This window comes from Lemur catta, chromosome 1 (assembly GCF_020740605.2).
Source record: "Lemur catta isolate mLemCat1 chromosome 1, mLemCat1.pri, whole genome shotgun sequence".
NCBI classification, from domain to species: domain Eukaryota; kingdom Metazoa; phylum Chordata; class Mammalia; order Primates; family Lemuridae; genus Lemur; species Lemur catta.
The window spans coordinates 10,072,697-10,213,035 of NC_059128.1; the positions used below are offsets into that span (position 1 = coordinate 10,072,697).

Consider the following 140,339-nt stretch of genomic DNA (forward strand, 5'->3'; position numbering starts at 1 on the left):
CAGTTGAAAATTGTTTGATTCATCGTGGAAGTAAATTTTCTTGCCTGAACACAGGCTGGTTGCTCAAGGAGGCAGCTGGGAGAGAGCGAGTGGGCAAGGAGCCAGGTTGAGGGTGCAAATCTGCAGGAAGGAGCCCTCAAAGGAGGCCATTCCCAGCCTACAGAAAGACGTCCACCTTCCATAGCAGCGGGAGCTAGGTACCTCAGATGATGTCTTAGACGTTCTTTTAACAACACCTAGAAAATAGAGCCAGCAGCATCACCTTTCTCAGGATGGTGTGAGGATTTTCTGTGATGAGTCATGGGCAATGGCTTGGCCACAGTGTATAGTTTGTAAATATTATTTGTTTTAAGCCTCTTGTTCCAGCACTTTTAGGATTGCTCTGTGGGTATTTAGGGTGGCCAGAGGTGTCTCAGAGATTGGTATGGGGACTCAGAAGGACAGAAGGCAGGGTTCCAGGACACAGAAGGCCTTTTCCTCCCTCCGCCAGCCCAGGTGGTATGGAGTGACCACACCTCCACCCGCATCTCTCCTGGGCCCACTACACTTCCGGCAGCGTGCGACCCCTTTCCGTGCCCACTGGTTTACGCAAACTCAGAGCCACCACTTTGGTCCCCCTTGGATCCCTCAAGTCTCCTGGGGGTTGGGGAAGCCAGTGATGAAGCTGCACAGCTATCAGGGTGAGTGGAGTCACAGTGTGACCAAGAGGTGTCACTGTGCCATATCTGCACAGTCCATGTGGGATGTGGGGGTCAGGACAGTGACTCGGGCAGGTTGTATACAGCTGCCCCAAAGGGAGGTGGTCACCAGGAGGCTGTTGTATAAAGCAGATATGTGGACCAACCATTTTGAAGGAGTGGGAGAGGGCAGAGAACTGGAAACTGTGTCAAGGTGACCAAGCCCTAGCTCTAGTACAACAAAGTCCCACTTAGATCCAAAATGGATGCCAAGGTTATGTAAAAGTATAAGAATTCACTACACTCCATGTGCTGGATCTCATAGCCTGGCTGCCAGCATTCTGGGTGGCTATTGATGAAGATTGAGGTTCTCAATGCTTGGTAGAGAAATTTTTATTTTCAGTATGAAGCTTCTGCACTAAATCATACCTGGTGCTCCCTGGTCCAGAGACCCAACCTATCCAAAAATAAATCTCCAGTGGTCTACTGAAGAGCGGTTCCCTGGGGGTCTGCCTGCTTCTTAAACAGACTTCCAATCAGCCCTCCAGCTGTCAGCCTACCCTCCTGCCAACCACCGGAGCACATGCCACTCTGGTGGCTGAGCTGTTGGAGGTCCTACAGGGCAAAGCTGCCTCCTCCTTTCTTTACTGACAACATCAGATTCAGCTTTTTTGGGGCTGCTAAGTGGAGCCACTTGTCCATGTCATTTCTGGCTCCTAAAATTTTGTTACTGTCATCTCCTTTCTTTCTCTTTGTCCACGTAGGTTTATGCTGTCTTTTAATCCTTAACTGATATTTTAGTGATATCTCCGAGATGGAACAGAAGTGAAAACTATCTTTGCTGGGTTCATTCTTCCATTGCTTGCAATCAAAAGATCCCCTACTATGTTCATTCGAGTGCACGTTTGTGTGCAGTAAAAGAAACCCTCTTGGCTTACACAAGAGAAATTTCTTTCCTTGTTACTCTGCCATCTAAGAATCCCAGCTGGGGTGGTGGCTCTGCTCTAGAAGACCCAGGCTGCTGCAGTCTTCTTGTTGCTCTGCCTTCCTTAAGGGGCTGTTATCAACAATGGGTTTAAGATACTCTCCTGCCTACAGCAGAGCTTGTGGGAAAACACAAAGGGGCAAAGGTGGGCCCCCACACCCCCTTTAACTGCATGCCCAGAGAGTTGCATGCCTTGTTTCTGCTCACCTCTCACTGACCAGAAGAACTCAGTCCCATGGGCAAATCTAGCTGCAAGAGGGTTTAGAAATGAAGTTCTTCCCCGGGGATCATGTGCCCAGCCAAATGTCAGGGCTCTCTTCCTATGAACCAGAAGGAAAGAGAAGATACTGGGTGACTACTAGCAGCCTCTGCCACTCTGATGAAGACACCAGTCTTGACAGGAAGTCATTCTAGGTCCCTGCAATGAGCATTCACCTCCACTTCCCTCTTCAACATGCCAGAGCATGGTTATCTTTGACTGTGCCTGGCTTCCCCTGACACTGGGGCCCTGAGGACAGGCAGGGACATTTGGAGTCTCACAAGAGCAGGACCTGGTGTCCCAGGGACCAACTGGGGTCAGGACTTTCAGGAATACTGGGGCTGCCAGAGAAAGTTCTGCCAGCTCCTGCATGAACAAGCCTCAGCCCAGTAAAGGGAGACAGGATATCAAGGCTGTGTTAGTTTTGTTACCGCATAACAAACTACCACAAATTTGGTTGCCTTGAAACCACACCCATTTACTATCTTACAGCTCTGGAGTTCAGAAGTCCAAGTGCATTTAACTAGATTCTCTGCTTAAGGTCTCCCAAGGCCAAAATCAAGGTTTTGGGCAGACTAGGCTCTCATTTGGAGGCTGTGGTAAGAATCCGCCTCTAAGCTCATTCAGATTGTTGGCAGAATTCAATTCCTCATGGTTGCAGGACTGAAGTGCCCAGTTTCTTTCTGGCTGGCAGCTGGGGACTGCTCTTAGCACCAAATGACCACCTGCCTTCCTCAGCACATGGCCACTCCAACCACAAAACCATTAACAGTCCTCAAATACCTTGTGTGCTTCAAATCTCTGACTTCTTGTTCTGCTATGAGCAGAGAAAACTCCCTGCTTTTAAAGGGTTCGAAGAACTGAATTAGAGCTAACAGGCAATCTCCTTTTTGCTATTAATGCAACATAATCACTGGAGTGATATCTCATCATGTTCAGAGGATTCCCCAACACCCAAAGAGGAGGGGATTAGACAAGGGTGCAGGTCAATGGGCACCATTCTCAGAATTCCACCTACTGCAAAGGCCAAAGCTGAGGGGCCATAGGTGAAGAACCAGGTGAGCGCCCATGGAACACAGAGGTGGGGGCCAGGAACTCAATGCCAGAATGGAACCAGGCCCTCTGGGAACCGAGAGGTCTCACCATCATGAGTGGGGCCAGGGAGGAGGTCAGGACACACAGTCCAGAACAGTGGGAGCTCTGGGTGACCTGCATCGAAGGGCTGTCTACCAGGCCTCGGCTGGGCTGGAGACGCGTCCATCCTTCCAGATCCAGCTCAGACCCCAGTGCCTTCCTTGTGGAGGGGCTTACACTTTTAGTTAATGCAGGAGCTTTCACCTGCTATTCCAATGAGGGCCTTCAGAGACTCTAAGGAATGCCCTGAAATTGAGGGCCTTATTTGGGGAAGGTGTGCATTTTGTGGGGAGAAGTTTCACAGCTTTTATCAGATTTCCCAAGGCATCAAAGAAAGGGGGAAAAGAAAAAGAATCACATATTGAAAGAATTAATACCCCAAGAGGCTTATTCCTATGGCTGGGTAGAGACCATGCTTCACTGACCCAAATAGGAGCCACTTGAGAACACGAATGAGTTGAGTTGTTCAACTTTTTGAAATGTCCACATACGCTCATAATTTTGGTTCTCCTTGGAAACCAAGAACTTGTCAGACTACTGACAGAGCCTAGGGGAGGGAGCACAAGGGTGTAGCGTCTGATTGTGTGATTGGGTCACTGCCACATTGAAACACTTCTGTGCCTCTCCAAAGCCCTCAGGATGAAATCCATGCCTTCCTCAACATCCCATCACATCCTCTGGGCCCCCAGAGCCCTGGGCTGGCCTCTGGGGTGGCACTTATCTGAGGGCATTGTCCATGGCTATCTGCCTGTGTGTTCATCCCCCAGTGGACCAGAAGCGCTGCCCAGACAAAGGCCAAGTCATGTCTCTTAGCAGCCAACCCAGTGCCTGACCACAGCACGTGATCAGAGGGTGTGTGGAAAGGAAGAGGAAATCAAGTGAGAGTGAATGTCCTGATGCCCTGGGGCAAAACCCATCCTAGGGATGAGGATTTTCTACAGGGCCTGTTCTGAGAAGGAAAGGACATTTAGGGACAAGGGCCTTGACGCAGAAAGATCAGAGTCCCCCTGATAAATTAACTTTTCCTGCTGCCTGCTGGAGGAAAAGAGGCCAAGGCTGGGCAGTGGAGCCCAGGATGACTCTGGATATTGACTTCGGGATGGGACAGTGACATTCCTGAGCCTGAGCCAGCCACTTGGGAAATAGCAACTGGATTTGCAGAGGGTTGGGGTTAGGTGAGTGTGCAAGGACATGGAGTTCTGGCTTTGGGGTAAGTGGCTCAAAACAGGACACCCTCCCCTGCCCCTATTCCCAACTTCTCACAAGAACAGAGCCAAACGGCCACCCTGGCTGGGGTCCTGAGGGTCATTTAGTTTAACTCCCCATTTAGAGGGGCAAACAGAGGCCCAGAGAGAAGGGGACCTGCGCAGGGTTCATACAAAGTCAACAGCAGGGCAAGAGACAGCTTCTGCCTTCCGGTTTAGATTCACTCCAGTTCGCCACACCCCAGCTGTCTATGACACCATGGTCAGGAAGGAAAACTGAGCCTGACACGCCCCTCCCCAGCCCAAGTATCAGGGTGGTCACTGCTGGGCCTGCCCCAACCGCAAGCAAGAAGGAAGGGTTCCAGGAGGAGTTGCAACAACGCAATTTTATTCCTTATTTTCCTCTGGGCGTGCGGCATTGGGTTCATTGTGTCCCCAGATGGGTCCCTCGCTGAGTCGGCTGGCTGGCTGCACCCTCTGCCATCGTGTGGCCCTCTTCTCCACAGGGGCAGGGGCAGGGGCAGGGGCAGGGAGCTATGCAAAGCGCACCATGCAGGCCACAAGGGCAGACTCAGCAGAGACCAGCATGAGTCTGCACCACGGGAAGAGTCAGGCCATTCCTGGGGAAGAGGTGGCGGGTGAGAGGGACATGCAGGCCTGGCAGCTCCGTGAGACAGAACTGTGGAGTCAGAGACTGCAGGGCCTCTCAGAGGGGCCTGAGGCCCAGAGACCCCACCCAGCACCACCACTCCCCTTCCTAGAAACCCTAAAATCTCTGTTTTGGGAGGGAGTTGCTGCAGGCAGCTGCCCAGTGGCATGAACCTCGGTGGTGGGTTCTCTGCTGAACCCCTACTTGGGAGATGCCCCAAGGAACCCGGCAAATCTGCTTCAGGCAGAGTTGTCCTGACCCCAGCCTGCCCCAGGCCAGGGCTCCTTCCTCCCTCAGAGAAGCTCAGAGAGACCATGTGGAGGTGAGACAAAGGAACAGGGCCTGGGGATGGCAGGGCTGAGACCAGGGCTGGGTCCTCGGAGGCTCTTCTCCTCCTCACCCTCCCCAGCAAGCCCTGCCCAGACACTTACTCACTGACCGCAGAGCAGCCCTGAGGCCATTCACGGCAACTCTGGTGACAGTGGTGGCCGCTGTGGACATCACCCTGGCCATGGAGCCGGCAATGAGTTCTGCGCTGGCGTGGCCAATGGCATTGAGCACCACAGGCAGGGCAAAGATCACAACTGCGAGGAAAAGGAGCTGGGTTGGGGGGTGGGCTCAGGGGAAGGGACCCCCACACACTGGGTCAAGTTTGGGGGACTTCAGGGAGTGTGGAGAAGGAGGTGAGCTCTGAGTGCAGGAGAGACCATGGGCACGGCCAGGAGGCATGGATGACGTAGCCAGGTAAGGGGGTGGAGAGAGAGAAGCTTCCTCAGTGTCTCCCTCAGGCAAACCCTGGAACAATGGTGTGGTTTGCAAGCTTCTTATCTTCACTGAGGATCAAATCTTCTTATGGGAGCAAATCTTGCCCAGGAGAGAGCTAAGCAAGGAGCACACTGTGGTGTTGCTGCAAAGCACACCGGAAGCCACTAGACCCAGGGGACCTGAGCCCATGGCTTCTCTCTAATGCATCTACTACGTTCAAACTCTGCTGTCTCATCCCATGTCACCCTCGTGAGAACCCTGAATGAGCATCAGTGGTCTGTTTTTCAGCAAAGGAAACAGAGGCTCCGAGGAGTTCAAAGACAAGGTCACACAGTGACAGGTCACATAGTGACAGGTCTGCAAAGGGGAGATGGCTACCACACCCGCCTTTCCACACACGCCAGTTCCCTATCTCCAAGCTCACCATTTCAAGATTCCAGTTCCTTACTGCTATTCCTTGTTTCCTACTCATCTGCCTCATTCCATCTCCTCCCTCGACTACCTGCATGAGGCTCCGGGAAACCTGAGCATGAACAAGGCCGGCTGCCCCTGACCCCAACTCCCTCCACCTCCCCAGGAGCAGGTGGGGACTTGACCCCTTCCCTGCAGAGACTCACCTGTTCTAATCACAGCTGCCATGTTGGCTGTAAACCAAAAGAACATTCTGTGAGTGACTCCACACTGGCCTCCCCTCCACTCTCTGAGCCAATTGCCCACCGATGGGGAGGGGACTGCCCAGGTTGGGCTTATGACCCCTGCTTAGCTCTCCTTGCTTCACTTAGGGAAGCCGGACTTCTGGAGAAGGTGCGGACTGCTGGACAGATGGCTTTTCCCAAATGGATTTTCAGGTCCCGACCCAGTTGGCTGCTTGTCAGTATGTGGAAGGTACACATTGGTTCTGCCCAAAAGGTGGGCCATCTCGAAGTGGGGGCTTACAAGTCATAGGTGGCTTTTAGGGACTTTTCTGGTTGGCAATTGGTTGAAAGAGTTAAGCTTTGTCTAAGGACCTGGAGTCAGTAGAAGGGAATGCTCAAGTTAAGACAAAGAGGTCTTCTGTTATGTGATGCTACACCAGATTCAGGTTGGAAAGCAAGCCGTATTATACCAGGTTAATAAAAATCCATTTAAGGAGATTTTTGTCGCTTATAGGGTTTGTAGGTGTGACTCACCAACCCTCTTAGAAAGGAATTTGGGCAAGAGAAAAAAAAACGGTCAGAGTTCAGTCCTCAGTGCTCTGGATCTGAGATGCAACAGGACAGAGGGGTCCTGCTGACAAGGTAAAAACCTACAGGAGACGAATTCTGGCGGTGAATCCAGGGGGAGTGAGAGCCAAAGGGAGTGGGACTGAGCTGCAGCCCCCCTCAGTCTAGGCAGAAGGGGGCCAGGCCTAGAAGGGAGGGGACCCGTGGGGCGCCCAGGGCTGAGCCTTCTCAGCGGGAAAGCCAGGGAGGACACCTGGTTGGGGGAGGGTGGGGGGAGGGCACAATGAGGCTGCCCCCACCCCCCCCACAGGTCCCTAGGCAGGACCCTGTGCTCACCCACCTGCCTCCTCACCCCCAGCGCCAGCGCCTCCCAGGAACACTCACCCATGATGAAAGGCCAGCTCGGACGGATACTGCCGAAGTCCTGGTGTGAGGGAAGGAGGGATGTTAGGGTGTTGGGGTTACCAAAGGACTTGCACTGGGGAAGGGCCCTGGGGGACTTTATTTCCCCAAGTAGGCTGCTTCCTTCCTCCTGAAACCCCCAGGGCCAACTCCTTAGACACATCTGGGACTCCCTTAAGTCTACAGGGAGCAATTTAAAAGGCACAAAAATTAGGAAATTGGAGCCAATTACATTTTTAAGGCATATTCCTCAGTCGAGGTGCCTGCTCTTATGTATGTTATGCCCACTAACAGGAGAAAGGTGGGACCCTATGCCCATTTTATAGATAAGGAAACACGGCCTGGCTCAGAGAGGGTAAGAGATTTGCTGGAGGTCAGGAGGCTTCTCACAGCAAAGCAAGACCCCACATGGGTCCAGCTGCTTCCAAAGCATAGGCTTGTGCTGGCTCTGATCTGGCTCCTCCAAACACTTCCTCCCCTGCCCGCTTCACCCCAACTGCCCTCAAGGCCCAAGGGAGACCCAGGCATGGACAAGGATCACTATTTCCAAGTTCCTGAGTCCAAGGGCAGGTGGGGGCTCAAGTCCCTTTCCCACCAAGACTCACCTTCTACAATCACAGTCACCCTGAGGGTGAGAGAGTGGATTTACCGGCCTCCCCTCCACTGCCTGTACCCCCTCCCCACCCGAGGTTGGGGGCCACGGAGGGGCAGCCTCTGCCCATCCTCCCAGTCTTGCCCAGAGAAGAGGAGTTCCCGAGAATGTGGAACTGACCCCACAGTCTAGAGCTCGGATGGGTTCCTGAGAGGTTTCAAGCAGCTCTGCCCTCACTGAAGCACAGCCTCAGGGGATTCAGGCAGGATGTGAGAAAACTTTCGATTTCCAGGAAACCCAAACAGCAGATATCTCACAGCCTCAGGGGATGCAGGCAGCTAACGAGAAAAGCTTCAATTTCCAGGAAACTGAAACAGCAGACATCTTTCTCCTGTTTTCCAATCAAGCAGAAAATCTGGTTATTTTAGAAACGGTTACCCTGATTTGATCATTAGGCCTTGTATGCTTGTATCAAAATATCACACGTACCCCATAAATATGTGTTGGTCCCTAGATTAATATTACTATATTACAGACAGAAATGATTTCAGGAGTTTTGCAGGGCTTTGCCCTGAAGGAATATGTGAACTTGTTAGTTTGCATATCAAAAGCTGCCTCACCTCAGGAGAGCATCTCAAAGGTCAGTAGCAGCTGCTTTCCAAGGTGACACTGCAGTCTCAAGCCTGTGGTTTTCGCCTGCTTTGAATGACAAAGTAGATTTGCACGGAGCCACGGGATGGGAGCTGATCAAAGAAGTGCCCACCCAAGAGACAGACACCGGTGGCTAAAAGCAATTAGCCCGAGGGACAGCTTCTGCTGGACTCCTGACTACCTGTGTCACTTCACAATAACTAGATAAAGAAATACGGAGCCACTATATCTCTGTTTATTTCTGCTAAAGTGATAGCTTTATCTTAGAAGTTTGTCCTAGAAAGATTTTGTAACCATTTGTTCACATAGATAGAGTTAATTAAGGGATCTATAGAAGCCTTTTGGGAGATTTTGAACCTAAAACGAACTAGCTGTTATTATGTAAATCTGTTACGTCTGGCAACCGATCACCGTACCCATAAATACTGATGTGAAACTTCATTCGGGGCTCCCCAATTTATGGGGATGTTGTGGGGACTCCCTAGCCTCCCCTTGTTAGAACCGGTTTCCCTAAGCCCCAGGAACAGAGAGGCAGAGTCACCGAGGCTGCAAAAGGCAAAGGAGTTTATTGGCTTCCTCGAGCTAGGGTCCAAGTCCCAGAGCACCAACGCAGTGGCCTCTCCACGAACTAGGACCCCGCCCTGGGGTAAAAACTAAGCTTTTATACTTTTCAGTGGGCTACATAGGCTGTGCACACCATCCCCCCTCCCTCCCTCAGTTCATTTGTTCCTTCAAGACTGGCTGACCATGTCGGCTCCTGATTGGCCGGTTCCATGGTCGCGTTAACTCCTGATTGGTTGGCTCCAAGTCTCGGGATCCTCCGGTGGTCATCGGTGTCACTTCAGGGAAGAGGAGGGCCTGCACTAGGGAAACTGAAACTTAGGCCTATTCCAGGAAGCCTAGCCTGTCATGGAGTTACCTTTGCTCTTACACCCTTTTTTTATAAATCTATTTTTTATAAACTGTATTTTCGTCTCTGTATATTCTTTTATTTCTATATTCTATTATTTTCTATTATTTCCTTATCCTTTGCGATGACCCCTGCCTGAGGGACCCCCGATTCCTTGCTGGGAGCGTAGCTCACTCCCCGCAAATATGTTCAAATATTATGTACCCATAATAATTAAAAATAAAATTTTTTTAAAAAAAGAATGGGATTTGGTCACTGTAAGAGCAAAGGTAACTCCATGACAGGCTAGGCTTCCTGGAATAGGCCTAAGTTTCAGTTTCCCTAGTGCAGGCCCTCCTCTTCCCTGAAGTGACACCGATGACCACCGGAGGATCCCGAGACTTGGAGCCAACCAATCAGGAGTTAACGCGACCATGGAACCGGCCAATCAGGAGCCGACATGGTCAGCCAGTCTTGAAGGAACAAATGAACTGAAGGAGGGAGGGGGGATGGTGTGCACAGCCTATGTAGCCTACTGAAAAGTATAAAAGCTTAGTTTTTACCCCAGGGCGGGGTCCTAGTTCGTGGAGAGGCCACTGCGTTGGTGCTCTGGGACTTGGACCCTAGCTCGAGGAAGCCAGTAAACTCCTTTGCCTTTTGCAGCCTCAGTGACTCTGCCTCTGTTCCTGGGGCCGAGGAAAATCCGTTCTAACAGTCACTATATCAATCATTGACGGTTAATATATTATGCTTTGTCATTTAATTCAGGGACAGGAGTGTGCTCTATGCATATTAAAGTTCATGAGAAATATGATCCAAGTTTTATAATAAAAGGATAAATATTAGTTTCTAATGAAGTCAAGAAGGTGATTTCCAGAGTAATATTAGTCCTGACAGCGGCCAAATGTTCAGTTGTTCAAAAAGTCTCTGCCAAAGACCCACCTTGCTAGACACTGGCCAGGGACAGGACAGCAAAAAAACAGACCAAAATATGTGTCCTGACGGAGGTTACAGGCTAGTGAGGGGAAATTAAACAAGATAAATAACCAAATACATTGTATGTTGTTTGATGACATACTGAAGCAAGAGGAGGTGAAGGAGCAGGCCAGGCAGAATCATGGGGAAAGTCATTCCAGGTGGAAGGGATGGCCAAGGGCCCAGGTGTGAACAGCAAGGGGGCTGGTGTGGCTGGAGCTGGTGAGCAAGGGAGAGAGGCAGGGGCTGAGGTCAGAGGTTAGCAGGGGTAAAGCCATGTGAGGCCTCCCCAGCACTGCAAGGACTTGGTCTCATGCCCTGAGTGAGACAGGAAGCCCTCACAGGGCCTGAGGCAGAGAATTGACATAGTCAGGTTCACTCTGCCACTGCTTTGAGAACAGATAGAAGAGAAAGCACCAGGATTTCTGAAATTTACATGTGAAAATTCCACATTAGTGATACGAAAATTGTAAGATTCAAAATGGAATCACTTGTGTCAAACCCTGGCAAATGGCTCCAGGGAAGGGCAGGAAGGGCAGCCTCTCATGCATGATTTGCCTGGTAACCAGGAACGATCACAAGAAATTTTTCCAAACCACAGCTTATTACATGAGTAACACAAGGACAGTTAGCAGCACAAGAATACCTGCCTGACACACTGTCTCAAACTCAATCCAAGACTGCAAGGCCCTAATTGTAACTCCAAATTACAAGTCCCACCTAGCAACTACTGACACTTGCCAATCAAAACTCGCCAGCTCTTGAAAGATGCTGCCAGTGCCAGTGAACTTTGTTTCAAAACAATTTCCATTCCTCTTTCCCTTAAAAACCCTAACCTTTTCCTTTGATCTTCAGACACACTGGAGGCCACCGTGGTCTGTACTGGATTGCAATCCTACTCCTTGTATATTATTCCCAAATAAAACCTTTTTACTTAGAGATTCATCTCTCCCTGTTTATTTTTTTTTGTTGTTGTTGACAGTAGTGTGACATCAACATGTTGTTTTAGTGAGTCCACACTGCACCAATGGCAATCTGCAGCCCTGTTCAGAAATCCACACACCCCCATGCAGCTACGACATCAGCACCAGAGAATTTGCTAATTCGCATAACGAATGTACGTACGTGGCGTCATCAGTCTCCACATCCTACCAAAGTCTGGATGGGGGTCATCCTGTTGCTGAGGCTGAAATCACTTCTGGAGGCATGATACATGGCCAGCACGTGGACTTGATTTTTATCCAATAATTCTATGAAATTTCAATAGTAAATTCTATTTCTCTTTTCCAAAGCGTCTATGACCATCTCCCCTCAGCTACCCTCAGATGATTTATTTCATCAAGAAGTTAGAAGCAATCAGAAAATAAATCTCTTTCCAACATGAAATCCAGCCTCCGGCAACTGTATCCATACACTCCGCCTTCCCTCCATCGCTGTGGATGACCTATCCGAGCTCCTAAAGATTTTATCCCCTCTTGCCTACTCAAAGACTTGATCTTGCAACTGCCCGCTCCCTCTCCTGAATTCCCAAGAACACAGAACAGAGCTTAGTTGTGTCCCAGGGGATCTGACTCCAGATTCTTTAAGCAGCTCCACCGCAACCGAAGCTCAGGCCCAGGTGATACAGCAGCAAATGAGCTGGTTTTGTTTTTCCAGAAAACTGAAACTGCAGATATTTTCCTCCTCTCTTCCCCAGTGAAGGGGAAAATCTAACTATTATAGAGATCAATTTTCCATTCACTGTCTTGACCCCACCAACTGCCATACACTTTCTCTGCTGCCATTATAGCAAATTGCTTCGGGAGACATGTACACCTGCTCTCCTCTTTCTCAGCTTACAGACTCTCTTAGAAAGATGCACTGTGTGTAATATTAATATAAAATATCTTCAGGCATCTAAAAGGCTATAGATGATAATATAACACTTACGTGTCCACCACTCAGCTCAAGAACTCAAACATTACAGAAACAATTAAAACAACCTGAGAATCTCTTCGTAATCTTTCTCTGCTTCCCTCTCCAGGATTCACGGCTGTTTTTTCTCATGCATGTTTTTACACGTTTCCCATGTAAAATGTTAAATGCAGGACCTTCTTGGCATTTGTTGGATGGTCACTGGCATTTCAGCACAAGGCCAAGGGCAGGGAACGGTAAGGATAATGTGCCAAGAACCTTCCCTTCCTAACTTTTGGTGGGAGGGCATGCTAAGAAACTGTAAAACTAGTTCTAAAAAAAGTAGAGGAAATAATTAGGGAGTTGAGATTGCAGAGAAAGGAAAGAGAGAGGGGGTGAAAGAGAGAAGGAGAGAATTTGTGGGCTGTGCTTTTCCCTGAGCCCCACGGATGAGAGAAGAGGAGATAATCGGCCTGCCCAGAGCTAAGTGGGGCCCACTTGGAAAGCTTGACTTGAATCTCTTGGACTTTGAGGGCAAGGAGGACGGGTGTCTGAGTTGGGCCTACAAGGTCTAAAGGCAGGAGACTATGGTTAGAGGGCTGCCCTGAGACAGGAGGGTAAGGAGGTTACTCTGGGGATGAGCCGACTGAAAAGAGTTTGGCACTATGTGTCCCCTGGGCCAGAAGTGGCACCTGCCCAACGGAGCTGAGAAGCATTTGGCCATGGCACTGCCCGGAGTGTTGGGAGGAACCCAACAGCGGTGGGCTGTTCGAGAGCAGCGGCCAAGGAGTCCAGCCGGGGAGCCTCCCCTGGGCCAGGACACTACGGTGACGACTCCTGCGGACCAAGGACAGAGGAGGTAGCGGTTCGAATCTTCCCCAGAAGAGGGCGCCAAAGACAGCTCGCAGCGGCATCGCTGCGCGTCTTCCTAACTGACAAGCACCGCGCTAAGGCTGTGCACGTGTTAATATTAAGTACTTGCATCCTCACAACAACCCCATGAGGAGGTACCATTATCCCCTTTCATAGATGAGCCGACGAGTACTGGGGAGGTTCTTTGCCAGTTCCCCATGGCGCCCTCCCTATGGCCATTTTGCGGGGTGGCCAATCCTCTCTCCCACCCTAGTGCTGCGGACCCTTCTCTTTCCCAGCCACCCCGCACCCCACCCCGCCCCCGCATCCATTGCCTCTGCCATCCGGGGAGCTGGCACCTAGGCGGGTACTTCTCTTGGCTGGGTTTGCCTGGGTCCTTTCAAGACAACTCTAAGTCCTCTCCCTCTGCAGAGCCTCTGTGCAACCCTGAGCAAGGCAGCCTTCTCACCCTGCCAAACACAAATAGCCCCAGCCCCTCCCTGGACATCCCCTGCTGACCCAAGAATGGGCAGCTCTAGAAAGTCTCTGGCCTGGTGAGTGGCAGGTACAGGCCTAAGGATCTCACGCATACCCTAGCCCCCTTAGGCTCTGAGAGAGGAACCAAGAAAAGCCAAAGCAACCCTCCAGCCACATGCTGAAAGCTTCAGAGGACAGGGGCTGTGTGGTATTAACCAATGTGTCACAGCACTGAGCAGATGAGAGGGCACTCAACAAATATTTGTTGAATGCATTCTTTTTAAAGCATCTTTTCCAAGGAACCCAAGCCCTCCCTCCTACAGGTTCCATGTGGGTGACAGGGGCTGACAGCCATGGGACTTGTTTTGCTCTGTTATGATAAACCCCAAAGGGGCATGTCCAGCAGCTCTCTTCCAAAGTGGGGGTCCTCGTCCCCCTCTGATCTCAGCTTTGAGGTTTATGTTGAAATTTCTTCAAATTAGGGAATGTTCCTTTAACATCCAGCTACCCAAATGCTAGTAAAATAGGGAAAAGGCTAAATAAAATGTGGCGTATTATTACCATAGAATACTAAGCAACAATTAAAAATAATGAAAAAGACCCATAGAATAGAAAAAAGCCAGCAGCAGAACGATATGTATTAGGTAAAACAAAACAATATCAATAAAAATACATGACAGCATTATGTAAAAGGTTTTTCTCTGGAGGTATCTATATATTTCTATCTCTTCTATCATCTATTGACAGGAATAACTTTAAAAGGGCATGGAGGGCTAACGGCCTAAATGTGAGATCCAAAATTCCGAGAAGAAAACATAGGGGAAAAGATTCATGACATTGGAGACGGCAATGGTTTCTTGGATATAACAATAAAAGCACAGGTAACAAACACAAAAAGGACAAATGGGACTACCTCAAACTCTTACAAAATTGCCCATTAAAGGACATAATCAGCAGAGTGAAAAGACAACCTGCAGAATGGGAGAAAATATTTGCAAATTACGTATCTGATAAGGAGTTAATATCTAGAATATACAAAGAACTGCTAGAACTCAACAACAAAAAATCAAACAACCCAATTTAAAAATGGGCAAAGGACTTGAAGAGACGTTTCTCCAAAGAAGATATACAAATGGCCAGCAAGCGTATGAAAAGATGCTTAAGATCACTAATTGTTAGGGAAATGCAAATCAAAACCACAATGAGATATCACCTCAACCTATTAAAGATAACTGCTATGTCGTGTATCTATCAGTCAGGGTTCAGCTGCAGATAACAGAAGTCACCCCAGCTAACTTAGGCAGCATGGGTTTTAACACAGGGAATTAGGTGACTTACAAGATTGCTCTAGGATTGGAGGAGGAAAGCCCAGGCTGAGGTTCCAGGAATGGCCCCCATGACCAAAATGACACTGAAGAAGTGAGCCACCAAGGACGCTTCAATTGCTGCCATGATCAAGAAACTGGGATATTGGGAAGCCACTGCCCCACGTATTCAATCTGGGGCCAAACTGCCTCTGGTGTCATCTATGCCATTTAATGGTGCCCCACTGTCTGCACCTCACATGGCAAGGTAAGAACTGGACTCTGCTTCTGCTATTGCAAAAAACCAAGTCCCCACCACAATGCTTGGCAGCAGAAACACAGTTCCTGTGTCTTTTCCACCTTTACATTCCTCCACAGGGGAATCAGCTTGGCACAATCCAGGTCACTTGCAGAACTACGTTATGAGGGTGCCTGGGGAATACAGTCATTCGTTTTCTATCCTTGAGGGTTCACATGGCAGAGGATGAAAGATCACGGAGTGAGCACATCCTTTTTATCTGCCCCAGAGCAAATAACTGCAAATACCCAGTGTTTTCACTGGGCATGGAAAGGTGGATCCTCATTCCCTGCTGCCTTGGGTGTGTTCTGACCCATACTTTCTGGTCAGCAATTTGGCAACATGTAGCTCATTTGACTCAGAAATTTTACCTCTTGTAATTTATCAAAAAGAAACAATCAGAAATGTGCACAAAAATGTCTTCATATGAATGATTATCATGATGTTTTTGATAACAGCTGTGAAAGTAGTTAGAATCAAAATGGAGTCACTTGTGCTGAAAAAAACGAAAAACAAAAAAACCCCAAAACTAACAAATAGAGCCAAGGAAGCCCACGAAGAGATGGTTCTCACACTTGTATGCCTAATAACAAAACTGTCACAAAAGACTCTGCAAAAACTACAGCCTTGCACAAAGACCATCACAACCTATACACAAAATATTTCTGCAAGGACATCTGCCCAACAATTGCCTGTCCAACCTTGGACTGGTGTCACCCTTATCATTTATCCTTGTAGCCAAGGATAATTATATCCAAACAATTATTTTTCCATTGAAAATCTTTGTCTACCTTTACCTCCCTGAATGTACAGTTTACCATGGCACACACTTTCCCATCGCCATCCCCTATTCCCTAGTAAATATCATTTTCTTTCAGAGAGCCTCTGTCTGTTACTTACAGTGACACAGAAAAAGTTTAAAATAAGAGAAAATTGAATAAATACAATTTTATATCTCCCTGTATAGAATTCTATGTAGCCACTAATGATAGAGGCAGAGGTGGGTTTACCCTGAAGCAAAAGAAACCTGAGTTCAGGGACCCTCACTTGCGCTGGCTCCTTCCAAGACCCAGAGAACAGCTCTAGCCATGTGCACACATTATTATTATTATTATTTGCAAAAGTAACTTATTCTAAGAGCAATTAATTAAGACTGCTATCTCTTAACTGCTTTCCAACCTGACTTCCCCCTGCCATATTTCTCCTGGTTCGGGGTGACATTGTAGTGCTACTGGCATTTTGTATTGTAATTCTCTACTTTTTCAAAGAGCTCCTTCCTACCAATGTGTATGATTAGAAGGAAGTGTGTGATGACAACAACAGGAATTGCTAAGGTTGATCTGAGCTCACCATATGCCAGGCACTGCAGCGAGCACTTTACATGCATCACTGCATTTAATCCTTCCAACAGCCCTCTGAGGGTTACTGTTATTATTCTCATTTTACAGACGAGGAAACAGATGCAGGAAGATTAAGTAATTTGCTAAAGTCACACAGCTAATGTTCAGAGCTCAGACTTAAGTCCAGGCAATCTGATTCCAGACCCCTAACCCTCCTCAAGATCCCTCCCTAGCTAGATGAGTCACTTTCTTACTGAGGAGTTTCATGAGCTCAACTGTTCCAATTGCTTCCAATTATTCCAAATTGAAGACTCCTCCGCAGCCCACATCTACTCTTCTGGGTTTGTTTTTGAAAGTAGACCTACGCATTTGCAAGTACATCCACTCCAGCCCCTGGCACTGCAGGCTTCTATAAGAGTCCCTTCGCACCTGGACCTAGCTCTTACTGAGTGTCTTGATCTTGATTACTTTTATCAATTGAAAACAGCTCCACTTGTATTCCTATTAAAATAGTTATATATTTTTAAATTTCTTTAGAAAATAACTATTTTAAAGGCTAGGTGCACTGGCTCATGCCTACAATCTAACACTTTGGGAGGCCAGGTGGGAGGATCACTTGAGGCCAGGAGTTTGAGACCAGCGTGGGTGACACAGTGAAACCTTGTGTCTAAACACACACACACACACACACACACACACACACACACACTTATCAATACAACAATATTATCAAAATGTACAAACCTAGGATCCATCAGAGATTATGCACTTCATTTGGTTGTCATTTCTCTTTGCTCTCCTTTGGTCAAAAGCAGTGCTCCAGACTTTGTTTTTCATAACTTTGACTTTGTTGAAGAGTTGTCAGTTTTGTCTTGTAGAATAGTTCAAATCCTGAATTTGCCTGATTGTTTCCTCATGATTACATCCAGGTTGAACGTTTTGTGATAAGACTACAACATGGATGACGTAGTCTTTAACTTTTTTATTTTGAAGTAATTATAGATTTACAGAAAGTTGCGAAGTTAGCACAGAGAGGTCCTGTGTATCCTCCACTGAGTTTCCTCCTTTGATTATGTCTTATGTAATTATAATATGAAAGCCAGGAAACTGACATTGGCATTAAGTATGTGTATAGTGCTATGTCATTTGATCACATGTGTAACCGTTATTGCAACCGGGAGACAGAACTATTTCATCACCACAAAGAACTACCTTGTGCTGTTCCTTTGTAATTACTGTTACCCTCTAAGCCTTCCTCCCCTTAACCTCTGGACACCACTGATATGCTCTCCATCTCTGTAAGTTTGCCATTTCAACATTATATTTGAGATGAACTTTTTTTCACTCAACATACTGCCTTTTAGATCCATCCAAGATATTGCATACAGGTATACCTTGGAGATATTGCGGGTCCTGGGCCACCACTGCAATGCAGCAAATATTGCAACAAAGTGGGTCACTTGAATTTTTTGGTTTCCCAGGGCACACATAAAAGTTATGTTTACACTATACTGTAGTCTATTGTGTGATAGTATTAAATCTAAAAAAAGTACATATCTTTATTTAAAAATATTTTATTGCTAAAATATGCTAACAATCATCTGAGCCTTTTGTGAGTTGTAATCATTTTGCTGATGGAGGGTCTTGTCTTTATGTTGACAGCTGCTCACTGGTCAGAGTGGTGGTTGCTGAACGCTGGGGTGGTGTGGCAATTTCTTAAAATAAGACTAAAATGAACTTTGCCACATCAATCGACTCTTCCTTTCACAAAAGATTTCTCTGTAGCATGTGATGCTGTTTGATGGCATTTTACCCACAGCAGAACTTCTTTCAAAATTGGAGTCAGTCCTCTCAAACCCTGCTACTGCTTCATTAACCAAATTTGTGTAATATTCTCAATGCTTTGTTGTCATTTCAACCATGTTCACAGCACCTTCACCAGGAGTAGATTCCATCTCAAGAAATGACTTTCTTTGTCCATTAGAAGCAACTCCTTGTCTGTTCAAGTTTTATCATGAGATTATAGCAATTCAGTCACACAATCAGGTTCCCCTTCTGATTCTAATTCTCTTGCTGTTCCCACCATACCTGTAGTTACTTCCTTCACTGAAGTTTTGAACCGTTCAAAGACATTCATGAGAGTTGGAATCAATTTCTTCCAAACTCTTTTTAATGTTGATATTTTGCCCTCTTCCCATGAATCACAAATGTTCTTATGGCATCTAGAATGGTGAATCCTTTCCAGAAGGTTTTCCATTTACTTTGCCCAGATCCATCAGAGGAATCACTATGTATGGCACCTATGACCTTATGAAATGTATTTCTTATATAATAAAACTTGATAGTCGATACTCCTTGATCTATGGGCTGTAGAATAGATGCTGTATTAGCAGACATGAAAACAACATTAATTTTGTACACCTCCATCAGAGCTCTTAGATAACCAGGTACTTTGTCAACAAGCAGTAATATTTTGAGAGGAATCTTTCTGAGCAATAGGTCTTAACACTAGGCTTAAATATTCAGTAAACCATGATGTAAACAGATGTGCTGTCATCCAGGCTTTGTTGTTCCATTTATAGAGCACAGGCAGAGTAGGTTTAAGCATCATTCTCAAGGGCCTTAGGATTTTTGGAATGGTAAATGAGCACTGGCTTCAACTTAAAGTTACCAGCTGTGTTAGTCCCTAACAAGAGAGTCAGCCTGGCCCTTGATGCTTCGAAGCCAGGCATTGACACCTCCTCTCTAGCTAGGAATGTCCTAGATGGCATCTTTTTTCCAACACAAAGCTGTTTTGACTACCTTGAAAATCTGTTGTTTAGTGTAGCCACCTTCATCAATTATCTAGCTATATCCTCTGGATAACTTGCTGTAGCTTCTTCATCAGCACTTACTGCTTCACCTTGCACTTTTATGTTCTGGAGATGGCTTCTTTCCTTAAAATTCATGAACCAACCTCTGATAGCTTCAATATTCTTCTGCAGATTCCTCACCTCTTTAAGCCTTCATAGAACTGAAGAGAGGTAGGGCCTTGCTCTGGATTAGGCTTTGGCTTAAGGGAACATTATGGCTGGTTTGATTTTCTCTCCAGACCACTAAAACTCTCTCCATATCAGCAACAAGGCTATTCCACATTCTTCTCCTTCATGTGTTCACTGAAGTAGCACTTTTAATTCCGTTCAAGAACTTCTCCTTTGCATTCACAACCTGGCCACCTGTTTGGTGTGAAAAGCCTAGCTTTCAGTCCATTTCAGCTTTCAACATGCTTTCCTCACTAAGCGTAAGCATTTCTAGCTTTTGATTTAAAGTGAGAGATGTGCAACTTCTCCTTTCACTTGGACAGTTAGAGGCCATTTTAGGGTTATTAACTGACCTAATTTCAATATTGTTGTGTCTCAGGGAATAAGAAGTACCAAGGAGAGGAAGAGAGAAGGGGCAATGTCTGGTTGGTAGAGTAGTCAGAACACACACATTTATCGATTAGGTTTGCCATCACATATGGGCGCAATTACAGTAGTAACATCAAAGATCATTGTTATGTTACCATAACATAAATAATAGTAATGTAAAAGTTTGACATATTGCCAGAATTACCAAAATGTGACACATAGACTTGTTCCATGCAGGGTTGTCACCAATCTTCAATTTGTAAAAAATGCAGTATCTGTGAAGTGTGATAAAGTGCAATAAAACAATATATGCCGTATATCACTAGCTCATTCCTTTTCTATTGCTGAGTAGTATTCCATAGTATCGATGTGCCATAGTTTGTTTGCCATTTACCTATTATTGGACATTTTGGTTGTTTTCAGTTTTAGGCTACTACAAATAAAGCTGCTATGAATTATCAACAGATGCTATGTGGCAAGGTAAGTACTCTTACTCACTTCTGGTGTTGGGTCCAACTAAAAATGATGGAGAGAGCCCATCCTCAAGCTAAGGTCAACTGCTTACTCATGCATTCATCCAACAAACACCTGTGACCCACCAAGTCAGCCAGGCACCAACTACGCATTTTGGGGGATGCCAAGATGAATCCAAAGGGAATTTCTGGAGAACCTGCAGTCTAGGAGGAAAGATAAAACACAAACATAAGTCTATCAACCTAATATAGAACTGAAAGTGCTATATTCCATGGAGAAAGCTCTGGGAACCGTGAAAAAGATGTTTATTGACAAAACTAATTACAAGCCTGAATTACACTTTATTTAACCTTGGCCACGAGTTTCAAATGATGTTCTACAAGGAAATGCTCTCTCCCAACCTCTTTAACTTCAAACCTTTTATACTTTGAGCTGGGTATTGAGCTAAGGGTCACAACACTGGTTTTAAAACAATGTCCTTGCCAGGTCTAAGATTCTCCAAGCTCCCTGGCTTGGAGAGTGGGCAAACTTCATGCCTATTGTTTTGTTTTTCATCTTTGTGCCTCCAATAAAACTAACTCAGAAAGAATATCACTTTATTTTATTTTATTTTATTTATTTTTTAGAGACAGGGTCTCACTCTGTCACCTGGGCTAGAGGACAATGGCACGATCATAGCTCACTGAAATCTCAAGCTCCTGGGCTCAAAAAATCCTCCTGGCTCAGCCTTCCAAGTAGCTGGGACTACAGGCACGCGCCACCATGCCTGGCTAATGTTTCAAAAACATTTTTGGTAGAGAAGGGGTCTGTCTAGGCTGGTCTCTAACTATGGGCCTCAAGCGATCCTCCTGCCTTTGCCTCCCAAATTTCTGGGATTACAGGCATGAGCCACTGTGCCCAGCCCAAGAATATCATTTTAACATCTCATCCATAATAATCAGGAAAAAAATTATTGTGAAAAAATAATGAATAAAAACCCTATCTAATCTGAAGTCGAAATATCCATCTCATAGGCAATTTATAACTTCTCTTTCCTCAGTTTAGATCTAATTCAGGCTCTGAAATCAAGAGCTGGGAGGAGAGAGATGATCTGCTCCTCACTTCTTTTTTTCCTCAACTTCCCTGCCACACGGCTGCTTTGGGTCCCTTCAGGGTCAACTGAGTGGAGGCATGAAGGATAAATGGGGCAAAATGCTATTTTAACTCAGCTGGTGTGGTCTTCAGATCTCTCTTGGCTGTCCAAGAGAGCTCTTTCTTCTGTCATGGAAAATATCCAAACAAAAACCACGCTTTTCTCTTCTGGAGGCTGTGATGGTTAATTTTATGTGTCAACTTGGCTGAGCCACAGGCTCAGACATTTGGCCAAACATGATTCTGGATGTTTCTGTAAAGGTGTTTTTTGGATGAGATTAACATTTTAAATCAGTAGATTTTAAGTAAAGCAGATTATCCTCCATAACGTGGGGGCCTCATCCAGCCGGTTGAAAGCCTTAACAGATCAAAGACTGATCTCCCCTAAGCAGGAAGGAATTCTGCCAGCTGACTTCCTTTGGAAAACATCTGCTCTTCCCTGTGTCTTGAGCCTGCTGGTCTACCCCATCTGATTTTTTTTGAACTGGCCAAGCCTAAATAAACCTGTCTTCTCTCCACACACACACCTTCCCTACTGGTTCTGTTTCTGTGGAGAATCCTGATTAACACAGATGATTTTGTCAGTTTTTCAGAGGCCCCACTGAGAATTTCCTCACCCACCATTCTGACCCCGCAACACGCTCCTCAATTCTCACCTCAGTGGCCTTATTTCCAGCCTCTCTCCAGTGGAATCACTTTTCCCAGCAAACAGCCATGCTGGGCAAGGTTCTGTCCTGCCACGGAGGGACCTGCAGCCCTTCCTTCCCATTCCACCAGCAGGGGCAGTCTCTTGGTATCAGACTTCTTAAGGCACCAGCTAGGCACAGGCTCTGTGCCACCCAAACTCTTGGAGACACACCAGTTAGAGCTCTACCCCAAGAAATGAGCAAGCTCTGTGCCACGGTGGCTCCATGGGAGGAGGGTCAGGGCAGAGGGCACTCATTTGCCCTAAGCTTGGAGATTTCCCTGCCAGCGTCCTTTGGTAATTCCCAAGGTCACAGGACACAGAAAACAACGTATGAGAAAGGGTTCCCCAGGTGCTCCAGTGATACCCACATCGAAAAGTTAACTATTGTGAAGCTGATTTCTCTGCATGCAAATAGCTTAGCTTGGCGATTAAGGCTGGCGTTTTGGAGTCAGGCAGACCACGCTATCCTTCAGTAATAGGCGAAGCAACAAACAACTGGGGGAAATAGGCACCTCCAACACAGGCTGGTTGAGCCGTGAAGTAAATGCGAAAACGCGTGCATACACATAATACGTGGGCGGCTACTACACTAAAACTAGACCAAGAATACACGAAAACTTGCGTAGCCGTGCGCGACCTGGCATGGTCTTTCTAGCTAGGCCCGCCGGCTCAGCCCTCGCCTAGGGCCTGGAGGACTAGCACGGGAAAAGGCCACGCCTACGCTCCAACCCTGCTCCTCCACCCGCACTGCAGTACTCCGCGCCGCAGCCAATCAGATAGCGGCGTTTTCCAAGGGGGCGGGACTTCCTGCGGCAGTGCGCACGCCTCCGTACATGGTCCCGCCCCGGAACTGCGGTCGACGCTGCCCCTGACGGTTTCAGAGGTGGTGGCCTTGTGTCTGAGGGAGCTGTAGCCGCATCGCCACACGGTGAGTAACAAAATTGGAGCGGGGCTGGAGCCGCGTGCGGACAGGGGGTGGGGACGGACCCCGGGCTCTCGTCGCTGGCTTCTCTGGGCTGCTGGGCTCCCCGCGTCCAGAGAGGGCGGCCACCCCGCCCAGCTTCGTGCCACGGTCCCCGCGCCCCGGGCCCCTTGTGCGGGCGGCGGGGCCTGGCGGCCTCAGCTTCTGGGCTTCGCGCCCCTTCGTGCCTGAAACGAAGCGGGAGCGCCGGTCACGGGACTGTCGCCACGAAGGAGGCCCTTGCTTGCTCTGCAGGTCGCTGTCCGCGTCCTCGCCTCCGTTGCAGTGACGCTCCCGCCCCCTTCTCAGCGTCGATCCGGGTTGTTGTCGTGGCGCAGCCCGTTCGGTGGGCGAACCCTCACTGTGTGCTGACGCGCTTCCCTCGCCGGGCGCCATGCTAAGTGATTTTTGACGTGCGTCACCCTTTCGTGCTGGCATAACGATCCTGTGGGACAGATGTCCTCTTATCCCCATTTAGCAGACGAAGAAATTAAGGCTCACAGAGATTAATCCGTTCACCACCGACCCAGACCTGCCAAGTGGTGGGTCCGGATTTGACCTGAGGTTTACCTTTGCTTTTTCCACAGACTCTGTTGTCTTTCTTGGTCTTTCTGGAAAGGGAGAACATGGATCGAGTTCCACCCAAACAAGCTGTGACTAAATGGTCTTTAAATCACTTAAAATGTGATGAAAAAGATGGATGAGTTTTAGGCCATTTGGCAAAGGCCAGAATGGTGGCACAGGCATGTGTCCTCTTGGGGCAAGGCTTGAGAAGGAAGAAAGCTCAGTAACTTTTAATAAAGCTCACCCTTCCTCCCGTCCCCTTCCCCCCCAAAAACCGTCCTGTTCTTATTCTGCCTTCAAAATGGCTTATGTGTGGCAAGCTTCATTCACCATGTTTTACATAATTCTATTTGTTTACACAAAACATAAAACTTAGATATTATTAGGCCCCCCCTCCCCTTTTTTTTATAGATGAGAGCACTGAAGTTCATAGAGGAGTAAATAGCACTGTCCGAGGACACACACACACAGGAAGTGTTGGATATGGAATTCAAACCAGGTCTAGCTCATATGTCATTGTTCCATCTCCTGTGTACCTTCTGTTCCAGGTAAAGATGTGTGTTCTGTGCTATTTCTTTCCTCCTTTGATCTTCTCTAGCTAGGAGCGTCTGTGTACAGCCATCTTTATGTCCTCAGTTCTTTGCAGGACCTGGTACTTGATAGATTACTTAGAAAATATTTGTTGCATCAGAACCCTTTGCTTCTCAGTCACCAACCTAATAGAACATTTCTCTCCTTTTCTTTTCAGCAACCATGAAGTTGAAAGAGGCAAAATCAAAGCCAAAGCCACCAGGCTATGGCAAATTTCAAACAAAGGGAATCAAAGTTGTGGGAAAATGGAAGCAGGTAAAGATTGATCCAAATATGTTTGCAGATGGACAGATGGATGACTTGGTGTGCTTTGAGGAACTGACAGATTATCGGTTGGTCTCGTCTGCCAAGAATTCCTCCAATCTCTTCTCAGAGGAGGAGCCCAAGAAGAGAAAGGCACAAGCTGTTTCAGAACAAGAGGAGGAAGGAGAGTCTAGCTCCCCAAAGAAAAAGATCAAGTTAAAGAAGAGTAAAGATGTGGCATCTGAAGGAACCAGTACCCAGAAAGAGTTTGAAGTCCAAGATGCCGAGCCAGAGCACCAGGGAGATGGCACTGTTAGTCCTGATCCAGAGGTAGGGGAGATGACATTAGAAAACCTGGCCCAGACTGCTCCAAAAAAGAAGAAAAAGAAAGGGGGAAAAAAATTGGAGCCTTCTCAGAGCACTTCCGGTAAGGTGCCCCAAAAAGCAAAGACATGGATGCCTGAATTTTATGACCGGAAGGCAGATGTATCAGCTTGGAAGGACCTGTTTGTGCCCAAGCCAGTTCTCCGAGCACTCAGCTTTCTAGGCTTCTCTGCTCCCACACCAATTCAAGCCCTGACCTTGGCACCTGCCATCCGTGACAAGCTGGACATCCTTGGGGCTGCTGAGACAGGTAAGGGCAACTCTGGCCAGGGAAGGATTGTTTCTGGATTGAACCTGTTGCTGCTATTAGCCTAGATGACCAGGAGAGAAGGAAATGTTGAGAACATAAGCACAAAAGCAATGTTGAATGAAAGTATTTAGAAGTCAGCCAGCTCTGGGTTGAAATCTGCCCCTTCCTGATTGGTACCCAAGCCAGATCACATAATTGCTTTGAGCCCTAGAGAACCCATTATGAAATGGAAATAACAGCAGTGCCTATGGCTTCCCTTGCTATGAGGGTTAAATGCTACAGTAAACTAAATCTTTTACACAGTACCTTGTAAGTGATCTGCAAATGGTGTGTTTTCCTATTCTTGAGCCTTTTTTAAATAACTCAGAGTGGCAAGGTTAGATCAGCTCTCTGGAAAGGTAGCTCTTCAGGAGTATGAGGAATAACTGTCTAATTTTCAAGAGTTATCCAAAGGTAAAAAGGGTTGCTGCTTTGGGAGTTGGTGAGTATCTTGTCATTGGAAGGATTTGACTGTGGTGGATAACTTGGGTGGATTTTGTAGGTAGATTCAGGTGTGAGGTGACTGTTAGGACTAGGCTGTGTTTAAGGTTCCTTATTCTTTGGGTCAAGACTTTTGGAAGCAATGACAGGTTGACTTGCTGGGTAAACTAGATTACTGACTGGGGGAAGGAACTTGTACTGCCTGGAACTATTAGTCCATTTAGACCAGCAGTATCCAGTAGAAATATATACAGTTATTCAGTATTCATGGAGGATTGGTTTCAGGAACCCCCTCAGATACCCAAATCCATGGATGCTCAAGTCCCTCATATAAAATAGTACAGTACTTGCATATAACCTATGCACGTAATAAGATTACTTATAATACCTAATACAATGCAAATGCTATGTAAATAGTTTGTTACACTGAATTGTTTAGGGAGTAATGACAAAGTCTGTACATGTTCAGTACGATGCAATTTTTTTTTCAATTGTTTTCAATCCACAGTTGGTTGAATCTATGGATGTGGAGCCCATGGATACATAGAGCTGTCTGTATCATGTGACCCACATACATAGTTTAAAGTTTCCTAGGAGCCACATTTTTAACAAGTAAAAAAAAAAAGGTGAAATTAAGTTTAGCAATATTTATTTAACCAATTATATCAAAATATTTCAGTATGTAATTCACGTTAGATTATTAGTGAGATATTTTACAGTCATTTTTGTACTAAATTTTCAAAATCTGGTGTGTGTTTTAGACTTGAAACACACGCGTCATTTTGGAATAACTACATTTTAAGTATTCAATAGACATTTTGTGCTTTGGGTTTCTGGAACAGTGGTCAGGAAACTTGGCATGAGGTCCTGTCATAGTTATCTAGATGGAAGAGAAAGGAAACACCAGGAAAGGGGAATGGAGGTAATAATAATAACTTAGAACATTTACTCAGCATTTAAAATGTGTCATGCACTGTGTTAAGTGTGCACATTGATGAACTAGGTTTTCACGACTACCATTGGTAGTTCTCACAACTACTAATAATGGGTAGGTACCATTATTCCCATTTTACAGATAAGGGAACTCAGCCTCCCTGAGGATAGACAGCTACCCTATAACTACACAACTGAAAATGGTAGTGCCTGAATTCTAGGCTAGGTCTGTGTGCTGTTAAGCATTCTCCTACACTGCTTTGGTATGTGCAGGGTCCTAGAAGTGAGTCGTGGAAGAGGCCAGGTCTATGTGAGCTACTGTGGCACAGCTCTTGTCAGGCTTTCTCCATGGAATGTTGTGAATCTACATGTCCAGGATTCAAAAAGACTTGGGTTAGTCCATGTATTGGGGCTGTTAAGACTGCTGCCCATGCAATAATGAATAAGTTGACCCTTGAACAATGTGAGGATTAGGGGCATGGGTCCTCCACATGGTCAGAAATCCACATACAACTTTTGATTCCCTCAAAACTTAACTACTAATAGCCTACTGTTGACTGGAAGCCTTACCAATGACATAAACAGCCATAACACATATTTTGTATGTTGCATGTATTATATGCTGTATTCTTACAATAAAGTAAGCTAGAGAAAAGAATGTAAAGAAAATCATAAGGAAGAGAAAATAATATTTACTCTTCATTAAGTGGAAGTGAATCGTCATAAAGGTCTCCATCCTTGACGTCTTCACTTTGAGTAGACTGAGAAGGAGAAGGGAGAGGAGGGATTGGTCTTGCTGTCTCAGGGGTGGCAGAGGCAGAAGAAATCCATGTATAAGTGGACCTACACAGTTCAAATCAAGGGTCAACTGTATATTCATTACCCTCAAAAGATGCCTTGGGTTTCTTTGTAATTCCACCCTTCCCTGGCCCCCCTCCTTCCCAAGCAACCACTGATAGGCTTTCTTTCTTTCTTTTTTTTTTCTTTTGACCTAAGATTTGCACATCCTAAACACTGATAGGCTTTCTGTCACTAGAGATTAGTTTGCATTTTCTAAAATTTTATATAATGAAATCATACAATATGTAGTTTTGGGGGGGGAGTGTCTGGCTCTTTGACTAAGCATAATTTGAGATTAAGCCATGTTATTGCAAATACCAATGTTTGTTTCTTTTTATCAAATAGTATTCTGATGTATGGGTAGAGCACAATTTGTTCATCTGCTGATGTATATTTGTGTTTTTTCTGGGTTTTGGCTATTACAAATAAAGTTATTCTTTCTATGGATGTATGCTTTAGCTTCTGTCGAGTAAATACTTAGGCATGGAATGGCTAGATCTTGCAGTAAATGTAACTTTTTAGGAGTTTTCCAAAGTGATTATACCATTTTACATACCCACCAGGTGGTATGAGTTCAAGTTGGTCTACATTCTTACCAGTAACTTGGTATGCTCAGTCTTTAATTTTATTTTAGATTTTTAAAATTTTAATAATTCCTTGTGCTTTTAATTTGCATTTCTCTAGGGGCTAATGATATTGAACATCTTGTCATGTACTTGTTTGTCATCCATATTATCTCCTTTGGTGTCTGTTCAACTCTTTTGCCCATTTTTTTAGTTGGGATGTCGTTCTCCTAATGTAGAGTTTTGACAGTTCATTATATATTCTAGATACATATGCTTTAGCAGATATATGATTTGCAGATTTTTCTCCCTGTTTGTAGATTGTCTTTTCATTCTCTAACTCTGTTTTTCAAAGAGCAGAAGGTCCTTATCTTGATGAAATTCAAATTATCAACTTTTATGGATCATGCTTTTGGTATTTTATCTAAAAACCCTTTGTCTAACCCAAGATCATAAAGATTTCTACTGTGTTTTCTTCTAGATGTATTAATAGTTTTAGGTTTTATGTTTCAGTCTGTTTTTTATTTAATTTATTATGGTGAGAAGTATGGATCAAAGGTTTTTTTTTGCATATTGATGTCTAATTATTTCAGCACCATTTGTTGAAAAACTATTGTTTTTTCACTGAAGTGACTTTGTACCTTTGTTGAAAATCTATGACCATATAGGTGTGGGGTTTTTTCTGGAGTCTTTTTTTCCTCTGATCTGTTTGTCTCTTTACATCAGTATCTCACTATCTTCGCTATAGTAACTTTGTAATAAGTCTTAAAATTAGGTAGTATAAGTCCTCCAACTTTGTTCTTTTTAGAAGTTATTTTGGCTATTCTAGGTGTTAGGTCTGGAGCCGAGGGAGAGAGAGAGAGACACACACACACAAAACCTCGTGTAGCAAAATGTTCATTTTGAGCATCTGGGTGCAGATGGGTGGAGGCTGAAAAAAGCGTCCACCCCAGGAAGAGGGTTTTTCTGGGGGAGTAAGTAACTGGGCCAGAACAGCCTCTTGTAATAAGTTCTTTTTCAAACAACCAGCTCCCAGGACCCCTGCCCCAGTCGTATCCATCCTGCAGCTCTGGCCTCATCTTTATCAGGCAAGATTGGGAGGGATAAACTTCATCCTTATCAGGAGGGAAAAGGAATGCAAGCTCCCCTTTTGCATTCCATTCCTTTGTCTCCCTAGGGGTCTGGCAAAGGCTACTTGCCTAATACTAGGCCTTTGCATTCCCATATGAATTTTAGAATCGGTTTATCAATTTCTACAAAAAAATAAGCTGGTATTTGGATTGGGATTGCATTGATTACAGAGCACATTGAGAACAGATGACGTTTTAACAATATTGAATTTTCTAATCCATGAATGTAAAGTCTCTCTGCATTTTTTTAGGTCTTTAACTTTTCTCGGCAATGTTTTGTAATTTTTAGTATATGGATTTTTCACACCTTTTGTTAGATTTATCCTTAAGCATTTTATATTTTTAATGCTATTGTAAATGGTAATTTAAAATTTTATAATTCCAATTGTTGCTAATAAATAGAAATATGATGGATTTTTGTATATTGATCTTGTATCCTACAACTTGGTATCACCAAGTAGTTTTCTGAGGATTCCGTGATATTTTCTAAAAAGATGATCATATTATCCATTCTGGGTGCCTTTTATTTTTCTTATTACACTGGCTAAAACCTCTAGTACAATTTTGAATTAAAGTGGTAGAGTGGGCATTATTACTTTGTTAGTGATCTTTGGGGGAAAACATTCATTTGGCCTGTCACCATTAAGTCTGATGTTAGCTGACAGTTTTTGTAGATGCTGTTTATCAGATTGAAGAAGTTCTCTTATATTTCAGGTTTGCTGAGAGTTTTTATCAGGAATGGATGTTGGATTTTTTTCAATTGCTTTTTACTGCATATATTGAGGTATGTTAGTTTCATATCTGAAAATCAGTGTAATTCTTCGTAATCAACGTAATTCATTCTATCAATCGCATTGATTTTCAGATATGAAACTAACATTCCTGGGATAAACTGAACTTCACAGTGTATTATTTTATTTATATATTGTTGGATTTGGTTTGCTAAAATTTTGTTGAGAATTTTTGAATTTGTGTTCATGGGATATTGGTCTGTAGTTTTCTTGTAATGTAACAGAGCGAGTGGCCTGGAAAAAATGGCAAAAATATTTTCTATCTCTTTAAAACATCCTCCACTCCTTTTTGAGAATTTGTACAAGAGATGGCCCAGCCGGAACTGGTAAAAAGGAGATCCTAGGCTGAGGGCGGAGATGGGATGATCAGAACGATTAATTAGTTCAACAGTCTCTTTAGTGATTGCTTTGGGGTTCATAGTATATATTTTTAACTTATCATAGTTTAACTTCAAGCAATATTACTAGATTACATACAGTATAAGAACCTTACAAGAGTATTTTTCCATTTCTCTCCTCCTTTGTGCTTTTTCTTGTATACCTTATTTCTATGTGTTAGAAATCTGAACTTAAATTTTCATTGTCTGTGCTTTAAACAATTATTTTTTAAAGAGGGTTAAATGATAAAAGTTTTTTATGTTTACCTATGTAGTTACCATTTCTGGTGCTCTTCATTCCTTTGTGTAGATCTGGATTTTCATCTCTTCTTCTGCATGAAAGACTTTAATATTTCTTATAGTCCAGATCTGCTGCTGGTAAATTATTTCAGCTTTTCTATGCTTTATTTCACATTTGTTTTAAGAGAGATTTTTGGTGGGCATAGTGTTATAGATTGTCAGATTTGTTCTTTAGGTTTTTGAGTAAAAATACTGCTCTACTGTCTTCTGGTTTTCATTGTTTCTGATGAAAAGTCTGCTGTTTTTCTTATCTGAAGTTTGTGGTTCTATTTTTGCTCTCTTTTTTCCTTGTAGTTCTTGCTTATAGTACCTTATTTCTTTATGTGGTTAGAGAGCTGCTCATTTCCTTTGAAAATTATTTGTGAAAATTCTTTGAGACCTATAGTAAAGGTTTCTTCCTCCAGAGAACATTTATTTGCTTCTGCCTAGGGCATTATCACTTTGGAACCGCTTCAGATTCTCAGCTTGAGATGTCTTGTTTTGTTTGTTTGTTTGTTTGTTTGTTTGTTTTGACCACCCAAATGATATGAATTTGGGCTCCATATACATTCAAAAGCCAGTTTGAAAATATTCAGTCATAGGCAAAAGTATTATATTTAAATTTTCTGAAAAACGAAGAAAATTTTCTTTTACTTTCTTCTTCCTCACCAGAGAAAGTTTTTGGGAAAGTATTGTATAGATTTCATTTCCTACCCCTCAATATATTGTTTCTTCACAACTGCAAAACACACACTAAAACTTGCCCTTTATTACTTTATGGTTTCATTGCTTGGGTGTTTATACTTCATCTCTGATGACCTTGGGCCTCAATGTCAGTCTGCTACACTTTTCCTCAGGCTCATAATTGCATCTTCCCTCCAGTTGCAATGCTATGGGGGAACCTATACAGAGCGAAAGAGCTTTGGTTTGGTCAGATGGCACTTGGCTATTTTAGGATCTATTCTGTGCAAAAGAAAGAATTCCAGACAAAAGTATGTGCATCTATTGATTCACACTGTGTTTGTTTTGTTTTTTACTTCTAAGGAAGTGGGAAAACTCTTGCCTTTGCCATCCCAATGATTCATGCAGTGTTGCAGTGGCAGAAGAGGGAGCCTGCCCCTGTTCCAGGTAACACTGAAGCACCACCTGGAGAGACCGGAACTGAGGACAAAGCTGAGACTGGATCACCCAAGGAGGCCGGAACTGAGTCTGGGGTGTTGCCTGATGAGACCAGAGTTGAGAATAAAGCACTGCCCAGTGATACTGGAACTGAGGCTGGAGTGTCGCCCAGCAAGGCCAGAGCCAAGACCAGAGGCACTGTCTCAGACCAGGCGTCGCTCTTCTGTGATGATGATGCTGGTGAAGGGCCTTCTTCCCTCATCAAGGAGAAGCCTGTACCCAAACAGAAAGAGGACGAAGAGGAAAAGCTTGATGAAGAGCAGACTGGAAAGATAAAACAAGAATCAGATGGCAAAAGTGCCACCTATAGAGCATATCCAAAGCGTCCTCTGCTTGGACTGGTTCTGACTCCCACTCGAGAGCTGGCCGTCCAGGTCAAACACCACATTGATGCTGTGGCCATGTTTACAGGTAAGGTTTAGTTCCAGTTAATAAACATTTTTTGAGCAAATCCTTAAAGGCATTAGGACTTTATTCTCTCAGGGAATTCCTTTGGGGAAGGGCTGCATAGTGGGAATTTTAATTTTATAATAAAAGCAGGAATTAATTACCAAGTTCTTAATATGTGCAAGGCACATTGCTAAGCACTTCACCTACATGATCCTGTGTGTTCATTCCAGCGCTGATTACTGTATGAAGTCCTCCACCAGAGTGGAAAACAGAACACTGAGCATTAGAGAAGCTTGAGATAAATTCTAATTGAAGGGAACGGGAAAGGCTTCCTTGGGGAGGTGTGTCACAGCTGTAGGTAACATCCTCCCCAGCATTGTGGTGCCCCACTGCTCAGCTTTCCCAGAGCTTTGCTGGGTTCAAATCCAGCCCTTCTATTGTGGTTGGAGGGGAAAGAGTAGAAAGAAATGAAGTTGGGGAAGTAGACAGGGCCCAGATTACAGAAGACTTGGTAAGCTTTCCAGGAGTGGCACCAATAATCCTCCAGGCCAGCTTTTTCAGCACTCCTTGGAAGCCGGGAGCTGTGCTGGTGACTGTCTCTGCTAATTTGGGGGCACCTGTGCCCTGTAAGAAAGTAAGCAGTGAGACTGTGAATAACTCTGTCCCTGATGTTTTCTGTCCCATAGGAATTAAAACTGCTATTTTGGTTGGTGGAATGTCCACGCAGAAACAGCAGAGGATGCTGAACCGCTGTCCTGAGATTGTGATAGCCACTCCAGGCCGGCTGTGGGAACTAGTTAAAGAAAAGCACTCTCATTTGAGCAACCTTCGGCAGCTCAGGTGATAAATGGTACCTCTCCTTTCTCCCTCATCCCTTTTTCTGAAATGAGCCTCAGGTGACATAGTGTGTTCAAGGCCTTCTTCCCATCACGAAATGCTATGGTGTGGTGTTATCCAGACCCTAGCCTTTAGAAAGCCGAACATGCATGAGGGATGTTAGTTGAGGGCCTGTTGGTGGTGGTCGTGGTGGGGTACATGTAGGTGTGGGTATGCTTGGGGTGGGAGTAGGGTGTGCTGTGTATGGTTCTTCCTACCTGCCACTAACCAGTGATATGGGTCTGTCTGCATTTGCAGGTGCCTGGTAGTGGATGAGGCTGACCGGATGGTTGAGAAAGGCCATTTTGCTGAGCTCTCACAGCTGTTAGAGATGCTCAATGATTTCCAATACAACCCAAAGAGACAAACGCTTGTTTTTTCTGCCACACTGACCCTGATTCATCAAGCTCCTGCTAGAATCCTTCATAAGAAGCACACCAAGAAAATGGACAAAACTGCTAAACTTGACCTCCTTGTGCAGAGGATTGGCATGAGAGGCAAGCCCAAGGTCATTGACCTCACAAGGAAGGAGGCCACAGTGGAGACACTAACAGAGACCAAGATTCATTGTGAGACTGATGAGAAAGACTTCTACCTGTACTACTTCCTGATGCAGTATCCAGGCCGCAGCTTAGTGTTTGCCAACAGCATCTCCTGCATCAAACGCCTTTCTGGGCTTCTCAAAGTCCTGGATATCATGCCACTGACCCTGCATGCCTGTATGCACCAGCAGCAGAGGCTCAGAAACCTGGAGCAGTTCGCCCGTCTGGAAGAGTAAGTCAGGCCTAGCCTCTAGCCACTGGGCTAAGGGGCTGGGTTGGTGGGGAAATGGTGGGAAAGCTACCCTTTGTCACGAGTGTCATGGGGGTCCTTATAGGTAGAAGGTAGCTTTTTTCTCCCCCTCCACAGCATTTGGCAAGGTCACCTCCATTTACTGGATTTGGTTGCTGTTAGTACCCTACAGAAAATTAATTAATAATGAATAATGGTGGTAATACCTACTATTAATTGAATACTTAGACAATAGATTAAGTCCTATGCTGGCATTTTGGATATATTATCATGTTCACTAACTCTCTTAACATTCCTAAGAAGCAGAACAGATGCATGGCTAAGAGCACAGAATCTGGAACCAGAATGCCTGAGATCAATTTCTGGCTCTGTCAGTTCATAGCTGGTCAAGTTATTTCACTATTCTGTGCTTCAATTTTCTCATTATAGGGATAATAATAGAAGCTACCTCATAGAGTTGTTACCAGGATTAAGTGATTGTGAATTCATGCAAGTAAAATGTTTGGAACAGTCTCTGGCTCATAGTATGTGATTGCTAAATGTTAGCTTTAATAATTACTAGTCCTACTACTACTGCTTATTATCTCTGTTCTCATCTTATAGATGAAAAAAGAGGTCTAGAAAAGCCAGTCAGCTTGCCCAAGGTTTCTTAGCCTGGAAGTGGCAGAGCTGGGCCTCAGGCAAGTCTGTCAGACCCCAGAGCCCATGCTGTGTCTTCCCATCTGCCTTTGGACCAAACTGGCGTTCAAGGAACAGGGTGCAGATTGTCAGGATGAGGGACTGGGAAGTTGAGGCAGACTATAAATTGGCTTTTGACCAGCAATGTTTTGTCAGGTCACAGGGTGCTTGCTTTCTAGAACAAGTGTTTGGTTTACCTCGTTTTGAACATTGGTAAGTAGTGTGTGGTTTACTGGGATTAGCTTAGAGCAGGGCTTGGCAAACTACAGCCCACATGCCAAATCTTGCTTGCTGCCTGTTGTTTTTTTGTTTGGTTTGTTAAGACATGAGGTCTTGCTATGTTGCCCAGGCTGGACTTGAATTCCTGGGCTCAAGCAAACCTCTTGCCTCAGCCTCCCAGGTAGCTGGGACTATAGGCACATGCCACTGCCCCTTGCTGCTGCTGCCTATTTTAATAGTAAAGTTTTATTGGAACATAGCAGGACCCATTTATGTATTGTTTATAGCTGCCTTTGCACTGAAATGGCAGAGTTGAATAGTTGCCATAGAGACCATATGGTTCACAAAGCTGGAAATTTGCTGTCTGGCTCTTTATAGAGAAAGTTTGCTGACCTTGACTTAGAGCAGTAGTTTGATGTTTTACAAACTTTAATTTACATCACATTTTCTAGGCCTAGCTCAGAAATACAGGGAGTTGGGACACTGAAGGGCCAGACTGTTAAGTTTTTAAGACATGCTTCAAGTGCTTTTGACTTTCCTTGTACCGTACATTAAGAAATGTCACCTAACACATATTTATGTGGTGCTTACTATGAACCAGGCATTGTTCTAGGTGCTGGTAATACAGTAGTGAGTAATGCAGAGTCTTTGCTGAAGTCCACAGTGTATCAAGTGGTGCTAAGTGCTAACTAGTTGAGTAGGGGATGGGGAAAGGAGACTGGGTAGACATCTAGGTCAGGGAGGCTTTTCTGATAAGGTGAGATTTGAGCAGAGAGCCAAAGAAAGAAATGAAGGGAGTCAGGTGGATATCTGAGGGAAGACCCTTTAAGGCCTAAGGAGTGGTAAGTACAAAGGCTTGGAAGTGAGAGCATACTTGGCATGTTTGGGGAAAAGCAAGGAAGTTTGTGTGACTGGGTGGGGGACAGTGAGTGGGAGGGTGCTAGGAGAGGAGGTCACTGACCCAGAATGTGTATGGCCTCATTTAATTCACTGGAGGGTATATTTTATCACTGCAGAGTATGGCATGTTGGTTGGGATCAGTGAGATCTGGGTTTGGATCCAGACTCCATAGCTGAATAGCCATGTACATACCTTGAGAAGTTAATCTCTCCAAGTCCCAGTTTATCAGTAAAAGGGAGATGATAGTGTATCTCCTAGGGTGTTTGTAAGGACTGTAGTGTTTAGAGTACTTAGCATTTTATAAGAGTTTGATTAATGCTAGCTATTAGTTATAATTATTAATGAGTTTTCTCTCTCTACCACAGCTGTGTTCTCTTGGCAACAGATGTGGCAGCTCGGGGTCTGGATATTCCTAAAGTTCAGCATGTGATTCATTACCAGGTAAGGGCATCTGGGAATTTATAGACATCTGCCTGCATTGAATGGGGGCAAAGGTTGGGGGAGGGAGGAGGAATTGTTGGTTCCAAGGCCTCCTGCAACAGAGCATACCACTGGCATCTTGTGCCCACTGCTGCCATTTTTAGAACACAGCTGAGATTTAGTTTCCAAAACCTTTGTTGACATTATCTGATTTAAGTGGCCGTTCTCGCCTGCCACTTGCTATCAGCAGGTTAGAGTCTTAGTTTCTTCTATGATGTGACCATCCATTAAGTGTGTAAAGTGATTACCCTGTAGAGAAGAAGAGTGTGGTAGTTATGACCTCTGGGCTCAAGTCCCAGCTGTGTAATCTTGAACAAGTTATTTAATCTGTCTTTGTCTCAGTTTTCTCATTTGTTAAATGGCAGTTATTAGAGTACCTACTTCTTAGGGTTCTTATTAAGGTAAAATAAATTAATAGGTATAAAGAGCTTAGGAAGCCACCTGGCACATACATTGTAAGTACTTACTAAATGTTACTGTTGATAGTAGCAATACTGTTAGCGCAAGCACCTAGTAAATATTTGCATAGAATTGTGGTTAGCAATATGGACTCCGGTAGCCAGACTACCAGGGCTTGAATCCCCAGTCTGCTGCTTCATAGTTGGTTAGCTTTAGGCAAGTAATTTCATATCTCTGGTTTCAGTGTCATTGTTTGTAAACTGGAAGTAATAATACTACCTACCCCATAGGGATATCATGAGCATTAAATTGAGCTGATGCTGATGAAGCACACAGCACAGTGTAAGTACTCAGTAAATGGTAGCTATTACGGCATTATTATTATTTTCCCCCTTTAATTCTTTGTGTTTTTGAAAATCTTTTAAGGTGTCAATTTCAGTTTAGCAAATTTCTCCTCTCTTTGGGTAAGGGGCTGGGTCAGCCTTTATGGAAATATCAAGACGAATCAAATACAGTCCCAGCCCCTAAGAAGCGTCAGATCCAGTAGAGGAGGTGAGATGACCACAGCCATAATTTACAGCAGAAGATATTAGAAAGTTACAAAATGTAATGGGGAAAAGATAACTTCTAGTTTAGGAGGTTGGAGAATGCTTTCTGAAAGACGTTTTGCATTTAAGGGTGGAGAGGATTTGGACATGTAGAGGTAGGAAAGGAAGGAAAGAAATGGGGAGTGTACAGGGGCTGTTGGCTTAGAGTGAGAAGAGGGGATGATGGAAGAGGAGTAGTTGCTAAGGCTGGAGGGGTGAGTTGGGAGCCAGTCACTGAAGGCCCTGAGTGTCAGGTCAAGGAATTGGGCCTTTATCCTTTAAGTGAAAAATGACAAATAGATCACATTTCTAGAACTGTTATGAGCAATTCACAGTGGCTGCTTAGAGTACTGTATTGAAAAAAAATACAGAGATGTTATCTGGGTCCAGTGGAGAAGATTGTTGTGCTTCATTAATGGTATGTCCACAGGAGTGGGGGGCGGAAGGTTGTCAGCAACCATGCCACATTATCTGTGGATGATATATATTGGAGTAGAGGCAGCTTAGCCAGGGGTTAAGTGGTCTATGGAACTTGGCTGCTTTGGTTTGAATTCTTGTTCCCCATTTAGTTGTGTAACCTAGGGGGAGTTGTTTAACCTTTCCTTTTTAGTTTCCTGATTTAAAAATATGGATAATCATAAAGCATATAGTTCATATTATTGTGTGAGCAAGAAATAAGTGGGATAATACATGCAGAGTGCTTAGAATTGTCTGGCACAGTGTAGTCACCCAGTAAATGTTGGTTATGATTACTATTGTCAGTCATCCATGCAGCGTTAATGAAGAACAGTGGAGTTTCTGTAGCTAGAGGGAATATTGTGGTCAGAGCTGAGACTTAGGAAGATGACACTGGCAGCTCTGGGCTGGGGCAGAGGGAGTTGGGAGGACTAGAAAGAAAATAAGAAGTTACTGCCGTGGTCCAGCCAAATTGTCCTGAGGACCTGAACCAGGGTAGGGGCCATGGGAGGGCGGAACCTGCAGAGTGAATGTGGGACTAAGCGGGGAAGGCTAGATTGGTCCACGATGATAGAGAGGTTTCTACCTGCCTTGGGGATGTGGCCCTGAGGAGAAGAGCAGTTTGGCGATGGCCATGTACTGACCTCCCAGTTCCTCCTGTGGTAGGTCCCTCGCACCTCGGAGATTTATGTCCACCGAAGTGGTCGAACTGCTCGAGCCACCAACGAAGGCCTCAGCCTGATGCTCATTGGACCTGAGGACGTGATCAACTTTAAGAAGATTTACAAAACCCTCAAGAAAGACGAGGACATCCCACTATTTCCTGTGCAGACAAAGTACATGGACGCAGTCAAGGTAAAAAGAAAAGTTAAAAGCCCAATGCTGACCAGCCTGAGCAAAAGCAAGACCCCATTTCTACAAAAATAGAAAAATTAGCCAGGTGCATGGTGTGCACCTGTAGTCCCAGCTATTTGGGAGGCTGAAGCAGGAGGATCACTTGAGCCCAGGAATTTGAGGTTGCAGTGAGCTATGGTGATGCCACTGCACTCTAGCCAGGGCGACAGAATGAGACTGTGTCTCAAAAAAAAAAAAAAAAAAATAGTGCTAATGAGAGGATTGGGCTGCCCTTGGGAACTAAGGAATGGATGGTTCTTCCAACAGCTGAAACAGGGAGCTTTGTGAAAAGGATTGGGAGTACCGTACCTGGGAGAAGGAAGAAAAGGAGAATGACCAAAGATGTGAGGCATGTTCTCCCTGAACCATTTCTTCACCGTCTGGCCCTGAAGTCTCCCCACCACCCCCTTTAATGGACAGTGCAGTGGGTGCCGCTGCCTAGAAAGCCCATCAGAGGATTGTGGGACAGTGAGGTTAACATGTGTCACTGAGGCAGATGCTATAGGTTTGGCACATCCCTGAAGCAGGCGTCAGTAAGTCCTGCCTTTGGGGTTTTCTTTTAACTCAGCAGGCATTCATCAAGTGCTTGCTGCTTACTGTGGGCCCCAGTGTGTCAGGGACCAAAGCAAGGTGGGTTCTCCTCCCCAGAGGTTCACCAGCTTGTGAGCAAGCCAAGCCCATGCTAAAGTTTGGGCACTATTGGAGCATGTGGAACTAGTGCACCTGTGGTTATACTGGGAGGACAAGAGGTTTCATCCAGGCCTCCTGCAGGCAGAGATGTGGAAGTGTGCAGAGGAGATGGAGTTCCAGGAACTGAAGGAGCAAAGAGCATGGAACAACATCTAGGACTTTTGGCCCGTTTGGCTTGAAAGGAATATTAGTTACCTGGGGAAACATGGTGAGAGATGAGGATGGAAATGTGGAAATCGTAGAGAATTCCCACTAGTACAGAGGATTAGGAACTGCCCAGGCTTCCTGTGGCTCCTTTTCCCCATATCAAAAGATCTTTTCCATTTTCTCTGGGCATCCTACCACTGCAGTCTAACCCCAAAACCCATTAGAGGGAGAATTGAAATGTTTGATCTCAGTTCAGCTTTGGTATCTGGGGGGAAAGTTCACTTTGGACATCTATAGGTTGGCATCAGACCAGGATGGGTTTTCAAAGGGTGTGACAGTTGTTTGGGTTTATTGTTGGAATAGCTGGCTCTTGTGATTACGTGTGCACACACACATGTAACCGTTGCCCTCTGGGCTTTTATCAGGAAAAGAACAAATGCATTTCACTGACCACTGATCTTAAGAGCTTTTTAAAAACACAACTCAAGAGAGACTTTGCTTCCCAGAGGCCTGAGCCTTGTATCAGATGAATATTTTCTGTTTTCCCCCAGGAGCGAATCCGTTTAGCTCGGCAAATCGAGAAAGCTGAATATCGGAACTTTCAGGCTTGTCTGCACAACTCTTGGATTGAGCAGGCAGCAGCTGCCCTCGAGATTGAGCTGGAAGAAGAAATGTATAAGGGTAAATCCTTGGTCTGGATGGAATTGAGGAAGGATACATTGTTTTTCTTTTTTTCCCCCTTCAACTTTTATCTTGTGGGAGCCATCCCTATCACGGTGGGTCCTGTCAAAATCAGCAAGGCACTCTTTCATTCTTGGCTGACAGGCTCTACTCCCAGATGAACCGAATGCCCCTGGCCTTTGTTCCCTCTGTCTTGCCTGTCCCTGTCTGGGGCTCTCTGGCGAGACTACCTGTGTGTTGAATACCAGCCCATTCCTTTAACTGGTGTGTGGCTAAGTGAAGTTATTTAACCTCTCTGTTGTATCTCAGTTTCCTCAGCCATAAAATGGAGGTAATAAACTACCCACCTCATGGGATTGCTGTGAACATAATTAAGGAGTGTAAAGTACTTACAAGAGTGCCTGGCAAATGGAAAGTATTTGATACATTATAAGTTATTATTTATCATCACTGTTGTTACTGTTGCACTTGCTTTGCAGGCTGACAGAGCATTTCCATGTCATTATCTCATGTGATCTACTTCACAGTTCATGACATGAACAGAGCAGGAATTTATTATCCTTTTACATGTGGGAACTAGAGGCTCACAGAGGGAAGCCATTTGTGCAAGGAAACAGCTCTACCTCTAGGCATTTCCTGGGCCCCAACTCTGCGCTTGGGGTAGAAGCTAAGGATTCAGGGATGAATCTGCAAGGTCCCTACATAGAAAAGTTCTCAAATCTAAGAAGTGGCAGAACTACATCTAGAACTGACGACACCAAAGTCCTGGCCAGTTCTCCTTCCACACCCCCCAGCATGCAGCTCAGCTGAGGTGTTGGCATTTCAGTGTCAGTGTCTACAAATTCAGAGGAGACTTAGTGATGTCTGCTTGGTGTGGAAGCGGGGAGCCAAACCAGTGGGCTTCAGGACAGTGAGCTAGTTGTCCTGGTAGCTCAGGGTTGGGTCTGGGCCTGAATATGTGGAGGCCCTGGCTTCCCTTTCCAAGGACAGGCTGGGGTGGAGCCCCGTCTGTGCCTGCCTCTGCAGGTGCAGTCACAGCACCGGTGGTGAGGTACGGGAGAGCTGGGCTGCAAAGAGGGACTCACTGTCTCCTGAGGGGTTTGCAGCTGTCCTGTCACCAGACCCCAGGTGGGCAGTAAGTGGGTGGGTCATAGGAAGAAAAGTGGTCGTTAGTCAGGAGACTGGGGTTCTGGTCTCTGTTTCACGGCTGTCTTTGCAATTGTAGACCTCTCTAAGCCTGAGCTGCCTCATCTGTAAAATGAAGATAATTGCAGTCTTAGAGGGTTTTCTTGAGGAGTAAAGGACAGAGTGGTCCTGCATATCCCCCCATATGGTTAGAAATTAGTCAATTACAGTTCCTGTCAAGCCACCACTGGCTTCTGCAGAGAACTTTTGAAGCTCGCCTCCCAAAAGTAGTTCTAAAACATTTTACATTGTATTATCCATCACGGGAAACGAGATGTTTCTACAAACCATAATAAATATCTTTTTTGTGTTGCGTTTCAAGGAGGAAAAGCTGACCAGCAAGAAGAGCGTCGCAGACAGAAGCAGATGAAGGTCCTGAAGAAGGAGCTGCGCCATCTGCTCTCCCAGCCGTTGTTTACAGAAGGCCTGAAAACCAAGTATCCGACTCAGTCTGGCAGGCTGCCCCAGCTTGTGTTTGCCCCAAGGAAGGGCGAATCTGCTCTGAGCTGCCTTTCCAAACAGAGGAAGAAGACAAAGACGCCAAGAGAGCAGCAGCAGGAACAGCCGCAGCCAAGTACAAGTTCAAAATAACTGCCCCGGTCAAGTGCGTTGTGACTGCACAGTGGTGTCTGTTCCCTGGTTATACGTGAAAACCTCCTTTCCACTTGTGCATTTCATTCCACCATCAACCCCAGTTAGAAAACGCTCCCTCTCCTCCACCGTACCCCTGTAGCGGGCGAGACCTCATGCAGATGTGCATTGTTTGGCATAAAAATCCTGTGCAGCAGCTTAATATTTGTGTATTCCAGTGTCTGCAGGCTTCTTGTGTGTTCAGCTTGATTTCTTAAATTAAAAACAATCACCAGAGCCATTGTGTCATCCTGAGTTTTTTAGCTAGAAGCCGGGGGTGGCAATGCAGTTCGTTTCATCATTAACTTCATGCTTCCCCTGGGCCAGCACAGGGCTAGGCCTCTGACAGGCAGAAACAGTGTCACAGGCCAGCACTGGAGTGTGGATGGAGCAGCAGGCGAGAGTTGCTACGGAACATTGCGGCTGGGTCCTCGGCACGCATTCCCGCTCTCCCCGACGGCAGCACCCTAATAGTTCCCCAGCTCTCCCCGCTTGCTCCTGGCCATTGTATGAGCCGCCCTGGGAGGTGGGCAGGGCAGGTTTGGGGCTTCCCTCACACAGAGCCAACAGTAACAGTGGCTTGGGATCTGGCCCAAGCCTTGTCTCCACTCCCCTCCTCTGTGACAGAACAGGCTCCTCCCACAGTTCCTCGTACCCCTTCTCTTGTCCCGAGCCTTTGTGTAAAACAGGCTTTTCCCTAGGCTTGGATTGTCTTTTGCCTTCTCCATCCTGGATACTGCTACGGTCCTGCAGTCCTTAGCCCCCAGGAGTGGGCAGTGCTCCTCCTGTGGGCTCCCTTGGTGCCCCGTGCTTACCATCTTCATAGCACTTGCCACACTGTGTTTCCTTGGCTGAGCTCTTTGGGGCGGAGGCCCTTAAGGCTTGGGTCGGCCTGGTGGAAATGTGTGCTGAGGGAACAGGGACCTCCCCGTCCTGCCCCAGCTTTCTCTGGGTCAGTCTGGGTGAGTAACCATAGTAACCTCCACCCATGAGAAAAGCACAGATTTCCACACAGGTCTGGGCTTCCAAACAGGTGTCATTAGAGCCCAATACAGAGGCTTACTCTAAGGGGTGCTAGGGATTGGAGGGTGCACAAGTGGGCCTAGATACCCCAAGATCCAAGTAACCCAGCCTCCCTCAGCCTTACAGTTGGCAAAGTTGGGGGGATGGCAGCAGGATTCCCTTAGCCCCTCTAGGTAACTGTAGCAGGACAATGGCCTCGTGCCTAAACTTAGATTCTGGTGGCACTGAGCATAGACTAAATGCCAGGCATTGTTAGGTACTATTATAGACTTTAATTAGCATTTAGTCTTCAAGGCTCTGAGTCATAAGTCTTAATACCCATTTTTGTAGTTGAGCATGTGGACCCTGAGTGATACCCAAGGTCGCACAGCAGCCAAATGGCAGAGCTGGGGTTAGAACTCAGGGTGTCTTCCTTCTGGGCCCAGGGCAACTTCAGAAAACTACTTTGGTCTTACGAGACAGCAGTGTTGCCAAAGGATGCCCCCCACCCCAGTGTCCCGTCTCCCAGACAGGAGGAGAAAGCACCCCAGTCTGTGAGGTCAGCTCCTGACTGACAGCTGTCAGAGGGCAGCAGGAGACTGTCCATTTCCCGAGTGATGCAGTTGAGGTCAGCAGGGTTAATAAGCAGACTCAAGGTCCCTGAGCAGCACCTGCGCCGTGGGAGTGAGGCCACTTGTGACAGGCGGAACCTGGATCCCAATGACCATTGATATCTTGCCCTTAACAGCAAATTCTTTTCTTTTTTTGGTGGAGGAGCTAAGTAGACAGGTTTTAAAAGATAGGGCCAGCCTTCCAGGCAGTACTACTCTTGTCACCTGCCCTAGGGGCAGAGCTTCCAGATCAAGATCCAGTGTCCTGGATCTGCCATGCAAAAGGGGTATCCCTCCTGGGCTAATCCACTCACATACATAATAAGCCCTAGGGGAGAGTAGTATTGCTCTTGGGTGCATGCCATTTACCCAATATTAAGCAGCCAGGACAAAAGGTGTTATGGAAACCATTTTAATGTTAGGAAAATTTTTTCACCCGCCCAGGAAGCTGTAGGGCTTGGCCCACATCCCATAGGGCCTGGGGCCCCTGGCAACCACCCACCCCCACCATTTCTGCTCAGGTGGCAAATGTGTTTGGCCCTTAGACTTGTCTAATGGTCCCTTGATGCTCTCACTGTTTGGGGAAGCCACAATCACTGCCGAGGTGGCATGCTTTCCCACCTGCTGTGCCCTTCTGTTTGCCTTTGGTAAGAGTAGGCCCGGGAGCATCTCATCTGTACAGTACTTGCAGGTGTCAGAAATTCCAGCTGTTTTCACACATCTCATTCCACTTTAACCAATAGTCCTGTGATGTGTAGGTTTTGTCTCCTCTTCATACATGTGGGATTTGGAACTCAGAGAGGTGAAGTGAGCTGGCCAAGATCACACAGCTCGTAAGTGGCAAAGCTGAGGTTTGAGCCCTGGCAGTCTGGCTCCAGAGCCCCTTTGTGCTTAAACTAGGAACCCAGTCAAAAGCAGAGCCAGTGTTCTTCCTGTTGCTATATTCCTATTGATTTATAAAGTTTCCTTTGGAAAGAAAGTAGTAAACATGCAGTTATAAAAGCAAGCTCTCAAAGCAACCTTCTTTCCAGCTTTTGGTGTAGAAAGAGATGGCTCTGTAGGGTGAGGGTGGAGGGTTATCCAGGAAGTGTGACTGCCAGAATGACTGGCTGCTGTGGACGAGCGAGGGAATGTCCACAGATGACTGGATTTTAACAAGGTACCAGTCCTGCCACTCCCCTTCTTCCACAGCGCCTTCCCCTGGAGACAGATCTGAGGGCAAACGTGGAGGGAATGGGGCCAGTGCTTTGAATTTGGCCAATGGTTTTGTGAAAAAAAGGGGAAAGCAGAGGATAAATAAGCCCAAGAGAATGACTTGGCCTGCCACTGCCAGAGCTTGGGGATCCTGACTCCAAAGTGATGGATGCTTTGCCAGGAAGAGGGTCCCCTGCGAGCCTCAGTGGGATCTCTAGCCTGGAAGCTCGGCACAGGCAAGTCTCACAGGGAATTTCTCCAGCTGATGTGTCAGAGAGCTCTGCTGCTGAGACCACCACACAAGCCACAAATGCAGAGAAGTGGCAGCTAGCGCTGGCTTCCACTGTGCTTGAGGACCGGCTGGAAGGCCCAGGAGCCACCTCACAACCCCTCAGAGAAGCCGTGTGTGTTCACACAACAGGGATTCCCTGGAGACTTGCCCGGCAAAGAGGACGCTATTCACACATGTGGTGTGCTCTCCCCGCTCTTCCAGTGTACTTGTCAAAGACCCCAACACCTACCCAGGCCAGGATGGGACACTGAACAAATTCGGGGATGAGGGTCAGATTTACATTCCTGTCGAGAAGTGACATAGTCACTTAGCTGGAGCCCTTTGGTCCAAATTCCAGCCAAAGGCAGTATAGAAACCAGGGGCCTTGCCTGGAACTAAAGCCCCTGACATGAAGAGTGCTACTGGCTTTTCACAAAGGCAGAAGAGTGACACAAATCCATCATTTGTGTCAACAGGACTCTGAGAAGTGTGCTACTCAGTCCTTGTGCGCAGTTGGGTTGTCAGCAGACTCATACAGCAGCACCAATAGAGTCTCATAAATCCCTGCAGAAGGAAACCTGTGAGAAGGCCACCTTCTATTAAGGAAGGACCCCAAAGGGCAATTCCACACCCTGCATTTTCCCTTTCCTTCTGCAAACGGAGAGGTTGCTAGCAGCGCCTCAGCCCAGCCAGTGTGTGGCTCCCCCTGCTGCCACCTCGCCTGCCAGCCCAGGGATGGGCCCTTGGAGGTCCTGAGGCAGCAGGGTGAGGAGGTTACTTAAGGAGGCAGGTCCAGGGGGCTGAATGAGAGAGCTGCTGCCCAGAGTTCCCAGGCAATTTCCACGATGGAAATCTCCCCACTGGCAGTTTCCACGGCTGTCTCTGTTCTTTCCCGCCCGTCCCCTCACCAGCCCATAAAGAGAGCAGAGTGGGAGAAAGAAGCCATAGGGCAGCCTTGCAAAGCGTCTGCTCTGCTCAGCTGGGCTCCTCGGCTGCACGTGCCAACATCTCTACCCGGCTGAGTATCTAGACTCTACTTCTAGGATATGCTGGGGACGAAGGGACAGCTGCAGCTTCCTGGTCACAGACAGAAATACACAGATTCGGATCAGACCCTAGCCTTCCTAAGCCTCTATTCAGGTGGGGCTGACAGCAGAACCTGAAGGGCCTACCCGCCAAAACTAACAGCCAGTTCTGGCCCTGAGAGAGGTAGAAGGGCCCCAACAACTTGAGCTTCATGCTGAAGGCTAAAGGCCCCTTTCTGGACTTTGGCAAAAAAGTCTTTTTTCTCCTTAAGTTAGGGGTAGGAAAACACACCCCTCATGAATGTTTGGAACCACACCGCAGCCGTCACATTCAAGTTGACCTCAACAGCCCACCCGCCAGAGCCCAGTCCCACAACCGACTGGACTGTATCCTTTTTTGTAGGCCTAGGACGTCAGTCACTTGAGTTAAGACAGCTGACCTTGAGTTTTCCTCCCCTGCGGAGAGGCACTACCTCTGGTAAAGAGAAACCAGAGGACTCCATTTTTGTACAATGGAATGTCAACGCTGGCAGGAACCTCCTCCAGTTGAAGAAACAGGTCCAAACAGGGTGGGTGACCCACCCAGCGTCTCACAGGGAACTGGGGTGCAGAGTCAGGGGCCCTCAGTTCCTGGCCCGGAATTAGAAAGCATTTGATCCTCCATCAGAATAAATACTAAAAATACCCCCGTTACCACGGTCCAGAATGGGTGGACCTCGTTCCCAGTGGCTTTGCCCAAAAGGCAGTACATTTTCTAGCTACAGTCTAGATCACTTAAAAAATTGAAAAGCCGGAATGTTCCATTCAGAATGCAGTCCCATTAGGTGACAGATATCACTGCGTGGCCTAAAATTCATCAGTGTTTATCGGCTGCGTAGAGGATGTTGTAGTGGGATGTTTTATAGAGCAGGTACACGGAAGGGGTGGCAGCCTCGGGGAACACGTGATGGTTCAGGGCCGTGTCCATCTCGTCCACGTACTCCACCTGCAGGGCGATGTTCAGCGCCTGGGACAGGGCTGTGATCTGGATGTGGTCACACTCCATGGCCATGGGCTCCACTTCCTGCAAGGGCCAAGTGGAAAAATAAGGCAGCTCAGGAGGAAGGCCTGGCAGAGGTCAAGTGAGTTCAACCCTGGCTCGCGGTCACGGCAAAGCCTCGGTGCTGGGACATCGTCGTCACAACAACCCATGAGATGGGCATTGACGTGCTCACTTCACAAAGGAAAATGGCTCACTGGGAGGAAGTAGCACAGCTAGGAATTGCTAGAATTGCAAGAATTGAGCCTGGTTCTCTTTTAGTCTAGACCCTCTCGTTGTACCTCAGAAGACGCCACTAACTTTGAGCAACCTGGAAAGGTGGGCAGGGATTTTTCAGGTTGGGCATCAAAGAATCTCAGGGCTAAAAGGCACCTGGCCGCCCAGGGATTCCAGGCGCAAGTGCTTCCAGAGGCGAGAGCAGGGAGAGGCAGGGGAGGTGGCCGGCTGGCGAGCACGTCCCACACACGGTGAGCAGCCGCTGCTCGTGGGTGCTGCCGTGCAAGAGTAAGGGCCTGGGGGCGAAATCTCCTGATTTTCCAAGAGATTCATATTAAAATTGCCCAATTTTTTAATATTGGCAACTGTTTCAGGTAAATACCATGTGCTGTAAACAAAAACACATGTTGGGGCAGATGTGACTCTGGGGCTGTGCAGTTTTGTAAACAGGCCAGTCCTAAGCCCTTATTTTTCAGATGGGAAATCCCCAGGAAGGGGAGGTGACCTGTCCCAAGCCACTTGGTACAGGCAGCTCAGATGGGACCTGCCTGCAACTTGCTAACCCAGCGCTGTTTCAATCAGTAGGGCAGCCGTGACACCCGCATCCCCTGGCTAGGGACAGGGTGCGGCAGGCTGCGGGAGGCAGTGACAGGAGCAGAGCCCGGGTGGGGCTGAGCCCGAGCACCTACGTGCGTGCAGAAGTCTTTGATGTCCATCTCCTCGTCAATGAAGTGCCGGAAGAAGTCTGCTCGGTTCTTGATGAAGGCCGACGTGAGCAGGCGCAAGAACTGCACGATCCGGTCCGAGGCGCTCTGGTCGTTGAACACCTTCAGCAGGCTGGACACCGAGCCGTCCTTCTCCACTAGCTCCACCACGCTGTAGAACTGCGCCCAGCCGGCCGTCAGCCGGGGAGGCCCTGGCAGGACCCGGCCTCGCTCCCCGCCCGCCTCCCTCATTCACAGGGGTTAGCAAGGCCTTGTAATTCATATGCACGGAGGCGTGTCTGGGGAACAGCAGTCGGGTTGGGGTTCTCATGTGTACACAGAGCAGCAGGCGTCTGAGAGTCCTTGAACCCACCCCCTTAACTAACGGGATGGGGAGGTGTGGGGTGGAGACGGAGTGGGGTGAAGGAGGGGCCTCCTCCCAGGGAAGGGCAGGGCCTGGGCTCCTTGTGTCCCCACACCCCTACAAGCAGGCCGCAGCCCTCTGTCCTGCCCCAGGAGGAGCAGAGCTGTGGGCTGTGTGGCGACTCCCGCCAGTGTCTGCTCTGCCAGCGTGGAAGGAGGGACCTGGTCCCTCAGCCAGCGTGGCCCAAGTGCACTCACAGCATTAAAGAAGTTTCGGAACTTGTGCTCCTCAAAGCCAGCAGCCAGGAGGTCGTTTGGGGTCTGCAGTACACGGTCTTTGAACCTAAGAAGGAGCAGACTCAGCGCTCACAGGGAAACACAGGGAGTGTGCTGTGACGCCAACTGTGTCCCATTTGAACCCCTGCACCCAACCGCCCCTCCAGTTAGTCCTCAGAACCCCAAGTGCCACCCCAGCCATCCCCACGCACATTTCTACCCTATTAGCACTGCCAGCCCCTCTGCCAGGGACTCTCTCCTCGGGGCTGTGCAAGAGCCTATTTGTATCTGCTCACAAGAGTGAACTAATTGTTAAATTTTCAAGAATTCGGCCAGCCCGGTGTTAACATAGCCATTATTAAAACTCAAATGATGTAAACTTACAATGAAATAAAGTATACTAAAAAAAAAAGTTAATAAATATTCAAAACTCATTATTTACTAATTATCTACTATTATCTATGCTCTTGAGGTTATGGGGTTAGGTCTATTGTGACCATACAGTGGAAAAATGACATGGACTGTAGTGTGTGTTATTTTGCATCTCTTCCCAACGCCCTGCTCAGTGACTTCGTAATGACAGCCTGGAGTCGATCGTGACAGGAGCATTGACAGCTGTCGGCAAGCAGCTAACAGCTCAAACCTGGCCCCCCGGCCCCCCACCAGCAAGCTGTGAAACATGTGAAGACCTGGCCCAAAGGCCCTGGCTCTGGGAACTCTGGGTAGCCCCTCTGCGCCCACTGCAAGGCCCCCTAATGGCACGGCCCCTTCCTGGGACCTGTCCTGGCACCCTCAGGGGCATGGGGAGGAACCTGGGCCTGGCCCCCGGCTCCAGGACACACACATTTTAGCAGCAGAGATGAGATATGGAAGAAGGGCCGCCTGCTGCAAGAAGGACCAAGTGAGTGGCCCTGGGTGACGAGTGGCAGGCACAGAACACTGCAGCCATGATTAGCTCTCTTGCCCAGCACCCCTTCCCTGGGAAGGGGGACCCAGGAGGCGGGAGGTTTCACAAAGGAGTACCAAGGCCTGGGCAGCTTCACAAGCTGCTGTGCTCTGGGAAGATCAGGTGCCTTGGTGCGGGGTGGGAGGGGGTGGCACGTGTGGCTGGGAAGCAGATCTGAATCAGAAGGAGGGCAGTTTTTGCTTCAAGGCGACTTACGCCTGCCTGATCCTGGTCCGTATCTAAGAGCCTGATGTGACCAGGACAGGGGTGGGTGAGCTGCCTGAAGCCGAGGGAATGAGCACTGCGCTGGCTTCTGGCTGCATCCCCCTCCCGCCCCATTTAGCCCCGTGTGGCTTTGAGCCGTGGGTTGCCCTCTGTGCCATGTGGGTGATGATGTCACCTCCACTGCAGGGGGGCTGAGGACAGGCAGGAGGTACCGAGGGTCCAGTGCTTTCCACGGTCCGGCCTGCTACTGCCACTCCACTGGCGCCCGCTGGGTTTCCCTGCAGCTGAGGGCAGGGCTGGATGGTCAGGAGACACCCTCCCGGGCAGCCCGGGGGTGATGATGAGGCTGCCTCCTGCGCGGGAGGTGTTAGACCATCCCAGCCCTGCCCGGGCTTGGCCATCCTGCCAACTTTCAGGCCAAACACCTGGGAGTCATCCTTGACCTCCCTCTCTGCCCACGTGCCACGTCCAGGTCCTGCACGAATCCTGTCTACACCAACCCCACAGCGTCTAGAATCTACCTGACCGCTTCTCGCCATGCCCGTCTTGCCCACCTGCTCCCACCATGTCCATCTCTCCTCCGGGTCACTCCCGACCGCATCTCCCTGGCTGTGTCCCTGCCCCGGTCTATCCTGCACACAGCAGCCAGCAGGGCAGGTCCCCTCCTCTGCTCAATCCCCCAGTGGCTCCCACGTCATTCAGGCTGAATGGTCCTTAGAGGGGCCCACGAGGCCCCAGCCCTCTGACCTCTCCAACCCCTGCTCAACACTGCAGCCCCCAGCCCGGGCTCCCTGGCCCCCTTCCCTGCCTGGCGTCTCCCACAGCACTCAGCACCACCTGACACCGGATGCAGGTACTTATGTCCTGTCTAGGATGCAAGCCCCTGAGGCAGGGATTTCTGTCCCTCTCGTTCACGGCAGCATCCCCCGTGGCACTGACTGGCGGGGCGAGGGAGGGCGGAAGGTGATCAGAGCACAGGGCTGGCGCAGAGAGAGACGCAAGAGCTGGGCTTGGCCAGCAACACCTCGCCGAGTCCTCACGACAGCATCCTTAGGTATGAAACATTATCCACCTTCCACAGATGTGAAAATTGAGGCTCAGAGAGGCTGGGTCACTTGCCCAAGGTCACACAGAAAGTAAGCAAGAGAGTGAGGTCTGACCTGGGAGGCCAGGGCGGCTGCATGGCACAACTCCAGGGGACATGGGTCGTGGGGAAGATGAAGTTGGGGTCACAACCCCTGCATTGTGCTGGCTTGACCCCCACAGGGCTGTGAGAAATAGGAGGCAGGACTTGCGAAAGCTGACCCTCCATCTGAAGGGGCTTGGCCAGTTCCTCACTTAGGAAACTATCTAAACGGTTCATTCAAAATAAGGAACAGATGGCTTAACTTCTGCCTCCTTTGAGATCACCTATATTTTGAACAGGGGATGGTGGCCTTAACCTAGCAGTTCTTAACCTGGCGGTTCACTTTTTCCTCCCAAGGAGATATCTGGCAATGTCTGGAGATGTTTTTGGTTGCCATGATTTGGGGAGAGGTTCCTACTGGCATCCCGCGGGTGGAGGCCAGGGACACTGCAGGATGGCCCCCCACAACGAGACTGGCCCCACCCCAAACGTCAGTAGTGTTGCTGTTGAGAAACCTGCTTAGCTAAAGGGGTCCACAGACCAAGCTCGGGAGCTCTGTGACCGCAGCCCCACTGCACTGTTTCCGGGGGTGGTGGGGGTGCACATCTCCAATGAAGAGAGCCCGTGGGCTTCACCAAATCCTCCAAGCATGGTGAGACCAGCAAAGGTTGAGAGCCAGGAGATCTCTTCGCTCCTTGCTCCTCGAAGTGTGGTCCGAGGCCGGGTGGCATTAGCATCGCCTGGGAGCTCGCAGGAAATGCAGGATCTCAGGCCCCACCCCAGACCTACTGAACGGGAACCTGCCCCCTAATCGATCTCAGGAGCTTTGTACAAACGTTCGGGTATGAGAAGCCCTGAACTAACCAACACGTGAAGGTCTGACAGCGGAACCGCACAGGGCAGCTCTGCGGAGAGACCTTCTCCCGCACCGAGCTCAGATCCAGGCCCGGCCAGACACCTGGGTTACACACACCCCAAACCAAGGGCAGCAGGAATTGCTCAGAACAACAGGGCAAAGCTGCTGCTTCTGTTTGTTTGTTTCCTTTTCTTTTGGGAGTGAGTCACCAAGTACCTGCCCAATGCAACTCACCTGGGCTGACCCAGACTTGTGGATGAAACGGGGCTGGAAAGCGCTAGAAGGTCACTGATTCCATCCCCAGCCTCTTGGCCACCCCAACTCTACCCTAGTGGGCAGCTGGGCTTCCCCCACATCAAACACCTCTGCCAGGCAGCCCTCCAGCTCACTCCCTGGGTTAACCAGCCTGAGTGGAAGAAAAACCCTCTGGGAGACTCAGGACTGACCTAGCGCAGAGAACACGCCTGGAGAACCCAGGGCGGTCACCTGGCAAGTCCCTCCCGCCCCACTCACTTGAGGATCTCTCTGCTCTTTCCCAGCAGGGACTCCAGGTAGGAATAGCCCAAGGCCCGGTAGAAGCAGTTTCCGTCCCCTTTGGTCTTGCGGATCGCGGTGAACCTTTTGCTGAGTTCCTGTGTGGGTGGGGGAGAGAAGGAAATGTGGACATCTGCAGGACAAGGGCTCTGTGTGGCACTGGGCACTGGGCCTGGCTGGGCCCCCGCCCCACCTCTCCCAGATAACACCTGCTCCCTCCCCTCAGGCTGGCTGCCCCCTCAGTCTCCCCGCACCAGCACCATTCATTCCATGAACACAGAAATGCAGCGCATGCATCCTGTGTCCGTCCCTGGCCCCAGGCAGTCCACAGTCCGGGACAGAGGACAGACGATTAGACAGTGGTGGTGCTAGGGCAGAGAAGTGCCCGGCTGGGTGCCATCAGGCAGTGGCATCGACATGGGACTTTGGAAGTCAAGGAAGGCTTCCTGGAGGAATGATGCTGAGAGAAGCAGGAGCTGGCAGCAGAAGGGGGCTGGTGGGACTGGTGGGGGGAGAGGAGGCTGCAGAGTCTGGGGAAAGGGCCTCCCGGCGCCCTGGAGGGCCTCGGTCTGGACAGTCCTCCCAACACTCCCGTGCCACCCCCTGCTCCAGCTCCGCTCCCAGCCGTCAGCGTCCCTCTCCACTGGCCTGGCATCCCCTTTCCTGCCCCGTGGGGCTACAGGCAGGGTTTTGACAGCAGAGAATGGTTTTCAAGGGGTCAGGAAGTCCCTGCTCCCCACCGTTGGTGATGAGAAGGCTCAGGGCTGACCTGGGCCCACCTGAGGCAGGCTGGCAGGGGAGGAGTTTCTGGTCTCACCTCCCGAGAGGGTTCCGGGAGACACGAGTGTCAGCTTGCTGCTCGGCCCTAGCTCCCACCCTGGAATGTGTCCCTCTGGCTGAGTTCAGATCACATGATGCCAACACCACCACCCTTAGCTGCTAATGGGCACCTGACCCAAGCTGGACCCATCAGAGTCTCAGGGAGTAAATAAAGCACTTAGCACAGTGTGTAGCTTAAAAAAAAAATTTTTTTTTTTTGCAACTGAAGGATTTCTTGCTAAGACAAATGCCTGACATCAAAGTATTCTGGGGTGCTTTCATTTGCCCAAGAACCTGGCCCAGACAACAAGCCTTCAAAGTGGCACCTCCTTCTTTGTTCCCAATTCCAGCCCATCTAATTTAGGGTCCTCTTTCCCCACCCTCTGCCCCACCTGGATTTTCCTCTGGTAAATCCTATTTTCAGGGTGATCCCGAAGAATTGATAGAATGTCACATTTTTCTGATATTAGGTTGAAAGATGTTTCACTCTGAAAGATAAAGAAGAAATGCTGTGACAATTTCAAAAGGAACCGATGGAATTCACCAAGTTGGTGGCCTCTGAACTGCTAGTTACATAAGAGAGTGAATGATACCTTCCCACAAAAGCTACACGTGAGTATGTTACCAGCATCCTAGATGCCTGCCTGGATTGTCACACTGCCAGGACAGGGACAGGCAGGGTGAGCACCACCGTGAAGAGGTATCCCTCTTAAAACCTGCAAACTCATTCATTTATATATTTTTTCTTTGAGACAAGGTCTTGCTCTGTAACCCTATGATGAGCTTCATCATAGCTCACTGCAACCTCAAACTTCTAGGCTCAAGCGATCCTCCTGCCCCAGCCTCCCAAGTAGCTGGGACTATAGGTGCACACAACCATGCTTGGCTAAATTTTTTTTTTTTTTGTAGGGACGGGGTCTCCCTATGTTTCTCAGGCTGGGCTCAAACACCTGGCCTCGAGCAACCCTCCTGCCTCAGCTTGTTTTTCAAAATGATCTCAAAGAATTGATAGAATGTCACATTCTATTAATGATGTCCCTCCTCGGCCTCTCAAAGTTCTAAGATTACAGGCATGAGCCACCATAGCCGGCCTTCAGTAATTTTATAGAATATAATACCTGGAGCCTAATGAACCCTCATGCCGAGGATAAGTGCCTTTGTCTCCTTTTGTCCTTCCTGTCTCATTCATTCACTCTTTCATCCAACAATTCCTGAACATCCAGCCTAAGCTACGCCAAGCACTGTATCACATGCTGGAAATACAGAGGGAAGAACATCTAGCACCACCCTCCGCACCCAACGTTCAGAGTCTGGAGGGAAAACGATAATGCTACAGGGTAATAAGGTCCCCAGAAGAACTGCTACATGGAGGGAGGCCTGGGGGTGCCAGGGAGGGTTTCAGACATCTGAGTTCATGGAGCACAGCGAGGGGAGGGCAGCTTCACGCACCACCTGCCGGCAAAAGTGCATACTACAGCCCCGCTCTGAGTCAATTCCAACCAGAAAGACAAGCCTCGTAGAGAAAGGGTCTCTCCAAGGTGAGAAGAAATCAATCGGTGGGCAGGGAGGAGGCAATGGCAGGAGGAAGCTTCAGGGGGAGACAGTCTGTTCTAGCAGCCAACTCCTCGCCTTGGGCTAACTCATCAGCGGGGCTCCGACAGCGAGATGCACCCCTGCCTGCAAACCGCCTTTGATCTCCGCGTGAACATAGTGTACGAGAAAGTGACCCTGGCTCCCCCATACAACCCAGGGAGACCATTTTTATGCACAGCCCAAAGGTTGACTTTAACTGGGATTTTTGTAAATGGAAATCTAGTTTTCCATCCATTCATTGCCATCATTTTTGACACTTCATTGTCGCTGGAGCTTGCCTTTCACTTCACGTCTCTGACCACGGCAGCCTTTCCCAGTGGTCTCCACCGCTGACTGGAGAATGACCTCAACCCAATGCCATCTGCTCAGGGAGGGGCCTTTTGGTGTTTTAAACCCCTTTCTCCACCTGAAGAAATATATCCGGATTTTTAATGATGAGCTTTCCCCAGAGTTGAGCACGCAGAAGCAGAGAGCTGGGCCACGAGATTATGAGGCCTAAACGACGTCCAGGTTTGCTCCTGGCTCCACATGGGACAGACTCCAAACTCACATGGGGCCCAGATTCCCATGTCCAGCATCAGGACTGCGGAGAGGTGCTGGGACTGGGAAGGGCCGTCTCTAGGGGACCTGGATGTCCCCACCTATCAAAGTCTCCAAGCCACACAGTCTCCCCTGCCTCGGGACAGCTTATCATACTGTCTGCCTGACGCCCCAGGGCCCATCACGGGGCCTGGCACAGAGCAGGGGCTGAGACGTTTGCTAAATGAATGAATATAAGCCACCTCCTCCATGGGGCTTCCCTGGTCTCCCCGCCCCATCCGAGTCAGGCTCAGGCTCTGCCTCGCACTGACACTTTACTCCTCTTCTCCCTTCCCGTGGCCCCACACATACCCTGCCCCAGACTTAGGGGGTCAAGGGCAACTTCCCAGACAAAAACTTAAAAGTATAACGGAAGATGAAGTTGTTGTCCTAAAGAACAGGAGGAAGAATGTTCCCAAAAGAGGAAAGAGTGTACAAACACTTAGGGTTGGGGAGAAGGGATTCTGGGTTTTGTTTCTGGAAGGTTCCATCCCGTACCCATCCTTCTTTGCAAAATTAAAGTCAGCCCCAGGCTCCTTCCTCCCTCTGGCCTGACACCACGCTGGCAGGGCAACCGGAAACAAGCAGGGGGCATCAGACAACCACCCTGGGGCAGGCGCTGGGGACTGCTGTCCCATCGGCCGTTGCCCATTACTTCCTCACTGGCAGAATCCTGCAACTTGATGAAAAGTGCCTGGGCAAGTTGTGCCACTCCCACCACGTTCCCTGTCATTTGCCAGCCTCCCTTGCAGCTATGGGTGCCCAAGTGACCAGGGCTGGCCGACTGGACTCATGAAAAGCCTGCAGGGCCTTCCAGGAAAGTTTTTGGCTTTAAATAAAAAATATTAAATGGCAGTTCAGGGCCCTCCCTGCTGCTGAGAGCTGAGCTCACCACACCCTTGGTCCCGGGGAAGCACTGTCGGCACCAGGCCCCGGCATTTTCCCTTCACCCCTGACCCCTGCTCAGATCCCTCCACAGCCCCAACCCCCTGCAGGGGGTCTCCACGGCATGTCTTTCCATACGTGTCTGTCTGTTATGATGATGATGATGCTAAAATGTATGTAACATAAAATTACTATTTTAACCATTTTTGAGTGTACAGTTCGGTGGCATCAAGTACATTCACATTGTTGTCATACCGTCACCACCATCCATCTCCAGAACGTTTGCATCTTCCCAAACTGAAACTCCATCTCCATTAAACACTAACTCCCATTCCCCCTTCCCCCAGTCTCTGGCAACCACCTTTCTACTTTTCTGTCTCTAATGAATTTGACTATTCTAGGTACCTCCTACAAATGAAATGTATCTGTCTTTTAAAAAACACACAGTTGTATGTATGCCTGCATTTTAAGTTTGCATATTATCCTATGGATATTGTGGGGTTTTCCTCCTTTGCTCAGTATTATTTCAGATCCACCCCTGCTGTCACATGGCATGGGTCGCCCCCATCTGCAGGTGACAGAGCCTTTGGTCAGCGGGTGAGCTTCAGCGCCCCCTAGTGGTCCCCAGTGTGTTTATGGGACACCTGGGGGACAAGTGGGTTTCTACCTGGGCCCTTCAAGTCCCTGTGTGGCACCTCCAGAATGACCCACATCAGCTCCGGGCGGTCCCCACCCCTTTTCCACCATCACATCCCTGGTCACAGCCCCGGACAAGACTAGAGACTCAAGTCCAGAGAAAACCCCAGGTACAACCTCAATTTTCCAGCCCATAAATCAGGTACACTGCTTTGTGTTTGACCTCAGCTGACTCTAATTGATGGCTGCTTTTTAAACTATGGCTGGACATTTCCAAGATATTATGGAGAAAGGACAGGCAGGCCATGCCTGACAGTGTCCTGTCAGACCTAATCAGGCCACCTGAAAAGATTTTAGCTCTTTAATTGCTGGTTTGCAAATAGATGCTAATTAAGTCAGGCAGATAGCACCTCGGCTTGGAAACAGTTTTTAGCAGATTGAAGCTGGGAATATATTTCGAAGTGAGAAAAGGATGTTTCTTTAATCTCTGGCTTTTCCTCAGCAACCCTGGGAACCAGAACGTGGGCTTGGCGTTCAGACCGGGTTTGAGTCCTTGGTGGGAGCCTGCACGGTATCTGCCTGCTGGCCTTGTTTCCTCCTGCAGCCCTGGAGGGCTTGGGCCGCATGTAAAGCACCGACTATGATGCCGGAGATGTGCACCTGATACCCCAGCCTTGATCCACACACCGCACCCAACCTCCAAATTTAGAGAAAGCCGGAGTCCCCTGCTTTTCTCTCCCAAGCCTCTCTACATAACTAAAACCTGCCCACATAACCCAAGAATTCTTCAGGCAGCCTACAGCCACGTGCCCAACTCCGTGGAAGGCCAGGAGACCGTGGGGCGGGGCCACAGGAGACTACAGGACGGGGAAAGGAGTGGGCTTGGGCAGCCCAGTCCCTCGGTCCTGGAAGGCCTGTCCCATAACTCTCTAGTCCAGACAGTGCAGGACCCCAAGCGAGGTCCTCGTCACCTCCAGTGTGTGTTCTCCGTGGGCCCCTCTTGAACTAGGCATAGCTCAGAGTTTGAATCCAGCCTCCCTGAGCTTTCGTGAGAGGTGAAATGAATGAAGCCCCACAGGACAGGGCCTGTCTGTCGCTTCTGTTCATGAGTGTAGCCCAAATGCCTGGAACAGCATTGGCATCCAGCAGGTGCTCAGTCATTGCCTGTTGAATGAACGAAGCTAAGCTTCGCCGGGCATTCACTGCCCACTCTCCATCGATTGTCTCATTCGAACCTGAAATATCTTTTTTACAGATGAGGAAACTGAGGCACGGAGAGGCCAAGCCATTTGCCCCGGGTCACATGGTGTGGCAATCTCGGGCAGGGACCTGGGACTCTGGTCACCAAGCACATCAGAGGCATTCAACAGAGCAGGTGCCATTCTGCACCCTGTCACCCTCCAGGAAGAGAATTCACCTGTCCTATTGTCAATTCCTGACATTTCCTCAGCAGCCAGGCCTCGGCTCACACCTCTGCCTATGACCCCCGCAATATGCCCTTCCTCAGGGCGTCCAAGTGCACCTGCAGCCCAGGCTTGGGGCCCCAGTGGGCAGCACCAGCCCTTGGCCAGCCCCATCTCCCGCCTGGGCTGCTCGGGCAGGGCTGGTGAGTCAGCCTCGCCACTCAGGCCTGGCCAGCAGCCACAGCTCACCGTGTGGCCTGGCCTCCAGCTACCGACTCCTTTGCAGAGAAGGCCAGAGCCTCCAGTCTCACCTGCCAGAAGCCCAGGGCTCATACCTGGGCCACCCTCCTCTCTCAGAAGGTCCCGGTCACCTGCAGAGGCTTACGCCGGCCCCAGCGCTGGCCTGGCCTGTCTGGGGCTGAGGCCTCCACGGTGGGCTGTTGCAGGGCTGGATGGAAATGCCCGTTTAAATGTCTGCTTTGGGGCATGACATATAAAATAAAAACGTGTGGAGTGCTCAACATTTTTTTATTGATGAGGGGAGTGATCAAAAATGTTTGGAGGCCATGGATTTAGGGGAGACCTATTGCCCTGAATGAGTTTCCTATTCCTGTTGTATAATAACAACTTAGCACAAATTTAGTGTTTCAAAACAACACAAGTCTACCATCTTATAGTTCTGGTGTCCCAAGTCCAAAAGGAGTCTCCCTGGGCTAAAGCCAAGATGTCGATGGGGCTGCGTGCTTCCTGGAGGCTCCAGAAGAATCTGTGTTCTGCCTTCTTCCGTTTCCAGAGGCTGCCTGTTTCCTGGCTCTGCTTCCACTGTCTGTACCGCCGATCCCAACCCCTGCCCCCTCTCATGAGGGCCCTCGTAACTCCATCACTGCGCCCACCTGGATAACTCGGGATCCTCAGTTTAATCCCATCTGCCAAGGCCCTCTAGCCATGGTGACATACTGGCTCCCCTCAGTAACACCTGTGTGCACAGCATCCTCCCAACGGACCCTCCTCAGATCCTCATGTCTGCGCCAACCTGTCCCTAGACAGAGCTCCGGCCTCAAACAGCCAGCAGCCACTCGGGTGTCTGAGCACGGCCGTGAGGTAGCGTGTCCCTAACTGCTCTCTTGCTCCACCACGCAGCCCCAGAACGCTGCCGCCCAGCCAGAGCTCACTCCGCGGCCCGGGAGTGCTCCTCCACTCCCCTCCTGCCCCAGGCTGTGCACTGTCATCTGCGTGACTGGCCTCCGGCTCCCATCCCGTCCCCCAAGCAGCAACACAGGTGGCTTACCAGACAGGGCACGCCCCGCCTGCCGGCCCCACGGCTTCCCCAGCGACGGCAAAGACTGCACCTTTCCACCACCTCCCAGCTCCGACCCACTTGGCCCTAGCTCACCTCGCTCTCCCCGGCTCCAGCACAGCGGCCCTTCTGCTCCTCAACAAGACACATCCGCTTCTACCTCAGGGCCTTGGCACATGCTGTTCCTCCTGCCTGGAATGCTCATGTGCCTCTTCCCACGATGCGGGTGATGTCACCTCAGAGAGCCCTTCCCAGAGCATGCTGTCTGAAGCTGCCCCTCCCCGCCCCCAGCTTATTTTATTTCTCCAGGGCATGATCTGACAGTAGGTTCTGTTTATTGGCATACTGACTGTGTCCTTCCAGGAGAGTATCAATTCCAGGAGGGCAGGGACTTTGCCTCTGTCACTGCTGGCTCCCCGGGGCCTGGCACACAGTAATGCTCCAAAAATGTAGACTGAGTGCTACGGGTTGAATTGTGTCACCCCAAAATTCGTATGTAGAATTCCTAATTCCTAACCCCCAGTACCTCAGAATGCGACCTCATTTGGAAATAGGGTTATTGAGATGTAGTTAGCAAAGATGAGGTCGTACTGGAGTGGGGTGGGCCCCTAATCCAATCTGACTGGGGTCCTTGCAAAAAGAGGAAATGAGGACACAGACATGCAGGGAAAAGGCCCTGTGAAGACAGAGTTCTGCTCCCACAGCCAAGGAACTACCAGAAGCTCGGAGGCAGGCCTGGGACAGACCCTCCCCTCGTGCCTTCAGAGGGAGCGTGGCCCTGCTGACGCCTTGATCTTGGACTTCTAGCCTGTGAGAGAACGAACTTCTGTTGCTCTGAACCACCCAGCGTGTGGTGCTCTGCGAGAGCAGCCCTGCAGACTAACACGCTGAGCGATCGCGTGAACAATGGACTAGCTGGTCTCGGACTCCGGCCTGGCCGCCTCCACCCCTGAGTCCCCTTCACTGCCAGAGAGATCATCCAAGTTAACCATCGCTTCTCAAAAGTATGTCACAGTCCCCCCCCCAACCATCTGCAGAACCCAAACTCCACAACACAGAAAGTGAAGACCTGCACAGAACGTTCTGACCCCACCTAATCTTCTAGACTCATCCTGCCTGCCTCCCCCAAGCTCCCTGCATCTACAGAGGCTGCTCACCTTGGCCAGAATACCCCATTCTTGACCATGTTTCCAGGCCTTTAAGCCCCCTGTCTCCCTGCCTGGAATATCATCTTCCTCAAATCCTTCCTGAACGCTCCTATACATGCTTCAACACCCAGGTCAAAAGACCTCCTCTGCAAACCCTTCCCCAACATTCCCCACCCCCTCAGAGTGCACTAACTTCCTGCTGTGCCTCTGAAGCCCTTGGTCAGCCTCTTAGGCCACCACCAGTAGCTCAGGGACTGCTCGTGTCCAGCTCTGTCTTGGCCAACAGCCTCCGAGCTCCCAGAGAGGACAGATACCTTGTCGTTCTCATCACTGACACAGTGCCCAGCACAGGCCCGACAGGGGTGCCCACCGGGACTTGTTTCACAGGCGACAGAACAAAGCACTATAGGACCCTGTGGTTTTACCGTTTATGTCTGAGTCCCACTCATTCGTTCACCAAATGCTCAACCCACTTCGAGGGCTCACGAGACTCGTCACCATCTGTAGCCCCTGCCAGTGGCAGCCCCCGGCCTGGTCCTTGTCCTAGCCACTACCCTGCCAAGGGGCTTCACGTCTTCTACCTGGGGTCCCCTTCCTAAGTGTAGCCCAGTGACTTTGAAACAGGAAAGCAAGGGAGATGCTGCATTTTCCAAAGACATTGTCTTCTGTCCACCACACACACACACACCACCATGCACACCATGTGGACTCAGACAACATGGAATTACCACACAGCACGGGGCCCAGCATGGTGCCTGGCACACAGTAGGTGCTCAATAAATGCCACGTGAAGGGAAAAGAACAGACCCTCCATAGCCTCCACTCACATGATTAGCAGACGTCCTATTTAGTGGGTTAACCAACTCATCCACCTCCAAGGCCCCCAGGCCCCTCTGAGGGGGGTGCTGGACCCCATCTGCCCTGATTCCCGGTCTCCTGGTCCAGAGCAGGTGGGAGGGTGGAGTCAGCAGTCTCACCACTGCGCAGCACAAAGGCCGGGAGTTGAGGTCCCAGCCCCTACTGCCCCAGCTGTGCCTTCAGCTACCCAGTGGTGGCCAGAGGGCATGCCAGCCTCTGGCTCCCAGGTGGCTAAACCCAGTGTTCCCAGCATTCTCCCAGCTCCTGCCACTCCCTGGGTGATGCAGGAACACCTGGGCCACCTTCCAGGAGTAGCCAAGCCAGGTAAATCCTTGGGCACCAGGTAGAAGCAGGAAGCTGGAGCTTCCAGATGCCCCAGAGGCCCCTGGCCACACCCAGGAGTAGGCCGGCTTGGTCGGGACAGTGCTGGCTCAGGTGCCCTGGCTGCCCATGCCACACCCAGAACATGCCAGGCCATGACCAGGCTTTGACCCATACCCCAGCCCACAGCATCTGTAGTGGTGACCCATTTTCCTGCCCAGACATAGGAGAGAGGAGGCCAAGCAGGAAGAACCAGGCATCTGTGCACACCCATTTCAAAGACTCTGCAATCACAGGAAAAGCCGTGGCTAATCACCTCACATGGTCCTCACTGCAGCACATTAGACACCTGTGCTGAGGAGGGGAACAGACCAACCAAAGCCTCTTGGCTTTCCAAGGGGTGGAGGCAAGACTTGAACCCAGGGCTGTGTGGCCCCGAGCCAGGCCACCAGCCCACACACTCCACAGGCTTCCTGGAGCCCCCTGCTCAGGGTTGAACGGTTTTAGGCAACCATCCCACCCAGTTCTCTGCAGGAAGCCTGACCCCAGAACCTGGAAAGTGGGCTGATGTAACACAAAGAGCACTGAACTGGGGGTCCAGAGGCTTGGGTCCAAGTGTCAGGTCCACCACAATCAGTACCAGCCCCTTCCCTGTTTGGCCTCAGTTTCCCCATCTGCCTAAGCCCAGGGTTAGGTCTGGCTCAGAGGGTCTCTGGGGCCCTTTCTGCTCAGACAGGACTCGGGATCTGGGGTTCCTCTTGTCTTTGCTTTCCCTGGACCCCTAATTCATGTGCCTCAAAACTTGAGGCAGCCTGTCCACGTGGGTCCTAACTGCAAAGACAGAGCGAATGTCCAGTCGCCCACGGGGACAGCGAACTGGCCACCTGTGCAACCTCTAAGTTCACTGATGGGGTTGGCCGGGGCCAGAGCGGGGTGGTCTCTGACGGCCAAGCCCTCGGTGGGTGGGGCCGTGAGGGGTCGACTGCGGGGCTACCCAACAAAGAGGAGGCGACCCATAGTCCGGACTCTCCCGTCCTCGCTCCCGTCCAGCGTGTCTACCTTGCGCCGTCTGGGCAGCACCCCCGGGGCCACCTGGGGCGGACGCGCCGGGAGGGGGGCCTCGGGCGGAGCTAGGTCTCCTCTGCTGGGCGTCCCCGGGGGACGGGAGGGCGCGACCCGGTCCCCAGCATCCGTCCGGACTCAGGATCCAGGGTCCGAACGCCGCTGGGACAGCGCGGGGCTGAGCCTCGCGCCCGACCCGGTCCCGCGAGTGCACATGCGCCCGGTCACAACCCCGCCCCCGCGTCCCCTCCCCGCTCCCCCTTCGCGTTCCCCCCCCCCGCGACCACTGACCATAGTGACCGGAGCCGCCGGGCCAGGTCCCGCCCCAGCGAGGAGCGATCCGGTGCGCGAGGGTGCCACGGGAAGCGCTGGCCGCCTCCGCCGTTGGGTCGGGTGCCGGGGCCTCGAGGGCGTGGGGGCGTGCAGAGAATACACCCGACCGCTCCGCGAACCAAAGCTTAGCCCTCCACTGTGTCCCAGCAAGACACACGCCCCGTGATTGACGTCGGAGGCGGGCAATCAGAAGTGTGAACACATGACGTCACAGAAAGTGGGTGGGACTTCATGCGCCTCCAGCCTATGCTTTAGGGACCTTTTGACAGGATGCCGCCCCCTTTTAAAGACACAGAAAGCTTTTCACTAGCAAAGGAGTTAGCGCAACCCAGAAAGACAGGTCTTCATCTGTAAAGGCTGAAGCGCTTTTGAGCAAAACTGCACATTGAAGTCTTCTGAAAGATTAGCTGGCCCTCCTTAATTCACAAACAAGGTCACATTAAGTATACTGTTCTCAAGATCAGAGGACACTTAAGGAACACGTGTCTAATAACATTAAGTTACCCACCTGACACTGTGTAGCTTCTAAATAATATTTTACAGCCTTCCAACTCCTGAATCAGTAGGTTGCCACGCACCCAATTAATGTTTGTTGAATGAATGAATTTCCAGGATCACTGACTCTGTGGCTCTTGAATTGTAGGAAGATATATAAATGGCACAGACCCGGAACCAGGTCTGGGTGACTCACCTGGCATACAAGCTCATTATTACTAGGCACCAAACACAGGAATATGTATCATTGAAAGATTCATTCACCAGCCTTGACCCCTGGAGAAGCTGCTTGGGGTGGGGAAGGGAGGGTTTGTGGGGAAGGGGGCTCCAGTGTGATGCATACACCTGCTTTATAAATATTATTTCCACGGAGCAATTCCCTTCTCCACCCCACCCTTACTCTGCCAGCCCCAGGCACCAGGCTAGGCTCTTGGGCACACAGACATCTGTGTCTTCCAGGCACGTATCATGTGCTGGGTGCAGAGCGTAAGGTCGATGGAGGCTCAAGGAGCAGTGACAACAACAACTGACAGTTATGCAGAGCACTTACTATGTATCAGACACTGTCCTAAACTCTCAGCACATACAGTATCATCTTGCTTAATTTTCTCACAACTAGTTTATGGGGGTAGGTCATGTTATTATTATCCCTACATTATAGATGAGGAAACTGAGGCACAGAGAGATAGAGTTACTCGCCCAAATTCGCACAGCACACAAGTGGGATTCAATCCCAGGCAGTCCTACTCCACAGCTGGTTTTGAATTCACTCTGCACATGATTACAGGGGCCATGTGCCTCCATATGTCTATTTGATTTTGGAGGGTTTCTGTCTGCTCTTTTGATTTTTATAGTCAAGGAAGCCAGAGAGGTGACAGGAGCAGTCCAGTGCTGCTGTGCTAAGAAGTGGCCCAGCTGGGCTGGATCCCTGGACTTCTGACTCCTCATCCAGTGCTCATTCCAGGATAAATTAGGCTTCCCTCAGTGGAGGAATGGCTGAGCCAGGTTTCGTGGGGTGTGGTGCAGGGATATGGGTGAAGAGTCTTTCCAGCTGAAGCTTCAAGAAGCTCCCAAGCTGGGCCAAACTGAACCCTGAGCCCTGGCCCCACTCTCTTCCCCTCCTCAGGCCCAGCAGTTCCAAACCAAGCTGGCACTGGTGTGTGGAAGGAGCACTGGGCCTGGAGTCCACAAGGAACCCTGGGCCCCTGGTTCTGGGCTCTGCTGCTCACTGCTGTGTGGCCGCAGACAACTCCCACGCCATCTCTGGGCCTCTGGATCCTCACTCAGTGAGAGGGTTGGACAATCTGGGTGGTTAAAAAATCATTTTTTAAAAATAGTTTTAGTAGAAAAGGCTTTAAACAAATAAAAAAAAAAAACTTGATCTTACCCAGACTCTCAGTATATGTGTAATGGAATCTTTCCTCTGCTGCAGCTCATATTAGCAAGGAAAAATGTCATCTCTTTAGTTTGGAACCAAGATTCTTCCTACATGCTCTGAAGCGGGTTAGAAGAGAAAAAATGTTTCAGGAGAGTCCAGTTGGTGTTTGAACTGGGTCCAAGTTGCCCCGTGGCCGGGGATGAACATGTTCTGTCTGTAATGAATTGGCTCCTCTCTTCCTGCACCCCTTCTACCTGTGTCTAGGTGTCTGGGTGGAGCAGTCAGGAACTGACAGCTGTGGCTTCGCAGGTCCAGAGAAGGGTGAGGCCTCAGGTGTCCTGTTCTCCAGCAAAGGACATGGGCACCTGGGTACTGGATGCCCCAGACTTTGGGGATGGTCTGGCCTTTCTCAGGCTGGTCAGACCCAGGGCCCTCTAGGCTGACCCCACTCTACTCTCCGCAGTGGCTGTGGCCCACTTTCCTCATCTTCTCTCTCCCCGACTTCCCCACTTTGCCAGTACATGAACTTGAGAGCATGGCTTTGAGTGCCCAGAGCCTTCCTCATGCTTTCCCAGCTCTACACAGCCTCCCTCCTCGAACGCCCTTTTTGCAGGCTCTACTTGTCACTTACCACCCATCCTTCAACTCCTGGCTCCTCCTCTGTGAGGCCTTCCCAGATTGCCCAGTTGGTCATGAATCCTGTTCTCACCATATCTGTCCTCCTTTGGTGCTGGTCCCTTGCTACTGGGATTTGGAAGGGGCAGTAGGACATGGTAATTACGAGTATGGGCAGTGGCATCAGACATACTCGTGTCACCATCTCCGTGGCATCAATCCTTTAACAAATCATACCTCTCTGAGCCTCAGTTTCCTTATCTATGAAGTGGGCATATTCATTCTTATCTCAAAAGTCTAAGTGAGAGGGTCATGAAAAGCACCTGACACTACACTTGGTCTCTAGTAAGCGCCCAATAAACCTGGGCTTTGCATGGTGTTTATTTGGGGCCTGAGTCTTGTTCTTGTGGGCTTCTGTTAGCCAGGATTTGCACGTGGCAGGGAGGAGCCCCAGGGAGGTCTGTGCCTGGGTGCCTGAAAGGGGCGCCATCTGCCCTCTCCCCAGATCAGTGGCGTGAAGCTATGATGGGGGGTCCAGGCAGCCATGCCATGGTGTAGGAGCTGTCGTCTTCCTGATGCTCTTTGCCTTGCGGTATTTCGTTCACTTGACGGTGCTTTCCCCACCCCGAAGGCTGCAGGCGGGTGCTTTGCAGGAGGACCAGGTTCCCCGGGGTTTTAAAGCGCCTCGCCTCCGTGCAGAGTGCAGGCTCCCTGGCACTTTGAGTTTCCCTGCTGGATGTCATCACTCTGCTCCTGCAACCTTCCCCTAGAAAACTTATTGAGGTACAAATCCAGGTATTGTTCCACTGCTGGGGACACAGAAAGTAGAAGAGCTGGAACTGCCTCCGCCCACGCCCCGCTGCAGGTGGCTGCCTTGCTCCCACCGCAGGGGTGAAGTTGAGTACGAGGCTTTTGTTTTTGAGAAAAGAGGATCTTTCTAGGAAGCACGATGGGATTAGTGGGGTTGGAGAATGGGGAGGTGGCTCTGGCTGAATAGGGAGAATTTTCTGTAATCTGGGAAGGGTGGAATCAGTTATCCCAGAACAGAGGAGACTCCCAGTGCAGAAAACGGGTCACTGCTTATTCACACATCACCTGTTGGAGCCGGAAAAAGACCCCTTTGTCCTTCCCGTCGAGGCACCGTGCGTGTTTGGGTAAGGGGTGTAGCAGCAAGACCAAAGACATTCATTTAACGCCCCGCAAAGATTTATCGCACATCTGCTATGTGATGGGCACTGACGATGTACTCAACTGTGCAAAAGTGACAAAAGTCACTGTCTGGCTCAGCTTACATCCTCTTGGGGAAGTAACCTTTAGTTATTCTGCACGGAATAAGTTGCCCAGGACCGTGCCCGCCCAAGGAGGTTAGGGAGAGTATGCGGAGGGAGCCCCCCAAAATAATGGAGCTTTGATTTCCCACCAGCGCCAGGAGATGGGACACACCATGAGGGTTCAGTTTAGTGGGGAGAAACCAAAGGGCTATGGTGTTTCTTGGATCCCCAGAGAGGATCCCAGAGAGAAGGCACGAGAGGCTTTTCCAATGTGAGGCAGGAAAATCTGGAAGAGAAATAATTTTATAAAACGGGGTTAGGACCCGTCACACCTCCCTTTTCAATTTAAATGTGGCCACAGCACCAGAGGGTAATAAACGGGCCAGTTTTCCAGTCAGCTGCTCATTTGTGGGCACGCCAGGATTTTGAAAGCTAATGTTTCTCAGTTCAGATGCCCCACACAGCCTCTCCGGCTGGGGAGGAAGCAGCCTCTGGCTTCTATGAGAGGAGAAGCATTTGGTGTGGTTTACAGAAAGCCACAGCCGGTGGGAGGTCCCTGGGCTTGGAGAAAGCTGCCCGTCCCAGCCCATCCTCGATCCCTTTGGTGGGGACAGAGAGCCCCTCTGCTAACAGCAGCTGGAACATGTCCCAGCAATGAGACTTTGGGAAGGTTACATGACCTCTGCGATCAGTAGCATCCAAATGGCCCCAGGGGACTGTCCCCTCCCCCTCCCACTGCCTCCTGTGTTCCAGCCCGTGGGTGATCCCCTCCCTTGAATGTGGGCTACACCTAGTGACTTGCAGCTAACCAATAAGGTACAACCAAAGTGATGGAATGTCATTTCTGAGATCAGGTCACCAAAAGACTGTGGCTTCTGGGTTGCTAGGTCTCTCTCACTCTCTCTCTGACTGTGTTGCAAGCTGCTTTGGGAAAGATCCACAGGCAAAGAGCTGAGGAGACCCTCGACCAACAGGCCAAGGAGCGAGGTCCTCAGTCAGCAACCTGTGAGGGCTTTATCCTCCCTGGTCGAGCCTTCAGGTGAGACCACAGCCCTGGTCGGTGGTTTGATTCAAGCCTGAGCCAAAGGACCCCCTCAGCCATGCTCAGATCCCTGGCCCACAGGAATAATAAGAAGATAATAAGTCTCCGTGGTTTTGCTACATGTGGGGGTAGCTGTTGGGTGGTATTAGATGACTAATGCAGCCTCTCTTGCTCTTAGCATCAGTGTGCTCCTCTGTGACGTGGCTGATGATGCTGGTGATTGTGTGGGTGAACCCAGCCTTGGGGGCCCTTCCCTGAGCTCCCACAGAGGCAGAGTGGCTGCTCCACGGCACAGTCCTCACTGCCGCTCTAGTTGCACAAATTGCTGTCTAATTGCAAACTGGGCCGAGTGCGGGGAAAGAGGAAAACAGGGTGCTGTGGAGCGGACGGCCAAGGGCCTGGCCTGTCTGGGCAGAGGGACGGCTTCCCAGAGGAGGTGAGTTTTGAGCTGGGTCTGAGTTGGACAAGTTGGAGGAGGTTTAATTTGTCCTCCTCTTCCCCAATCCCACCCTTAACACTTTGTTATTTTCCATCCTAGCACTTATCACAATTTATCATTATTCATGTGTATCGGTCCCACCTACTAGATAGTAAGCACCAAGAGGGCAAGAACTAGGTACCACAGTGCACTGAGTACCAAGCACAGCGCCTGGCACATAGCAGGTGCTCAAGAAAATGCACTACATGAATGAGGGAGAGGACCCAGCTAAGGCTGAGTGACAAAGCATTAGAGATGGAGGGGACAGCACTAGTGAAGATCCTGGGAGAGGAGCCTGGTGAATTCTGGAAGCTGGGAGGGGCCAGTGTGGCTGGAGCACAGGAGAGAAAGAGGAGAGCGCTTCAGTCAGGCTTGAGAGGTGGCAGGGCCAGATCACACAGGCCTTGCATGTACTGGAAAGGGTATGATTTAAGGGCAATAGGGAGCCATGGAAGGGGCAAGAGGGAGGGTAGACATGACTGGATTTGTGGTTTTGAGTGATCACTGTGGCTGCTGTGAGTAGAATGGGTTTGAGAGGGCAAAAGTGGAAGCAGAAAACCAGGAAGGAGGTTACAGTGGTCCAGGCCAGAGATGGGGCATGGCCAGGACTAGGGAGGGGCACAGAGATGGGCCGAAGTGGACAGTATCCACGAACAGAGGGGACATCGACAGGACTTGGTGGTGGGCTGGACGTGGAGCTGCAGGAGAGAGAGGGCCTAGGGAGGTGCCAGCCAGGTGGACGGAGGGCCACATCCCAAGACAGCACAGCCTCTGTTAGGCTGAGCAGAGCCGGATACCTGAGTGACGTCCCCAGATACCATCTCACAGAGCATGAAAAATGGAACAGTTCAGGGCTTTGTGATCTCTAGAAACTCCCCAGGCCCCTGGAGAGCAAAGCTCAGAAAAGCTGGGCCTTGGAGTGGTTGGTAAAAGCTTGAAACACGAGCCTGTGTTTACAGACGGTGGAGGGCTGTGTGGGTTGTAAGAGCCGCTCCTCCTCTGAGGTCCAGGGTCCGCCGAGCTCCGCCAGGCAGCACCTGAAGAGTAGCAGAAACATGAGCGGCTTCCTGGATAATTGATTTTACTCAAAGATTTTTATAAGGACAAAAGATGATTTTTGTCCTAGAGCAAAGTATTATGAAATAGAATGCAAATTCACTTACATAAAATTTTTAGATGAAACACAAAACGACAAAGAAATTCTGGGCTTCCCCTCAGGCCTGTGTGCCAGGCCCCTAAAGGTCCAAATTCGTTCTCCTCTGCCATCAGAGATGTTTGGGGGAAAAGTTTGAGAAGCTTTGATCAGGCAAATCCCCCCAGCCTTACAGTCAAGCCAGACATGGCTGTGCCGCCTGTTTGCTGTGCAACCCTGAGCAACTTACTGTATCTCTCTGAGCCCTTGTTTCAGTTTCAGTTGCCCTTGAAAGTCCCTGCCTCTCCCAGGTGGATTTCCAGCACTTGTTTCTCTCAGAGGGGCTTCCTGACTCTCACACAACTCTCACTTTTTTGACGCTGTGTAAGGAAAATTAAAATTTGTTCATCGTCCACATGGCAGCATCTTGCCTAGAATAATTTCTTGTGGGAATTCACAGGAAATAGAAAAAAATTAAAATCAGTCATTGCAGGAATAAATGAGCATGGGGAACCCACCCCACAATAGCCAGTGCAGGACATGACAGCAAAATTCAAATTGTGTAAAGGTCTTAGATCAACTTTTCAGAATCTTTTTAAAGGATACGCTACACTACCCCATGTGGAAGAAGAAAAAGAAAATTTTGGAACCCCCATCCCACTCTCGATCAGCCAATTTCCTAGATACCGTGAGACCTGATTTCCAGGCAGATCCTCCCAAATCCCTCCTCTAGAGCTGGTGATAGTCCATCCAGGCCCTGTGAATAATCCAACATTGCAGAAACTTAAATATATGCATGCGCGTACATGCACACACAGAGACACACGCGCCCATCTCTCTAGGGGTTCACCCTGGTTTCTCTCTCTTCCCATCCCACCCTTCCAGCTCCCCAAGCGGCTTGAAAGGGCCCCAGGGCCTGTTGGGCTGCACCAGCCCAGAGCAAGTTCTGCTGGCTCCCGGGAGACAGCACCAGCCTGGGCTTGGGTCCTGAGGCCCCCTCCTCCCACGTTCCTTGGCAGCAGCCCAGGGTGACTGGTGACAGAATTCCTGTGATTCATGGTGCTGTAGAGGCGGAGAGAAAGGGAACTGTTCCCCCAGTAATGCTCCTGGAGAGCCCATAAATACTTGGCTGCCTTCCTAGAGCTCATCTGCTTGGTACTGGAGAGGTGGCTCATCCTGGGAGGTGGTGTGGTCCCAGGTATCCATCAGCACCTGTACATGGGACACAGATGACACTTAGGGCCATTCTTCTGCCCTCCTCAAATACCTGTTGCTTTTGACTCCTACGATTTCCTTAAAATTTTCACTTAGAGATTCATTTCTTTGCTTCTTTCTTTCATTCATTCATCCATCATTTATTCTGAGATTATAAGAATGTATTCATCCAGCACGTATTTACTGAGGGGCTATTCTGTGCTAGGCTGCACACCTGGGTGCTGGGATATGTGGTTAAGACAAAGCCTTTCTGCTTGAGGACTTCTCCTGCCAGTGGGGGAGATAAAAGTGTAAACAGCTAAGCGACAACTATAAGAAGGGAGGTGCTCTCGGGAGGCTTGGGTGAGGGGCCGCAAGCTCTACTCTCTCTGTCTCGAGCAAGGGCAGCTGGGAAGGCTTCACGGAGGAGGTGAGGCTGGAAGTGGCCGGGGAAGAGAGGGACAGAAGGAACCTCACCCAAAGCACACATGGGCATGCACCGCCTCCTGCCCTGGTCCCACAGTGCGGGTGTGAGATGGGAGTGGGGGGTTGGCAGCACCAGGCTTTGCTCCCGTTGGTTCACAGCCTCTGCAGCCAAACCCCTGGGTGATTGATGCCGGCCACCCTCGAGTCACGATGCCAGACTCACCTCAGAGCAAGTGAGACCAGCGTTTTCAACCTTCACTGTGCACACAGACCACCTGGGGTCTTGCTAAAATGCAGATTCTGCCTTTCTCCCAAGCTCCCAGGGGTCACCGGTGGTGCAGGTCCTCCGGCCACACTTTGAGTGGCAGGGATCGACAATTGCACAGTAATCTCTTGATTCCTCCTGGAAACGTTGCCCAGATGTGTGCTGGAGCCAGGAACCCTGCCGCTAGTTTATGACTCACTGTCGTGTTCCCTTCAGCCTACAGTGGCCGAGAGCACCGATTCTGAAAGGAGACAGACATGAGGCCTGCCCCCTGGGCTGTGTGACCCTGGGCAAGTCTTTAACCGGTCCGAGCCTGTTTCCCCATGTGTGCAATGCGATAAGCACTCTGGCAGGGTCACGAAGGCTGCCTGAGCGATAAAGGACTCAGCGAGCAGCCTGGCACACCGCAAGCATGTTAGCTCTCGTGCCTGCAGTTCTCTGACTACCAAACCGTTTCCTGTTACAGACAGTTGCTCAGTTCAGAGCCCGCTGCGCTTGAGTTCATGTCCCGGCTCAACCACTGACTGGCCGTGTGACCTGGGGCAAGCCACAGAACCATCCCGCACTGCAGCTTCCTCCTAGAAAGGGGAGTTGGGAAACCAACACTCTCCGGCCCACGGCTGTGGGGATGACTCAGTGAGGCAGGGCGGGTGGGAAGCCGCGCTCTGGTGCCCCGGCAGGAACCGGCTCACTCATTCCCTCACACATGCACCTGTTCATCCAACACTGAACACCTGCTCTGTGCCAGGCCCCGCCAGGCACTGAGTTAGAGGCAACAGACCCCAGCTCCTGCTGTTTCCGCAGTGCTGGGGAGCAGGCGGGGGCCCAGCGCTCCCTCTCTGGGCCTCTGTGAATCCAGCATCTCACGCACGGCTGAGTCCTGCAGAAAGCCCAAGTGCCACAAGCCAGGGGTGAGCTTTATCACCAACCCACACAGAAACAGTGCCAGAGTCTTCTGGAAACACCTATCAAGAAAAATGGGGGAACCTGCAGGTGCAGACATGTTTGGGACGTTCCCATGGAGTGCCAAGGCCAGGCTGCCATGTGCAGCCTCCAAGCATCGGCCTCCCAAGTGGCCTGGCCACCCCTGAACCAAGAGCAGGGCTGGGCAGGGCATCCGGCCACCAGGGTGTGGGGCTGGGAATGAGGGAGACATGGCAAGGAAATCTCTTCCAGATATTTCCTGGAATCCCTGTCTGGTCAACCTCCTTACCTGGAGAATGCAACTCAGATTGGGACACCACATTGTAAGGCTAGAGACCGTCGGGGACCCCTCAGGGAGCAGGAACCAGTGGTGGTGGCGGCAGGGGGGGGATGTACAAGAGCTAGAGTTGATGGACTTTGAGAAAACACAATATGCAAGAACCTTGTCTTCAGAGACTTGAAAAGTTATGTGGGTGAAGGATTTGACAACCAGCCTTGTTCTTGGGGACACCAAGGCTTCGGATCAGGGAGATGACAGGAAGAGTTGGTTTCCAATTTTTGGATATTTTTTTCTGGTTATAAAAGTTAAGCATGCTCATCACAGAAACTTTGGAAAACATACAGAAGTATAAAGAAAATAATGAAAAAAATAGAGCCCTATGATGCAGAGCTGGCCACTGCTAACACGGCAGAGCAGAGCTCCTCACCCCTGTGATGCACCCCGGCATTCCCGAGGGACGCGGTTCCCACCCTCAGGTGGCCTGGCCCCCCATGCGAGGGTGGTCCTTGGGTTGGAGAGAGCACGGAATCGGAACAGCGTGCAGGTGTCTCAGACGGCTACAGCTACTGTGCTGTGTGATAAGCAACCTCAGACTTTCCCCAGCTTGCAAGGGTACGCATTTATTCCTCACTCATGGGGCTGTGGGTTGGCTGAGGACTGAACGATGTAGGTTGATCCGAGCTACAGGTTGGGTCCCTGTCTGCTCCTCCTGGAAGCAGGGGCGCCCTCGGGTGGCAACTGCACTGCACAGTCATGCTTGAAGCCTCTGCTTGTGTCACAATCCCCGACATCTCATTGGTCAAAGCGAGTCACGTGACCAACCCCAAGTCAAGAGGTGGAGATGACTGCTCAGTCCACCTGGAGGCTCTGGCCAGGCTGCAGGTGTATGCTGCTGCCACAGGGGGGTGGACACCGCAGGCAGGTTGTTCAGTCTAGCACAATAGGTGGGTTTGATATTTGCTGCTCTCCCACAGGGTTGTGATTCTCCCACTTAGAAGCATTGCTTGGGCATATTTCCTTCCACTCTTTCATATGTGTATATATATATATATATATATATATATATATATATATATATATATATATATATATATATAAAACATTTTTACTAAATTGGGTTATATTCTACTTTTTTTAACCTCTACTTTTTTCACTTAACTTTACACCCTATAGATATTTTTTCTCACATTGAATATTTTTGAAAACATGTGGCTGCAGAATCATAAAATCATAAAGTTTTGGCATAATTTATTGATCTCTTCCTCTGGGATATTTAGGTTTTCTCAATAGCAAAGTGATGGACATCTTTGCACAGAAACTTGGTTGGCATCTGTCACAGGCATTTCTCACATCTGCTTGCTCAGCACCAGGTCCCAGCTCCCTCTGATGACAGTGCCCTGATTTCCCTTTGGGGGAACCACCCGCCCCCTCCTGTCAGTCCATGAAGTTCTTGTGGCACCCACCACTGGTTCCAGGGAACGACCTCTAGCCTTGGACCCCCACCAAGGTACAGACATCGGATCAGGAATGGACATGGAGCCTCAGCCTGGCCAGTTAGTGATGCACACAGGAGAGGGGCAGGACCCAGGCTGATCCAATCAGAGCGAATCCTGGGACCTGCCAGGAGTATCTGGGAGCAGACATTCTCTTTTCTCCTCTGGTTTCAACCTCAGAGGGTGCAGGGCTGAGGGAGCTGGCAGCCACCTGTTTGTGCCGAGCCTGAGGATAAAAGCAAGATGTAGGGGAGCAGAGCCCAGAGATGGAGAGAGATGATTCTGTTGCCATGGTGCTCCTGGCAAAGCCTGCCTTAAGCAACAATCCCCACTCTTTTCAGGTTCAGAAGCCAATGAAGTGTGGTCTTTTCTGAAGCTGAGTTGAGCTTTCTATCACTTTGAACCAAATAGTTCTGGTTTTATTAACTCAAGTTTTTAAAAAAATTTTTATTTCAGCATATTACGGGGGTACAAACATTTAGGTTACATATATTGCCCTTGCCCCACCCAAGTCAGAGCTTCAAGTGTGTCCATCCCCCAGACGGTGCACACCGCACCCATTAGTGTGTATATACCCATCCCCTCCTCCCACTCCCATCAGCAATCTCATTACTGGGTTTCTACCCAAAGGAAAAAACGACATTCTATAAGAAAGACATCTGCACGAAAATGTTTATAGCAGCACAATTCACAATTGCAAAGATGTGGAAACAACCCAAGTGTCCATCAATACATGAGTGGATTAATAAAATCTGGTATATGTATACCATGGAGTTTAGCCACAAAAAAACAATAGTGATCTAGCACCTCTTGTGTTATCCTCGATGGAGCTGGAGCCCATTCTACTAAGTATCACCAGAATGGAAAAACAAGCACCACATGTACTCACCATCAAATTAACTTAAGTTTTTGAGCTGAAATTAGAGTTGTTGCTTGGTATCCCTGGGGAATTGGTTTCAGGATCCCCTGAAGACACCAGAATCAACAGGTGCCCAAGTCCCTGATAGAAAAAGGCATAGTAGTTGCATATAACCTACACACTTCCTACACTTTCAGTCACCTCTAGATTACTTATGCCTAATACAACGTAAATGCAATGTGAATAGTTGTTATTCAGTATTGGTTTTTTTTACATTTTTATTATTTTTTATTGTTGTACTTTCAGTATTTATTGTTTTTCTGGTTTTTTCTTGAATATTTTTGATGCAAGTTTAGTTGAATCTGCACATGGAACCGGTGGGTACGGAAGACTTACTGTATTGAGCCAAAGGACATTCACATTTTTTTAAGCCTCTTGAGACTTCTTATCAAATTGCTTTCCAGAGAGTTATGCAAACATAAGATAAGTCTCAGAGAGCCTATCTTCCGAGCATTAATCCATTTGCTTAAGTTTTTGTTGATGGGCAAAAATTATATGGTTGAAATATTTTTTGTGTTTATAGGCCATTTTAATTTATTTTGTGATTTGCTGAACATAAGCAATTGTTGTCATTTTATTCTTTTACTTTGTGAGAGGTCTTTAAATATCAAAAACATTGATCCTTTTTTTAAATTCCTCACCATTTCCGCCCATGTTATTGTCTTTAGATAATTTGATGTGTTCTAGAATAGATGCATTTGTAATTTTTATGTGGTCAAATTGTTTGGGGGTGTCACTTCCATTGCTTTCGTGCTTTCAAATTCCTTCTTGATTGACGACCAGGCAAATATGAACCAGAGCTTCTCTTTGACACGCAGGTGCCCAGTGTTTCTGTGGTTTGAGGGCCGTCTGCATCGAAACCACCTGGGGAGCTTGTTAAACATTCAGACTTCTGGGCCGCGTCCCAGAATCACAATCTCTGAGGATCAGCCCCTTGTCTCTTCCAGGACCGTCTGTAGGAAGAATTTTCCCACACTTAAAGTTGCTTAAAGCTGGAGCTCGTTGATGGGTAAAGAGCTCTTGCTCGCAGAAAATATCCAAGCCCTGGACCATTGGTGTCTCGGTGTCCCAGGGTCCAGCTGGCAGGTCAGATTAGATGACATTTCACAAGGTACCCAGACCAGTGCTTTTACCCTCCAAATGCATTCAAAGGCCTTTCTCCAGCTAACATGGAACCCAAAAGGAAAGTGTTTTAAAGGTGCAAGGTCAGGGCAGAGAGGGCTTTCTGTTTGGCAAAAAAAAACCAGAAGAGACAACCCTTCATGTTTCTGGTGCATGCCAGCAATCTGAGACAGCCGCATCACTAAGTGCAGGCCCTGTGCATCCAGTTCATGGCCCCAGCCCTGCCCTGGTGAGGCTGGGAGGCCCCCAAATACTCAACTGCTGGTTGCAAATGTAGATTGATGGCCATGCCACTGCCACACCAGGCATCTGTTCCAATTGTCCTCTCCCTGAGGAGCGTTACAAAAGGTCTGAACTAGACCTGCAAAAGCACAACAGGTGCACAGCAGGAAGTGACAGGTGACAGAAGGGCATAGAGCCCCGCAGGCACAGCCAGCAAGCCAGAGAACTGCAGCCTGGGCAGAGAAGGCAGTGCCCTGTCCAGCACCTCCCCGGAGGTCAGGCCCAGCCCATCATGCACAAGGAGTGCTGACGTCCAGGCAGGGGGCAGCTGGTGGTCAAAGTGGAGCAGGCCCAGCTTAGGCTCATGGGATTTGCCATTATTCCTGCGGTTCTCAAAGTGTGGTCTGGAGACCAGCAGCAACAGCATGGCGGAGACTTGAGAGAAATACAAATTCTAAGGCCCAGAAGCTCTGGAGGTGGCCACACTTCGTGTAGAAACAAGCCCTCCTGATGCACGCTCAAATCCGAGAATTGCAGGCCTGACTCCCCACACGAGGGAAGGTTAATGAGATACTTTCGCTCTCCTTGGAAAGAGTAAGACAGAGAACTGAGGGGGGCATCAGTGCGACAGGCCCCCGTGAGTGGCCTCTGGACCTGGGTCTAACCCTGGTCGTCTGTCCCCTCACCCCCACGTTGGCTGAATGACTGACTGATAGCTGTCAACCCAGAGGCCCAGTGTGATTATTGCAGGAGACCCTCTGACATCCCCATGTAATTTGTTCCCTTGGGAAGAATATGAAATTAATACACTGTGACTATGTAGACAGACATGCCATTACTCAGAAATCACATCATTCCTGCTGCAGTGTGAACGAGCTACGTCCCAGGGGATGCCGATTGTACAGACTGCAGTGTGACTGGTGCCGCCTGGGTCGTGCCACACAGCAGCCTGACACTGCCTGTGGAGTTCTTGTCCTCCCAGCAGTCCCTGGGGCCAGAAGAATACGGACTATTGGCTCCAGCTATGGTGAGGACCTGGGGTCCCAGGGGTCACTAGACCACATTCCCAAGGCCAGCAGGGGGCAGTGCAAGAACTTAAGTCTGGAAATCCTGGGCTCTGGTCATGAACTTTGGCCACGACTTATTTTTGCTGAGCTTCAATTTTCTCATCTGTAAAGCAGGTGTGGGTAAAATTAAGCAATACTGAGGTGCGCCTACTCCGGGTCAGGCCCTGTGAACGATCAGAGAGACATCAGGATTACTGATGTGCCTAATAACCACTCATTAAATGCCATTATTTTATTATTAACCACAGACATTATAGAAGGACTAAGTGCTCAGCACAGTGCCCTGGGACTGGTCCCTCACTGTCTGGGCCTCAGTTTTCCCAACTGTAAAGTAACATCTGCCCATCTTAGACAAGCTCCTTAAGGCAGTCACTGAGGGGAGGCAATGGGGTGTGTGTATCTGTGTATGTCTGTGTGTCTGTGTGCCTGTCCATGTGTCTCTCTGTGTCTATGTGTGTGTCTGTGTGTCTGTGTGTCTATGTGTGTATCCGTGTGTCTGTGCCGGCATGTCGTGTGTGTGTGTCTCTGTGTATGTCTATGTGTGTGTGTCTGTGCGTGTGTCTGTCTGTGTGTGTGTCCGTGTACGTGTGTCTGTCTGGCTGTGTGCTCTGAGGGTGATGATGTGGGGGAGGCAGTAGCCCCCCAGGCCCCAGCACCCCCCCCCGGGGGCCGGCAGACTGGACTCACGCTATAGCTGTTGGTGTGTATGCATGCGTGTCAAAGCTGGTGTCTTTCTGGTAGGTGACACATGTTCCAACTGCCAACACTGCCCCTGCTTGCGGTGACACTTCTGCAGCTGACACAGCTGGGTCTTGAGGTTCTGCGGCAGAAGGGCCAGGTCATCTCAGGGCAGCAACCCCCGCAGGCATCTGCCCGGGGCCTGTCCCCAGCACTCACTGCCCAGGGTGGTCTGCGAAATCACGGGGGGTGGCGAGTTCTGGGTGGACAGGGCCACTAGAGGCACCAGGTGATTCAGGGGAGGGCATGTCCTGGCCACTGGGGTTTTTGAATCCTGACTCAGCCTCGGAGCGCCGGCGCCTCCCCATAACCAAAGCCGACAGTCTGTGCCCTTCCACTCCCGGGGGGCATGGGGGGATCCCAGGAGCAAGGCTGTGAGGGGCGTTATAGGGCCCGGGCCTGCCCAGGCCATGTCAGGTGCCGTCAGCGGCCAGCACATCAGCGGACCCCATTCCCCAAAGGAAACAAGGGACGCAGCGGTGTAGGTTTGCAGCGCTGCCACTAGGGGGCAGACGCTCTCTCCAAACGTCAGGCAATGGCCCTTTGCTAGGAACGGACCAACCTGTGGCAGCGCCTGTTCATGACGCCATGCCTTTACCAGGGCAGGGTCCTCCGCCTGGATTGCCCACCCCTCCTGGCAAGTTCTATTTATTATGAGATAACCATAAAGGGGAGGAAATGATGTCTTCAGGCACTTACTTTGAGACAGACGGTTTGTGTTTGGTGTCTCACAGGAACCCTAACAGCTAGGGTGCGTTGTGCCCATTTGACAGATAAAGAAACTGAGGCTCAAAGGAGCGTATAAACTAGTTACGCAGCTAGTCAGTGGCTGAGCTGGGATTTGAACCCCAGTCTGTCTGAATCCAGACTCATGGCTTTTCTACCACGCAGAACACCTTGTAAGCAAAGCTGAGTCTCTGGAGAAATTCTGAGTCAGCTAGCAGGTGGGGACCCTCTCAGCAGCTCACCACTGCTCCAGGCCTTCTCCTGGGGTGCAGAGGACAGGGACTCCCAGCCCCAGCCCCCAGCACCCTGGTCCCAGGGGAACCATCCAGGCTGCAGGCAGCTGTTTCTGGCACAAGAGCCCTGTGGCCCTGCTCTAGAGACTCCAGGCTCTGGAGGACGGTCTAGCTCATCTGGAAGAAGGGCTCCGGGTGCTTCTGGCCATCCTGGCTGGCGTGTGAAGAGGCCAAACCCACTCTGCAGCGCATGGCTCCAGCCCATGTTTGTGCCCCCCCCTGCCTGCAATGCCATTTCCCTTTGCCAAACTTGTCCGAGCCCCATGAGATGTCACCTTCTCCATGAAGCCTTCCCTGACCTCCAGGGCAGAGATTTTAGGCTCCCATAGTTCCTCATCCGTGCCTTCGTTACAGCACTTGGCACAGTGGCTGCGAGGTCTGAACCCCACCCCTGCCCTTCCTGGCTGGGCCACCTTGGGCGAGTTTTTCACTGTCTCTGAGCCTGGGAACACAGCGCTGCAAAGCTCACAGGAGGGTAAAGAAGATTTACTGAAGAGCTTAGCACAGAGTGAATAATAAATGGTAATAATTATGTTTCATTGTTGATGATGCTGAAATAATGGTGATAATAAATATATGTTTTTCCCCCCCTCCCCTTTCCAATGAGTTTCCAGTGCTTAGAACAGCAGATTCTGGTGTAAATTATGATAAAACACCAGACAAAAACCCACTTCAGATGTCCGCATACTCTTTGTTAATCTAGTCCATTTAGTCCACATAACTATTGCTGTTCCCATCGCACAGATAAGAAAACCAAGACCTTGACCCAGGCCAGCTGCAGACCTACCCTTCCCTGATTGGGGATGACTCACAAGCTTACATGGAGGCTGAAAGGAACGTAAGAAGAAAGACCAGGGCGGAGAGAGACGGGAGCTGCTGAGGTTACACAGCTGGTGAGGGGCCCAGGTTTCTGACCTCCCAGCCCAGCCTCTGTCCCCTGGGCCTTGGATGAGATAAATTCGATGAAGTCTGTTACAGACAGCTGGGAACCCTGGGAGCTGGGCGCCTGCTTCAAGGTCAGAGCTGCTATTAAAAGGCAATAGCACCCCCTTTGTCAAAAGCCTTAACAAGGACCCCAGGGGCTGGAATTTGCCCCCAGGACTTAGGTCACCAGGCACAGCAGAAGGAAGGGCCAGATCAGGCCTTCTGCCGAGAATTCCAGCCCCATCTGCTCTGCAACCCCAAATGCCCCGTAGGGACAAAACCAGCCCTTCCCCCACGGGAGGTGAAGCTTAGGATGCAGAGCTCAAGGAGGAGGAAGAAGAGGAGGAGGAGGAGGAGGAGGAGGAGGTGGCTCTGGAACTTGGCAGGGCTACCAGCTGTGTGGCCTCAGGAAAAGCACATAACCTCTCTGAGCCTCAGTTTCCTGAAATGCAAAGTGGGGATAGTAACAGCACCTAGGATTAAATGAGATAATCCACATAGAACACTTAGTTAGCAAAAGCTCATTCTTGTAAAATTATCCTGTGCGTGTGACTAGAGGAAAGTCTAGAAGGGTAGGAGTGACTATTCTAGGCCTTATTTTAGGGGCAAGAGCTGGTGGAAACTTTTAAATAATCATAACTCTTTAAGAGAGAGCATCGGCTCGGAAACTTTAGGAAGGCGGGTGGCGCGGAGCTGAGCATGGTAGGTATTCAGTTGGTGTAGTCCTGTTTCCTGCTGTCCCTTCTCTTTCTCTGGAGGATCACAGTGGCCTGATGCCCTAACACAGGAGCTTAACAGGTTGCTGGGGCTGGACAGGCTGGCAAAGGTGGCTTCAGAGGGAAGGGGTGGGAGTGTGAAGCCCAGGGGAGGGGACCGTGCAAAGAAGACAAACGTGGCCTAGTGATTCCACCTGCATTTTACCAAGACCTAGCACTACTTAGCTCCCTCCCCACACTGAGAGTCTCAGCCATCTCCCTCCATCCCTTCCCCCTATTGCTGGCATGTGAGCAGGCAAAACCCAGGAGGCTGAGCTGGGGGGCCCCTCCTTCGAGGCCCCAGCCTGGCCCAGTACCCACTGCCCTGTGCTCCTACCCTCATCCTTGCCCTGCACCAGGGAAGGCTGCAGGTCCCAGAGTTGGAGTGTCACCCAAGGAGGTCCTGGGACACTCCAAGGCCATCTCTGGCCCAGCTCTCCTGAGTCAGGGCCTTCTGGGAGGGAGGCCAGAGGCATTGGTCATGGCCCCAGGGTCCACAATAGGGGCTGGACCTCCCCCGACCCCAGGCCCCCACCTCCCTGGAATGTCTCCGAGGAACTGCCCTCCCTGAAAGAGGTGTGGGAAGGGGCTGCTCTGACCACAGGGGCCAGGGCTGAGGGGCAGCCAGGGATGTCATTAACTGTTTCCTCTTGCCCCAGAACCATGACCTTCCTAGGAAGAATCACGGAGGTGTAGGGAACAGAATGAGTCTAGGGACCTGGCAGACCTGGCTCAAGTCATGGCTCCTCCACGCTCAGGCCACGTGTTTCCTCCTGCTCTGAACCTCAGTGGTCGGGGTTGACCCAGCAAGGCCATTGATTCTGCCTCCAAAATCTCTCCAGTCCGTCCCTCTCTCCACTGGCCCTCACTGGTCCAACCCCGTCTCTGCAACCTGGAGCAATGCACCAGCCTTCCCTGCTGCTCTTCCTGCTTCTGTGCCCTGCAAGTCATTCTCCACCTGGCAGCCAGAGAGCACTTCTTAAAGAGAAAATCAAATCTCCCCATGTCCCTGCCTGAAACCAGTGATGTGCAGGTAAATATTTAACCACTAGCCATCCAGAGGGAAAACGCATGATTTGTGGCATTTGCCAATTTCCATGGTATAAACATTCCCACCATGGCTGATTTCAAGCTACTACCAGTTTAGCAACCTGCTTGCAAGATGCCTGAAGATTGAATAGGTGGTTGTTATGAGCTGGTGTGAGCTGGCTGCGGCACACCACTGCCTTCTGTGACAAGGAAATTCAAACCCTGGCGGATAAGGCCATAAGTGCTCTGGCCCCTACCTTGGCCTTCCTCTCACATTGGCTTTTCTGTTTCCCTTCCCTACCACAGGGCCTTTGCACCTGTGGTTCCCTCTGCCCAGAGCACCAGTATCCCAGTTCTTCATAATGCCCCTCCCACTTGCCATTCAGAGCTCAGCTCAGAAGCCACCTCCCCAAGGTGGCCTTCCCTGACCATCTCGGGTCCCCAGTCCCGGCTTACCCTTGATTACCGCACCCTGTGGGGTTCCATTTTAGCACCCACTACTCTGGACTGTCTCCCTCCCCACTGGAATGCGATCTCCATGAGGACAAGGACTGGGACCAGATTGTCCCTGTTAGTGCCGGACACACAGCAGGTGCTCAGTTGGACAGTCACAAGCAGAGCTTTGGAGACCCACAGCTGTGGGCTGGAGTCAGGACTCGCCACTAACCAACTACATAACCATTCTGAGCCTCAGTTTCCCCATCTGTAAGCTGGGGACAGCAGCAGTACCCATGTGAGGGAGCCATGAGAACCTACTGATGACATATGCAAGGTGTTCAGCACAGTGTCTGTCACTGTCATTACTAGGAGCTCAGTCAATGAAAATGGCCCCTTCACTTGCTTATGTTCAGTGACAGGCCACTCATCCCCTCCCACGGTAGCCTCACCCACCTCTGGGCCACTCTGCCCACTAGAACAACTGCCCTTTCTTGCGTTGAGTCCAAATGTGTCACCCCAGTGTCCCTCCTCTGTCCCTGTTTCCACATGGGAAGTCTCTTGCTCTCATAACCATTTTCTTAGCGTTGGCACACAGGTTGATAGTGTCGTGTTTTGGCAGGGGAGGGACATGAGGGCAGATCGCACCTCCCTGGGCAGCTGTCTCCCGTCGTGAGCTGCTGACCTTGGATGAATCCCTTAACCTCACTGAGCCTCAGTTTCTTCCTCTGTGAAGTGGGCTTAACAGTAGTACCTCCCAGGGTTGTTGTGGAGATTAAATTAGCTGATACACCTAAAGCATTTAGCACCTGGCACATAATACAGTGCTCAAAAGATGTCGCTGTCGTCACTGTGATTCTGCCTGGTGTGGGTCCACTCCCAGATGCAGCCCCTGTGGCCTCTTGCTGGTCCACGGCCATTTCTGGTTAAGGCCAGGCCCTCCCCTCCCCCCCCCCCCCGCCCCAATGCTCTCCAGCCAGGCTGGGGAAAGGGCCAGTGCTGTCTGGGTCACTCACCCCCACCTTCACCTCCGTCTGTCAGAGCCGCCCCCTCACGATCCACTAGAGGGTGACTGGGAGCTTGCCACAATGTCCCATGGGGTTACCTGATCCTGGCCTCTTTCCATCCCTTGACCTTGGAGGCAGCAGCCCCAGCCCCTGGAAAATAAGCTGCCCTGGAGCGGGCAGGGAGCTCCCCTGCCAGCCCCTTGGGTGGCCTGGACCCAGCCTCCTTCTTATGTTTTTTTTAAGGGAGTCCTGATGTTCTTAAAAATGCTGACGGTGTGAGAACAGTGAAGGAGCCCAGTGGGAGCTGCAGTGAGGAAGGGGGACCAGCAGGGAGTGTCGCATTCCTAAGGCCAAGGGGGGCAGGGAATGAAGAGGCAGCCAGCGCTCTGACACCTGGGGCTGGGACGGGGTGAGCCCCCACATCTGCGACTGTGTTACCTTTCACTGTGGGGGTAATTGGGGTTGCGAATCAGTTGACCTCCAGGTAGAAAGATTGCCTGTGGGTCTCATCTGACCACATGAGCCCTTTAAAAGCAGAGCATTTTCTCTGGCTGGCAGCAGATGAGGAAGTCTGAGAGATCCACGGCAGAGATGGCAGGGGTCACAGGCAATGACAGAGAAGCCACTGGCACTGAGAACAGTTCCCAGCCAAGTCAGCGAGAGAACAGGGACCTGAACTCCGCTGACAACCTGAGTGAGTCTGGAAGTAGAATCTTCCCCAGGGCCTCCAGGGAAGAGCTAGGGCTTGACTTCGGCCTTATGAGAGCCTGAGAAGCCCCCCCTGTGAGCCCCCGCCCCCAGACTTTTGACCCGTAGCACATCTGGGATCCTCCAGGAAAGACCCTACAACACCCACTAAGAATGTGGGGCTAGATCCTGGGGCTCCAGCAACCCAGCTGGGCATGAGCAGCAGGCTCAGTGCAAATTTGAAGGCCATCATTTGACCTCTCCCCATTCCCAGTATCCCAAAGCCGGAGAATAATGGTATCTGGGTGCAGTCGCTAGGGCTTCCCAGGACAGGTGCAGGGAAGGAGGAGCCGGGCATACCCACCTGTTCCTGTAGTCAAGGATGGCTGGAAATGCCCCATGAGAGAGACACATTAGTGCATCCATTGGGGGCTCTCAAAGTACCGATTGTCAGATTCAGAGAGAAAAATACAGCACACCCAGTTAGACTGGAATTTCAGATAAACAAACAACAATTGTTTTGTGTAAGTATATCCCACGCAATATGTGGAACATACCTATACTAAAAAGAGTATTTGTTGTTTATCTGAAATCCAAATTTAACTGAGCATCCTATGTTTTATCTGATAACCCCACCTGCAAGACACAGCAGGCACACACAAGAGGGTTACCTAAAGAGAGGTGGATGAAGGGACAGACGTGTGGGCAGGGTCGAGGGCACCGAGTGAAAGTGAGGCCCCAGAATCCAGCAATAAGGGGAAGCTGTTACCACCCCCTGAGCCAAAGGGACAAGGGGAGGAATGACAATGCCCAGAGCCTGGTGAGCAGCTGCCCAAATGGACCTGCAGCCCTGGAGGAACCTGTCGGAACCACACCCAGAGCAGAAAAGGAGCCGGAGATATAAATACGCACCCTCTCCCGTCCCCCGACCAGTGTCTCCCCTTGGCTGGACCCAGTCTGCAGCCAGAACGCAGGGAAGTGTGGGCAAGTGGTCAGCACAGAGGGGCAGAGTGTGGGCCTGGCCGCCAGTGGGGCAGCCAGCACGGCTTGGAGAAGGAAACCAGGCTTTCTTCCTCGCCCCTGCTCTGTCCCCTTGACGGTACTTACAGAGGACTTTCCCTGCCGTGCCAGCAGGGACAGGGGTGAGGGCAGAGTCCCAGACCCCATGCATGGGCCACCCCCCATCTTCCAGCTGCCTCTGCTTAGCACAGAGTCAAGGCCAAGCCCACACAGCCAGATGTCGGTGGGGGCCTCCCGCCCCTCAAGGTCTTGATCCAATTGGCTCTAAGCTCATCAGCTTCCCTGGCCTTTCTGCATCCACAGCCTCCCCCCAAGATTTGCACCAGTTCCCAGGCCTGTGTTCTCCTGTCCCGCTCCGCAGGTCCCCTGCTCAGGGTGTGCTGTGCAGACCCAGACTGGCCCCCCGGCCCCTGGCAGGCTGGCGTCTGCAACACCCACCCTGCAGGAGTCTGACCTTCCTGGGAACTGCAGCAGGGCAGGTGGGTCACCTCCACAATGCCCCTCCCACTGCCCTCCTTCCTGAATCCACACCCCACTCCTATCCTGGGGAGCTGGAGGCTCCAGTGCGGGGGGAGGCGCATTGGCACAAACTGTTGTCCAGGCATTTTCCAACAATGCCACCCCTCTGCCCCCTGCCCCTCCCAAGGGGCCTAGCACTGGGCTGTAGAAATGGAAGACAAGATGTTCCTAATTCGTAACTGCTTTAATACCTCCCCCTTGCCTCCCCAGCGTACAGTCCAGCCCCTTAGCATGACTCAAAAGCTCTCCTGGTCCAGCCCTGCCCCCCTCTCCAGCCCCCTGTTCTGCCTGTCCCTGCACTCTGCTCTCTGGCCATGCCCGGCTCCCATGGCTGCCAGGTGGCCACGTGCCTCAGTGCCACAGGCCTTGGCTTGTGCTGTACGCTCGCCTGAAACGTGCACCCACTTGTGCACCCAGGCAGCCTTCATCTGCCACGACTCAGAGCAACCTGGATCTCCTTTGTTGAAAGGCCTCCCAACCTCCCCCTGCTCCTCACATGCCTCCCCTTCATCTCACCCCTCTGCTTTGACCCCTGCCTTTCTCCCTGGCCCCCCAAGCCCTCTCCTGGCTCCACCCATCTTCCCTCCCCCTCCTTCCTGGCCCCGCCCCTCCCCCTCCTCTTCCTTCCTAATCCCCTGTCCCTCCTCCCTCTTCTCGGTGGGGCTGCACCTCCTGCAGGTAGGAGCTGTACATTCCAGCAGCTGACATTGCTTCTGGCTCTTAGTACAGCTGGTGGCATTTATTTGTGCCTTGAGGATAAAAATAATAATATTCCCATTTATTGGGCACTTGGCTCAAGCAGCCAGTGCGCTGGACCTTGTCGGTATGTTGCCTCATTTAAGCCTCACACCAGTCCGTGAGGAAGGTGCTGCAGTCATGACTCCTGCATTACAGGTGAGAAACTGAGGCAGGGAGGGGGACTGAGTAACCTGCCCACCAGCCTCCAAAGAGTAGAGAGAGGAGGGGGCCAGGCCACTGGGCCCAGTGCCACCAACCCTATGCCAGCCACCCCCAGGGCCCCACGCGGGCAGAGGGAGAGGGTACTCCAGTCCGAAAGTGTCCAGCGGCACAGAAGGGGAGACAGGTAGAGCAGGAGTGGAGGGCCGAGGGGGAGCGGAGGCTGTGGAAGTCGTTTGGGGCTGACGAGGGAGGCCTGGGAGCCCCTACACCAGGCCACTGGCCACTGAGGCCTGGAGATTATCCTCAGGCCCCCACAGCCCTTTCCTGGGACATGTGGCACAGCAGACACTTGATCCTGTTGGGCCAAGCAGTGACGCTAAATATAAAGCCAGAGGCCCTGAGGGCAGGGCAGCATCTGGGAGGCCGGCTGGCCAGCCGGGAGGGGCCGCAGCACAGGCCCCGCATCAACAAGACTCAGCTCTGGTCCCACGAGCCCGGCGCTGGCAGTGCCCGTGGACTGCAGGGCATCCGCCTGCACAGCACGGCCCTGGCTGTGGCAGGTGCCCAGTGGTGTACCCGGGTCACACGCTCTTCAGTGGCTGGGCCAGGAGCTATGACAGTGCAGTTTGGAGGGTATGTGGCCCGCTCCAGAGGCACCAGGAAAATTGGGAAGTAAAGGAGAAGGGGAGAGAGGAAACAGAGAAGAGAATTTTAAAATTCTGGACCCTGAATTAACTCAGTGAACTTGGAAACATATCTGAGTGAGGGTCTACTCCCTGGGGGTGTGTACAAGACCATGTGTGTGCACGTGTGTGTAGAAGAATGTCTGTGTGCACAAAAGTCAGCAGCAAACACATATGTTAACGGAATACTGTCCAGCAACCAATTATTGTGAAATTATGTGCGATGGGAGGTTGAATCCCAGGGTTCACAGACTCTTCCAAAATAATTATCCCATTTTTTACTTCTATTTTTGAAAATATTTAGGCAGGCTTGATTTGAATTCCAACTGATTTACAATCTGAATTTTTATTCTCAGAGAACGAAATATGTGGGTGCAGCAACTCAAAGCTGCTCGTCTGGCTTCGGGAGCGCCCAGATTTTGGAGGGGCCTGTGTTCTTAAGCGCTCTGCAGGGCGGTCCCTTCCTTGCTCAGGGCTCCAGGGAGGGGAGAGGTTTGTATAGGGTCACACAGAACTTTCCAGAAGGGCCAAGACAACACGCTGGAAGCTAGACCTGAGTCCTTTCCAGTTGGACTCTCATGCCTATATAGTTGTGAGTTTACATGTCACACATGTGTACACACATGTACACTTAAGCATCCACACACGTGCACTCAAACACATATGCACCAAGGAGATGGGACGCTGTCTCTGTAAAAGGCAAGAGACTTCATCAGGTACTTAATATTTTTATAAGACTAGTTCGCCCACCATCCTGCCAGCTGGTGGGTTAAGCCCCCCTCTTTCTTCACTTAAAGAATGTAAACTCGGTGCGCGGTGCGCGTTAGGAGGCGCATCAGCGCATGCGTGCGCGAGCGTCTTCCCGCACCGGTTGCCAGCAGGCGCCCCAGCGCTGGCAGGGCTGAGACCAGCTAGGGCCCCCCATTCCTGCTTAGAAAAGGAACCCCAACCTTCACAGCTGTCACTGTGGCTGTTCCTTCTGTGTTGCTCAAACCACAGCCACACGTCCTTCTGCCAGTGACCTTCGGAGCTGGTTTATGAGCCTGGTCAATGAGCCATGCCATTATGTGACAGTCACAGGACACTGGAAACCCCTCCCGAAGACAGCTATTCCCCAAATGCAAAGCCACCCCTTTGTCAGTTCAGTGCAGGCCCGTCCTGCTCCCGCAGGACCACTTCCCACCCCGTGGCACCATGGACGTCTGGGCCATAACTCCCTGTTGGGGGGAGGGTCCTGTCTGGTGCATTGGAGGATGTTTGGCAGCATCCTGGCCTCTGCCCACCTGATACCAAGAGTATCCCTCACGCCACTCCAAGTTGTGGCAACAAAAAATATCTTCAAGAATTGTCAAATGTCCCCTGGGGGGAAATAGTCCCCAGTTAAGAACCACTGTCTCCAACCCACCACCATCCCCCTGTCTCTATCAGGAAATTTAAGCTATTATAATAACAACCTCTAACATTTATGTCTTTATTCTAAGGAATATATATATTTGGAAATATATTTTATGTATAAAAATTATATAAGTTGTATTATATATGTGTATATTATATATGCACACACATCTTATTTATATCTGTGTATATAAATATATACACACATATACAGAATACTTAGGGTATTATTTTATATAACATAATCTTTACAACCTTCCTGTGACCTTTGAGTAATATCACCTTCCCCCCAATTTATAGATCAGGAAACCAAGGCTCAGAGAGGTTGAGTAGATTTTCCAAGGTCACCCAGCCAGCAAGTTGTTGAGGTGGCAGATGACTCCTGAGTCTAGGCTCTTAGGCACACGATTCTGCAGGGAAATCTGGGACAGTTACCTTACAAGCAATTCTGTGCTGGGAGTGGGCCCAGCCTGACCTTCTGTGGTTGGGAGCAATGAGGCACAAGGACATTATCACCCAAATTGCCTGGGCCTCCAGCTGCTGACCGGAGTTTGTGAGCCACTGCAAACCACAGCCTCCCCACTGCCAAGCATTTCCAGGAGTCTCCCGGGGTAGCAGGCATCTTAAACGTGCCCACGAGAAAGTCCAGCCTGCCTTCGGGGCTCCTCCTCCTCCAGAGCGGTGAGGTTCCTGCCAATGTGCTCAACATCTTGGGTTTAGGGTCAATGGCATGATGTGATTATCAGTCACTGAGATCACACTGTAAGCTTGAGAGAAAGCTACGGAAAACACTGGGTGGATTTCTGGGTGCCGTGGCTCCTGCACAGACTTGGCAAGCTCCTCTTCCTCTCCAGACTCAGTTTCCCCTTCCTGGGGAAAGGATGTGGGACCATGAACTCCAACGACCTTCTAGTTCTGACATCCTTTGCTGTTCTGATCTTTCAGCTCTCTGTGGAACAGAGACTGTGTGGTCTTGTCCACTCTTGATTTGCTAGCCAGTTATGTATACGTTATGTTGCTATAGCAAAGTTTTTGCCTAGGGGAAAAAAATCCCTAAACGGTTAATTTTTGTATAGTATTTACTTTAAGATAAACAAAATGGTTACTAAAATCCAAAGAGAATCTCAAAATAATCGCACTCTTTGGAAACATTGCATGTACTCAAGTTTATACCCAACTTGGAAAACGTTTTGAGACTATTTAGATTATTTTAAAAATAGCTTAATCTTGATCTTCATGTAAGAAAAAACATGTTACAACTTTGTGTCATTGTTTGAGGTGCTAAGGATAGGTGCTGAAGGTTTTTTTTTTTTACTCTACAGTCAAGTGATGTCATGTTGATGGGGCTCAGTAAACCACCCTAAAATGAAGCCTCAGAAGCAAAAGTTCTCTGACCATGCCTTGTCCTCCCGCCTCTTGGTCCCATTCTTCCCTGAGGCCAGCCAGAGAAACCAGAATCCCTCTTCCCCAAGGCAGGTCATAAAAGCCAGAACCCTTTTTTCTGAAAACCAGCCATAAAACCTAAAATTATTCTATGTAAAAACTGGCCATAAAGTAAAGATTTGACCTACTTTGCTTTATTGTAAAACCGTCATCCCAGAAAGGGCCCTGCCCCACACCCAGAAGGAAGGAATGCACACTCAGAGGCCAAACAGAGCCTAGAAAGAAAGGTCTTGTGTAACAGAAGTGAGGGCCTGTAAAACGGCAAAATGTTTTGTGAGTTGTCTCTTTAAAACCCTTCACACTTTCTGAGGAATTAAAACCTGCATTCCTCCCTGAGGCCAGTAATCAGCTGTGCAGAGGAGTGTTCTTTCTTCTTTGTTTTCTAGTGTCTTAGACCACAGGAGATGGCTCAACAGAATTATCCAGACAGAGATCACCAGATGGTCTTTATTTGAGATGCTATCGTTAAACAGCAATAGCCCAAAGCTGAAAACCCCCCTAAAAACTCTATTTCTACTTAAAGGGGGGACAATAGTTCCTTAAGGTGAGAATCTGCCATCCTCCTCATTTGCTGGCAAATTAATAAACTTCTCTTTCGTTTTTCTCAAATCAATTGTCCTCATTCTTCGTTAGACCTCAGGGACAAGTACTGAACTTTCAGTAATACTTGCTGGGTTCTACCACTCAGCCTGTGAGCACTAAATCATACCCGTTTTGTCCAATCATATTTCTATATAGCTGTCCATACTTGCTGACCCTAAGCATAAAAATGAACAATTTCCCCTGTATCTTTTAGTGTTCATTCTGAAGTCTCCCATGTATAAATTTGTAATTTTTCCTCATATTAATTAATCTGCCTCATGTTAGTGAATTTTCAGCAAACCTTTACGGGGACAGTGGCTTTTGCTCTCTACAGTTTGGCTAAACTTTGGGGGGCCAGGGACCTTTGATCCCTACAATGCCAAAAGATTTTGTTTTGGGATGTGGTGTTTTGGAAGGATCTAATTAGTTAACACTTTTGCTATGTTTATAAAACTTAGAAAAGATGTTACATTGTTCAAAATAACAAGTCTTATTAGAGTACTTATGTTTGTTTTCTTGGTACGATGTATGAGTTTAGAAGCAGTAATTAAAACTATATTTTGATCCTTGGTCTGTTTTATATATCTAATTTACAGTGTATAAAAGTGGTTAACAGAAAAATAACTTAAAATGATAACTGGAATCTAAGTAAACTGCTAAGATAAATACATAAATTAGGGAAATTAGGTAAATATAAATGGGATAAATACAAATGAAATTTTCATATAATTTAGAATCTTGAAGTCATGGTATGTTAAGTTAAAGAGGATGATCATGAAATTTCTGAGTCACTTATAAGGTAAAATACTCAAACATTAATTATCAAACATAAGTTTAAATTTATATACTTTGACATCTTATTTTTATATGATATAAAAACAATATATTTAGGAGGGCTAATAAAATTGGAGACTGATAACAGGTCAGGGTTACTTTAACTTCCCAGGTTTTTCTGAGAGTTGGCATTATGATTAATATACGTAATTAAAACTACTAGATAGAAGAGAATTCTATATGAAAAATAAGATTTTTTAGTAAAAAATTGTAAGACACAGAAAAACAGTTTTTGTTAAAAAAAGAGATAATTTTGTCTAATTTATAGGTTTTAAAACTATTGTAAATTAAATAAATGATAATTAAAACTAAATGTATAAAAAAGTTTTAAAAATACAGGTTATAAAAGTTTATAAAAATTCTTAACTTATGGTCAAATTGATTAAAATTAGATGGATTTGTTTATAAGATTTTATTAAAATTAGCTTTACCATGAACACACTAATGCAAAGGTAAAATTTGGTTTTCTCATTTGAACAAGATTTTCATATGATATTAATAGGAATAACAAAAGATTTTTGCACACCTTTTGAATAAACTGCAAAAAAGACGGAGGGGGAAAGAGAGAGAAAGAGAGATTCAGTTTGCCTCCTCATTAACTTGTATTCCAGTTTGTCTGTATTAGGTCGTATGATTGTTTGGGAAACTGAGTCTCCTCTCTGTCAAAGAGTAGGATTTTTGCTATTTAAAATCTTTTACTTATCAGTTTGGCTAAGTGAATGATTATAATTTTATAGTAACCTGTGATCCTATTTTGGGACAACAAGTATTTTGTCACAGACAATCCATGATTTCCTACTTCTTAAGTTTTCCACTAAAATTTAAAGTCATTACAAATAAGAATTCTAGTCAATACATGTGATTCTATATACAAAGTATAACAAAGAATAAGAGATGATTTTAATAAATTATAAAAGGAGCATAAAATGTGTTCTTATTTAAAACATTATTTGTATAATTTTGTCTAATTCAGAGTTATTTAAAGGTTGATTCAAAATATAAATTTAGGAAGAAAATAAAAACAAGATAGGAAATAGTGAAGTAAGGGAAAGAGATGTAGAAAGGCAATGAACATAGAATATATTTTTGGTAAGAAAGGTTAAACAGAAAGGAGAATAATATTGTATGAGAAAGGATCTTGTAGGGAAAATTTTTTTTTGTCCTGAAATAACTGGTTATTTTTATTAAAAACAAGGGAAATTTAGGACAAAACAAAAGCTTAAGTATGTCATAGATGATCTGTGCAAGTCAGGACAAAGTTCACAGAAGGGAATTTATGAAGGAATTTTGTATATGATCAAGTTGGCTATAATTTAAATAGAAAATTTTTGTTTAAAACAATAAAGTTTTCTTAAAATATTAATTTGCTATTAATGAAATTATGTGATATATTAATTTTAATTATATAAGCTGTTTTCCTTTTTAATTATATAAAAATTTCTCAGATTTGTGTGTTAAAAGCTCAACTTCTTCTATGTCTCACTGATTTCAGCTTTTTCTCCCATTAAAAAGGCTGGGGTGGTAACTGTCACCTTCAACTTTTCATCAGCTCCTGTAATTTTTTTCCCCTTCTGGTTCTAAGTCTGCTCTTATGGCCTGATGATAGAATGTTTTATCTTAAAGTTTTAAGAAAACAATCTTTTCCTCAAATACTATACTCTTGACCTTTCTTGATATGTCTAAATTATTTAATATGGTCAGAAAATTTCTCATGCTGTTGCTAACAGTCATTTGTTCCCCTATTCAAGGTGCTAGTTTTTCTTGTTCACGTTCTTCTATATTACACAGTTCACTCATGACCCTGGACACACTCTCGCTTGTGTGCCCTCCCCCACCCTGCTGTGTGCCCTCTGCCCACTTCACCTGCAAAACACTGCCAGGGGACAGACCAGACTCCGGTCTGTTCCTCTTCATCTTGGTTATCTGAAACCAAAATAAACTGATATCAGGAGGCAGCCAGGGCTGGAGGCCAGGATGCCAGGCCACAGGGGTGCTTATTTTAGCAGGTAATGTTCCACTGCTGGGTCAGACTCTGTCCCAGGACTTGGCACAAACTCAGAGCCCGGCTCCCTGGCCCTCCCCGCCCTTGGCTGGCTCTTCCTGCCTGCTCTCCCCTTCCCTCCTCCCTGGAGGAAGCTTGCAGGCATAGGAAATGTGCTGGTCTTGGTTCCGCCTTTGGACCCTCCCTACAAGGCATGGGCTCTATGAATTACCTCCCCAACACGTGTGCACACACACACCTTTGCTCTGTGATTTCAGATTCAAATGAACAGAAGGGAAGTCTGGAAGGGAGAGGCCTGGTGTGCACTTGTGCGTGTGCACACGTGCATATGTGTGTGTGTGTGTGTGTGTGTGCATGTGTGTAGCCAAGGGCCAGACCGGGGCTGGCAGACAGAACCAAGGCCCTTCCCAGTTCTGCCCCAGGGTCTGTGTGGCTTCCGTGTGGGCGTGTGTGTTCAACAGTTATTTAATGAGCACCTATATGTGCCAGGCACTTTTGTAGGCGCTGACACATGGCGATGAACAGAAAGACAGAGTATTGTAGATGGAAGAAACAGGCAGTAAACAAACAATTAATAAATAATAGGTAAGGGAGGTGCTGAGTGCTGTAGAGGCAAATGTAGCAGAGTGAGGGCCAGAGAGAGAGGGGCGGCTTCTCTTTGTGCCGGGGAGAGCAGAGCTCGCATGGCGCCATGTGTGCACCCTGGGGCTTTCCCTTGGTGGCCACATCCTTCTTCCCGCTCGCCTGCAAGGTGGCCAGTTGTAGGGTTTCTATCTATTTATTCCCCTTCCATCCCCCTTCTGTCCCCACAAAAACCCTCCCTGGAGGGCTGTTCCCCAGAACCACCTCTGGGCCTTGCACAAAGTTGGGGACTGTGGAAAGGCCCCAGGGATCACTGAGGTCAGGACTTCTCAAATGCTCACTGTAACTTGTCATCAGGGACACGCAAATTAAAACAGCAGTGAGGTACAACTAATGCCCACCAGAATGGCTAATATGAAAAAGGATGGAAAATACCACATGTTGGTGAGTTTGTGGAGCAACTGGAACTCTTATACATGGCTGGTGGGAATGCAAATTGGCATGACTTTGGAAAACTGGCAGATTTACTCAAGCTGAGCATAGGCCCAAGCACTTCTCTTTCCACTGGGCCGTACTTCCTGCCCTCCACATTAAGTCAGGGCCCCAAAGCTGTCCCTACATGTGTGAGGAGAGTGATTCTGCTTTAGGACACCAGTGTCCGATCCCATGGGCCATGGTTCCTACTGGCATGGTTTTCAATGTGTCAGTTACTCTTCCCCCATCTTGCTGGGTGACCCCAGAGAAGTCACAGCACCTCTCTGGGCCTCAACTAGGAAATGAGGGCTCTGAACACCATGATAGCCAAGGGCCCCTCCAGCTGGAGAGGTCACAACACCCCTGTGAGACGTAGTCTCAGCTTAAAGGAGCTGATGGTCTGTTAAACCCAAGAACTGGGAAATGATTTGGGATACATTCTTTCACAAAGAGTTAGGTAAAAAAAAAAATTAGATTGAGTCTTTTTTTTTTTTTTTCATGGAAACCAAGACAACTAGAAAGCCAGGAAAGAGCCTGTGGGACTAGCAGGAGGGCACTTTGAGAAGAAAGCGCAGGAGACTTGCAGCAGAGACCACAGAAAAGGTTTGGTGAATGCTCTGGTTGACTATTCTGCGTCTCAAACTGCCCCCGTCCTCAGTGGCATGAAACAACCATTTTATTCTATCTCATGATTTATCTCATGAGGACACTGGGCAGGGTTGTGCTGGGGGGTTGTCTCTGCTCCACGTGGCATTAGCTGGAGCAGCTGCAGGAGGAGGATCCTCTTCCAAGAGAGCATCTTCTCTCCTCCATCTGGCGCCAGGGTGCCCCTTGGCCACTCTTCTCACGTGGTGTCTCATCTGCCAGGGCCTCTCAGTGTGGCCTGCTGGGGCTTCCTCACAACATGGCAGCTGCAAAGTGTCTCATGACCTAACTTTGGAAGTCTCAGAATGTCACTTCCACTGCATTCTATTGTCAAGAAAATCACTAAGAACAGCCCAAATTCAAGGGGAGGGAAGGAATAGACTCACCTCTTGGATGGAGTCTGGCGTGTGTGCGTGTGTGTGCGTGCGTGTGTGTGTGTGTGTGTAGGGAAGGAACGGACAGCAGGCATGTTGGAGATAAGCTACCAGCATAAACTGATGAATACCTGCCTTTCCCCTGGTCCCTAACTCATCCCAGTCTTAGGAAGCTTGCTGCTGCCAGGAAAGGTCCACAGAGCCCGAGACAGACAGGGGTGGCCTGTCTGTTGACATCACAGAGGGAATTACTGAAATTGTGAGTGGCGGTCTGTCTCGGTAAGATGTGGCCCAGTGAAGGAGGAGGGGCTGGGAGTTGGGGGTGTGGGGTCAGGCCGTGGCTTGTCCCCCCTGGCACACTTGGTATCCTCATCTGGGCACTGAGCATAGCCCATCCAGCCTGTCCACCTGAGAGCTGCTCTAAGTCTCAGAGGAAGAACAGAATGTAAAAGGGCCAGGCAAGGTTTGATCCCCACGTGGTACATCCCTGCCAAGGTCCTTCATGCTTGAGTTGGCAGCCCTGGCTGAAACCCCAGCAGAAGGCCCCATTACTGTTGAACCATGAGCAGGGGAGGTTCCAAGAGAAGAAGAGGACACATTGATGCTGCATTCCTTGGCACGGGGACAGTGGAGCAGAAGTCCTCACCCAGACGGCACATTGTCTGCTGGTATACAGGACAGTACGTATGTAGGGCACTCTGGATGCGTTCTTTGGTTTTTTTTTTTTTTTTGGGGGGGGGGACCAGGGTCTCACTCTTGCCTGGGCTAGAGTGCAGTGGCATCATCATAGCTCACTACAGTCTCAAACACCTGGGCTCAAGTGATCCTCCTGCGTCAGCCTCCTAAGTAGCTGAAACTACAGGTGCATGCCACCATGCCTGGCTAATTTTTCTGGATTTTTTATAGAGACAGGTCTTACTATGTTGCCCAAGCTGGTCTTGAACTTCTGGCCTCAAGTGATCCTCTTGCCTTGTCTCAGCCACCCAAAGTGCTAGGATTACAGGAATGAGCCACTGCACCCAGGTCTTTTGTTTTTTGTTTTTCAGTTGTTTTTTTTTTTTTCCATACTAGAAGGTTCTTTTCCCAAAGGAACCACTATGCAGCAACCTAGCATTTGGGGAATTTTTCTATCCCGCCTTGTGGGGCTCCTTGTTTTGCCCCAGCATTTGGGTTTCCCATCACATGGGGGATAGAGCTGTAGCTGAAGGCATTGGCCTTTGTGTCAGACATAACCGCTTCAGATAACTAAGCCATCACTTATAAGCTGTGGGATTGTGGACAAACTCCCCAACCTCTCCGAGCCTCGGTTTCCTCATCTGTGAAATGGGAGCGATGATGGCGCTCGCTTGGAAGGCTGTTGTGAGTGCAGCAGGGTGAGGTTTTCAGGTGTGCACCCAGGAGTGCCTGGCCAGCCCTCTTCTCAGGTCCACCCTGGTGCACTTTCTGTTCCCCGTGACTCTTTCTCCACAATGTAGGCAGCAAGACTCCAGGGAAACATCTGCCAGAGCCCACGAGGACGTCTTACTGCTGAGGAAAGTCTCCGAACAGTAAAGAGAGTCGACGGCCCCTTCTCCGCCCTTCTCCTGCACTCCTACTCTGGCATGTGGGTCTGGAAGGGGCTGAGCCGGAGCTAACCTTGAGAGGCCACCCAGCCACAGTGGCCTGGGGAGACTGTCCCAGCTGGGTCAACGCACAGCCAGGCAGGTGCCAGGGTAGCTGGGAGACAGCCGGGAACCAATGCTGTCCCTCCCATCCCCAGTGCCAGTCAGACCTCTAGAACCTCGACCCAACCCCAGGGCATCTTGTGGTCACTGAGATTTATTTCCCTGTGGAATATTTGAAGCGAGTGTACAGGCATCCTGAAGTTTCCTGGGTTTGAGTTGATGCCGAACCACGCCATGGCTGTCACAAATCCAACATCCTCCAAGGGCAACGGCCATTGAAATGGAAATTATTTTCCACTTAATAGACCAGGTGATATTTCTGGGCCCAGACTCTGGGGCCTGAGCTCTGAGCTGTGTAAGTGCCTGGCAGCACCCCAGTCACATCCTGGATGCTCGACGCCTGTGGCTGTGTGTGCTGTCTTTGCAGTTCGACCTGTCCCAGACGCAGGGGACATTCTTCCCTGGACCTGAGGAAGGATTCCCTTCCACTGTGTGTCTCTGCAGGGGCCTGCCCATGTGCTTTTGTGTTGGTTGGCTGGTCGGTTTGTGCCCCTGCCCTTTGTGCCCCTGGCCCCACCCCACAGCAGCCAGCAACAGGACACCTGGTGTCCCCAAATGTCAGGCTCTGCCACCTGCTGCACCTGCTGCATGCTCAGCACCAAACCTCGATTTCCCCAAAGGCCTTTCACACGGAATCCTTTATCCCCTCCCTCCCTCTCTCTCCCTTCTCTCTCTTCCTTTCTCTTTCACCCGTTCATCTTCCTTCCTTCTGTCTGGCCTGCCCTCCCCTTTGGCCTTTTCTTCCCACTCCTCCCCTCCCTTGCTCCTCACTCTTTAACTCCGCGCCTCTCCATTCTCGTTCCCTGTCTTCCTGTCTGTGACTCTCTGCATCTCTCTCTCCTCTCTCGCTCGCTCCCGGGCAGTTCCAGAAACATACCCATATATGGCCTCCATGTCAAGGATCACAAATGATGACATCACGTGAGGCCGAAGCTCCGAGATGCTCTCTGAAGCGAGAGTCTGCATCCCATGCACCCGGAGGAACGGAAGGCAGGATCGCGGCTCCCTCGGTGCAATCCTCAAACAGGAAATCTGAGATTCATAACATCTTATAGTTTGGCTTGTCATCACTGGTCATGCGGTGGGCCCGAAATAAACTCCCTGCTTCAAAGGAGAGCGTTTCAGAACTGCCTGGCAGAGCAGCCAGCAGCTTGGGGCCAGGGCAGAAGGAAAAGTCGGGGAGCATGTTCTGAATTAAGACACTCTCAAGAAAAACCGTTTTATTGTCCCTGAGAGGTAGCCTTGTTCAGAGCCTAACAGGTAATGCATGCTTTCAACTTTCTTACACAGACCTAGCGAACGATCGTGTGGCCGGCTGGGACTTAGGGCTGCAGTACTTGCTGGAAACCTCTTGCAGTCACACTGGGTTGTGGCCTTTCCTTCTCTCTCCTGCTCTCTGGAGTTACACGGCATGCCGGCATGCCGGTGACCTTCACTTTGGGTTTGGGGTCAGAGAATCAGCAATTTGCATGCGCATTCCCATTCTTCCAGGGGACTCTTGCTCAGAACATCACTCTGCCGTGCACGTCTAAAAATGGAAATGCGAAAGGAGTTATCAATGATGCTGTTGTTGGGTCCATAGGCCTCGGGCAATGTCTGCTCGGCAGACAAATGACTTTCAGAAATGCTTTCTGGTCAGGTGAACAGATAGGTATTTTCATGCGTGGGGAGTCAATTTAATGCAGCATTTACTGAGTGCCTACGCGTGCACAGTGCTGTGGGGAACCATAGCAGTTAAGGTGCCAGGGGCTGTCGCTACAGCTGCTTGGGGTTTCAGGGAGGAAACAGAAATGCTATGTATGTGAGATTTAACAAAGCTATGGAATACTTCATTGTGGGGGGAGCGTGTGCACACACATGTATGCGCCACACATTCAAGGAGGAGATGGCCTTCAAAAAGGTGGGTGGGGTGGAGCCAGGGTGGAGCCAGGGACCTTCGGGTGGAGGAGCAGCTCAGAGGAAGGCAGACAAGTGGGTGGGGGGTGCCTGGGTGGGAAGTGCAGTGTGGGCGGCAAAGGGCCCTGCAGATGAGAAGTGAGGGGGAAGCTGGGAGGGGAGGCTGGAGGGAGTTGCAGCCCCTTCCTGGCCAGGTGAGAAGATGGAAACTTTTCTGAGCTTTTTTGAGCAGAGGAGGGGCCAGTGGGATTTGACTTCAGGCAGCTGCTCTGGGCAGCCCGGGGGATGGACTGGCTGAGGGGCAGGGAGGCCGGAGATTCTTCCGGAGGGCAGGTGAGCGTCAAGGCCTGAAGCAGAGCAGAGGCTGAGCCCCGCACAGGACAGGAGCGCCCTCCCCGCTGCAGGGAAGGCTCGCTCCGTGAGGCGGGGGCTTGAGGGAGCTCAGAGGGGCTCAGGCAGAGCCAGCTGGGGCCACCACCCCTGCCACAACCTTGACCTCTGCCACCAGAGGCCTGGGCAGAAGCACCGTGAGGCAGCCATCGGCAGATGCTCAAGTCACTTCCAGAACAGTTGAACGGGTCCCTGCAGCTCGTGGCAGGCCTGTGTGCCACGTAGCGTCCTCGAGGAGCTGGCAGCAGCTCCACTGGGTGCCATGGTAGTTTGCATCATCGATTCTCGCACACACAGGCCAGGCCAGGGGTGCCTCGTGTCAGCAGGGGAGGAGGTGCACCCTCTTCCTCCTCCCTGGGGTGGGGGCCTATACAATGAGCACCAGCACTATCAACACCAGCAAGCACTCACTGAGCACCTATTGTGAGCGGGCACTGGCCCAAGCACTCGTGGATATTTCTCTCGGTGACTCTTGCCAGGGCTGCCATGAGTTAGACGTGATCGTTACTCCCATTTTTCAGAAGTGGAAACTGAGGTTATGAGAGGCCAAGAGTCTGGCCTACAGCTGGACAGCTAAGAGGTGCTGGAGTCAGGGCTGCGGCGTGGTAAACAGGACTGTCGTGCACCCAGGGAACTGTCCCTGGCACAATCAAGGCATCATAAGGTGCCCGTATTTTGTGGACAGGCTAGATCCAAAAGAGTCTTCCCGAAGGAGGCACAAAAATATCTCTGGGCCCCCCCACGGGCCTTCCATTCTGAGCTGCAAGGTGGCAGGCTGCCTGGAGGAGGCGGCTGCCTCGGGAGTGGTTTTTATCTGGAGCTCTCTTTCCTTAGCAACATCTTCTGGAATAGTTAATGCCGGGAATATAAATGAAGTGTTAAGAGTTTCGTGGCTGAGACGAATGCTTTGAGGAGGTGGTAGTGAAGAAAAAGTAAGTTGCTTCCTAACCTGCCTAGTGTTTTTTAAAGAAGAGAGGAGTGAAAGAAGAGAGGAAAGAGACAGGGACAGCAGGAAGGAAGAGAAAGGTTTAAATAAAGGCAGCAGAGGATGAAAACAAACCCAGAGGGAGAAAGGTAAAAGAAAGGACAAGGTCCTAGCTGACTTGGGTGGGACCCAGCTCCAACGATTTCTAGCCAGCCTGCAGCTGGGCTCGCGTGAGGAGGGGGCTCTGGAAGACCACCCCCTACCCCACCGGCACCTCCCTGCTCTGCCGCCTGTAGTTAGGGCTTCCAGAACCCCTGTGTGTTCTGCCACGCAGGGACCAAGGTGAGGGCCCGCCGTCTCCCGGCACCAGGGAACAGAACAGGGCCGGGCAGGGCTGCACTTGGACGCGGGTCCTGGGAGGCTCAGAAGTGGACCTGCCAGCCCTTCCCACCCCCATCACCCCAACCCCAGGTCGCTGGCACAGATGGCAGAGCCTGGCATTTGCACAGCCCTGGGCAGAAAACGAGTCGGGGCCTGGAATCCTGTGTCCAGAGCCGTATGTGTCTGAGCCACACAGCTCAGCCTGGCCGCAGTGGAAGACAGAGAGAGGGTGGGGAGGGGTTGGGGCGGGAGCCAGCCCCCTGCAGGACCAGGAGGCAGGGGAGGTGCCCTCCACTCAGGAGGTGGAGCAGAAGGTGACCCACGGGCCTGGAGACTCAATAGCTCTGGGGACCGAAGAAATAAAATGGAAACTTGGCACTGGCTGATGCTTTTCTGAGCTGGTGCTCGTGGGCACCGCCTCGGAGAGTGGCCTTGGGGCCGTGCGGAATGTACGCTCGTCCTTGCGACAGATACTTTCCACAGAAAAGCAGGAGATGGTTTTTCTTTCTTCTGTCTTTTCTGATCACCCCCTTTCTCACTCTCTTTTGGGGGGGGCTTCCAGATAAATAAATAAATAGCTGGTGACCTGCTGTGGTGGGCAGTAGTGACCGAGGGTGACCGATGGCTCCAGACTGAAGGCTTTGCAGAAGAGCTGCACTGAACAGTCTACACTCCACTCCCACACCTAAAAGGTGTCAGTGGACCCTCACCGAAATATTCATACAGTAGTTAGTATGTGCCCAGCCCCGCCACGTGAATGAATTGCTCACTAAACAGCCACTCTTGTCATTCTCAGCCGGTCACCTTCTGCAGAAATTCAAGTCCAGGACTGAGAGGAGTGGAGTGGACCCGCAGCGGGTCCTTCCTAAGTTCTAGGACAGCAGATCATGTGCACAGGGAGGGGCCCCTGGGAGTGGAGAATTTGGAACACGCGGGCAGCATCCATCCCACGCCCAGGCTGGAGGGCGTGGGGGTCTCCCTCCTCCCCGAGCTCTTCCGACCTCGTTAGTGACTCTTGGAACCTGTGGGCGGGTTCCACACACAGCCCGTGGAGCTGACCGTCACAGCTTTCCTTTTTGGCCACAGCTGCCAAGAGAAGGCTGGGCCTGGGGCTCACTTTCACTTTTGTTCTTGCTCTTTTTAAATGGAGGAGAGTGTGGGGGATCCAAACCTCTGAGACCGAGCCTCCCTGGTGACATCGGCTAGGAAGCAGCTCCCAGGGAGTCCTCCTGGCAGGAACGGGCCACGGCTGTCCTGCCCACTTTCTGGGGTCAGAGCAGAGAACCTCAGCATCTTGGGGGCTGCAGCATAACGTGAGCAGATTCTCAGGAGCCGGCAGCCTCTGCTTCTTCTCCTCTGACAACACTGCCATGGGCTGGTGTCAAAATCATCCCCATTCTACAGAAGAGCAAAGTGAGGCACCAAGGGTGTCAGTAACCTGCTCCCCATCACGCGGCCAGTAGGTGGCAGAGCCGGGGGTGAGCAGAGGCGGTTGGGCACCAGGGCCACGCCACCATCTCCCACTGCACGGTAAACATCTCCGTGACAGCTGTGCTCCTTGGGAGCCACCAGGAAGGCTTGCTGGTGGAGGAGATGCTTGAGCGTGTCTGGAAGGACGCCTGGCAGACCAGGGCAGGCTGGTGAGCAGCTCCACGTGCAAACACAGCTCAGATGGAAAGTGGCTTGCCCAGCCTTCACGCCCCACCCGAGTCCCCGGCCATCAGGAGCATGGCTGCCACCCTCCTTCAGGGCCCCGCCCTCCCAGCTGTGCCCCCTCTGGCCCCTAGTTTTCTGATAAGACATCCAGGGAGCGACCTCCTCCCACCACAGCCCCCACAAACAACACATAGACCCCAGCCCATCCACTGCCAGGCAGACACCCCAGGCAGACCCTGGACGTGTAGGGAGCGGGAGGAACGGGGGTGAAAAACAACCAGTTTCCAAATGCTAGTTTGAAATCCTCACCACAGTCCTGCAAGAGTCCATGTTGCTTTGCCCACTTCACAGATGCAGCGACTGAGGCCCAGCTTAGAAGAGCATTGGCTCTGATGGACCAGGCACTGTTCTGAAAGCTTTGCCTGTAACTCAGGAAATACTGTTACAGCCACTTTACAGATGCCACCTGGGAGAGGTGGGAGATCCCCTGGGGCCAATGTTTGGGGTGCTGCAAAGAGGGCAAGAGAGGGTCTCCCGGAGGCCCCAGGGTGGCCTGGTCTCCCCTGCTCCAAGCTGGCTTTGGACTGGCCAACCCTTGAATGCCCCTCTCGCTTCAGGCCCCTGGCTGGACTGGGCAAAGCCCACTGGACTCCTGCTTCCCTGGGAAAGGGCTATTTTTATCCCCGTTAGCCTCTCCGAGCATCCCTTGGGGCTGTTGGCCTCCCTCAGGCAGGCCCTGGATTTGTAGGGAGGGGCCCAGAAGGTGGCCCAGCCCTCGGGCAGAGGACTCAGAAATCAAGCTGGGCAGCAGGAAGATGAGGGGAAACTGAGGTCAAAAGAGGGCCAAGGTCTCATCTAGGATCGCCGTCCTCCCCCTCCCAAAAGATAGGTGCCCCAATTATGTCCATTTTACAGACGGAGGAGCTGAGACTGCCACCCAGCTAACAACCAGCAAGGCTGGGATCTGAACTCGGTCAAGCGAATGCCACAGGCTGCTTCATAACTTCCCCTCGCGCTAAGGCTGAGCAGCAACACCTGCCCCCAGGCAGACACCCCGCAGGACGCCTGGCAGGCGTCACCCGCTCACGATGGCATCAGTCCAGTGAGGGGGAGTTTGCTCTCCGGAAGCAGCCCACGTGTCGCACACTTGCTAGGGGCCAGGCCCCCGGCTGAGCCTGTGCACATGGGAGCCCCACTGATTCTACCACCACCCCCCAGTAATACTAATATCTCCATTTTACGCACGAGGAAACTAAAGGTGCGTAACTTACCCAGGAACCCTGAAAGGCTGAGGAACTTGGTGTGGAAAACAGGGGCTGTGTGGGCCCACAGCGGGGCAGGGAGTCTGCCTCCTCGGAGGCAGGGCCCCGTCTCTCCAGTCCTGTCAAGGTCCAGCCCCTCCCCTCCCTCGTCCTTCCTCTCAGGGGCAAAGGGCCTGACGTGGTGCCCAGTGCACGGATGCAGGCCAGGGGCTCTAGGCGGGGTAGCGGCTGCGGCTGGGTGAGGATGGGCCTGCTCAGAACCCACGTGTGCGCCAGCTGCATCAGCGCTCCAGGAATGGCCAGAAGGAGCACTCGGTTTGAGGTTGGAGGATCAGGCTTCAAGTCCCAACTTTCCAGCTGTCTGCCCTCATGCAAACCCTTCTTCTGCCCCTCTGAAACTTAATTGCCTCATCTGTAAAGTGGGACCAATGACGTAGAGGCATCAAGTTCCTTTTGGAAGGAGCAGGTTGGAGAGGAACTAAGTTAATTCAGTGAAAAAGCTTCTTACCTTCCAGGGCCGTCATGAGTGCAGTGACAGGGCAAATGTCAAGTCTGTGGATGGCGTCCAACCCGGGGGAGAGGGTCGGGAAGGGGCTAGTGAGTCTGGAATTAGCTGCGGGATTGGCCATTCCAGGTGACCATTACCTGGCTGACTTAATGCCAGGTGACCATTACCTGGCTGCCCTCGCCTGCAGGGAGGCACGTGGTCAGGAAGGGGCTCTGTGGCCAAGTGCTGTCTGTGAGCCTCTGACAGGGCCAGCAGCTGCCTTGAGATGAGGGGCTGGAGGGGTCCCCATTAAATAATTGCTTTACGCCCTATAAACTGCCTCCCCAAGCCTTAGCACACACATTGCTTCTGCAACGCAGCGAAGCAGCTGGTCTCATTCCCATTTTTACTGATAAAGGAACTCAGGCCCAGAAAGGGGAAGTGACTTGCCCACGGTCACATAGTTGCAAAATTGAAACTAGACCTAGGGGTCTTGACATCTAGACCTGAGATCCATCCACTCCTACCTGCTCCTCCATGACCAGTGCCAAGCCCTTTCCATATGGGGACCTGTGGAGGTGGCCACAGGGGATCCCTGGGGACAGGAGTTTGGGGTTTGATAGCACAGAGCTAAACCAAACGTCTCACTGAGTTGCAGAATCTTTAGAACTGGAAGAGCCATGGAAACCTTCTGGCCCCAAATCCTCCTTTTGCAATGGGAAAAATGAGGCCCAGAGTGGGACAGGGCCTTAGCTGAGGTCACACAGCACTTTAGCATCAGCATGCAGATTGTGACTCAGGTCTATGACTCTTAGGTCAATTTTCTTCCTGCTTTGTCCGTTGGCTTCGAGCAGACACCTTCAGATGGGGCATCACGATGCCAGGCCAGGCACTGGGCACATGCTGAGCCCCTGCCTTGCAACAGGTGGGTGGGTCAAGCTGACCCCCAGCTCTGGAGAAGCCGAGTAGGTCATCTCTCACTGGGCAGAACCCCTTCCCAACTCCTCTGAAGGCAGACATGGGCCAGCACAGACCTGGTGGGGACCCCAGCTGCAGGGAAGTGGGGAAGGGGCAGGAAGCCAGGCCTGGGCCAGCTGGGGATGGGGGACCCACCTGGCTGCACGGGTGGCCCTGCCAGTGTGGGGGCCGTTGGACAGGCTCTAGTCTACCCTGCCATTTAACAGACAGGAAAACTGAGGACCCCAGAGAGGATAAGAGGTGCTCTTGGCTGATTTGGGACATAAACCCAAGTGGTTTATGGTTGGTTCCAAGTCCTGGGTTCTTTTCTCAATAAATAAAACTGATGCTTCCGCTGCTGCAAAAAATAGCATCTCAAATGTCAGGTATAAAATGATTTTGAAGTCACACACGACACCCCTTCCCCTCCCCCAGTGTGGACCACAGAGCAGCCACCTGACGTACTGATCTCGGCACACACTGAAATCACCGGAGGAGCCTCGAACGTTGCAGAGTGCGGGCCCCGGCCCTGAGGCTCTGAGTCCATTGGTCTGGGGCGCAGTCAGGGCCTTGGTGTGTTTGTAAGACTCAGCCGGGCCTGAGAGCCATCTGCTAAGATGGCATTGACTGCATATGACAGAAAACCCTGCCAACATTGGCAAAACCACGAGGATCTTCGGTCCGTACCGGCAAGTCAGCTGGGGTGGGCAGACGAGGCGTCGGTTCAGCAGCTCAGCGGTACAATGAAGGGCCCAGAGACCTGTCGTTCATTTTGTCAAACTCATTATACCAGCGTATCATTCACTGTGTCCCCCTCATGGTCACACGGTAGGTGCCACAGTTCCAAGCATCAAGTCCTCCAAGCATAAAGCAGGGGTTGGGGCTAGGAGTCATTTTCTTCACTACTTTCTATTTTATTAGGAAGCAGAGTCTTTCCTAAGAGCACCCCAGCCTACACCTAGCCTAGTCACTGGCCAGGGGGTCAGGATGGCAGGGTGGTCTCCCCCAGCTTGGAACAATTGTGATTTTTCCATGGCACATGGCACACTGTGGCCTGGGCAAAGCCAGGATCTATGGTCAGGAAGGTGGGGGAAGTGGCTGTTGGGTGAGCCGTGGGCAGGATCGGCGGAGGTAATCTGACCGGCCATGCCGTGAACTTCAGCCTCCGCACCAAGGAGGTGAGGAGCCGCCGGCCTTGGGAGGAGGATCCAGGGTCAAGTGAACATATGAACCGCTGACCGCAGGCACAGAAGGAGAAGTTCTCCCAGAAGGAGAAGTTGTTTTTCTCGGAAGAATCTGGGTAGGCTTCCCAGAAGAGGGGCACATGCTCCGGGCCTTGAGTGATGAGGAGGAGTTCTAGCAGCGCAGAACGGAGGAGGGTGTGCCAGGCGCAGCCCCAGCAAGGGCTGTGGGGCGGGGTGTGTTGGGGGAAAGGTGCGCCACCTTGGCTGGAAGGTCAGGTGTGTGGAGGAAGAGGAGAAGGGAGCATGAGGACCAGAGTTTGGAGGACCCCAAAGCCAGGGCCAGCAGCGCAGCCTTTATTCCGTTAGAGGAGGGACTTCCTAGGGTGTGGGGTGTGGGGTGTGGGGTCTGGGGCATTAGAGAAGACGAGAGGCAGGGGAGGAGGCCTGAGGCTGGGAGCCCACCACAGAGGCCACTTCTGAGTCTTGGCAGGAGGTCAAGCCTGAGCCAGCCAGAATCAGCGGAGAGAGAGGCAGGCGGAGGGGAGGGGTGCCAGGAAGGACAGGAGCAGAGGATGGAAATCATTGCTCCCAGAGGTCCTTCTGCCATCTTTAAGGTCCGCAGCCTCCTCCAGCTGTGTTTAGAAGAACCCAGATTTGTTTAATAACTCATTTGCTGGTGCTTTGCAGAGCAATAGTTGTTACTCGTAAGGCTGTTCCAGGGATTAAACAAAAGAATTTCTATAAAGGGCTCAGCAGAGGGCTTAGTGTGATGCCCCACCCCACCCCCCCTCCAACGGGGGTCCCACACCTGCCTGTGCTTTATGGCTGGTCATTCTCCAAAAAGGAGGTTCCCGGTCACCTGGGGAGCTCGTCAAGGAAGGCGGATACCTGGGCCACCCTCCTAAAGATTCTGACTTAATTGGTCTGAGAGGGAGCCCAAGAACTGACACTTTCTAAGACTTATTTTCTTGATGTGTTAAGTAGCTATGTTATTGCAGTATAATGTGCTCACGTAGATGTGCACAGATTATATACGTGAACAGCTCCAGGGATACTTACAAAGGGAGCCACTCCATGTAACCACTCAAATCGAGACAGACAACACAAGTGGCTCCCAGAAGCCTTCCACACGCCACCCCTTCCCCCCGCCCCATTAGTAACCTGCCAAAGGTGGTCACTTTCTGACTTCTATCACCATAAGTTAGTTTTATGTGTTTTTGAACTCAATATAAATTGAATCGCGTATATATGTTACTTTTTTTTTTTCGAGACAGAGTCTTGCTTTGTTGCCTGGGCTAGAGTGAGTGCCATGGCATCAGCCTAGCTCACAGCAACCTCAAACTCCTGGGCTCAAGCGATCCTACTGCCTCAGCCTCCCGAGTAGCTGGGACTACAGGCATGTGCCACCATGCCTGGCTCATTTTTTCTATATATTTTTAGTTGTCCAGCTAATTTCTTTCTATTTTTGTGGTTTTTTTAGTAGAGACAGGGTCTCGCTCTTGCTCAGGCTGCTCTCGAACTCCCACGCTCAAACAATCCGCCTGCCTCGGCCTCGCAGAGTGCTAGGATTACAGGCGTGAGCCACCGTGCCCGGCTATGTTACTTTTTATAGGGTTTGTTGCTTGTGAAATTCAACCTTGTTGTTGGATGTAACTGTAGTTTGTTTGTTTTCACTGGTGCACGCTACCCATCACATGAGGATACCACAGTGGATTCACCCATTCAAATGTTGGTAGACCTTTGGTTAGTTTCCAGCTGGGTTTACTGTGAGCAGCACTGCTGTGAATACTCTTGACCTTGTTTATTGGTGAACCTATGCACATAATTCTTTGGGGCATATAGCTAGGAGGGGAATTTTAGGTCATAGAACCTGCTTATATTCAGCTTTGACAACTAGTATCAATTTTCCAAAGCGGCTTTGCCATTTTACATTCCTGCCGGTGCTGGGAGAATCCTGGTTATTCCACATCCTGCCCAACGCTTGGTGTTTTCCATCTTTCTCATTGGAGCCATTCTGGTGGGCGAATAGTGGTATTTCACTGGGATTTTAATTTGAATTTCCCCAAACTCTTGTGAAGTTAAGTGCCTTTACTTTTGGTTACTGGCCATTTGGGTGTTGTCTTTGTGACGCGCCTGTCCTAGCCTTTTGGGTGTCAAGAATGCTGCGGAACAAAGCACCTCGAATAAGCATTTATTCTCCTGCTCTGGATCTGCAGGCCAGCCCAGGCCGGGAGACCCAGCTTCAGGCTGCCAGGCCCTCCTGGGTGGGGCTCCTCCGGGCAGGCTGGGCTCAGGTGGTGCCCACGGGCTTCTCTCTGGGGCTCAGGCTGAAGGGCAGCAGCTCCGGCGGGGAGCTCTTCTCTAGGTGATGGCAGAGGAGCAAGAGCAAACCCCGCCGCACATGCTTGTCACGTGTCTGCTTGCCTCGTGCCCATGAGCACTCGGCCAGAGCACGTCATGCAAACTCGGGTCCAATATCGATGGGGAAGGGATGGGACACACTTGCCTCCACAGGAGGGCAGTGGATATTTGCTGAACAAACCAAAGTATAGCCCTGGTATTTCGGGTATTTTTAAAAAGACCTCATGTGATTCTGGTGTTTGTCCAGGGCCAAGAACCACTGACCTGCAGTCACCGCGCATGTCAGCCAGTCAAAACGAAAATCAGGCTTAGTTGATTCTATTTCATTTCCTAAAAGCAATTGACTCCCGACCAAAGTCCATTTCTCTTTGAGGCATATTTTTAGAAGGCAGTTCCTGGGATTCACATGGAAAATTATTTTGCTAATTGATTTTAACTAGATCATGCGATCTCAAGTAGTGGGCCTGCCTCCGATTCATCCCTAGCATTCTCAGCCCTACCATGGTGCAGAGAAACGGAGAGACACCAGGCTGGGACGCTGCTGGTACTCGGAAGGAAGAAGTGCATGTATTTCTGTGCAAGCTCCATGAGGACAGGGATTTTTGTCTGTTGGGGTCATCGTTGTATCCACAGTGCTTAGAGGAGTGCCTAAGTCAGAGTGGGTGCTCAATAAGTAGGCTTTTAGTTAATGTACAGATAGGCCTACATGTATAGATACGGTGTCTGGAATGGACAAATACATGGTGGATGGATAGGTGATTGGATAGATAGATGTATGGATGTTTGGGAGGAGGGATGGATTAATGGGTGTGGGGGTAGACAGACAGGAAGATGGATAATGGAAGTAAGGGCAGATGGTTGGATGGTTGGACAGATGAATGGATGAGTACATGGATGGATAGATTCATGGATGGATGGATGGTTGGATTAGTGAATGAATAGGAGGACAGGTGGATGAATGGATGATTGGAAGGTTGTATAGATTGATGAGCAGTGATTGATGAGATGGTAGATGGATAAATGTTGGGTGGGTAGATGGATGGATAGAGGATGGATGGGTGGGTGGGTAGGTGGTTGGATAGTTGGATACGTGGATGGAGTGGGTGGATGGATGGGAGCATGGACTGGTATATAAGTGGGTAGGTAGACAGATGGATGTATGGGAGAATGAATAAATGGATGGATGGGTGGATGAGCAGTTAGATGGGTGGATGGGTCAATGAATAGATGAGTGGATGGATGGACGTATAGATGAATGGGTGGTTGGATCATGACCAAATGAAGAAATAAAAAATGAATGTGTGATTGCCAGTGGAACGCACAGCCTTCCCTGTGGGCAACATAGCTAACTTGCTAAACTGTTTGTGACCAGGGTGGTTTTGGTCTCCTCACAGGGTTTTCCGATTTGCCGTTTCCTCCTCCACACTGAGGGGGGCTGGAGGCCACAGTGGGAGGTGGAAGAGGATGGCCACGGAGATCAGTGCTCGGGGCAGCCAGGGCACCATTGGGCACGAGGAGTACAGCCTGTACAGCAGCCTGAGTGAGGAAGAGCTGATGCAGATGGCCATCGAGCAGAGCCTGGCAGACAAGACACGGGGCCCACCCACTGCTGAGGCCACCGCGTCTGCACGTGCCAACCGCCAACCTGCCCATTTCTACCCATGGACCAGGTGAGCAAGGCGAGGCCGATGAGGGCAGTGGGGGCATCAGGGCATCTGTGAGATGCAGATCCCAAATGCTGTTAATCCAAAACTAACTGATCCTGGTCTCTAGGGTGCCTTCTAGCACTTTAATGATTTACATGTGTTATCTAAACTTACTGAGCTCGGGCAGTGTCAAGTACTGTGGTGGGTACTAGACATGCTCTGCCTCGTTTAATCCTCTTAAGGACCCTCGAGGCAGGATCTGTGTCATAGTCCCATTTTACAGATAACGGAACTGAAGCTTAGGGCTGAGTCCGAGGTCCCAGGGCACACAGCTGGTAGGTGCTGCTGCAGAGACTGGAGCTGCCTGGCTCCAAAGCCCACACCCTGGCCTTGCACTGCTGGCTTCACGCTGAATGTGGTGGAGCCAATGCTCTGTGTCTGGCCAGCGCTTCCAACCTATCTACGCAGACTCCCTGGGAAAGCATGTCCGCGAAGCAAAGGACGTCAGCCTAGCAAAGCCATCCTGCCTCCACGTTCTGGCAGCTTTTTACTATCTCCATCGCTGGACCTTCGAAAGCAGCAGCACCCAATAAACCATGGCGCTAGCCACAGCTGCAATCCACAGATGCAATTCTAAATGGCCTTATAGCCACATTTAAAAAGTAAAAAGAAACAGGTGAAATTAGTTTTCATAGATATTTTATGTCCAAAGTATCATTTCTACATCATCAATATAAAAATTAGGAATGGGATTTTTACCTTCTTTTCTGCCCATCAAGTCTTTGAAATCCAGTGTGTATTTCACACTCAGCACATCTCGACTCAGACCAGCCACATTTCAAGTGCTCACTGGCCACGTGTGGCCAGCGGCCACCATATTGGATGGTGTAGATCTAGAGGACACTTTCTTTGTAGGAGGAGGGAGCCAAAGAGGAAATTAAGCATTTGATCTTTGTAAAAATGCTTTTGCTCACCCCTGCACCAGAGTCAAGTGTATATTTGGGGGTGGGTAGCTGACCTCAGGCAAGTCACTTAACCTCTCAGAACCTCAGCTTCCTTTTCTAACAACAACAACAGACTTTTTCCGATGAGCAGTCACAGTTGACATGAGATGAAGGTGAAGGTGGGTGCTGGTGCATCTCAGCCCTCTCCCCTGGCCAGGGTTTTCCTTCAAGTGATTGTATCCCTTGCCAAGGCTGGGCCACCTCTATCAGGCTGGCGGGGCAAAGGCCTGGGATGCCCAGAGCCATGGAGCCCCTTCTAAAGGGAAAGGCAGGCAGCTTCTTTGGGCAGCTCGAAGGAGCACGAAGACTGCAGGTGACTGAGCTGCCTCTGCAGATATCCTATTCCGGGACCCAACCTTTAAAAGGGAAACCCAGAGTCAAGGCTGGGTTCATCGTAGCCGGCGCTCAGGGAGGCCCTGGTTCCTGTTCTGGCCGGTACAGCTGAAGCCAGACCATAGCTTCCTCTTTCTCAGAAGGAGATCAGATAGAACGAGGGCATCCTCTCTCCAAAGACAGCATCTGAAGACAGGGCCTGCCACACAAAGCCTGCCTGTCTCCCTGCGTCTGCAGCCTTCCCCCCAGGGTGAAGCCCCTCCCAGGAGTCGCAGCCGCACTTAGAAACATCAGAGCTGAGTGGGCCCTTGAGCTCCTGACACTGACCTCCTCCATCTGGGGGTAAGGGAAGGAGCCAGGCAGCCTCCCTCAGAGATCCAGGTGCACAGAGTGTAGCAGGGAGGGTCAGCATGCATCTTCTCACCTTGGTGTGACCTTAAACCTGCTCCATTCAATTCTGCACTTCTACTCTGGGAGGAGTTTGGGCTTGGGCCCTGCTGGGGCAGACAAAGCCCTTTAGTACCATGTTTAACACAATTCTCCTTGCCCCCAAAGGCACGGTGAGCACCTCCCATGTGCCTGTCACACATTCATTCACTGCTACTCAAAGTAGGCATTTCTGGGCCCCTTTTACAGACGATGTATCGTGTGCGCAGCATGGCCAGGAGCTGAACCAAAGTCTGCCCCGCTCGGAAGTGCAGACAGACACCTAGCCAGGCGCTGCTGACGTGGCAAAGGCCTCTTTCTGTTTCCTCCCCCTCCCCCACCTGGAAGTGGGGTTTTGGCCTAATTACATCTGCCTCCCACCCACACACGACACGCACGCACTTGTGCTCACACACCCAGACGCAGTGTTATAGTGAGGGCAGGACCCAAGAGTTCTGGTTCACTTTAATCCCCGAATATCACAGTTTCCATCCAAATAGATCCAGAGCAAGTTTAGGAAGAGTATGTCACACATGTCCCCAGGGGCTCCACATGTCCGGCTCCTTCTCATTCTTCGGGTCTCAGATTACATGTCACCTCCTGAGCAAGCCCTGACCTGACCACCCTCCCAGGTCCAGTCGTTCACCCCCTCCTCCTCTCTAGCCTGTTTCCTTCGTGGCCCTGACTACGACTGACAATTCTTACGTATCTGCCCGTTTCTGCCATTAACCTGCAAGCACCATGAAGGCAGGGGCCTCACTTCCGTCTTCCTGCCTGGGGAGCCCTGTGCCCGACCGTGGCAAGCACCGGATAGCTGTGAGCAAGTGAAGGGGTGAATAAAGGAGGAATGAAGAGGCAGCAGAGTGAAAAGAGCAGTGGGTGTGGAGATTCAAATTCTCCCTCTGTCGCTTACTGGCTGTGCAACCTTAGGCAAGTTACTTACCCATTCTGAGCCTCAGCGGCCTTACCCACAAAATGGCAATAACAAAAGCTTGCTGTGCTCCCCTTGTGGTATTTTACGAATGCAAACAAGATGAGGTGAGCGTTGGAGCCTCCCCACATCCTGCAGCCTTAATGACTCCCCTCCCAGTCTGACTTCCCCGTACCAGCCTCACCACTGCCTCTGCTTCATAGACAAACTTCTGGGTCACCCTGGAAGGCCTCCTGAGAGGGTCCCCAACTACACTGTGACCTCTTTAGGGACAGGGAGCTGATGTTCATTTTTTTAATCCTTAGTGCCCAGCTAAGAGCCTGGATTGATGTAGTGCCTAATAAGTGTTCTTGGGTCAATAAATGCACTTTGAGCAAAGTAATTTATCGTTATCATCTTGTGACTAAAATGGCAGTCAATGGAGTCTTGGGGATCCTAGAAATGAAAGCAAGATCAGCATTCAACAAACTATAATTCTTTTTAAAGGTACTTCCCAATTTGTTTCTCTCCCCCCACAATGTGAAACATGCATGAGGATCATTTGCCAAGCTTTGGCCTCCTGAGGGTTCCCCAAGAGGCAGACCTAGTTCCTGTCCCACGGAGAAGTGGGGTCCATGCACCCATGACACGGGGAGCCCGGGGTTCCCATGGATGGGCCACCCAGTGTGAGTTCAGGAAGCTGGGTCTTCACAGTCTTCAAACTTCTGCATTTTATTTAAGGTTACATTTCTAAGAAGACAGAGGAGGAAAACATGAAGCAAGAACTTGCTTGGGCTGATGTGTGCACAGAGGCAAACAACTCAAATCAAGCCGCCCACACTACTGTACGCTTAGGATATGCCAGGTGCCTTCCTGGCACCTGGCTATGAATCAGGCCTGGGCCCTGCACTCCCTAAGCCCAAAGTCTAATGAGGTAAATGCCCAGAAGTACACGATGACCCCGCATTGGGGCTTGCAGCATTGGGGCTTGCTCAATTTCAGAGGGACACAGAAAGGGTCAATTCACTTAGTCAAGGAGGTGGCTTTGCAGGATGAATAGGAGTTCGTCATGCAGACTAGAGAAAACAAACCTCTTTGAGCCTCGTTTTCCTTATCTGCAAAGGAAACCAATTGTATCTTCACAAGGTGAGCTGGAGAATTAAATGAGATGCTTTGTACAATGTGCCTGTGACAAGGCTTGACACTTAACAAGTGCTCAATGAAATCTCAGCTACGGCTCTGAGAGCAGACTCGCTGCAGCTTGGCATTCACCTTCCTGTCCACCTGTGATGCCTCCCTGGCCAGCCCAGAAACGATGGCTTGGCCACTGGATGAGGGAGAAACAGAAACTTCATGGGTGGGAGGCTGGTTCCAGAGAGGCTGCGGGAATGAGGGTGGGTTGCTCATATGCTATGAGCACTTCCTCTCTCTACCCAGGGCGAGAGGGGCTGGCTTTCCAGGGGTCTGAAATCTTAGCCCACAAACACATAACACCAAGATTACCATATGGGGTTTTCCAAAGGCTTTTGTTTGTTTTGTCGCATTTGCTTAAATTGATTGAGCACCTACTATGTGCCAGGCATTATACCCTCAATATCTGTGTTCCACGTAGGATGCTGTGAGGATCAGGTGGAAGAATGGACAGAGGACCCTGGCACGGTGGCAGGCGTGGGGCAGACTCTCAGATGTGTCCCTCCCTGTGAGGGTGCCTGCTTGCCACCTGCATCCAGCCAGACCCAGCCCCTTCCCTCCCTTCCCGGGGCCGGCCTGGGCTTCCTACCAGCTCACACAGGGCAGCATCCGTGGGCTCACTGAGGAATTAGGGGGCACTGTCCCCCCTGCCCCTTCTCCGCTCTCACCGAGCCTGACCCTGTCTGAAACCAAGCCCAGCCGGACTCCAGGATCAGGCTGGTGACACACTCTCCACCCCAGAACCTGCCCGCTGACACACAAAGGAGGGGGCCCCTACCCGGGCCTGTGCTAGGGCATGACCTGCGCCCACATCCTGCCCGGGACCAGGTTCCTCTCACCTCTGTGACTCAGGGTGGCTTGGTCTGCTGGGAATCCCCCTGCCCCGGGCCAGAGGGGATGTGCGGCCTCCAGCCGTAGCGGAAAGAGCACAAAAGCGGGTCAGGAGGCCCGGCCGCTCCGCAGCTCTCAGACCCACAGCTCAGTGTGCTCAGCCACCACCCTGCCCAGCCCCCAAACCAAGTGAACGCACCCCAATTCCAGAGCTCCCAGAACGAGTCCTCCTGCCTCCACTTCAGCCCCTCCCCCATGGCTCTGTGGTCGTGTGTGTCCTTGGCTCCCACCCTGCTGGCCTTGAACATCTTGAGGACCCACAGAAAGACGTGCCTCATTGATCCGCACCCCCTGCCCCCAGCACAGGCTTTGGGACTGAGCGGAACCGGGAAATCTTTTTGCTGGATGGCCCTCAGTCTGTGTGTGTCCTCATCTGCACAGTGGGGACAGGACAGCCCCTCTCTCCTCCAAGGCGGCAGGAGGATGGAATTGAGGGCATGCTTGGCACGGCTCTGTGGGCGTTCGCCCCGCACAATCCCGAGGGGCTGTCATTGCCCCCACCTGGCCCCAGCTCCGTCAGCCTCGCGTCCCAACACGGTTGCTGCTGTTACTATGCAGAGAGAGGTCCCAGTGTCAGGACAGTGTGGTGGGTTCTTTAACTAATGCTTATTATGTTGGCAAAAACGTTCTAAGTAATCAGAGGCCACAGTGGACCAAGGATGAGAGAGGCCGAGACCCAAGGGTCCTGTAGAGATGGGAGCCCGGGACCTCGTCGAGACCACAACCTGGAGCAGGCTGCCCCCTACCTGCCCTCCCCCCTGCTCAGGTTCAGGAGCGAGCACGGGCCACGGAGCCAGGCAGCTTTCAGGGCCGAGGACAAGGGCCGTGGCTGTGCCAGGCTTTGCCCCTTTCTGAAACAGTGGCCCTTGGATCTGTTTGACAGTCTCTCCACAGCCACAAAAGCTGGGAGGACACCCCTGTCTGGTCCTGCCTCCCCATTTTCCAAATGAGGAAACTGAGGCACAGAGGGGAAGGGGCTTGTTCAAAGTCGCAGGGCCTGTGAGTGCGGAGGGTAGAGCCGGAGGGAGGGTGACAAGGCAGGGGAAGACGAGGCCCTGAGTGGGAGGCGTTAGGAGCTCCGGCAGACAGATGCGTCCGAATCTTTGCGTGGGACCCTCAGCAGTTTCCACTGCGCCCTGGCTTGCTGGGGTCCCACAGACTCCGTAGGTTCTGGCCTGGCCTGAAAGAGTGAGGGTCCTCCTCAGGGTCACAACAGCAGCCCCCCATACCCCTTGGGGTGCCAGCAGCAATGTCCCCCTCAGTCCCACAGTGGCTCCCAGAAGTGTGCGTCACCGAGGCTGGGCCTGTGGGTGTCCCCGGGGCCAGGGCCTGACCTATTGGGGGTGGAGCCGGCAGGGGCCACAGGTCCCATTCTGACTACAACCCCAGACCAATCCAGATTCATGGAGCAGCTGCCACACCTCACAGCAGCCCAGTGGAGCGGGGAAACTGAGGCTGAGAGAAGTGAAATGATGTTAACATTAGTGGTTGACGCGTGTTGAACATCCTTCTGTGCCTGGCACTCAGCTAAGCACTTTACACCATTTACTTATTGAGGCCCCTCCGATCCTCACCCCCGAGACAGGGCTGTTCTCATGCCACCTCCCAGGTGGAGGAACTAAGGCACAGAGGTCAACCTGTCCCGGGTCACGGGCTCAAGAGTGCCAGAGCCTGGATTTGAACCCCTGTCTGTCTGACTCCAAGTCCTGCCCCCCGACGGCCCTCCTTGTGCATGCCTTGGCTGTAACCTCCATACTGTGTGTTCCCGACCCTGGGGCACACTCCTCTGATGAGGAGCCGGCAGGGTGGGGTGGGGGCATAGCCAAGACTTGGGTCCTCAGCTTTGCTCCCCTGTCCCCCGCGGCCCACGAATCTCCAATCCAGCTCTGCTGGGACCTGCCTGGCCAGCCGTGAGACTGAGCCCCTTTCATCCTGGGACCTGCCGCTGACCACGTCTCACATCCTCCTGGGTGAAGAATGTCACCTTGCTTCATATCTGCCTCCCTCGCGGTTGGCTGGGGAGAGGGACCCTGGGCGTGGGGGTGAGGTTAACCTCATTGTTGTCTTATATGGTCATTTAAATCTCCCAGGGCTTCCTCCAAGGGCCAAAAATAATCCGGAGACACAGCAGCTGTGTCCAGCACACAGAGAGGACCTGGCCATCTGCTTTGGTTCAGAGCCCTGTGTCTGTCTGTCAGTCAGTCTCTCCCCTGGCTCTGCCTCCAGCCATGACCCGCTTCTCATACGCAGAGTACTTCTCCCTCTTTCACTCCTGCCCTGCACCCTCCAGGTCCGCTGCGCCTCCCGCGAGCCCTCCGGCCCCGGCTCCCATGGGCTTGTTCCAAGGGGTCATGCAGAAGTACAGCAGCAGCTTGTTCAAGACCTCCCACCCAGCGTAAGTGACCCCGCTCGCTGTGAGACCCCCAGGCTCACTCCCCCACCTGGGGTGGCGGGGGGGGGATGGGAAGCAGGCCGGTGCACCCAGGAAGTCGGGGTGGGGGCAACTCCCAGGCAAAGCCCTCTTAGATGTGTCCCCTGGGACCCAGCTGTTCCCGTTGAGCTGGGCTTGGTGGCCACAGACTTCGGTCCTCAAGGAACTGCCACCCAGGGGGCACTTGTGATGGACCCCTCAGACACCCCAAGCTGTGTATGGCAGGGACCCCTCCCTGCAGGGCTCTGAATCTGGGGACCCAGCAGGAAGGAGATGGGGGAACCAGGGAGCTCGTAGCTGGAGCTGATGAGTCAGCTGCACCCTCCGCCCCACTCTCACTTTCCCCACACCCTCACCGTGGGTGTATGTGAGCGCACCCAAAGCCCCACACCTCAGCGTTTGTTTTGCTTTGTTTCCTTTATTAGTTAAGTGCCAGGTGCTAACACCCAGAAGTAACCTGAGTTGCAGGGGGTTCTGTTTGTCCGGCACCCGGGTGCTGGGCCAGCGGGATCCTTGCAAAATAACTGCCTTCTTCTCTTCTGTGTACCCCTGCAATAGTGACCCTGGAAGCAGCTATAGCACAAGAGGGGCCCCCTTGCTGGAACCCCTATTTCCTTGCCCAGTTATGTTGCAGAGAGGGGAGAGGGAACTGGCCAGCGTCTCGTCTCTCCCTCCCAGCCTTTCTCAAATCCTGCCGCCCTGCATTTCCTTGGTGCCGCAGGTGGGGTTAACAGTCTGGAAAAGGGAGACCCGGTTCTGGTCTCAGCACAACTGCTGCTTCCTGTGTGACCGCCCGAGAGTCGCTGTCCGCTCTGAGTCTCCCTGCTTTGTAGGATGTGGCTGGAGAGGACAAAGTGACCTCTAGGGTCCCGTCCAACTTGTTAGACTCTGATGGGCTGACACCCCAGCCACCTCCCCCACCTTCTGGGCAGGGCCTTTGAGCTCACGGAGGAGCCATCAGCGTGTGGGGCTGAGAGCTCCAGGGTCCTTGCACAACAGCTGGTGACACGCAAGCTGGGCGGTGCGTCCTGACAGTGTTCTCATGACACTGCACCGCGCCCCCCCGGCCAAGGCCACACGAACAGCCGGCCCTCCTCCCTTCCACTTCAGCTGGGGTCCCACCAGAGACCTTCCGGGGGACAGGGGACATGTACCCCACTGGGGCTTTTCCTGATGCCGACAGGGGCTGCTCTGGCTGCTCCTAAGTGGATCTCGTCAAGGTGGCAGAGATGGTGTTGATGGGGACTTCAGGACTTATCTGGTCAGTTTCCCATCGTCCTTGCTGGGTCTGCAGCTTAACCGGCATCTGTGCTCTGATGCTATTAATAACCAGAGAGGCTGCGAGTCAGGAGGAAGTGCTGCTCGCGCTGGGGGAAGCAGCTGGGAGGGGTAGGGGCTGGTGCTGGAGACTTCGGAGCCCGTCCTAGCCCCAGACACGGTGGGGTCCTGGGAACACGGCCTGCCTCCAGCCTCACCTTCTCCACCTGGAAAATGGGACTATTTATGCAGAACCCTCTCCAGAAGTGGATCTGGGAGTCCCAGCAGTTGTGGTCCTCGCTCACTCTCCGAGGATGGGGAAGGGAGCTCGGTGAATGAATGAATGAACAAAGTGACTTTAATGAGCCAAACAAAGAAGATGCCCTTCTTTAGCCCTGAAATCTTTTTGTCATTCAAAAGTTTTAAATTACAAAGGCTTCGGGTTTATTAATCCTTCGAGTATTTAAGCTTTTCGGCAGCCAGGAGCACTGGGAGTGGGGAGAAGGAACAGGGCGAGGAGGGGAATGGGAAGAGCCCAGAGAGAGGCTCGCGGTTAGGGGACCCTTTGACAGGCTCTGTGCCTCCCCCCCACCCCCGAGCTGCTCAGAGCCCAGACGGGCCCTGAAGGTGGGCGTGCTCGGCAAACCCCGGCGCGCTATGCTCAGGGAGGGCATCTCGTTGTCGCAAAACCTCCTGCGAGTAGTTGTCCATCCCTCTGGAGCTGGCACTGTTTGCCTGGAACTCAGGGTAGAAACGGTCTGGATACAACATCCGCTGCAGCCAAGGAAAGCCGCAGGGATGGAGGGATCCTTGGAAAATAGCTCCTGTGGCCTCCAGGCTGCAGGGGGCTGAGACCTGTCCTAGCGCCGGCTGGGACAAGCAGGACTGAGGACCCCACAGCCGGCACCGGCCCCCGGCCCCCGCAGGCCCTGCCTCTGCCCGCTCCTGAGGACTGTCTACCCCCTGCTCCCCCAGGCCCGTGGACCCCTTGCTCAAGGCCATCAAGGACGGCGACGAAGAGGCCTTGAGGGCCATGATCAAGGATGGGAAGAACCTCGCGGAGCCCAACAAGGAGGGCTGGCTGCCGCTGCACGAGGCCGCCTACTACGGCCAGCTGGGCTGTCTGAAGGTCCTGCAGAAAGGTGAGGGGGCGCTGGGTGCGGCCAGAGATGGAAAGGGGCTGGGGGGAGGGCTCCTTCCTCCTGGGGCTTCCTGTTCTTTGCCCCACGGCCACCTTGGTGAGGAGGGCAGGCAGGGTTGTCACCCCCGTTTGGCAGTCACGGTCACTAAGTTGGGAGAGGGGAAGTGACTTGTCTCCACCCCACCACCCCACCAACAGACACCCCCTGCTGCCACCTCTCCAGGCCACCCGGGACAGGAGAGCCTAATTCCTAGAAAAGGAATGAGGGAGGGTTGACTTTTGGGAGAACCACCACCAGCTTGTTCCAGAATGTTCCAGACGCTGATTTGGTGTGAAAAATACTGCAGCTGTGCCTGTGCCCTGCCAAGGCTGTCCCCCACCAGCTGTGGGACCCTGGGCCAATCATGCTTCCTCTCTGAACCCCACCTTTCTCCTGAGCCAGATTCGGGTGGGTAACACCTACCTGCAGGAAGGTGTCACCTCTGCTCTTAAGCAGCACAGACCCCAAACGGCTCACCACACTCCCAGAAACAGCACATGAGACATCTAGTTCCCAGCAATGGCTGGTGGGGGTGCAAGGCAAGGACAGGAGCATTCAGAGAGGGAGGGGCTCAGTCAGGGAAGGCTTCCCAGAGGAGGTGGCATCTGAGCTGGATTTGTACGACCAGGAAGCTAACAGAGCCCTGTGAAAGGGTGAGATGAATGCAGTCTGTGGTTGGTAAATTTCAAAGGATGCTATACATGTCTGTCCTTGGAACTGGGAGGAAATGGGAGCCTCTCTGTGTCGAGGGGCCAGGTGTCTTCCACCTGCATGAATTTCCCGGTGGGTCCTCCCCAGCATACCCTGCGACCATCGACCAGCGCACCCTGCAGGAGGAAACAGCCCTGTACTTGGCCACATGCAGGGGACACCTGGACTGCCTCCTCTCACTGCTCCAGGCGGGCGCGGAGCCTGACATCTCCAACAAGTCCCGGGAGACACCACTCTACAAAGGTGAGCCCCTACCCCCCGCCCAGAGTGGGCTTCTCTGAGGAAGAGTCCGGAAGCCAGGTGAGCAATTGGGGAGCATCGCTCCCATAAGTGCATAACCCGCCAAGTGGTCTACTTTGAAGGGGGGTGGGCAGGCCCTGCTCGTGTGCACAATTTATGTAGCTGAATCGTTCACTCATGCATGTGTTCAGCCACTTCCCAAGTGCCTCCCAGGGGCCAGGCACGCTGAGGGACACTGAGGGCTCAAAGCTGGAAAAATATGGTCTGTGCCTGCGTGCTTTCCCAGCCCAAGGGGCACCGACACACACCCAACAGCAATGGGGACCTCGGCAGGAGGCCGTGTGGGGGCAAGGGTGAGGGGCACCCGGGGGAGGGCCGCCTGAGCTGCACCTAAACAGCACGGGTAAAGGCAAGGAGGTATGGGAGGGAGTGTGCACCTTTGGGTGATGTTTGTCTAAGAAAAATGAAAATCCCAGGCTTACTCAGTACGTCATCATCCAGGGACATTCGCTGGTGCCCAAGCAGTACTCAGAGTCGAAATCTGAATGTCCACGCTTGCTACGTGCCAGGCCTTGGTCTTTTACTGGACCCTCCTATCATCCATCTACCTGGGAGGTAGGCCCTGCTAGTGTCCGCATTTTGCAGACGAGGACCTAAGGCGCAGAGATGGGAAATGAGTCACCCAGGATCACACAGCCATCAAGGGGTAGCCCCAGGATTTAAACCCGGGGAGCGGAATGCCACACCACACTCTGAAGCGCTATGTGCTAAAGCATCTCGTTCGTGCCCACAAGCTTAAGCAATCAGCTCGGGTCTTGCAAAAATGATTGAACCTTTATCAGCTACCCCTGATTCCCCCTGTGTGCGGTGTCTGGTACTTGGAACATTCCATGGGCAGCACGAACTGGGTAGCAGGAACTGGGTCCACTACTGACCCTAGAACCCTTGCCTGCCTGGGCACCATAGCCATTGCCTGGAGCCTCAGCTGTCCCAGAGAGTCACAGCCAGAGCTTGGCCCGGGTGCTGTGTATGCTGCTGGCACCCTGCTGGCACCTTACATGCACTGCCTCGGTCCTCCTATAGCATCCTCTCCAGAAGATTCCATTATCTCCACTTTACAGGTGAGAAAACCAAGGCTTAGAGAGGTGGAGAGCTTGGCCCATGGTCTTGTTTGAAACACTACACAGCCAGCCCCCTCCCCGTCCTCCCCAGTCCCCCAAACTGTCCCCACTCCCTACCCCCCAACACTGACACAGAGAAGCTTCCAGGGGTGGTTAATGTGGACAAGTGCCCAGATGACTTGATACCACCAGCAGCTCCCTGCTGATAACTCCAGCCCAGAGCCAGGGGTGCGTTTGGGGTCTAGACAGAGATGAGGCTTAAAAAGGAGTTTTGAGCAGGTCAAGAAAGACTTGCCCAGCTGTTCTCAGAAGATAAATTTTTCCTCAAATTAAATGAGCAGCCTTTAGAGGGAGGTGGGGTTTGGGCAGGAATATGACACTGTCCACTCCTCATCTAGGAAGATTCTTCTAGCCTTGGTAACATGGAGGACCGAGACCGGTAACACGGGAAGGGAGATGACAGGGCATCCTGGAACATTCCAGGGGACAGAGACTCTGGGCCTGACTTCCCGGGTTTGAATCCCAGTTCTGCCACTTACTATCTGTGTGACCTTGGGCAAGTCACTCAGCCTCTCTGTGTCTGACCTTCCTTATCTGCAAAAGGGGATAACAACACTACGTCCTTTAGGAGCAGTTGGGATGATTACATTAGTTAATTGTGTTAAGTGCTTAGGACAGACAGTCCAGCACAGAACCAGTACCACATACACATCAGCAAGCATTATTGCTAATATTAGTATTAGTATCACTTTAGTCGTATAACCTAAATTCAATGCAGGGACTGGAACATAATATAGACCCAATGGGTGTTTGTTGAATGAATGGCTGATGGATGAATGAGTGAACGGACAGATAAACGAATGGGGTCTTGGCTGGCCGGGTCCTGCCGGGGCCTTGCTGATCATCTCGCCTCCCCCGGGACACAGCCTGTGAGCGCAAGAATGTGGAGGCGGTGAGGATTCTGGTGCAGCACAACGCAGACACCAACCACCGCTGCAACCGAGGCTGGACGGCTCTGCACGAGTCTGTTTCCCGCAATGACCTGGAGGTCATAGAAATCCTGGTGAAGGGCGGCGCCAAGGTGGAGTCCAAGAACGCCTACGGCATCACCCCCTTGTTCGTGGCAGCCCAGAGTGGGCAGCTGGAGGCCCTGAGGTTCTTGGTCAAGCACGGTAAGTGGCTGAGGGTCCCTAGGTCATGGAGTCCCCAAGGGGCACAGCTGGGAAGGACCTTAGAGACCAGCTCTAAGGGAAGGCAAGTTAGGTGTCACCTTGTGGGCACGCTCTGACGGAGTGAGGGTGTCTTCCTGGAGGCTGTGTCTAGGGTCAGCGGGAAGAGTGTTGAGATCCACTAGTGACAGCTGCTATTAGGCACAAACATGGGGCGTGTGACACATGTGCCACATATTTGCCATTTCTAATGTAGGCAACGTCCTTGCTTTACGAATGAGGAATCTGAGGCCCCGACAGGGGAACTGACTTATCGATAGTCATGCAGCAAATTCGTTGCAGAATCAGCCAGACTCTTGCTCTCCTGACAGCCCAGCTGCGTCTCTCTCCACCACACCATGCTTCAGGGCCGGAGCAGCCTCAGCCAACGTGTAGATCGCCTCCTCATTTATAGGAGATGAACCCGAGCGCCAGGGTGGGAAAGTGATGTGTCCAAGGTCACGCAGCAGATTAGTGGCAGCGCTGGGATTGGAAACCAGGTCTTTGCCTTCTTGGCCTGGGAAAAATATTAACAGAAGAAAATAAAATAATATTGCCTGCATTATCGTGTCCTGGTAGCAGAGGACCCTGAGACGTGGCAGATGTTCTTTTGGCTAAAGAGAATTATTTTCTGATCTCTCCCAAGAACATCTTTGATTTCTTTTCTCTCTCCACGGGGAGTCACCCTTTCTCTCTAGCAACAGAGAGGCCAGAGGTGATCTAGACCTCACCCTGAGGCTGAACTGGAATAATTTCTTGAGGACCTGCTAAGCAAGAACACAGATTAGGTCAATGGAGTTTCCCCCACAGCCCCACGGGGTAGGTAGTGTCCTCGTCCTACATTTTACAGATGAGGAGACTGAGGTTCAAAGAGGTTAACTAATTGGTCACAGTCAGAGCCTCGATTCTGACCTGCGGCCATCTGACTCCAAACTGCACACACTTTGCGCTCCGCCACACCACCGCTGCCTGCGCGAGTTAGCGGGGTGGGCCCATGCCCAGGTAAGCACCCAGGAACTCAGCACTCAGCACTGGCCCGAGCAGCTGGGACCACAGACGCAAGGCTCTTCCCAGCACAGGAACAAATGCGGACTGACCCGCGTAAGAACAACGGGGCACAGGCAGGTCCTGGGAGCCCAGGCCAGAAGGCTGGGCCAAGGGCAGCGTGCTCAGCGGGCGAGGGCGACCCCACTAACTCCAAACATCTGCCCGGGTCTCCCGCCGACACTCTGAGTCAGGGTCTGTTCCCTTCATGGGCTGAGTCCATTTTCCAATGCAAATATTTGTCTTGTGTGAGCAGGCGGCTTTGCTGGCGGGGTCCAGGCCTTCCAGGGAGTCTGACTTTGAGAGCCGGGCAGGGTATTAGAGCAGGTGGCTGGCTTGGGGAGGAGGCAGAGCCATCCCCTCTCCGTCCTGGACAACTGGATGTTTGTGGAGCACCTTCTCTGTGCCAGGCGCTGTGCTGAGAGATTTTCTGACGTTATCTTGTTTACTCCCCACAGTAACCCCAATGGGTGGGTCCTATCACTCCTGGTCAACAGATGAGAAAACTGAGGCTCCCAAAGGCTTTCTGGGGCCACAGGGCTTGTGAGCAATGGAACAGAAGCTTCAACCGGTTCTCATCCGTCACCAAAGCCTGTGCTCTTTCCACTAGGCCAGAAACCAGTCCCACCAGCAGCAGAAGTAAAAAATGACCAGAAAGCCCGAGCTAAGCAGGCGCTCAGAGGGGCGAGCTGTGGGCAGCAGATGCCTTTCATGGATGCCCTCCCTGACATCTCATAGAGTCTTAGTTCCTTTCACTCCTTCCAGAACAAGGAAGGACTGGTGAGCCCTCATTTTGCAAGGAAAGCCGGGCACACATCAGTTCTCTCCCTCACCCCCCAGGAGATGCAGGTGGTGTAGGAGACTGGGCTGAAGGTGACTTCTAGCAGCATGGTTTAGTGTTTTCTTTGGAGGAGACAGGAAGTAATTCTTCTCTTATTCCTTGAAGCGAAAGGCAGAGAAAGGCAAATCCCAATTAATAAACTTATTGAGGGTTTCCTTCGCTAGGGGCTCCTGCGCTCCTAGACCTGTGAGGCCTCTCTCAGGGCAGAGCCGGGGCCCCTTACATGGAGTGAGCGTTAAGAGCACAGCCTCTGCCATCAGACCGTCTGGGCTCAGGTTTGGCTCGTGTTTCCGAGCTGGGTGGTTTGGGGTTTGGTGCTTCAGTGTCCTCGTCTGTAATGTGGAGCTAAGAGTAGACCTCACAGGGTCATGCTGTGGACTCAGAGACAGCACATGGAAAGCACGGTGCCCAGCACGTAGTAGGTGCTCAGTAAATGCCAGTGTCATCATGGCTGCTCTTAGCTTCTAAGAGGCCTCAGCTCGGGCTGGCAGGTCCTCGGGTCTCCATGTGGCCGAAAGAGGCCGGGGAGTCCAGGGTGGGCTCCTCCTTCCTAACCGTCATTAAAGACCCAGTGTGCCAGGGTGGTTAGCGCAGCAGCATGCGGTGGCCGTTACATCAAGGACAGTAACCCCCGGATCACTCACTGGTCGGCTTCTCCTTCCCCAGGCGCCGACATCAACACACAGGCCAGCGACAGCGCGTCTGCCCTCTATGAGGCCTGCAAGAACGAGCACGTGGAGGTGGTGGAGTTTCTGCTGTCGCAGGGCGCCGACGCCAACAAGGCCAACAAGGACGGTTTGCTCCCACTGCACATCGCCTCCAAGAGGGGCAGCTACAGGTCAGCCCAGGCCCCCCACCACCGGGGGCAGCTGTCCCAGGACCCACACTGGGCGGGGGGAAGGGACGGACAGGCCTGCTCCGAATGTCCCACCCACGGGATGAGGAAGGTCCGGGAGAGGTCAGAGCAGAGGGCACCTTTCTGGTGGAAAAGAGAGAAACCTCTCAGCAGTTAGCAAGCGTGGAGGGAGTACCCACAACAGCAGCAACGGCAATAATAATAGCAAACACTTGCGTAGCCCTGGCCTGTATTTTACAATCTAAAACTTACTGAATCCTTTTTAACAGCTTTTTGTGGTGGATATTATTATCTCTGCTGTTTAGATCAGGAAGCTAAAGAAGACACAGAGAGGTTGAGTGATTTGCCCAAGGTCTCACAGCTTGTAGGTGGCAGGAACTCACCTGCTCCAAATGTCACATCTACAAGAATTCTACTCAGGGGACCAGACACAAGTCTGAACTAATGAATTTTTCCAGGGGACGAGGGGAGGCAAAGATAACCTCCCAGGCAATTAGCAGGCATGCAGGGAAGGCCTACAATAACACAAATAGCACCAGCGATAATAGCTAACAGTTTTTGAGCACTTGCTGTGTGCTGGGTTTTGAGTGAGATGAGAGAGCTTAGATTCCCAGGGAGCAATCTGGTGGGCGAGGAGATGCGCGTGACTTCAGGACATGACGAAGGAGCATGCAGAACTAAGCCCCGTGGCGGTCCTGGGGGAGAGAGTAGCCTGGGCTGGAGGCAGAGGCATGCTGGAGCCGGCTCCTGCCAGCTCCCACGAACCATTATGCACATCTCAGCCCGACTCCACGCTCACTGACCTCACACTGCCATGGCGGGAGTGTTTACACCACGGAAATTGGCAAACGCTGCAAACCAGGGCCCTCTGACCCTCCTCCTTTCCCCCTGTTGGAGCCAGTTGTTAAATATTCACCAGCAACACTGCTGTGTCGGAAAAGACTGGGCCGAGGAGGGGAGCCTCTAGCTGCCCGTGAAGGATGGACAGGGCTCGGTAACTTACCAAGTGTGACGCACCTGTTCCCCATGTGGGCCTCCCACTGTGCCGTGGGCATGGATTCTCATTTTATAGGACAGGACACCAAGGCTGTCCAGAAACTTGCCCCATAACCAGCCACCTCTAGGGACTTAAACCTGAGTGATGAGACTCCTTCCACTGGAATGGTGTTTCCCAGACTTCGGCCCTTCACAGACTTTCTTCCTGATTTTTGACATCTTACACTTTCATTGCTTAGTATTTTCCTTTAAATAACTTTAACACTTACAATGAATTTATTTTAAAAAGGAAACATTTATCATACATATATTGTTATAACTATCAATGTACAATTAATATAAAAAAACCCTTTTCCCCTAAAATCCCATCTCATGTACCCCAGATGATGCTTTGGGAAATACATCTCAGTCTTCCAGGCAGGGAGAAGAGTGAGAAAGACAGATTGTGTGTACTGGAGGGACGCTTGCTGTCTCCACTAAGGCAGAGGGAAGTGGGGGTGACAGTGACATTTCAGAGAATAAAATGGGGACTCGAGGATTCAGAGCCAACCCTTAGAGCCCAGGCCCCTCCTCTGCAGGCCGCCTGCACACAAGTCCACCCAAGGATGCTATCCGCAGCCCACTCCCCCCCCAACACGGAGGAGACCGGGCTTCCCTAGGCTGCATGGCAGGCTGTGAGGCAGACAGATCCAGGTTTGAATTTCTGCTGAGGCCATTGGCTGAACCTTTCTGAGCCTCAGTTTCCCGTTTGGTAAAGCAGGAGATCATTACACCTGCCTTGTGGGCATGCTCTGAATACTAGTGAAATGGATGCACACAGATATAGAATGGAAATATAGTGCCAAGCACGGCACCTGGCAGCTGGTGGGTACTCAGTAGTTCTGCGCTCACCCGCTCATGTAGGGAAGGTACATTCCATCGTTTTTCAGTTCAGCCGACAGAGGGAAGAAAGCAACTCAAGTCAGGCAGTGGGGAAGGGCAAGATGGCACCTCTCTCTCCCACCCCATATAGCATCCAGCATCAGAGCTGGGCAAACACAGTTCACCTGCAGCCTGACCCCAGAGAGATCCAGAGTGGACGTGAGGGAAGGGGCTGCACCTTGGAAATCTCCTGACCCACTGCCCCATGCTTTCCTGCACACCAGAGTCACTCTGGGATATTTTTAAATGTCATATCCTAGAACCAATGAACCAGAGTCTCCAGGAGGGAAGGAGCCCACTGTCTCTTTGAAAAGCTCCCTGAGCAAACCAAATATGGCCAGTCCATTGCTTCAGAAACCATTGATCTAATTCAGCCCTTGATTTTACAGAGGAGGAAACTGAGGCCAGAGATGGGAAATGGCTTTTCAGATAGTGGCCAAGCTGGGACCGCCACTTGGGCTGCCTCCAAGTGGACCTAGATGTTGGCAGTCTGGCCCCAGCGGCAGGAGAAGTTGAAGGAGGAGCACTGGGTGTCCTTGGGATGAGCAGGGAGTCGGGCGGGTCCTGTCTGGAACCCCTGTGTACATAGCTTGTGTCCCCCAAAGTCCCTTGCTTTGGATTCATGCTGATTCCCCTGGTTGTTCACCCTTGGTTCCCAGGCCCCAGTTCCCTCTGCCCTCCAAGGCTGAGAGGGGCCAGGCTACTTTTTGAGGGCTGCCCAGCCAAGGGTTAAAGCCTGGTTCCCAGCAGCTTCTGCCACCTGGCAGGGCCCGGAGCCAGCAAGCCTCGAGCACTTCATTCCCTCCCTGAGCCTGTGGCATGAAAGGCCCTCTCTGGCTCCACACTGACCTCCCGTAGACTGCTAGGCTGCTTGGGGATTTGATGTGACATTCCATAGGCATTCCGCATTCTGCCACCTGCCAAAAAACCCTGCCCGTCCATGGCACGGGAGGCAGCATAGGGAGCCTGGTGTTGTTCGCCAGATGGTGCCTTCTCTTTAGCGCAGTGCCCGGAGGGGTGACGTTCAGGCATGGCTGAGAAAGGAGCCCTACGATCCCAAAATCTTGGTCACCTCCGAGGCACACTTTTTCCTGTTTTTCATTTCCAGTTTAGCAAAGACACCTTATGAAATTAAAGGTCAACACCAAAGATAGGTTTATTAAGGAACTGTGTGAGTTAGGCAAGAGCAGATGCCCCCAGAATAGTAGCACCAAAAGCAGCAGTTCCCAAGCTTGGCCTCACACTGGAACCCCTGGGATCACTGCAAACCCTGTGGCCCGGGCCCCACCGTCAGAGACTGGGCTGTAGCTGGTCCTGGCTGTGGCCTCGGGGTTTCTAAAAGCCGTTCGGGTCATTTTACTGTGCAGCCCACGGAGAGAACCAGTATCTTAGAGTCAGTCTCTTTTGTGGCCAACAGAAAACACAGACTTGCATTCTGGGCCTCATGTCTCCCTTGTTTTTGCATATTCTTTCTCTTTTACTTCCAATTTATATTACTTTTGCTATATTTTATCAATCTTTGCAAGCCACTTAAAATTCATTCTAAAACAAGGCAAAATAGAGAACATTTAATATATTAAAAAGCAGTTTATGAGGTACATTCACAAGCAAGTTAGTATCACTGTTAATTAAAAGGGAAACTGAGGCTCAGACCTCGAGACCTCACTGAAGTCCAGCAGGCCTGCGAAGTGAGGCTCCGCGGTGTTGGCAGCAAAGCCATCTGTGGGCGACTGGTTCTCATGTGAAAGTCAAGTCCACCAGCCAAATTTACACTGAACGCTGACAAAGGTCAGACCACCGTGACCTGGCGGCCCAGAACGCCCTGTGCTTGGCATAGTGAGGGCAGTGGGATATGGTCACCACTGTGGTCAAGACACCAACAGCCACTGTTTACTGACTGCCAAGTACACACCGATCAGACTGATGTGTAAGATCTCATTTTACCCTCAAAAGCACCCTTGATGGAAAATATTGTTAAATTGTACTAAATTTTCTATCCTGGGCATAGCAATCCCATTTTGCTGGGTCGTTATGAATAAGTGAGATAATGAGTAAACGAGATAAAATACTCAGCTCATTAGGATCATTTTAGGATTAAATGGGGTAAATGTGTAAAGCACTTTAAATGGTGCCTGGCACATAGTGAGTGCTCAGCAATGTCATTATAATTATTATTTAGGAAGGTGAAGGACAAAATCACAGCAACCCACAGGGGCTCAACAAAGGGGCTATCATCATCATTACCCTCATGGCTGTCGTTCTGATTAATTACCCCTCTGCTTTAGGTGTGGTTCAGAGAAGTTAAGTGACACCCCTGAGATGGCCCCGTGCTGCTTGTGTAACCCGGGCCCTGCCGACTCCGAGCCTCCCAGTTTCCTCACTGCCCGTGCTGGACCCCACACTGCTAAGGACAGCCCGCCCTGGCCCAGAGCTCTCTGCCTATTCCCTGCCGCTGGGCTGGACGCAGGCAGGACCTCAGAGCCAGGGACAGGCGGCATGGCGATGCTGCAGCCTTGAGGAGACTAAAACCCTGGGCGGGGGCCATGGCCTGGGGCAAGGAGAATGGGGTTCAGTTGCTGGTCAGTCCCAGAAACAAGGCAGGGGCCAGTTAACGGGACTGAGGTCTGCGGTCAGAGATGGCTCAGCACTCTGTTCTACCCGCTGGGCTGCCATGCTGCGTCTCCTTGCAACAGCCCTCAGCTGGGTCTGCTCTGGTCTCAGGGCCTGGACAGGCAACGCTGTGCTGGAAGGTGCAGCCCCTGCACTGGGGAGGGGACACGAGAGGGGTACGGAGCCATCCTCCCAGACCTCTAGGTTTCTATCAGGCAATGGTCACCTTTGTTGCTCTTCATAAGGAGCAACTTGAGCAAAAGCACTTTGAGATCCCCAGTGCCTGCCTGTGGGAGAAGTGGGAAGACCCAACCTGTCTGGGGGACCGCCCCCTCGCCCTCCTGCCCACTGTCCCCCAAATAGGCTGGGGAGAGGAATGACCATGAGAGGCACCTGCCAGCATGGCCACTCCCATGGTCAGGAGCATGGGGCGTCACGGAAGGCCAGCTCTGGACGTCCAGACACCTATGCTCTGTCCTGGTTCGCCATCCACCTCCTGTCTAACCCCACTCTCTTCCCCACCCATGCCTGGGCCTCAGTTTCACCCTCTGTAAAATGGGAGGGCTGGCCACACTGATCTCCAGAGCCTGTCCAGCATCACACACTCACTCTCTGGTGACGTCCCACAGGAGCGTGCCACAAAAGGGGATTCACTGCATTATTCAGACGATGCTTCTGGGACCCTGGGCAACATCCAGTCAAGTTCCCACATTTCTGCCACTTTCCCTTGGTTCGCAAGGGCTTGCTGGAGACCAGCTGTGACCTGCCAGAGATACCAGCCCCATCTGGCCAGAGCCCTGGGGCAGCCCCTCTCGCTGTTCTTTCCCGTGCTTGGGCACGTTACGCCTGTTAACAGAGCATTTGTGTGCGGTGGCCGCCATCCAGGGTGAGGCCCCAGCCCTGCCTTTGACCTGCACCTCTGCAGAGCAAGGTCAGGCCTCCTGTGCTTGCACAAATAGAAATTAGGAGGCAATTAGCCCCCCTGCGTGTGTGAATTTCCTTTTGAGGTTTTAGAGGCAGATTTTAGCCAAACACAGCATCACTAACAATAATAACACTTTCCACTGAGATCCCAGCAGGAGGTCACTGGCATCAGATTTCCAGGAAGCCGGAGGGAAGCCCTAGTGCCAGGAAGGGAGAGGCGTGGGAACAGGCCTGGTGGCACCTGCTTCCCCCACACAGCCACCTCCTTGGAACCCCACACTAGGCTGAGGTCACTTGTCACCAGGGATTGGACGGATTAGGGTCTGGAATCACGTCAGTGGCAGGAGCTTGTTCTTGCTGGCGGCAGGGGTCTGGGGGAAGAGGGCAAAGACAAGAGGCCAAGAGTCCTGGGGTCGAGCCCCAGAGCTGTTCTATGGCCTTTGATTAGTCCCCTCAGCTCTCTGAGCCACGTGTATTAAAAAAATGGCCACAGGCCTGGTCTGGCTACCCCCAGGGCTGCAGGGAAGGTGAAATGGGGCAGGCAAGCTCACATGTTGTGAGCAAAACCCAGGGCACATCAGCTGTCGCTCAGCTCACACAAGAAGTGGAGGCGTGGTTAAGAATGCACGGTCTCAGGGGTCAGACTGCCTGGGTTCAAATCCTGGCTCCATCACTTACTGGCTATGCAGCCTTGAGGAAGTCACCAACCCTCTCTGGGCTTCCCTTTCCTCACCTGTGAAATGAGGATAATATAGTGCCCACCTCAGAGGGCTAGTGGGAGAATTTAAGAGATTAACACAGGTAAAGTGCTGATATCAGTGCCCAAGTCCTCAGGAGAGAGAGGAACCAGGGGTTTCGGGGAGCTCTAGCCTCAGTGGTGCTGACCAAGCGCTCCATGCTGACGGCAGGGCAGAGGCTGGGAGGAGCGAGAATCGGCCTTCAGGGAAGGAGGCCTTGAGACTCCCGAGAGAGGAGCAAGTGACCTCATGGTCACAGCAGGCTGATTGGGGCCTGGAGCAAGAGTGGTTGGGGCCAGACACATTTGTCCCCTCTTGTCCTCCCAGGCCCCCAAGGAAGTAAGACAGGGTTGTAGGACAGCTGAGCCCAGGAGTCGGAGGAGGACACGGATCCTGGTTTACCCCTCCTGTATGGCCTGGGCAAGTCCCTTAACCTTTCTGAGCCTTGATTTTTCTCATCTGCAAAATGGGAATGATGAGACCTGCTTTATGGGTTGTTGTAAAGATTAAACCAAACGCGTTTGTAAAACCTTTCTAAGTGTCCTGGCACACAGTGAGCTCTTGGGGATGCCTGTCCCGTCTGTCCTCCCCTGGGCAGGGCAGAGTCTGGCTCCAAACTTCACCATTGGCTCTAGTGTCTCCTGCAGGAAGCAGGCTGGACATCCGTTCAGTCTGGGCCTTCCAGTCAGTTCCTCTAGATCACTGAGCCAGGTTCTAGGCTCGAAGCCCAGCTTGCCCCTTACTGGCGATGTGGCTTTGGGAAGGTGGGTGAGGCGCTCTGCACCTCAGTTTCCTTACCTGTGACGTGGGGACAGCTGCAGGCCCGCCTTCTCCAGTGCGGTGACAGAGGCTGGCCCTGCAGCGCCCCGCTGACCCGCGCGTGCCCTGCCCGTCCGCCCGCAGGATCGTGCAGATGCTGCTGCCGGTGACCAGCCGCACGCGCGTGCGCCGTAGCGGCATCAGCCCGCTGCACCTGGCGGCCGAGCGCAACAACGACGAGGTGCTGGAGGCGCTGCTGGGCGCGCGCTTCGATGTGAACGCGCCGCTGGCGCCCGAGCGCGCACGCCTGTACGAGGACCGCCGCACCTCGGCGCTCTACTTCGCCGTGGTCAACAACAACGTGTACGCCACCGAGCTGCTGCTGCTGGCCGGCGCCGACCCCAACCGCGACCTCATCAGCCCGCTGCTCGTGGCCATCCGCCAGGGCTGCCTGCGCACCATGCAGCTGCTGCTGGACCACGGCGCCAACATCGACGCCTACATCGCCACGCACCCCACCGCCTTCCCCGCCACCATCATGTTCGCCATGAAGTACCTGTCGCTGCTCAAGTTCCTCATGGACCTCGGCTGCGACGGCGAGCCCTGCTTCTCGTGCCTCTACGGCAACGGCCCGCACCCGCCCGCCCCGCAGCGCTCCAGCAGGTTCAACGACGCGCCCGCCAGCGACAAGCCGCCCGGCGTGGTCCAGGTGCGCGGGGGGACAGCGCCTGCGGTGGCTCGCACTCTTTGGAAGCAGTGTCGGCCAGGGGTCAACACGCTTTGGCGGGAGTGCGGGCAGCTCTGCAGGCTGCGGAGCATGGTGGTTAACGTGCTCCAGAGGCAGTGTGGGTTAGTGGGCAATGCGCTGGGAAAGGTAGTCACTAGCACGCTTTGGAGGCCGAGGAGTGTGGAATTAGCACACGTTAGAGGCCGAAGGTCTTAATGCTGCGTAGGAACAATTAAATCCTTATTTTGATCCACCGTGTTGAGGAATTTAAGGAACCAACAGTGGAGCAGGGGACTGGTGGGGCCCATCACCTCCAGCAAACCACACCTGGAATGTGATGTTAAATGAGCGGGACCTCAAAGGGGGCCAGGAGAGCAGGCTGGGGTACAGTCAGGTGAGATGCAGGCAGCCAGAGACCCAGAGGCTGTTGTTGCTTGAAAAGTCAAAACTTAAAACGAAAAAAAGTTAGAAACACCCATCTCATGGAGATAATTACAATGGCTAATGGCCGTCATTTATGGGCTACCTACTGTGTGCAAAAAAGTTTATGCTCATATTACTTTAATTCTCATTTTAAAAAGTGCCATTGGAGTTAGTTTTGTATGCTCATTTTATAGACAAGGAAGTTGAGGCTCACAGAAGTGATGTGACTTGTTGAAGTTGCCCATCTTCCACTCTGGGCAGCAGAGGCCTGTGTTGAGAGGGGGCCCTATGTTGAGGGGGGTGGATTTGCAGGAAAGGATCCTAGCTTGGGCGTGCCCAGTGTCTGCGCTTGGAAATGTCCCCTGCCTTCCCTGGCGTCAGGGTCCCCACTGCAGGATGAGCTCGCCAAGGTGGTGCCCTTGGTCCTGGGCGCACTGGCATTGGCGTGTGATCTCTTTTAGTTCTGTGAGTTCCTGTCTGCCCCAGAGGTGAGCCGCTGGGCGGGGCCCATCATCGATGTCCTCCTGGACTACGTGGGCAACGTGCAGCTCTGCTCGAGGCTGAAGGAACACATCGACAGCTACGAGGACTGGGCCGTCATAAAGGAGAAGGCAGGTAGGGACAGCTGCTGCCGCTGCTGCTGCTGGCGGGTCGCCCCTGCCTGGCTCAGAGGCACAGGCCTCAGGGAATGTGACTGTTACTAACATAGTGAGCACCTGCTCTGTGCTGTGGGTCTGCGACTCCTTGGATTAGATGAGGAAACTGACCCTCAGAGAGAAAATGCCACCTGGGCCAGAGTCACTGCTAGTTAGTGACAGAGCTGGGATTCATACCCACATCTGGCTAACCCCAGGGTCTCCACTAAATCTTTCCAGGATGTTGTCAACAGTTCCAGTCCCTGAGGGCATGGAGGAGTATGTTGCCCCTGCTTGGGGGCCCTGCGAGGTGGTGTGGTGGGGTAGAGGAAAGAATGGTGGCCTAGGGCATCTCAAACTGTCAAAGCACCTGGACATCTTGTTAAAAACGTGGCTTCTCTGATTCAGCAAGTCTGGGGCAGGGCCTAAGAGTCTGCATTTCAACAGCTCCCAGGTGCCCCCAATGCCGCTGGTCCACAGAGCACCCCGGTCTGGGAGACAGGCCCCCTGAGCTCCGGAGCCAGCCTCACTGGGACGTTGCTTGGTGACTGTGGGCAGGGCCCCTCCCCATCTGAGCAGAGGTGGCTAGGCAGGCTCGTTGTCCAGCCCCTTCCAGCTCCACCTGCCTGAGCTGTCTGCAAGTGGCAGCACCTGGCACAGGGAGGTGGGATTTGGCCACTGTCCCTCTGATGTGTGCGGTGTACATGGGGCAGCCTGGCTAACTCAGGCCTAGGAGGCCGGAATCCCTGCTAGGCATTCTGGAGCTCCCCTGGGCAGGTGAAATGTCAGAAGCAGTCGAACTGGATGCTGCAGGTGACAGAAAGGGACGTCTGTACAGAGGGTTTCCAGGTACCCCGGGGCTTTCTGTGACTCTGAAGGGCATGGCCCCATCTGGCCAAGTGTCTGTCAATTGAGTAGCACAGAGGCTGGCCTGCAGCAGGTGACTGTCATTCCACTGCTGCTCCTGTCCCCAGGTGAGACTGCTGCCTCGGTGCCCCCACTCTCTGTGCCCCAACTCTGACTCACCAAGTTCCTCCTTGATCCCCACACCCTTTGACCTGCTGTAGGGTGTTTCATTCTCACAGTTGCCTGGAAAGTGTTTGAACTGAGGCCTTTGGCAAAGTTACTGGGGTGGCGACAGAGGGAGGGAGACATGGACGTGCCCTTTCACGCGGGCGCAGCTCTGGATGCACAGTAAACCTGTTGGTTGTGGTCACCACGATCCTTGGCCACTAGAGGGTGGAGCGGTCCCTGCCTAGATTTGGGCCCCACTCGACTGTCCCCTCCTCCTGCAGAGACCTTTAGTGTGCGGTAAACATTTGTCAATGGGTAGAACAGATCATTCTTAACCAATGCCTATTTTGGCTACTTCAAACTCCACCTTCCACCCTCAGAACACTCTCCACGAGCTTGTTCATTTAATGGTGTGGTATTGACGCCATTATTCTGGGAAGAAGGACAGACAGAGGCTCAGAGAGGTGGCACTCAGAGCCTGCGGGCTGGCCAGTTACCCTACACGCCTTGCCTCGGGTCTCTCCTGGGACTGGTGCCTGCCCATGGCTCCATGTCCTCTGCCTCCCAGGAGCCCTGTGTGAGCTCCCAGAGGGGAAGCCTGTCCTGAGCGGGCTCCAAGGCAGTGGAAGTGTCAGAAACACACTGACAGGCATGTGGATGCCTCCCCAGGCTCCAGCTGCCTGGCCCCCTGCCCTCCCTGTACACCCCCTACTCGCCTGTTCTTCCCCAGGCTGGCTGTGGCTTCCTTGCTTGACACTTGCTGTTTCCCCTGCTTGGAATGCCCTTGCCTCCCTTCCTCACCTGGCAAATTCCTGCCCACTCCTCAGGACCCCACTCAGAGCGCACCACCTGGTGTACAGCCCTTGCCCAAAGCACCTGGGCAGGCGCCTCTGTGCCCCAGCCCAAGCACAGGGGTAGGTGCAGCCAAGGGGCTCAGCATGTGCTTGTTGAATCAATGAATGAATGAATGAGTGGATGCATATGCGAATGACATTCTGTGATTCAACGAACACCTTTCCTGTGTCGGATTCTGTGCCCAGGGTTGAAATAAGTGACCCTATTCCTGCGTGCATCAGTCCCTGCTCCTCCCTCTCCCCACCCCCACCCCCAGCTGAGAAAACTCCACTGCGTGACTCCTGGGGAGGCAGCCAGGTGGGATTCTGGGCCCCCCCCCTTGCCCTGACTTCTCTGCACAACCAGGATCTCAGGGCTGAATTCCACACATGGGGGCACTTAAGAGGTCAGATGCTCTGACCCGTCACTAGGGCCGTGTTTAGTGACCCAGGTGGTGTGTGAAGGGGAGGGAGCGTGAGATGAAGAGACCCTGGGCAAGGTGTGCCGGGTGACAAATGGGAAGTCTCCTTGCCAGGTCCCTTTAGCTGGCAGGGACCGGGTTGCCAGCAGCAGGCAGCCCCTTTCTTACCCAGCCGTGTCAGCGGGGCACCTCCCGTTAGGCCAGAGATCACAGATGCACACGCTTTGCCGATTGCAAACGACAAATCAGCATCTCTCTTTCCCTCCTTTTTCCAGAACCTCCAAGACCTCTGGCTCACCTTTGCCGGCTGCGAGTTCGAAAGGCCATTGGGAAATACCGTATAAAACTCCTAGACACCTTGCCCCTCCCGGGCAGACTGATTAGATACCTGAAATACGAGAACACCCAGTAACCGGGGCTGCAGGGAGAGAGGAGTGACCCCTCAGACTGTTTTTACTAAGTCTCAGGACGGTAGTGTCCCCAAACCCAAAGGGACCTGGTGACAGACGAGGCTGCAGGCTGCCTCCCTCTCAGCTGGGGCAGCTGCCGGGATTTCGCTGGGTCTCAGGCCAGCGCTTTGGCCAGAGCAGAGAACAGAATGTGTCAAGCAGAAGAATTGTTTGTTTTCAAACTGATGAGTAGATCCCGACCTTCGGTGCCATTGGGAATGGCAGAAACCTCCATTCCTGGGGCCAGGGGAGGGGCGGGGGCAGAACTTGAGGTGGTCTGGGGAAGGTGGGGCCCAGCGGGGACCTCCTCCATCCCTGGCTTCAGAGCATTCCCCGAGCACTCCCCTCGCTCTGTGAAACTGCCCTTGACTTCTGCTCTTTCCCTCCAAAGATGAAGAGGAGGACGTGGCCCGGCGGGGGTAGGGAGACCCTGGGGGCTTCCTTAAGTACAATAAAGTTACACACATGACGCCCCGCCCGGCCAAGTCCCTCTCACCAGACTCCCCAAGGCCTGAGGTGCTCAGAAGCGCTGCCCCTGGCAGTAGTGGGAGTGGGGTGGGCTGGGTGGGGGGAGACAGGGCACAGGGGCCCCTGAACGTGTCACTTTGTGTAGGTTTTTGAACGACCCAAGAGGGTGTGTCTTTCCTTCACCGGGAGAGACCTGATGACCCAGTGGACTTTCTTCTCCTGTCTTAATCACCATGGAAACAGGAACTTCATCGCAAACAGGTGCTTGGTGCCACAAGTCTCCCAACACCTGGGATTGTCTTATACACTCGTTCCTGCGACTCTCTTTTCACACCATGCTCACCCCTGTTTTGTTATAGAAGTTGAGATACTAGGGGGAAAATCTAAATACCGCTTTGGGCAGCAGTGCTGGCGTGGTGGCCGTGGTCAGCCCTTGCAAAGGCGCCAACGTGGGTGTGCGTGATGCCCTGGGCCTCATGTGGCCCTGTAGGCTGAGCAGGGGAGAGCTGAGGCCCGCCCCTGCCGTGGCACTCTCTCGTGGTCTCTCCGGGTCCCCTGGGCTAACACCTAGCATGCCCTGTTTCCATGGAAGCTGCCAACTCACCAGTGTTCGCCTCGCAAGCGTGATCGCAGCCGCTGGGGTCCGGGCGGCTCTGCCGCAGCAGCAGGGCAGCACCCCTGGCTGAGAGCCTGCACCAGGCCCGGCACCAGGGTCTGGTGGAGACTTGAGGTCAAAGGTGGTCTCTGGCTTTTAGAAAGGAAGCAGCTGGCTGGGTGGGAGGAGCCCTAGTTCCAGGCCTGGCTCTGCCGTTGCTTACTCCTCTGGGGCCTCAGTTTCCTCGTCTGTACAGTGAGACGTGGTGGCCCCTGGTGACCTTGCCGGCTCTGACACACTGGGTTTCTGCGGCATCAGTAAACCCCGGTGTCTGTGTGAAGGGGAAAAGTCTGCCACGCAGCACCTTCCAGCCACGGATCAGAGGGGCTCAGCCTCTCTAGCCCAGCTCTTCATGGTACACATGAGAAACCCGCCCAGAGAGGGGAAGGGACTTGCCGGGGCACACACTGCAAGGTTCCCGGGTGTCCCTAGGATTCCAGGTCAACAGCGCTTGGCCACCGTCCCAGGCTGCCTTGCTGTAGATCCCACAGAGCCTGCAGGGGTCCTAAAGAAATCCCACAGGAAACCCGCATCCCCTCCCCTGCCCCCCGGGGTCGCTCAACCCCAAGGGCCCGGGGAAGCTGCCAGGTTCAGCTCACAGGGAAGACCCTGACTGAGGAATGTGTTTGCTGAGCCGGCAGCCAGGGGAGAGCCTTTTAATCTCAAGTGACTGCTGATCAAAAGTGACCGGAAGGGTGGCAGGTGAGGATGGGATAAGGCAGACAGGGCCAGTCTGTGAGTTGTTTGGGGTGCATGTGGGCTGGGGGCAGATATGAGGCAAACTCTTAAACTACAGCATTTTGCAGGCCACTGTTCATCTCAGAGAGTTCTAACAGGCAGCAGCTGCAAACCCCTTCCCTGGGCAGGGCAGGGTGCTGGTCTGAGGGAGCTGGGTGGAGGTGTAGGGGAGGGGGTTCGGCCACTGCATTCAGCATTGTCACTGCTTGCAGGACGCTGGGACCCTGGCCTGGAATGCGCTTAGAATATTTGGGTCCTTAGAATATTGATGTGCACGTGTCCATACCAGTTGGCCAGTTGGTCATAGCACTGGTCAGGACCCCTTCCCACCAAGTGCTCCATGCAGCCGTGGACTTCTTAGGTCCTATCCCCACCTCCCCACAACCCAGCAGCTGACGGGTTAGTGCCTGGCCCAGGGCCTGCTCCAGTGGGTCAGTTCTCACTGGTCAGTGCTCAAGTCGTGCTGTTTGTCACATGTTTTGACCATCACTCCTGTTGAGAGGACTTAGCAATCTCCCTCTGCAGAAGCCACCATCCCCCACACCCCCTAGGAGAGTCTCCAGCCTCAGAGAAGTCTCCCGGCATCTCAGAACACCGCAGCCCTGAGGTCCGGCAGAGGCTCCATCTCACGGGCAGGAGCATGCATGACCCAGTGGTGGGAGCTGCGGGGGCGGCTCAGCGGGGAGGTCCCGGGCTGGCTCTGGGCTTCACTGTGAACCAGCACAACTCACGTTTGGTTAGGGGAGTATCTGCTGCTGTAACTGCGGCTGCTCTTTGCTTTTTTTTTTTTTTTTTTTTTTAAACACCTAAGCTTTCCTAGATGTGTGTTTCTCCCCTAACTTGCTGCCGCGTGGGGGAATCATGCTGCCATGGGCTTCTGTTGGGTCTTGTCCTAGTAAAGGTTTCTACTTCCTGATTGTGGAATGAGTGGATCTGCAGGTACCACCTGGGAAGGTTGAGCGGAGTGGGGCAGTGGGTGGGGACGGCCGGTCACAGCAGAGGGCCCAGGCAGGGCAGCCCAG

General features: G+C 51.2%; 3 protein-coding genes and 1 long non-coding RNA gene across 7 annotated transcripts; 2 read left to right on the plus strand and 2 right to left on the minus strand.

The window, feature by feature from the left end:
- Positions 1-4,628: 4,628 nt before the first annotated feature.
- LOC123645045 lies at positions 4,629-22,218 on the minus strand. Of its 2 annotated transcripts, none has more exons than XR_006737373.1 (6): positions 22,200-22,218; positions 8,051-8,261; positions 7,261-7,300; positions 6,292-6,318; positions 5,341-5,493; positions 4,629-4,880 (listed from the first exon to the last, which is right to left on the minus strand). It is a non-coding gene; the product is annotated as an uncharacterized LOC123645045 (long non-coding RNA). The 2 variants fall into 2 exon arrangements; XR_006737377.1 differs by lacking the exon at positions 22,200-22,218 and adding an exon at positions 20,538-20,554.
- An 869-nt stretch (positions 22,219-23,087) lies between these two features.
- DDX24 (DEAD-box helicase 24) lies at positions 23,088-42,038 on the plus strand. 2 transcript variants are annotated; one of them, XM_045561562.1, is made up of 9 exons: positions 23,088-23,159; positions 24,505-25,224; positions 31,662-32,207; positions 32,873-33,026; positions 33,321-33,836; positions 36,017-36,092; positions 38,240-38,428; positions 39,856-39,985; positions 41,493-42,038. In XM_045561562.1, exons 2-9 carry the CDS (start codon positions 24,510-24,512, stop codon positions 41,759-41,761), a joined length of 2,595 nt encoding a protein of 864 aa, XP_045417518.1. In that variant the 5' UTR covers positions 23,088-23,159; positions 24,505-24,509; the 3' UTR covers positions 41,762-42,038. The 2 variants fall into 2 exon arrangements, with proteins under 2 accessions (XP_045417518.1, XP_045417512.1); XM_045561556.1 differs by lacking the exon at positions 23,088-23,159 and adding an exon at positions 24,224-24,304.
- Positions 42,039-43,811: 1,773 nt separating this feature from the next.
- On the minus strand, positions 43,812-63,289 carry OTUB2 (OTU deubiquitinase, ubiquitin aldehyde binding 2). The gene is made up of 6 exons (XM_045561571.1): positions 63,081-63,289; positions 53,400-53,495; positions 52,168-52,286; positions 48,484-48,568; positions 47,848-48,042; positions 43,812-46,966 (listed from the first exon to the last, which is right to left on the minus strand). The coding sequence occupies exons 1-6, from the start codon at positions 63,081-63,083 to the stop codon at positions 46,760-46,762; spliced, it is 705 nt and encodes a 234-aa protein (XP_045417527.1). The 5' UTR covers positions 63,084-63,289; the 3' UTR covers positions 43,812-46,759.
- Positions 63,290-98,125: 34,836 nt separating this feature from the next.
- Positions 98,126-137,925, plus strand: ASB2 (ankyrin repeat and SOCS box containing 2). 2 transcript variants are annotated; one of them, XM_045561584.1, is made up of 10 exons: positions 98,126-98,476; positions 110,110-110,385; positions 117,407-117,511; positions 119,780-119,946; positions 120,784-120,939; positions 122,984-123,229; positions 125,817-125,988; positions 133,098-133,662; positions 134,565-134,718; positions 137,283-137,925. In XM_045561584.1, exons 2-10 carry the CDS (start codon positions 110,180-110,182, stop codon positions 137,417-137,419), a joined length of 1,908 nt encoding a protein of 635 aa, XP_045417540.1. In that variant the 5' UTR covers positions 98,126-98,476; positions 110,110-110,179; the 3' UTR covers positions 137,420-137,925. The 2 variants fall into 2 exon arrangements, with proteins under 2 accessions (XP_045417540.1, XP_045417548.1); XM_045561592.1 differs by lacking the exons at positions 98,126-98,476; positions 110,110-110,385; positions 117,407-117,511 and adding an exon at positions 118,401-118,808.
- The last annotated feature ends 2,414 nt before the right edge of the window (positions 137,926-140,339 follow it).

Bases quoted from the DNA above. Each gene is read 5' to 3' on its own strand.
- DDX24 (XM_045561562.1), top strand. From the start codon at position 24,510: ATGAAGTTGAAAGAGGCAAAATCAAAGCCAAAGCCACCAGGCTATGGC. The intron at 33,837-36,016 runs GTAAGTCAGGCC...TCTCTACCACAG, and splicing joins CAGTTCGCCCGTCTGGAAGA to CTGTGTTCTCTTGGCAACAG. The intron at 36,093-38,239 runs GTAAGGGCATCT...CTCCTGTGGTAG, and splicing joins AGCATGTGATTCATTACCAG to GTCCCTCGCACCTCGGAGAT.
- OTUB2 (XM_045561571.1), bottom strand. The intron at 48,569-52,167 runs GTGAGTGGGGCG...GCTCCTTCTTAG, and splicing joins AAGAGCAGAGAGATCCTCAA to GTTCAAAGACCGTGTACTGC. The intron at 46,967-47,847 runs GTAGGTGCTCGG...TGGCCCTTGCAG, and splicing joins TCAAAGACTTCTGCACGCAC to GAAGTGGAGCCCATGGCCAT.
- ASB2 (XM_045561584.1), top strand. From the start codon at position 110,180: ATGGCCACGGAGATCAGTGCTCGGGGCAGCCAGGGCACCATTGGGCAC. The intron at 133,663-134,564 runs GTGCGCGGGGGG...GATCTCTTTTAG, and splicing joins AGCCGCCCGGCGTGGTCCAG to TTCTGTGAGTTCCTGTCTGC. The intron at 134,719-137,282 runs GTAGGGACAGCT...TCCTTTTTCCAG, and splicing joins CGTCATAAAGGAGAAGGCAG to AACCTCCAAGACCTCTGGCT.